The sequence below is a fragment of the Lissotriton vulgaris genome, chromosome 7 (assembly GCF_964263255.1).
Source record: "Lissotriton vulgaris chromosome 7, aLisVul1.2, whole genome shotgun sequence".
NCBI classification, from domain to species: domain Eukaryota; kingdom Metazoa; phylum Chordata; class Amphibia; order Caudata; family Salamandridae; genus Lissotriton; species Lissotriton vulgaris.
This window is the reverse complement of record NC_141695.1, coordinates 905,298,425-905,432,081: the sequence shown is the minus strand read 5'-3', so window position 1 is coordinate 905,432,081 and position 133,657 is coordinate 905,298,425. Positions and strand designations below refer to the sequence as shown.

The window sequence follows — 133,657 nt, the reverse complement described above, 5'->3', positions numbered from 1 at the left end:
GTGAAACTGGACTATGACAAGAATGCATATTTTAGTCTACTGTTCTCGCCAATCTCCCAATTGAAATTAGCCATGCCCGGCCCATAACAAGCTTCTAAAAAACCATTCCTTTTCAAACCTTTGCAGTCCTTCATCTGTTGGTGGACTAAACTCCGCCCCTTATGCGTGCATTACCAACAGCCATGCTTCATTCCTGTTTTCTTCATCCATCAGATATGACTCATGGATTTGCCGCTCTGGTGTCTCACCTTGCAGAGTGTTATTTTTTTGTTCTACTGCTGTCTATCCATCTTGGTAAGAGCATGTGTGAATTATGTTTAGGATTTTCCAAAAACATTCCTCTGCAGCACATGCTATATGTCACTGACTTCAAACAGCGTTGCATGCTGTGACAGTTTTTTAGGGGGAGCAGGGAATCTTTTTTTTTTTTTTTTTTTATATATAATTTTCCGATAACAGTAGGTAAAACAGTCCGACATTGATATCATACAGGTGCAAGAATCAGGTGTAATACAAGCTGTGGGTTCATACTCGGAATACCATGCGCCATGGGTCAGCCACTTGTATTCCCATTGCCCCTATACTTTGACAAATTTCCTGGGGCACCTCTTGTTTTAATAGAGCGTATATTTCAATTGCATGCACCATTCCATTCCCCTGTCCCATTGGGTCGGGAAGGTGTGTCCCTAATCCCCCAGGTCCTCCTAATATGCTGGTGTACTGTAATCAATGTTACATTACAAAAGAGCAATGCGTACCTAGACAGGGTCCCCCCCCCAATCCCCAAGTTGCCCAATGGTCTAGTTATTTGAACTGGGGTCTTCACCACCTTCCAGAACAGCTGAATGCGAGGGCAGCCCTATATTGTATGGAGCATCTGCTCCTGCTGGCCACATCCATCTATCTGGCCATATCAACCTACCCTACCCATCCGATAAAGCCTGGTCCTTGTGTTGTATGCACACTGTAGGATCTTCAATTCTAGAAGCCTATATCTGACCTTAATAGCTACCTCTCGAGGATACTGACAGGCCTCACCCCTTCATCCGCTAGTGCACTTAAGTCTTTCTCCCAGCGCCCCAGCAACCTGTGAACTAGCAGTTAGCTATTCTGTAAGGGATATCACGTTGGTGTGGAGTGGGATAGAAGAAGTTGATATATATTACAATGGTGACTCAGCAGGGGCTTCGTCAACAGCTCCTTCGCATCCGCCACCTTCCCGGAGAGTTGGAAACATGCCGAGCTGAGCGCCCTCCTGAAGAAACCCACCGCGGACCACGCAGACCTCAAGAACTTCCGCCCCATCTCGCTCCTCCCTTTTCCGGCCAAAGTCATCGAGAAGACCGTCAACAAACAACTCTCCACCTTCTTCGAGACAAACGGATCCCTTGAGACCTCACAGTCTTGCTTCTAAGCAAACCACAGCACCAAGACCGCTCTCATCGCAGCTACGGACGACATCAGGTCCATACTCGACAACGGGGAAAATGCTGCCCGCAGCCTTCTAAACGTATGCCACCGCACCCTGATACAACGCCTCCGCAACAGCGGAATCCAAAGAGCGGCCCTGGAGTGGATCATCTCGTTCCTCGCCAGAAGAACCCAGAGAGTCTGCCTCCCCCCGTTCCGATCCGCGGCCACCGAAGTCATCTGCGGCATTCCGCAAGGATCCTCACTCAGCCCCACCCTCTTCCACGTCTACATTAGCCCTCTCGCAGCCATCGCATGCCAACACAACCTCATCATCATCTCCTACGCCGACGACACCCAGCTGATCCTCTCCCTCACCAACGGCACTGCCAGAGCCAGCATCCAGGAAGGAATGAAGGACGTTGCGGAATGGATGAAGCTCAGCCGTCTGAAACTGAACTCAGACAAGACGGAAATCTCATCATGGGACCATCCCCTTCGGCCTGGGACGACTCCTGGTGGCCACCTGCCCTGGGCACCGCACCCAAGCCAACGGGCCATGCATGCAACCTGGGCTTCATCATGGACTCCTCCCTCACGATGATGAAACAAGTAAATGCAGTCTCATCATCCTGCTTCAACACCCTGCGGATGCTCCGAAAGATCTTCCGCTGGATCCCCACCGAAACCAGTGAGACGGTCACCCAGGCCCTCGTCACCAGCCGACTGGACTACGGGAACACCCTCTACACTGGAACCACAGCCAAACTCCAAAAAAGACTCCAGCGAATACAGAACGCCTCTGCACGACTCAACCTGGACATCCCTCGTCACAGCCACATCTCTGCCCATCTCAAAGACCTGCACTGACTCCCCGTCAGCAAGAGGATCACGTTCAGACTCCTCACCCACGCACACAAGGCTCTCCACGACATGGGCCCGAAATACCTCAACAGATGCCTCACATTCTACACACCCACCGCCAGCTCAGATCCGCCAGCCTCGCCCTCGCCGCCGTCCCATGAATCCGCAAATCCACCGCCGGAGGAAAATCCTTCTCCCACCTGGTGGCCAAGATGTGGAACTCCCTCCCCACCCACCTACGGCTGACCCAGGACCATCTCTCCTTCAAGAAACAACTCAAGACCTGGCTGTTCGAGCAGTAGCGAGTCCATCCCCCCCCCCCCCCCCTCCCACAGCGCCTTGAGACCCTAGCGGGTGAGCAGCGCGCTTTACAAATTTTTTGATTGATTGTGTTGTATGTCCTTCTGTTCCTAAGAGCATGCCTAACTTGAATGTACTGATCGTGTTGTGAAGCAGTCCGATCGTATTTGGTATGCAGGTTGGTGAAGGGCCCCAGATATACCCCCGTTTAGAGATGCCTATCAGGTCCCATTTGTACCCCCACTCCAGATCCTGTAAGGCCTCTGGTCAGGGTTGATCAAATGATGCGGGCGGACCCACCGTCCCGTAATACAGTCTGTGTGTGTACCTCTACTGAACAGAAGAATTCATCTTGAACCTCAAATAACGTATTTTGGAGCAGGTAAAGAAACTTTAAAAGTACAATCATTTTATGTAGGGTCACTTTGCCCATCAGTGTTAACGGGAGTGATCTCCAATGCCCCACATCCTTACTGTACCACTCTAGTACCCAGTCCAGGTTGCGTTCCTGGAATGTCACAGCATATAGCGTGACCTATTCCCCCAAATATCAGAAGGCACCTGAAGCTCCCTGTACCACTCTAGTACCCAGTCCAGGTTGCATTCCCGGAATGTCACAGAATCTAGCGTGACCTATTCCCCCAAATATCAGAAGGCACCTGAAGCCCAACATATTGGTCAAGTCCATTCTCTTAGGGGGACCATGCAGTAGCGGAAATAATACCGGTTTCTCCCAGTTAATGAATATCCCAGTCTATGTACCAATTGTGCCGCTCATGTAGAGCCCTGTGGACTGACCTTGTAGGGCTGCAAGATAATGTCTTCCCAATCTGCCGTCCACTGTAGCCCCCGGAGTCTGGTGCCCACCCTAACCTACCTCGCCAGTGTCTCCAGAACGTCGGGCGAGGGGGGTGGGGGTGGGAGTCGGCACCCCTGCCATGTCCCACAGTATATGGGGAATCTCTGGGACAAAAACACATTCACCCTCGTTCTGGCTACCAGGTTTGTGCATAGCAGCCTAATCCAGGACACAAATTCCCTGTCAAAGCCCAGTTTGTCTAGGATGGACATATAAAGTCCTATACTTCAGAGTCGAATGCCCTCCTGGCGTCCAGAGATAGCAACACTGCAGGTTCCTCCACCTTCCAGTTTCGTGCCAGACACCCACAGAGTCGGTGCAAGTTCTGTTAGTTGGAGCGCCCAGGCATGAAGCCCGATTTGTGGGGGTCTATTAATTTGTCAGTAACATGCACTGCCTGTTAACTAATAGTTTCACAAGAATGTTGAGCTATTTATCGAGTAGGGTGATGTGGGGGTAGGAATCGCAATGTTTAGGTGGTTTGCCCGCTTAATGGATCAGAACAATTGTGGCAGTTCTCAAGTCAAGAGGCAGCGTGCTCTCCTTCTTAGTGGCATAAAACATTTGCTTCAATGGCTTCGAACTAGGCAGCCCACCCACTTTAAATTCAGGTGGTAGAATGTTGGATCCTGGGATGCTTTCCTCCCTCCCTTAGTTGACGTATGGCTTAAATTATCTCCTCTGCCCAGATTTCTCCCTCCAGAGTTTGAATCAGCAGGAGACAACCTCTGGGTTGCAGCTCACCAACGAAGGCCCATAGGTCCATCGCTTAGCGACATGGTCCGTACTTTATAAGCCTGCCAGGTGTGTCGCAAAAGTGTTAGAAATGTCTGCCTTGTGGTATGGTACCCCGGAGCATCTTCCAGGTAATGAACCCATCTTCTCCCCTCCTCCCGGCATGCCAACCTAGCAATCAGTTTCCCTGCCTTGTTACCGACTTCATATAGTCGGTGTTGTTTGGATCAGTGTTGGGCCTTCACCTCCCCCTCTACCCAATGCAGTATTTATCCCTCACTATGGCCAGCCAATGGGTCTGGTCGGTGTTGGGGGCCTTCACACTGAGTTAAGTAGGCTTCTAGTGTGATAACCTCTTTTGTTTCTCTCTCTCTTTCCCTGTTATATGTGCGATAAGGTCACCCCTTGCCACAGTTTTGTAGGCCTCCCAGATTGTTCAATCAATCAACCATTTGTAGAGCACGCTACATACCCATGAGGGTTTCAAGGTGCAGGGGAGGGGAGGGGGGGCCTCTACTGATCGAACAGCCATGTCTTGAAGTCTCCTGAAGGTCAGCAGGTCTTGGGTCTGTCGTAGGCTCAGTGGGATGGTGTTTCAGGTCTTGGCAGCGAGGTGGGAGAAGGATCTCCCGCCAGTGGTTGTTCTTCGGATGCGTGGGACGGTGGCGAGTGCGAGGTCGGCGGAGCGGAGCTGGCGGTTAGGGATGTAGAAGGAAAGTCGTCTGTTGAGGTAAGCTGGGCCGGTCGTGTGGAGTGCCTTGTGTGCGTGGATGAGGAGCTTGAAGGATATCCTCTTGTTGACGGGCAGCCAGTGCAGGTTTCTCAGGTGGGGGGTGATGGGGCTGTGGCGTGGAACATCGAGGATCAGTCGTGCCGAGGCGTTTTGGATGCGTTGCATTCGTTTGATGAGCTTGGTCGGGGCTCCTGCATAGGGGGCGTTTCCGTAGTCGAGTCTGCTGCTGATGTGGGCCTGATTGAATGTTCTTGTTGTATCTGTCAGGATCAACCTGTAGATCTTGCGGAGCATGCGGAGGGTGTTGAAGGAGGAAATGGCGTTGAATTGCTTGGTCATGGAGAGCGTTGAGTTGAGTATGATTCCCAGGTTGCGTGCATGGTCGGTGGGTGTCGGGGCCGCCCCCAGTGCCGTCGGCCACCAGGAGTCGCCAAGGTTGATGGGTTGGAGCCGAGGACCTCCGTTTTGTCCGAGTTCAGCTTCAGTCGGCTGATCTTCATACAGTCGGCGACGGCCTTCATTCCTTCATGGAGGTTGGCTTTGGCGGTGATGGGGTCCTTGGTGAGGGAGAGGATCAGTTGAGTGTCGTCGGCGTAGGAGATTATGTTGAGGTTGTGCTGTCGGGCAACATGTGCGAGCGGGGCTATGTAAATGTTGAACAGTGTCGGGCTGAGGGAGGATCCCTGGGGTACGCCGCAGATGATCCGGAGGCTTTGGAACGGAAAGGGGGAGGAGGACGCTCTGGGTTCTGCCGGACAGGAAGGAGGTGGTCCATTCCAGGGCTTTGTCTTGGATCCCTACGGCGTGCGCGTAGTGTGCGGTGGCAGAGTTGTCGAAGGCTGCGATCTCACCATTGTCCAGCATGGTCCTGATGTCGTCAGTGGCGGCGATAAGGGTGGTTTCGGTGCTGTGGTTGCTGCAGAACCCTGACTGAGAAGGGTCCAGGATTCTGTTTTCTTTGAGGTATCGGGTTAGCTGTCTGTTGACTATCTTCTCAATGACCTTGGCTGGGAACGGGAGCAGAGAGATGGTCCGGAAATTCTTGAGGTCTCTAGGGTCTGCCTTGGGTTTTTTGAGTAGGGCGTTGATCTAGGCGTGTTTCCAGCTCTCTCGGAAGGTCGATGTCTCGAGGGAGAGATTGATGACGTTGCGCATGTGGGGTGCGATGGAGCTGCTGGCTTTGTTGAAGATGTGGTGCAGGAATGGGTCTGACTGAGTGGACTGTGCTCATGGTCTTGATGGTGTCATCGATGCTCACGCTGGCCCAGGCTAGCAGGGGTTCGTGGTCAATGGTGTACGGAGGGTCTGTTGTGTTGCTGTCTGGGTGATGTAGCTGTGGTGGATGTCTGCTATCTTGCGGTGGAAAAAAGTGGCGGGGGAGTCGCACAGGGCTTGCGATGGCGGGATGTCGTTGGAGCTGGGGCTGAAGAGTTCTTTCACGATGTTGAAGAGCTCCTTCCTGTTGTGTGCGTTGTTGTCGAGGCTGTCTTTGAAGGAGGTCCTCTTGGTAGTCCTGATGAGGTGATGGTGGTTGCGGTGGCTTCCTTGTGGGCTGCGTGGCTGTCCGCTGTGCCATTTCTTCTCTAGTTTTCGGCAGGCTCGCTTGGAGGCTAGGAGTTCTGGGATGAACCAGCTGGCCCTCTTGCTGGTGTCTCTGTGGAGGGGGGTTCTTCAGCGGGGCCATGGCGTTGGTGCAGTCGTCGACCCAGCGTGTGAGGCTATGGGCAGCATCGTCGGTGTTGGAGGGTTCGGTGGGTGGGCTGAGAGCAAGATTTGCGTGTAGTTGGTCTTCGGTGATTTTTCTCCAGTTGCGGCGAGGGATCTGCTGGGTGTGGTGGGTTTCTGGAAGGAGAAGTGGATGCAGCAGTGGTCGCTCCAGAGGAGTTCCGTGGTGTGGCTGAAGAAGACTTGGGGGCTAGCGGAGAAGATGGGGTCAAGCGTGTGGCCAGCGGAGTGGGTAGGTGTTGTGACGAGTTGCCTCAGTCCGAGGTTGGCGAGGTTATCGATCAGGGTTGTCGAGTTGCTGTTGTTGTTGTTCTCAAGATGAAAGTTCAGGTTTCAGAGGAGGATGTAGTCAGTGGAGGTCAGGGTGTGCATGCTGACGAAGTCGGCGATGGAGTTGCTGAACTGGAATCTGGGTCTGGGGGGTATGTAGACTAGGGTGCCTCTGAGGGTGGAGTTGGGGTCTGTGTGGATCTGGAAATGCATGTGTTCGGCGGTGCTGAGAGTGTCCTCGGTGCTGGTCGAGACCCTGATGCTGTTCTTGTGGACAATAGCGATTCCTCCTCCAACTGGTGCGGTCTCGGCGGGTGAACTGGTAGCCATCTGGGATGGCTATGGCGATGTCGGGTGCGGAGGAGTCGTTCATCCACACGTCTGTCAGGAAGGCGACGTGCGGGGATGATGTGTCAAGCAGGTCCCAGAGCTCAACGGCGTGTTTGCGTGTGGAGTGGGTGTTCAGTAGGATGCATCGGAGGTGGTTGAGGTCTTTCTTGGCGGGTTGTTTGGCTGTTCTGAGGCTGGTGTATCTGCAGTTCCGGCAGGTGCAGGGGCCGTGCATGCGTTTTGGGGCGGCCTTGAAGCAGGTGTGGGTCCGTCCAGGGTTGGGAGCATCGTAGCGGTGGTGGTCATCGTGGCGGGGGCTAGGAGTTCTGGAGCTGGGCGCAGACAGGCACAGACGGGCTTGCCTTAGGCCGTGCAGCGGCTGCCATATATGGGGGTGTGGTAGGGAGGAGCAGCTGGGAGGCGGGAGAAAGGGGCAGCGAAAGGAAAAGTGTGGGGGGGTGGGGCCGCAGGGGACGCAGCGGCGGGAACAACAGCAGCGACGGCACCAAGGCAGCTGGGCACAATCAGGGGCAGCGAGGGGGAGCAGAAGGCAAGAAAACGAGCACAATCAGGGAGCAGAAGGCAAGAAAACGGGCACAGATAAGAATGAAGGCACAGGGGGGAGACGGGCAACAGCGGTCACAGACACCAGAAGGCAGTATGGGCAGTACAGGGAAGACAGACAGACAGCGACAGTGAGACAAACCTAAGGCCTACCACTGGTCACCAGGGATGAGCCTGCGGGTGGAGGAGGGCCTCAACTTCTGCAGCTGGGGCAGGGTCAGGACACACAGGCTGAGCGGTGTGGTGGGGGAGCGACCTACCAGCATGGACCTACCAGCAAAGTCAAGGGTTGCGTCCAAGGGTAGTGTACCAGTGTTCTCCTTGAAATAGAGCTCCGTGATGGAAGTCAGGTGTGTTCTCGTATCCGAATCTCTCAAATCCCAGGGGTCCAACCTCCACGTCTCGCCCTCTCCGTGTCCGCCCCCCTAGGCGTGTGTATAGCGGCGAATGGTCAGATATCCCCCATGGTAGATAAGCGGTACCAGCGTATCGCTTGCCCTTGGTCTAGGGGGAGGCACGAGGTAATCCAATCGGGAAATAGAGCCCACCACTCCGGCTGCGTATGAGTATCAGCAGGCCATGCCTCCCACCATATTTGTCAGGCCCATTGCAGATAGAAATGTTTTCAGTTTTGTGTCCCCGCCAGGTGGGCTCCCATTGTGCGGGATCCTATCCATGTCAGTGTTAGGATCGTTATCGCAGATAGGATCTGTGTCAGCCATTCCCCAGCCCTCTGCAACATATCTGTTTGTAGGGCTGGTAGGAAATACCAGGAGGCTATCACAATACATTCCCCATTCCAGTCCCCCAAAATTGCAGCGTAACAGCCCTTTGGGTCTGTCCAGGTCTTCAGGACCACCAGAGGGACAGACCGACATACCAGTATACTAAACCCCCGGATCCAGTGGTGAATCCCAAATGTTCTATACAGTGGTATCGCCCCCTACCCAGGCACAGATTCTTGTTGCCCATCAGATACATTTCTTGTGGGAGGATTATGTTGGAGTTCCACCTGTTCAGAAGTTGGGACACCACTGTCCTTTTAAGTTCACTCCCTTGGTCATTCACATTTCTGGATAGTAGGGCGAACACTATTATCCTCCCCAGTGTCCATCCCCTTTCTGGCCTTCCCACCCATGTCGTCCATGTCGGTGCCCCACCAAAGCAACCCCTCCAACCTTACATTCTCAGGCTGGGTGTGTGGAACTACCTGCTTCCCCAATGCTTGTGGTGTCGTTCGCCATTCTCACTCTAACATAGAACCTTATGAAAACCAAATTTTTTTTAGGAATGCCGTTCAACGTCTGATAGCCTCAGAAAGTCCCCACCAGAGGTGTTGGGCTGTTCTATCCGTTCCTCTCCCTCCGCAGCAGCAATGGTGTACTTCTGCTCAGTTTCAGCACCCCTTCCCCTCCTTGAGAGGGAGCACCCAGTCAACTGCGCGTTGCTGGTTGCTACCCACCCATGCAGTTGGAATGGTGGAGGATCGTCCTTCTGTGCCTACCAGCCACCACCTTTACAACCAGTCCCATGCCTTATCCAAAGTTGTGCAGAGCCAAACCCTGCTGTCTTCCACGATGTGCAGTTTCGCCAGCAATTGTAGGGAGCATTGCAAGTTACACTTCCGAGAGCTCCACTTTGATCATATCGAAGGAGCGTCTTCTTACTTGAACCTCCTGCGTCATGTCAGAGAACACTATAATGGGATGGCTCTCCTAGAGGAGAGGACTCCCTGTCTGGCCTCTCTCAGCACTGCATCCCTGTCCTTGAATTGTAAAAAGCAAGTAATTATCGGGCAAGATCTTGCCCCAGGTTTTGGTGTCGTCCCAGGTATTCTGTGTGCCCTTTCAGCATCAAAGTGGGGCAAAAAATCAGCTGAGTTTAGTTTGGCGATAAGGAACTCCTCCAAGAATTTCTCCATATTGTTGGCTTCCTCCAGGATATCCACAAATCTTACATGATTAGTGCAAGAACTCCCTTAAGCATCCTCAGCCTGTACGAGATTTCGACCGTATGGATTTTTATGGAGCAGGAATGTTCCTTTGGGGTATTTACAGTCGCCGACGTAGGTTTAGCCATTCATCCCATATCCGGCTGGATCAATAGGACTTCGTCGCCAAAGTGCCTATTTTCTATTCCAGAGCGTCCCGAGAGGCTTGAATGGTTGCAGTAGTTATCCCCAGGATGAGATCATGAGGCCTTCCCTGGCTACCCTTTGGCTCCTGCATGTCTCCCTGGTCACCACCTACACCCTTGCTCCGAAAAACATACTTCTCGAGGCAGTGGGAATGGGAGACCCTCAGGCCTATATCCCACACCAGGGTGCCGGGTGCCCCTGTGGGAATCTGTTAAGGGCTCCTGGCACTGGCCTGTGGGGCAAGTTGGTCACTGCCAAGCAACCAGCAGGAGTAAGGTTTCTGTTCCCGGATCCCCCAGTGGTGTGAGGTGGGGGGGGGGGGTGGAGCCTGGAGGAAGTCGCCTTGTTCCATGTCCGTCTTGGGGCCTGAGACCCATATGTTGTTCACCCCACCCCCCTGACCCATCGCACTGCGTGGACTTGGTGATTCAGCTGTGACTTTTCCCTCATGCACTGCCCTGTTGGGCCAGCTGGCCACGGGATCTGCAAGTGGGTGGCGACCCCGCCCGCAGCAACAATCTGAGCAACCTCTGGCTCCTTGCCAATCTCCGCGCCCATATTTTCGCCGCTTCTGGTGCAGCCCACCATCTGGTGTTTGCGGCCCCCAGTCTATGCAGGCAATTGCAGCGGAGCAGGATGTTTTCACCCTGGGGCCATCTTGTTGGTGGTCCTCCTGGTGTCAGGGTAGTTTGGGATCTCTCAGCAGGCCCAGGGGACAGGGTTTTGGCTATGGCAGGCTGTTCTGAGGCGGGCGCCCAAGCCACTTTGGCAGACATTTCTTGGCACCTGACCCTCACAAGGTTTGGGTCTTGTTTATAGAAAACCGGCATCTGTTGTATTGGTGTATATTCAGCACTGGAATTGATCCTAGATGTCAGAGAAACCTATTTCAGTTGATCCACACAAAGGGGTTGGTATTAAAGGAGATACTGAACTTGGTGGCAGGACAGAAACTGTCTCCCTGAGGAAACTAAGATGTCACCAAGGAGGACACGGGGTCAGCTACGCTTGACATGATAGTAAAAAAAAGGATTTTCCCTGTTCTTGGACCTAATACAGATTTCAAAAGAGAGGGTACCCCACTTACACCAGGGAACAGGGTATAACGACAGCAAGTCAGAGGGAAATCCCTGGAGTGCGCTAATTGACTTCACATACCAGTGTAATTGCAATTATACATTTAAATGGCAGACACCTATAGTTTACTGTGCTATAGGGAATACATAATAATAATTTCCACAGAGAAATAAAGTCGTTTACAATCTATTTTTAATAAAAACCATACATCTGAACAACTTAAAATGCAAGACAGTTAAAATTTCAAAGAAATGTTCTTTGAAAAGTAAAAATACTTGAAATCAATATCTCGCATGCAAAATTAGACAATACAGCAATTAAAATTTCAGGACAAAGAAACATATATGACATTTCAGCAATTCATAAATAATGAATACACACTACAAAGTGACGAACCCCTAATATGACTGTGGCTCCTAGATGTTTTTGCCACTATTGATCTGTAGATCCAAGGGCCTGTGATTACATTAACTTCTGTAGACAGCTGTGACAGTAATACATGTACATCCAGTGTTTACTAGGCCCTAATTGGATTCTTTGTATCTGAGAAATGCGTTGAGGCGTTTCGGTGCAGTACATTTGATTCTGTGGCACCTTCTTCAGGACTTCTTTGGTAGGGGTTTCTTGTATCAAAAGAGTCTTGGTTTTTACTTTCTCTGTAAATGTATGGGGAGAAAAGTAAGGAGTCATTTTCTGTTCCTTTAGGTTACAGACTATTCTTCGTTCAAGTCATTTATATTGTCTATCACCTAGGTAGTTGCTCTGATCTCTCATTGACATATATGGTACACAGTCCAGAGATATACAAGGTTGTCTATTGGGTGTTTCAGAACATTTCATGCTATACATGTGCTATATTTAGTCCGTTATTATAATGCACTTGTCGATGCCCTTATAAATTCAAGTCATCTTTTGCCCTCCGAGTCCATTTCAATGTGGAAACCATTACATTAGGGAGTGCAGGCTCATATGGGAGAAATAAGGTGACTGGTGCACAGTTCTCACACTCACACTTTTACATAAAAAAATATTCTCACCCCCACTGAATGTGGTAGAGGATCCAAGCTGGGGCCTGTGTATCGTTTCAATGGATTTCTGCAGTCTCTTGCTACTATGCCCTGGTAAAAAACATATTTGAATGATAGGGGACATTATTACTGGTCAGTGATATATGGGTTTAAACCTATGTTAGTAGGAGTTGGTTCGATATTCTAATTACCTTCCTCTTTTTAAAAAAACTCCTCGTATTAGGATGTCTTTTTCCGTCTATTCAGTCTTTTTGGCTGTATAAGCTTGTATATCTATTTAAACAAAGTGCATTCATAATTACGTTATTTTTCTCTTTCTAATTTAAGGTTAGTCATGTGATCTTGTTCAGCAGGTATCTTACCTTATAGTATTTTAAAACTTTCCTTGAACGGGCATAGGATACCAGGATTCCTCCCGGGAACTGGATATGTTCTGGTGGAACCAAAGTAAGTATTAAGCGATGTTTTTAATAGTGGCCCAGTTCAACTATTATCTTGTTCATTATACGTTATTTTACGTGGGGTTGACCCTTGTTTGGACATTATTTCCATCATCACTCATCTAGGTGTAATCCTTTATCCTACTATATATTTGGCACTGATCACTCGTTTACATGTAACCCTTTACACTACTATATATTTGGCACTGCGCTTATTTAGCCTTACAGCGAGATACCATGGGGATGGAAGGTTGTAGCGGTGGTGATTCTGTCCTACGTTCAGTTTCTCCCCCCTTCCCTTGTATTATTAACATTGGTAGGTTCCTTTGCTCTATAAGTTGCGTTTTGACTCTGATGCTTATATACTGGATTAAATATCTTTAAACCCACTAATTCTATCTCTGGATATACCCACGAGTTTCTAATAGAGCTTGTCAAAACTAGACCCTCGGGCTTCTCTTTAGCTCTTACCTCGGTCTCGTCGGAGCCGCGTCTCTGCCTCGTTCAATTCACTCTCTGGAGTGTTGGTTCGTCGCACCTCTATTTACGCGTGCTCCCGGGTGGCTAATTGTTTACACCTGGCTAGTTCGTCTCCGTGTTGGGGGCGTGTCGTGCATGTGCGGTCGCGCCATCTTGGAACAGTGCCCGTGTAGTTCCTTTTATATCGTATAAGGTATTACCTATACTTCGTGTTCGTTCTCGTGTCCGGTTGTTTACGTTTACGGGACATTAGCTATGAGATAGCGCACCATGATCGGAATTGTTACATGTTTTTTTAAAGTTTTCATTTACATTAGAGCCTGGCCAGTTCATCACAGTCTAATAGGCGTAACATAAAAAGCTGGTAGCGCCATCTTAGAACAGTGTCCGGATAGCGAAAATTCCCCTATCTTTTTCGGTATTACCTGTGAATCGCCGATACTCATACCTGATTGTTTATATTTACAGGGCTTATACTTCCCAATAACACACTGGTGTGTGAGTTATTTATTTATCTATTGGTGCTAAAACTGTGGAGAGTTTCGTTTTTTTTCCCCCTTTATTTTCTCTATCCCCCCTAACAAGGTGCGCTCCGGGTGTACGGGTGTTTATGGTTAAAGGGCGCATTCTTTCTTCTTTTTTTATCCTATGGTTTTATAGATAAGACATGTTAAGGGGAATCACTATTTATATCTATACTTTTCTATGGATATGACATAAAGAGATGTCTATCGTTTGGCTGTCCACTGTGTAGGGTCCCAATACGAGGAGTTTTTTTAAAAAGAGGAAGGTAATTAGAATATCGAACCAACTCCTACTAACATAGGTTTAAACCCATATATCACTGACCAGTAATAATGTCCCCTATCATTCAAATATGTTTTTTACCAGGGCATAGTAGCAAGAGACTGCAGAAATCCATTGAAACGCTACACAGGCCCCAGCTTGGATCCTCTACCACATTCAGTGGGGGTGAGAATATTTTTTTATGTAAAAGTGTGAGTGTGAGAACTGTGCACCAGTCACCTTATTTCTCCCATATGAGCCAGCACTCCCTAATGTAATGGTTTCCACATTGAAATGGACTTGGAGGGCAAAAGATGACTTGAATTTATAAGGGCATCGACAAGTGCATTATAATAACGGACTAAATATAGCACATGTATAGCATGAAATGTTCTGAAACACCCAATAGACAACCTTGTATATCTCTGGACTGTGTACCATATATGTCAATGAGAGATCAGAGCAAATACCTAGGTGTTTGACTGTGTACCATATATGTCAATGAGAGATCAGAGCAACTACCTAGGTGATAGACAATATAAATGACTTGAACGAAGAATAGTCTGTAACCTAAAGGAACAGAAAATGACTCCTTACTTTTCTCCCCATACATTTACAGAGAAAGTAAAAACCAAGACTCGTTTGATACAAGAAACCCCTACCAAAGAAGTCCTGAAGAAGGTGCCACAGAATCAAATGTACTGCACCGAAACGCGTCAACGCATTTCTCAGATACAAAGAATCCAATTAGGGCCTAGTAAACACTGGATGTACATCTATTACTGTCACAGCTGTCTACAGAAGTTAATGTAATCACAGGCCCTTGGATCTACAGATCAATAGTGGCAAAAACATCTAGGAGCCACAGTCATATTAGGGGTTCGTCACTTTGTAGTGTGTATTTCATTGTTGATTATTTATGAATTGCTGAAATGTCATATATATGTTTCTTTGTCCTGAAATTTTAATTGCTGTATTGTCTAATTTTGCATGTGAGATATTGATTTCAAGTATTTTTACTTTTCAAAGAACATTTCTTTGAAATTTTAACTGTCTTGCATTTTAAGTTGTTCAGATGTATGGTTTTTATTAAAAATAGATTGTAAACGACTTTATTTCTCTGTGGAAATTATTATGTATTCCCTATAGCACAGTAAACTATAGGTGTCTGCCATTTAAATGTATAATTGCAATTACACTGGTATGTGAAGTCAATTAGCGCACTCCAGGGATTTCCCTCTGACTTGCTTGGACCTAATACATACTACCTGTCTGTAGAGTAGACATCTGGCATAACATGCAGAAAGTTCTCTCCTTCCCCTATGTCTTGTTATGAAAGGGAAGAAAAACATTTGTTTGTCTATAGTAAGTTAATCATCGAGGACCTTCATGTTTCCGTTATTTAGGCCAGTTTCTCAATGATTTAGCCTCTTTGTTAAAGGACAAGATGTCTGTACCTGTGCCAGACTTTGCAGCTATTCCTGATCCACTCATTCATGATAGCAAATCTGTTTGTCAGCACCTCCCCAAAAAATTGAAGACGAATACGGATTCTTCCTCTTCACATAATTAGCAAGAGCGCTTGATATTGTCAAAGGTCTTGAAACTTTGAATTTACTCCTGCCTTAAAAGCCTGTCTCTTACTAGCTTTCGTGAAGCTCAAACCCTTCTGTCCAAGGAGTAATTTGCTTGGATCAGAGACTTCTTGTTTTTGAGCAACTACATTGCATTCTGCTATAGACTCCACTCTGAGCCATTTGCATCCAAATCCTTGTAGGTATAGTACAGAACACCCATAGATGGGTCATGTGTGGCAGTGGATAATATTCTGACCGTTTTCAGTGGTCACCGCAGCCCCAGGTAAAGGAAAGAGACCAGCTGGGGCTGGGACAAGGAGTAAGTAAATTCCAGACACCTCTGTGGGTGAGGGGAATTCTAGAAGCTTCTCCCACTACAAAGCGCGCACCAGGTATAAATATTGGGCCCTCATACCCAACTCTTCAGTGCACCTCTGGACCTGTGGAAGACTCAGAAGAACTGCTGTGCAGCTTTGCTACACAAACGCCTGCTACTCTGCTGTCTGGATGTAAAGGACTGGCCCTGCATCTTGTAGGTAAGGTAAACATACCAATCAGGAATATATGACCATGCGTAAAGGGGGATCACCAATACTTTACAAATAGTTAGCAGGGTTAAAGTACAGAGTTCTAAAGCAAGCAAAAACATATGATTTAGCAAAATGCAACAAATTATTGGGAGACCACGCAGAAAAGGAAGATTTCCTACAGACACCATTGCAGCTCTTGACAGACTTCCACTGATAAACGAGTCTATTCAGCATTATAGAGACCCTTCCATAAGGGTAGAATTTTCAGTCGTTGGAGAGCTTAAGAGGTGCAACGGGCATAGGGAGATTGCCTGAATAGATGGGTGTTAGCAGTCCTTCTAGTCTGGCCATCGTCAGAGGCCTTCACCTGAAATTTTACATATTTCATTCTTCATACCTGATTTTCTGAACCAGAAGAGGCCAAGTCTACTGTGCAGACTAGGAAGGACTTCTGACTGAAAGGAGTCAAGTCTGATTCAATTTGGTTGATGACAAAGCCCAGGACTTTAAAAAAGAGATTGTCAATGCCAATTGTAGTGCTAGTCGATTTGGATCCTGGGCCATGATCGAAATGTCATCCTGACAAATGCCATGGACTTGGTTGAGCCACTAGGCAGAAACATGTTAACGGTTTAATGAGGCCAGGATACTTATTCCCATATTCCCCACCCCTAATTTTTAATACCATGTGGGACCCTATATAGTAGAAAACCAAACTGGGTTACCACATTGGTTGTAAGGCTGTTGTTTACGGATCCTGAGCTAGTAGTAATTTCCTCCCTGACCTCAGGGCGTAGGCCTATTCTCCATCAAAATGGATGTTTAGGAGAGCATGGTGCTGTCCTATGATGAAGCATGACACCAGGTGGTGCGTGAGGACATGCTGTCAAACTTTTTTTTTTTTTTTTGCATCTAGGAGTAGGCTGAAAAGTATGTAATTAATATTAGAACATTGGAATGTTGGAAGTTCCATTGAAAACAATGGAGTGCTCTGGGCTTACAATGGCTGGTATAAGCCTAGATCTCCAACATTCCAATGCTTCTTTGTTCACAGCTGTGGCTGTGAACAAAGGCTTCAGGGAGCCTGAGGGGATTTCAATCCCCTCGCGCCCCCTAAATCCTTTGTTACAACATTCTGCCACCAGAGGGCAGAATGTTCTAATAGCCTTATAGCCCTTCGTAGCTGGGCTATACCGACTATTAAAGTCTCGCTCCCTTGTTAAAGACCCTCGCCTTCGGCTTGGGCCTTTAATGCTGGAGCGGGCCTTTAATAGCCGGTATAGCCCGCTACGGCAGGCTATAAGGCTATAAAATGTAAAAGATTATGAATTGATGTAAAATCATTTGGGTGGTTTTTGTGTGTGAAACAGGTTTTGTTTACAGTCCAGCTCAACCTTGAGGACTGTAGCCTCTAGTTACCCAACGTGGACACTTTCCATGGTTTTTGTAATTTGTGTTTGTGACTTACACCGACTAGGATTGGGGTTCCTGCTTGAACAGGGTGCAAACCTCTGCCAACGAGTATCCCAATTTCTAACCGCATCTAATTTGGCTCTCTTGGGTATTGTAAGAATTATCATCAACCTGGTTACGTTGCTTAGACAGAAAGCATATGAGGAGAAAAAGGGGAACACTATAGGGTTGTTATTGCGGTGTTTACGTTGCTTAGATAACTGTGACGTTTCGCTGTGGTTCATCCAATTGACTTATTTATTAAAGGTACTTGTGATTTTACTATTGAAAAAGTCAATGCAGCCTATGAAAATATAAAAAACTGGCAAAGAACAACCGATTGAAACATTAAATAAACATTTAAATATACATGTGCGTTGTCGTTTCGGAAGTTTGGTGCTTCCATTGCACTACAAAAGCAACAACTATTGCCAATAGTTAAAAGTAAAAAAAGTGCTATAACATGGTGAACACTGCCTGCTTTTGAGGTCTGCATAGGAGGGCCTTTAGCCACCGCTCTGCTAATTTTCAAGCACACACTCGTGCTTGTGGCGGCATCCACCTTGTGGGAGCAAGCAGGGGCGCGCCACAAGCACGAGTGCAGCGCTTGAAAATGAGCAGACTGCGCGCCCGCGCACTTCTCTTGGGCTTGTTTTTTAAGTGTTAGCCCCACCTTCATTGGTTGACCTTTTTCGTCCCCCAAAATTCGGGTCAAGTTGCGTCCCTGATCACCACTGAAATTCGCACTCATTTACCCGCACTCCATTCATTACTTTTTTTTTTTTTTTAACTTTATTTTTGTCGCAGACAATGATAGTATATAACAGTTGCGCCGACAGTTACAAAAAATCAACGACATTATGGCCAATAACATACTGCTGTGTACACGGCCCTTCAGCCCACAACCCGAAGGCCGGGCGGCGATAGGTGGTAACAAGGAAGCCAGGTCTTGGACCTAGCCATGTAACTGCGCGGCAGGATATTCTAATCCGCTTTTATTTTTTCTTTTATACAGATTACCCCCCAACTCCCCAATGGAGCCCTCCCCCCAAAACTTCGGCATTCGTGACTAAAACATGTGTACACAGGTCGTTCACCTCATTATGGCACTCCTATCGGCAGAAAAAGCAGCGATCATTACGTATATTAGGCATGAAACTTGCAGATACCAAGACACAATTCCTCTCAGGTGTACCCTACATGTGCGTGTGCGGTCAGACACTCCCCTGACTCACTGCCTATCCTCACCCTCCCCACCACCCTCATCCTCAGACACTGTGTCCCCGGGGGTGAACAACTCCGCACTTGTTCCATCCGAGTCCTCGGCTGCCTCTCCCACCTCTCGCATCATTCTCCACGCAAGCAGGTTGTCCTGCAGCTTCTCATCCCTACGCACTGTTTGCATAAAGGTTTCCTCCGCCAGGGTCCATTCCCCCACATCTCTAAGCCACTGTGACATCTCCGGGGCCCTCTGTCCCATCCATGTGATGGCCACCCTCCTCCTTGCCAGTACTAAAAGCAGTTGCAACATCTTGTAGGACAAATTACACTTCCTGGGCTTGGGGACTAAGGCTAACAAGCAGTGGAGGGGGGTCAGCTCCATCCGGAGGTCAGTAACCTTATGAATGTGTGCCACTACTGATTGCCAGAAGGTGCGAACCAGCGGACACTCCCACGCCAGATGAAGGAATGACGCACCTGACGCGCCACACCTAGGGCAGTCATCACGCTTGTGCGGGGCGATACGCTTCAAGGTAACCGGAGTCACATAAGTTCGGTGTAAAAAGTTAAAGTGTGTCAGTATGAATCGTGCATTGCACGACACCTTCCGGGTGAGGGTACCGATACGCTTGCGCTGTGCCGGGTCCAGCACAGTTCCCAGGTCAGCCTCCCAAGCCGCCCACGCCGGGGGCACCGGCGGGGTGGAGTCCAGCCGCATGGCCGAGTACAATAGGGTTATCAGCTTCCTGCCCCTACCACAGGAAAGCATGACATTGAGGGTATGGGACACAGAGGGCGCATCCGGGAACTGCGGCCAAGTGTCTCGAGCCAGCGCATGGAGGCCCCTGTACTGTAGAAATTGGCCCTCACCAAGACCGAACGTCTCCGTCGCCCGTTCGATAGATAGAAACGTGTCGTCCGGGTAGAGATCCGCCAGCAGCTCACACCCACCCGCTCTCCATTCATGGAATGGCATGTGTACCTCCATGTCCACCACTGGGGCCATAATCCATATCAGCAACTCCCTGTGGAAGGGGGCCCTCTGTAGGGCTTTTTCCACCACACGTTGCCAAATGGCTGTGGTGTGGCGCACTATATACGGCAGTGTCGGGTCCGCTCCCCTGCCTCGCATCAGGGCCATCTGTACTGTTCTTTCATCCGCGCTCCCCGCGAGGAGCCGTAGTTCCCAGGTGTCCGCATCCGCGAACCACCTGGCCGCTGGCAACAGCTGAGCCGCATAGTAATAGAGGTCGAATCTCGGCGCCTCCAACCCCCCCTCCTCCCAGCTCCGGACAACCGTGCGTAAAGCAACCCTACTACGCCTGCCCGCCCAGAGTAAGGACGTAAGGAGCGTATTGAGAGTGCGGAACAACCGCGGGGGAAGTGGGCACAGTGAATTCTGCAACACATATAGCACTCGCGGCAGCATCACCATTTTCGCCACTGCCAGTCGTCCCATCAGGGAGAGAGGCAACGTGTTCCAGAATGCCACCGACTGTTGTAGGGACCGCACCACCCTGTCCGCATTGCGGGCCAGCAATTGTTCGTCCGACGACGCCACCTGTATCCCCAGATAGCGGAAGGCCTCCAATTCCCATCGCAGCCCCAGGCGTGGCAAGTCCCCGCGTGCGTCCACATCACATCCCGCTAGGGGGAAGACCAGGGACTTCCCTGCATTGATACGCAGGCCCGATGCCGCGCCAAAACGGTCCAGTATCTGAAGAAAAACCGGTAGCGCTTCCTGTGGAGATGTTAAATAAAATAGAGCATCGTCCGCATACAAGGACACAGTATGGACATTACTCCCCACCTTGATTCCCCATTGGGCCATCGTGGTGCGGACTTCCTTCGCCAATGGCTCAATTGCCAGGGCGAACAGGAGTGGCGAGAGGGGGCATCCCTGGCGGGTGCCTCTCCCCAACGCGCAGTCCTCCGAGCGTGCGGCCCCAAGTTTGACTCTGGCTCGAGGCGCCCGATACAGTATCTGGATCCACTTGCGAAACACGGGCCCCAGTCCCACCCGTTGAAGCACCTCCGATAGGTACCCCCAGCTAACCGTGTCAAATGCCTTGGCCAAGTCTATTGAAACCAGGACCTGGGGGTCCTCCCTACCGCGCACCTCATGCATAATATGGGTTAATCGCCGTAGATTCATCGCGGTGTTGCGTCCGGGGATGAACCCACACTGGTCCTGGTGAACCAATTGGACCATGTACGGCGCCAACCGAGTGGCTAAGAGTTTGGTCAGGATCTTGACATCCGTGTTAATTATTGTGATAGGGCGGTACGCCGCAGGGTCATATCCATCACCTCCCGGCTTTAGAAGCATGCAGATCTCACCCTGGTACATTGTGGGTGGAAGAGCGCCCTCCTCCAGCGCCGCATGAAAGACCTGGAGGAGGAGGGGGCCAAGGACATCCCCGAATGCGTGGTAAAACTCGGAGGGAAACCCGTCTCCCCCCCGGGGATTTCGCCGTCGGTAAGCCTGCCATCGCCACCCGCACCTCGTGGAGTGTCAAGGCCCCATCTAATTCCTCCGCGGCCTCTCTCGGAAGGGCCGGGAGAGTCACTCCTCGGATGTAAGACTGATAGGATGCCTCCGTGACCAGCGGATCCGCCGTATACACCTGCTGCAGGTGTGTTTTGAGGACCCGCAATATACCTGACTCCGAATGGACCATGACTCCATCAGGGCCCCTCAGGGCCGCTATCTGAACCGGGGTCGCTTCCTTCTTCAAAATCCAGGCCAATAACCGGCCGGATTTGTCCCCCTCCCTGTGGAGGCGCTGTCTAAATTGACCCAGCGTGTATCTGTCGAGGCGCGTAAGTATATCATGCACTTGCGCCTGGGCTTCCCGCTCCAGGGCTAGTTCTGGGTCCCCAGGGTTCGGTGAGGCCTGCCGAGTCCGCAGGGAGTCTTCGGCCTCTCGCAGTTCGCGGGTCAGCTGTCGGCGGACTCCGTAGGTGAGAGCCATGCACTCACCCCGTACCACTGCCTTCAGAGCCTCCCATTTCATCGACAGGGGCACGTCGTCTCCCTCCCAATTCAGGTCTACGTAAGTAGTGAGTGCAGTCTGCACATGATCTCTGCCCAACGGGTCCTGTAGGAGGCCCGCGGGCATCCGCCATGTACGAGGGTGGCAAGGCTGGTCGACGTCCTGCGTAGCGCACAACACCGGGGAGTGGTCAGACAGGAAGCGGGCCAGGTGGGTGACCTGTAGGGCGTATGACGCATCCATATTTGCGGCGAGGACCCTATCTAGCCTGCTATGGGTGTCGTGTGTAGGGGTGTAACAAGTGTACAATTTCTGTGACGGGTGACTCTGGCGCCACACATCTACCGCTCCCAAGTTTGCCATGACCTCGCGCAGTCTCGCCGTCATGCGAGGCTTCGTCCCCGCTCGGGGAGGATGCCTATCCAGGACCGGGTCCAAGACGCAGTTGAAGTCCCCGAACCACAGGAGAGGGCTGTCCACGTCCGACACTAAGACGTCTTGCATTCGTGGGTAGAAGGTCGCGTCATCTACGTTAGGCGCATATGTATATGTATTAAGTAGCGTAAGGTCCCTGCCATTCAACAGCACCCTCAGCAGCAGGTACCGACCCTCAGTGTCCGCCTCCGCATACTGTACCGCGAGGGGGACTCCGGGCGCTACCCAGATCAAGACCCCACGCGCATACGTCGAAAAGGAAGAATGGAAGACCTGACCCCTCCATTTTTTAGCAAGCTTTTGCGCCCCCTCCTCATCCAGATGCGTCTCCTGCAAACATGCAATCGATATGCCATGCCGCCGAAGGAAGGATAGGACCCTATATCGTTTGGTACAAGTGCCCAACCCACGCACATTCCACGTTAAAAATTTGTACCCCATGTTTCCTGTAAGTGCCCAGCCGGGCCATGCAGTCTGCTGCCAAAATACCGCCTCCTAGGGGCCTGAACAGTGATACACATGATGCCTATACCAACATTTTTAAACAGTTTCCCCCCCTCCTCCCACCCCCCCAACATTGCAACATCAGCAGAACATCTCCCCCCTCCCCCGCCCACGAGCAGGATAACGACAACAACCCAACCTGTCAACCCGCCCTTCCCCCGCTGGTGCCAGGACGTGCACAGCCTCCCCACACACCCCTCACAACCCATCACACACTCACACAACTATTAACTGCATACACCCCCCCCCCCCCAGCTCCCCGCATGACCCGATGCATGTATTGAATTCTCCCGGCTCCGGACCAACTGTAGTCGACCATACAGGACCAATTCCAACAGTTGTACCCCTGACTCCCGAACATTAAGCAATTCCCACACCGTAAGTCCACCGGCCCCCCTCTCCCCCCCCTAAATGCAATGTCAGGTGGCTCCTGGAACAATGTCAAACCAGTGTCCACCCATACTCCTCTCCACCCCGGGAGCCACAGCAGCCATCCAGAGATAAAGTATATACGGCTCCTACATCACCTCAGGGCGGGCCATTCACCTCCAGGGCCCCAGCTCCCCCAGTTTCCTGAATCACCAGGTCCGATGGTGTCATGTCCGGCACCGCAGCTGGTATCGTGTCTGGGACCAGGATTTCCGTAGGTTCCGGCGGGTTTTGAGACTCCGCCCCGGCCCCCTGTAGCAAGGGTTCCAGGAGCATTCCTCCATCAGCCCCAACCGTGATTCTAGGTTCCTCAGCATGTTCCGATGTAGAGCGTCGTCTCCGTCCGCCTCGGGGCCTCCGCTGTCGCTGGGGTCGGCTCCCCCATGTCTCCTTGGATCCACCACGGGCTCCCGGTGGAACCCCGTCTCCCCTGACCTCCAACCATTCCCACACCTCCTCCGGGGATTCAAAGAAGTGTGCCTTGCCCTGTGCCAGCACCTTGAGTTTGGCGCGGTACAGCAGCATGTATTGCAACTGCATCGCCCGGAGCTTCTGTTTAACCCCCAAAAAGGATTTCCTCATCTCCTGAACCTGGTGGGTATAGTCTGGGTATATTGAAATCCGGCTATTTTCAATGGTTAGGTCCGGTTTTTCCCTCGCCGCTCGCAGGATGCAGTCCCGATCCCGATAATTCAATATCTTGGCGATCAGAGCTCGCGGCGGGGCCCCCGGCTGCGGCGGGGGAACCAGGGCCCGGTGAGCCCTTTCGATGACAAACACTTCCGAGAGACCCTGCGGGCACAGCTTCGCTCTAATCCATGTTTCCAGGAAACGTTCAGGATCTCCCGCCTCCATCCTCTCCGGCACCCCTAAGACTCTAATGTTGCTGCGACGCGCCCTCCCTTCCGCGTCCTCAGCTCTCTGTTCTAAGGCACCAGTCGTCGCTGTAAGGTGTGTGACCGTCTTCCGGAGAGAGGCTACCTCCCCCTGTAGCTGCCCGATATTGGCCTCCGCCTCCGTGACTTTGTCCGCCACCTTGCGGAGGTCCATCCGCAGGAGATTGACGTCGATGGAGACTGTTTCTATTTGCCTCTCCAGCGCCGTGTGGGAGCCCTGGATAGCCTTTAGGAGTTCCGCACGGGTGGGCTCACCGGAGCCCCCAGGATCCTCATCCTGGCCTGATTGGCGTGTAATCCGTTGGGGCTGCAGTCTCTGCGTGGTATACTGGGTGATCGTGTTAGCCTGTGACGATCGGGACGCCCTGTCCTTACGCATCTTCAGGTTGATCCCAACGCAGGGATGGCTTCAAAGCAGCAGCAAGCCCAATCTCGCCTCCACCCAGTCTGTGAAGAGTTCCGTGCGGAGTCGCGCTCAAGCACCCAGCCTTGCACGGTCAGTCCGGCTTCCACACTCCCCCAACCCTCCAGTTACAGGCAAGGCCCAGAGAGTGCCCCAGCAAGGAGAAATCCGGGAACCACACCACGCCAGCTGGGTGGCGCGGTCTCGTCAAGGTACCCTGTGGCCCCCAGTGAGTGCGGCGCTGTGTCCCCTCGTCCAGCCGGGCTCCACAGGGAGGAGGTCACTCCACTCTCCACCTCCGGCTAGTATGGGTTGAGCAGTTCGTGCGCCCTGATCTCCCCGCTATCATTTAGGAAGGGGGGGGTCCCCCAGGCGCCCCAACTCGGCTCCGCAATCTGGAGTCCAATCTGCGCCCCTCGACCAGTGGAGTCCTCAGCGGCCCAGGGCCCCCGCCGGTAATCAGTGGGGGGGGTCTTGCGCCCTTCCCCCCTGTGCTCCAGGATGCAGAAAGGCCCGGGAGAACTGTGCCGGCCTCGTGTGATCAGGCAGGGGCTCAGCGTTCGTGACTGCGCCGGTCACTCCGCCTGTCTGCGCTCCTCTGAGCTCCCAGCCCGCTCTCACGGCCACGCAGCTGCTACTTCTGGGACCTGGGCCTGCAGGCGCCGCCGGTCACTCCGGTGTCCACGGTCCGACGACCGACCCCAAGATGGCGGCCCGGTGGGGGAGGGGCACGCTCCGGTCATCAGCTCTCCAGTCGGTCCCCTGCTCCGGGGTGGTAGACCCTCGTCCAGGCCGGCAGCCGCACAGTCAGGCAAGCGTACGCCGAGGCGTCCCCACGGGTTCCGACCCCCTTGTCCGCCAGCCGGTGCTCGCGGTCATCTGCACCTGGGCCGAGCTTTCTCCAGGGACGTCTCTCGGGCCGGCACCGTCCGCTGCTCCTCCGCTCACGGCTCCGCCCCCCGGGTCAGCGTCCAGGCCCGGGACGATCACCTCAAGTCCCCCGCCGGCCCACCGAAGCACTTCAGGCTATGGCCACTCCCGGCCGACCAGGCCCAGACCACGGGCTCGCGTAGGTGAGGCGGCCGCTCTCCAATCACCGGGGCTGCTCCGCGGCCACTCCGTTATTTCTGCCAGCCGAGATTCGGCCAGACTGGTCCCCGCACCTTCCGTAGTATGTCCGGTCGCTCAGGATGGCACACCGGAGCCTGGGGAGGATTATCCACAGGATTTTCGGGTCCGCAGGACGGGAGCTGGCAGAGCTCACGTCCTGTCGGCCATGCTGCTTGGCCACGCCCCACTCCATTCATTACTTACATGAAAATCTCAGAAAAAAACACATCTTTAGTCAGTCACATGACAGTCCTCTAGAATACATCAGCTAATTCCGACATTCACTGAAAACAAATCATACCTGGGTATCACCAGAGCAGGCCGAGTAAAAAGACATAATAGGCGGGGACTTAATTTCCAGCCAATCACTTTGAGAAGATTTCTTACGGTCTGAGTAATGTTTGTTCAGCAGACCAATAGGGATGCCGTTGAAGCCTCTGTTTGTTGTTATTGCTAGGTTGTGCTTGAGTAGTAGAGGGAAGGAAGCAGTGCTGTTGGTGTTTTGGTTTGACTGTATTTTTACACGAGAATCACAAAACTAGAAGGCGTTAGTTTTCACCTCTCACCAACCCGCTCGTGTCTCCCGTGCCGCCGTCGATCATGGCCTGCACCTGCAGAAACTGGCGCCGCTGGATCCGGCTGCTTGTGGTGCTTCTTTATGTGTTGGGTCTGCTTGTTGCCATCCCGTTGTGTGTCTGGGAGATGAACAAAACGAAGGTAAGAGCGGTAGTTCCCGGAGTGCACACTGTCCCACAGATTTACCTGAGTGCATGTAACCTGTTCTACCCAGCACTTACTTCTCAATAAAAGGTACATATCTTTTATTGTAAACAAGTACCTGATGGTCTCACAGAAGCTGTTGTCTCGGGCCCCTGAAGGGTTTAGGTCCTCTGTTGCGCAGGTGCTGTAGGGGCTTGTGTTACAACCCTGGTTATGTGCAAATAATAAAACCAATTTCCACACACTGTTATTTTACCAGTAGAACTGCATGTCTGTGCACATTTAGGGCCTCATTAGGATCGCGGACGGACTTGCGTCCATCCGCGACCCCAGAGCTGGAGGGAACCTCCGCATGGCATGCGGAGTTCCCTCCTGTGCAATTAGGATGTGACCGCCACCCTGGCGGTCACATCCTCTATTTTTAACATTGCGGCGGGTGCGGCTTCAAGCTGCACCCGCGGCAATGTTAAAAATGCAGGTGTTGCATTTGTATGCAGAAAGAAGCAGGCACCGCGCGGTGCCTGCCGCTTTCCGCATACAAATGCAGGGGGGTACCATAGGTACCCCCCATGTGCACCCCCCACCCCCCCTTCACCTAGGGAGCCCGCAACGGGCCCCCGCAGTGAAGTTACCCGCCGCAGAAAAGCATCTGAAACAGGCCATCCTAATATGGCGGACGGTGTCTGACAGACACCGTCACCATATTAGAGCTTTTCCACCGTGGTTGTAAGCCAGCCGCGGCGAAAAAGCTGCGGACGGAAACCAGGACCCACCAGCCATCCTAATGTGGCGGTGGGTCTTTGGTGGGTCCGCTGCGGATTTTCCGTATCCTCCGGGCCGACGGTGGCTTCCGCCGGGCCAGAGGATGTGGAAAATCCGCAATCCTAATGAGCCCCTTAGTCTATTTCAGTGAAAAATATGCTGTCTGTCAATTACAGTGCCCTACTACATCATGTTTCATTAATATATTTGGTATAGAGTGTTCTAAGGTGCACCACCGGTTGCATACAACACCCATACCATTCTCCTGCGTAATGGGTGTGGCTCATTTGCTACCTTGTTCTTTGTCTGACGTTTGGGATTTTCACAACCACTATGACTTGGGTGCTGTACCATTGATGGCAGTGAACCTACTCTGGAAATGGTACCAGCATTACTGTCCTCACCTGCGGCCTTGGCAACACAAGACAGTGCACCGATAGCACAAAATAGACAAGTAACGCTTTAGAAATTTCCATAATAAATAAAGGGAAGAGGATCTAAAATTGATTGGCTAGGATAGCCTCTCCTGAGATCTTTCATGGATTATTTATCTTCTCTGTGATATTTCTATCTGTGACATCTTTCATTGCCGACCCTGCTCTGACTTTGCCATGAAAGACTGCATTACCAAACACCACTCAGCAGTATAAGTGCACATTCCATTAGGCACATAGGGCAACCTGAACGATATGTACTTGATACTAAAAGGCACCTAAAATTGGTTCACTTCTGACTGGTAGGCCCAATAAAGCTCCCAAATAAAACAGGAGTGAGAGAATTTGTCATGGCATGCCTCAAACAAAGTAGCTATCTCATGAATGTGGTTATTTTAGAAGTAGTTTGGTGTTTTCACATCAGGTTTTCTCATTAGAGACTCTTTTGAGGTAGTCTTATTACAGTTTGCTTTAAAAAGAACGGAACTAACATATATTTACGTGTTTATCAAACACAGAATCCGCAAAGCTCCGATAGTTAAGAAATCATGCACTGGTACAGCGTTCAGATTCTTTGTGCTTTGACGAGAATTACATTATAGATAGAAAAAAAATATTCCAGCTGTAAAATCAGTAACATAATAAATAAATACAGCTGTGTGTAACGAATAACAGGGAGCTTATTCTGGCATGGAAGGAAATGAATAATATGTATTATTAAACATGAGTGTATTAGATGGTTTTATGTCTGAAAGGGTGAGCTGCCAGGGCAGGACTTTTATTGCCCCACCACACATGGTCTATCCCATTACCCTTTAAAGCATTCCAGTGATGTTTTTAGGAGTATGATTAGATTTTGGTGAATTAGGAGATGAGTCTTTTGAAACAAACTCATTTGCCTCAACGTTAATAGGAGTCTGGGCAGTCAATCTGTGGAGAAGTGTGGCTCACTGGTTAGAGGAGGCAGACCTGGAATCAGAGGTCAGCCCGGGACCAGGGTTCAATTCCCGGCTTGGCAGGTTCTTGAGTCCTAAAATGTCCATGGACTCGACAATTCTCGCTCCGGTGCCTACTCGATTCACGGGTTCACACTCTGCGACTCTGGGCAATAGCTTGCTTAATCTCCACAAAGGCCCTTCGCGGCGGGATGCCTGGCTTTCACCTTGCGGATACCCTGCCTGGGTTATCTCACAGGGGAATACCAGGACGGGTTCCCTAAGCAAGCGCTTAGAAACCGCTCGGTGATTTGCGCTATATAAATTCCTGTACATTTACATTTACATCTGATCCTGTGATGTAAACACGGATAAGGGAACAAATCACAACCAGTTAGTGGACAAATGTACCCCAAAAACTGTGAGTGGGGTGGGGCAGGGGTTCAAAGACGGACCAGAGGCTTTTCCTCAAAATGTTTGTTTTTTCTTTAATTTTATTTTTCATCAACCACGTCTTGCTGCAGGAGCCAGAAACAGGCAGTGTTTCACTCTCTAGAATGGGCATAACGGAGATAGCTGTGCGCTGAATAGAGACATTTTACAGATATCTAAATGCCACTGTAGTAACAAAAGTACGCTGGAGACAGAGGAACGTGGATAGTGGTAGCGGAGAGAAGCACAGAACAAAGACGTCTGGTGGAAAACACATGCACTCTCATGGAGTGCATTATAAACAAGCATTTGCAATGCAATAGGTCTCGCATTATTAACGTTTGAGCTATTGGTGTTGCATTATTTAGCAATACCAATAGCTCAAACTTTAATAATGCGAGACCTATTGCATTGCAAATGCTTGTTTTCTATTTACATGAGGCACAGTGGGCTGACTCAGTACCCCATGCTGTATGCTTTGGTGGATGGAAGCACAATGTAAAGATAGCTGAACAAACAAGCACTGGCGTTGCCAATAGGTCTCGCAGTAGGAAAGTTGGAGCTATTACAAATGCAAATAACAATGCCTTTTATTTTTGTTTTCATTTTAAAAACATAAAGGGCTTTGTCATTTACAAAAGCAATAGCTCCAACTTTCATACTGCGAGACCTATTGTGCACTGCACAGTGTGGGTGAAAGTGGCACTGCGTGGGTGTGAGTGGCTTTGAGTGAGTGGCGTTGCGTGTGTGAGTGGCGTTGCGTGTGTGAGTGGCGTTGCGTGTGTGAGTGGCATTGCATGTGTGAGCGGCGTTGCATGTGTGAGCGGCATTGCATGTGTGAGCGGCGTTGCATGTGTGAGTGGCGTTGCATGTGTGAGTGGCGTTGCATGTGTGAGTGGCGTTGCATGTGTGAGTGGCGTTGCGTGTGTGAGTGGCGTTGCGTGTGTGAGTGGCATTGCGTGTGTGAGTGGCGTTGCGTGTGTGAGTGGCGTTGCGTGTGTGAGTGGCGTTGCGCGTGTGAGTGGCGTTGCGCGTGTGAGTGGCGTTGGGTGTGTGAGTGGCGTTGCGTGGATGAGTGGCGTTGCTTTGGGTGAGTGGCGTTGCGTGTGTGAGTGGCGTTGCGTGTGTGAGTGGCGTTGCGTGTGTGTGTGGCGTTGCGTGTGTGTGGCGTTGCGTGTGTGTGGCGTTGCGTGTGTGTGGCGTTGCGTGTGTGAGTGGCGTTGCGTGTGTGAGTGGCGTTGCGTGTGTGAGTGGCGTTGCGTGTGTGAGGTTGCGTGGATGAGTGGGGTTGCGTGGATGAGTGGGGTTGCGTGGATGAGTGGTGTTGTGTGAGTGGTGTTGCTTTTGAGTGAGTGGCGTTGCATGTGTGAGTGGCGTTGCATGTGTGAGTGGCGTTGCATGTGTGAGTGGCGTTGCTTTGGGTGAGTGGCGTTGCTTTGGGTGAGTGGCGTTGCTTTGGGTGAGTGGCGTTGCGTGGGTGAGTGGCGTTGCGTGGGTGAGTGGCGTTGCGTGGGTGAGTGGCGTTGCGTGTGTGAGTGTTGTTACGTGGGTGAGTGGCGTTGCGTGGGTGAGTGGCGTTGCATGTGTGAGTGGCGTTGCATTTGTGAGTGGCGTTGCATGTGTGAGTGGCGTTGCATGTGTGAGTGGCGTTGCGTGTGTGAGTGGCATTGCGTGTGTGAGTGGCGTTGCGTGGATGAGTGGGGTTGCGTGGATGAGTGGCGTTGCGTGGGCGAGTGTTGCTTTGAGTGAGTGGCGTTGCGTGGGTGAGTGGCGTTGCATGTGTGAGTGGCGTTGCGTGTGCGAGTGGCGTTGCGTGTGTGAGTGGCGTTGCGTGTGTGAGTGGCGCTGCGTGTGTGAGTGGCGTTGCGTGTGTGAGTGGCGTTGCTTTGGGTGAGGGGTGTTGCTTTGGGTGAGTGGCGTTGCTTTGGGTGAGTGGCGTTGCTTTGGGTGAGTGGCGTTGCGTGTGTGAGTGGCGTTGCGTGTGTGAGTGGCGTTGCGTGTGTGAGTGGCGTTGCATGTGTGACTGGCGTTGCGTGTGAGTGGTGTTGCTTTGGGTGAGTGGCGTTGCGTGTGTGAGTGGCGTTGCGTGTGTGAGTGGCGTTGCTTTGGGTGAGTGGCGTTGCTTTGGGTGAGTGGCGTTGCATGTGTGAGTGGCGTTGCTTTGGGTGAGTGGCGTTGCGTGTGTGAGTGGCGTTGCGTGTGTGAGTGTTGTTGCGTGGGTGAGTGGCATTGCGTGGGTGAGTGGCGTTGCGTGGGTGAGTGGTGTTGCGTGTGTGAGTGGCGTTGCGTGGGTGAGTGGCGTTGCGTGGATGAGTGGGGTTGCGTGGGTGAGTGGCGTTGCGTGTGTGATTGGTGTTGCTTTGAGTGAGTGGCGTTGCATGTGTGAGTGGCGTTGCGTGTGTGAGTGGCGTTGCGTGTGTGAGTGGCGTTGCGTGTGTGAGTGGCGTTGCGTGTGTGAGTGGCGTTGCGTGTGTGAGTGGCGTTGCGTGTGTGAGTGGCGTTGCTTTGGGTGAGTGGCGTTGCTTTGGGTGAGTGGCGTTGCATGTGTGAGTGGCGTTGCTTTGGGTGAGTGGCGTTGCGTGTGTGAGTGGCGTTGCGTGTGTGAGTGTTGTTGCGTGGGTGAGTGGCATTGCGTGGGTGAGTGGCGTTGCGTGGGTGAGTGGCGTTGCGTGTGTGAGTGGCGTTGCATGTGTGAGTGGCGTTGCGTGGATGAGTGGGGTTGCGTGGGTGAGTGGCGTTGCGTGTGTGATTGGTGTTGCTTTGAGTGAGTGGCGTTGCATGTGTGAGTGGCGTTGCGTGTGTGAGTGGCGTTGCGTGTGTGAGTGGCGTTGCGTGTGTGAGTGGCGTTGCGTGTGTGAGTGGCGTTGCGTGTGTGAGTGGCGTTGCGTGTGTGAGTGGCGTTGCGTGTGTGAGTGGCGTTGCGTGGGTGAGTGGCGTTGCGTGGGTGAGTGGCGTTGCATGTGTGAGTGGCGTTGCATGTGTGAGTGGTGTTGCATGTGTGAGTGGCGTTGCGTGGATGAGTGGGGTTGCGTGGGTGAGTGGCGTTGTGTGTGTGAGTGGCGTTGCATGTGTGAGTGGCGTTGCATGTGTGAGTGGCGTTGCGTGTGTGAGTGGCGTTGCGTGTGTGAGTGGCGTTGCGTGTGTGAGTGGCGTTGCGTGTGTGAGTGGCGTTGCGTGGGTGAGTGGGATTGCGTGGGTGAGTTGCGTTGCGTGGGTGAGTGGCGTTGCGTGTGTGAGTGGCGTTACGTGGGTGAGTGGCGTTGTGTGGGTGAGTGGCGTTGCGTGGGTGAGTGGCGTTGCGTGGGTGAGTGGCGTTGCATAGGTGAGTGGCGTTGCATGGGTGAGTGGCGTAGCGTGTGTGAGTGGCGTAGCGTGTGTGAGTGGCGTAGCGTGTGTGAGTGGCGTAGCGTGTGTGAGTGGCGTAGCGTGTGTGAGTGGCGTTGCGTGGGTGAGTGGCGTTGCGTGGATGAGTGGCGTTGCGTGGGTGAGTTGTGTTGTGTGTGTGAGTGGTGTTGCTTGGGTGAGTGGCGTTGCTTGGGTGAGTGTGGCATTGCGTGGGTGATAGTGGGCTTGCGTGGGTGTGAGTGGCGTTGCGTGTCTGAAAGTGATGCTGTGTGGGTGAAAGTGGCACTGCGTGGGTGTGAGTGGCTTTGCGTGAGTGGCGTTGCGTGGGTGAGTGGCGTTGCGTGGGTGAGTGGCGTTGCGTGGGTGAGTGGCGTTGCGTGGGTGAGTGGTGTTGCATGTGTGAGTGGGGTTGCGTGGATGAGTGGGGTTGCGTGGATGAGTTGCGTTGCGTTGTGTGTGAGTGGTGTTGCTTGGGTGAGTGGCATTGCGTGGGTGAGTGTGGTGTTGCGTGGATGAGTGGGGGCTTGCGTGGGTGTGAGTGGCGTTGCGTGTCTGAAAGTGGTGCTGTGTGGGTGAAAGTGGCACAGAGCCATTGATGTGGCCTGGCGCAGGAGAAATGCTGCTGCTGCTAATTAAATATAAAAAGTGTTTAGGGAGTCACGGCTGCCAAGGCAGTGCTGGGAGGGGGGCTGGGCACCAACTGAAGTGCTCTGAAGTGATAAGCCTTTGAAGTACACAGGCATGCTGTGACGGAGGTGTGAGAGGTCTGGCAGGGAACAGATGGCCTGGCCGTGAAGCAGGGGGCGGGGCAGCGCTGGGGAAGCCTGTGGGAGGGTGATTGATGCCTTTGATGTGGGGAGGGAGGAGAGCCTTTTGCGAGCCTTGTGCTGGAGAAATGCTGCCGATGCGCGTGCATGTTTAATCCCGTGATTCACGTGAACTGCAAGAAAACCACGGGGTTGAAAGCCCTTGGTTTGAAGACGATTTTGCCGACATGAATTCTCCCCATTTTCCAATGGAAAAGGCGAGACCTAAAAATAGTGCCCAAAAACCGAGACGTGGTAAAGAGGCTATGCACCATGGGATAGACAAACACAAGACAGATGGGGTTAAAAAAATAAAGCCAGTGAATAGAAAGTAAACAAAAGTGAATGACAAAACAAAATGCCAGGATTAAGGAATAAACGGACTGTATTCCCAGGGCAGCATTCAGTATGTCCCAAGATGTTTTTAGGTCGAGCCTAGAGCAGCGCATAGGAGTGACCGTTAGAAATCGGTCAGCTCTTTTCAAGCACACATGCCTGAAAAGGTATCCACTTTGCGGGAGCGAGCAGCGGCGCGCAGGGGCCATGTGTTTGCTGGCCCGGACTGGCCATAGCGGGCACCGGGCAATCCCCAGGTGCGCCGCACGGGTGGGGACCGGTTCTGGGCCCCTGGGGGCCATTTTTGTTACATGGCCAAAATCGGGCCTGTACCAAAGTCGGCCGAACCCGACCGCGGCAAAGAGCTCGGCGGCACCTCCAACCGGGGGCGGCCGAGCACTTTGCCAGGGCCAGTTGTTGTTCCCAGTCCGGCCCTGTGTATTTGCAATTACCAGTGGCCGCGCGCGCTTGTTGGCATTCCTATACTCTTGCTCCCCTGCCTGTCTCACCCTCGCCCTCCCTTGTTTTTAATCACTGTCAGAGAGCAAGGAAATACTAATACAAATCACCAAACGTTTGGTTGCTCTCCAGGTTCACGACCATGCATTTTTACAGCATTCTGATTTTCCTGACTATATGTTCTTTAAAAGCATTTCCTCTGCTTGTACAACAATAATAATTTCACTTCTGTATTCAACAATCATAATTTCACTTCCGTAATACCATTAGTTTGAAATGTAAAACAATTAGGCAGTGTCTATTCTGCATGCTGAACCTTTCAAGCTCTGTGTGTTTGAAAGTAAATTCTTTTTTGGTATCACTGTCCGTGTGCGTTACTGAGAGGTGCATTATCAGACCCTTTATTGCAAGAATTAACTAGTGGTATGATCTCTCGGGTCACTACACTATTCCCCAGATGCAAGTCTAATCAAACAAGCATTGGCATAGCCAGTAGGTCTCGCCTTTGGGACCTTATAAGTGTTGAGCCATGCAACAGTTGATGTTGTTGCACCAAGGATATTGTGCTGCATAGCTAAATACGTATAAGGTCCCAAAAGCGAGACCTATTGGCTTTGCCAATGCTTTTTTTTTTAACCTTCAACCATGCTGCACAGTAGCCACCCACGCAAACTGTACAACATGGCAAAGGAAACACAGACAGAGCCAAATAACTCTACTATTTGGCTATTCAATGGTTTTGGGTGAAATAATCAGATTCGAGCAGTAGAGGGCAGAGTTGTACTACATAAAATACAACAACAAAAAAGAAGAACTAGTTAGCGCGAGTATCACAAACACTAGTTTTAAGTTAAATCAATCTGTACTTTGGCCCTCAAAGGAAGGGTAGTTACGCGCTGCCTAATTACAAGGCAGCAAAGAAGAGCCATAACGATGCTAATGAATGGTAAGTAATGGGTGGGATAAAAACCTCTTTACGGATCGTCGCCAAGCAATAAGAGCATGCACGCTGCCTGCAGAACCCACTGTCGCCACCTAAAAAGGTCAAGGAATAATTTTCTTTACACACTGTGCCCTGGGATATTAATCTAGATATATTAATTTAAGATTTTCTGTTATACTGAAAAAATGTAAGTACGTTGATAGTCTCTTTAAAGTTTTTTTCCCTACTGTTTGAAAATGATCTTCACATCAAGCGAAAACCCTATCTTTTCAAGATGGCCGACGAGTGTAGACTCAGCTTTCCTATTATGCGTTAACTGGAACGTTGTCACCTCTTCTTAGTGGAACGTGTTCCCAAATACACCAGGAAAAGAACGGGGTGTTGGCCGTTTTGTTTCGGTGGAGAATAGCTCATGAACTCACCATATTCTACGGCAGGAAAGCTGTAATTTGAACATGGGTGTATTTTTCACACAAAAAATGTCCGCCACAGAGAGGCTTAATAATTTTCTCCGTCTAGTGTCTTTAATGTCCATTGAAAACGTAATTTCATGGATTGATGTAACCAATCATCCCGAACAATGGAACACGCCATTAGGCGTGGATAGACCCAGGGATTTGTGAATCCACGCCGGGTTTTAGGTCTGGCTGCAAGAACGTCTGGTTGCGTTGCTGGTCCTTCTTTTATGTCGATACCAAATCATTGACCTCTGCTGCGCTCTTTTCTCTGTTAACCTGAACTTCACCAAATGTAGGTATCGGTTCTGCACCCCAAGAATCAGGATTACCCATCTTTGGAACACAGGCTGGCCGTTAGAAAAAGTTCCTTAAAACTATACTGCATTGCACCTTAAACCTCTAGGATACCTTTACTTATCGCATCTTGCTACTTTTCATTAGGACCAAAACCAAACATCGTTTAAAGCCCCATGATGATGTTCCTCTTCAGAATGCATAACTTCTTTATTTAAATCCAAAAATCACAGATTTAAACTCCGTGTTATCTTTATTAACCCTTGTTGTTTTCAAAAACTTAAACCCCTGTATATCTTCCTTTTAAAGTTCAAATCAATGTACATCTATACTTGGAACCCACAATATCCACAGTTAACCATAAAATATTCCTGATGAGAAACACCGAAAGTCCTTATTAGAGCTGGAAGTCATCTGCACGCCCACAGGGCACTCTGCAGCTTTCTTGTCTTCAGTGCTCGGATACCATGTTGGTTGTGTATATCAGTATTCCTAACATTTATTTTATTTTTATTTTATTCATTTGTAGAGCGCATGGTTACACTACCAGTGTGTCCCCGCGCTAAGACAGGCGCTCTGAAAGGATGTAACTGCAACCTGCATGTCCCACCGAGTTGCACAGACTATCCGAGATATTGCCTTTATTCTGTTTTTATGAACAGTCAGGTCTTTAGGTGTATACGAAATCTACTTTCGCATGATTCTGTTCTTAGGGCCATTGGTAGGGAGTTCCACGTTTTTGCTGCAAGTTACCTGAAGGAGTGTGCAACCATTCTTGCTCTAAATATTCTCGGTACATAGATCTTAAACTCTGCACTGGGATCTTAAACTCTGCCCTGGGGTGTATTGGGTTAGTAGTGGTTGAAGGTACCTTGGGCCACTCTTTGATAGAATACGGTGAAAATGGCACATTGCCTTAAACACAACTCTCTTTTCCACTGGCAGCCAGTGCAGTACGTCAGGGCTTTCTTCGTGTTAGCTCTTCTCGGGAGGCTAAGTACCAGCCGAGCCGCCGCGTTCTGCACTCTCTGTAGTTTGGATAGTCCTTTTTTAGTAGCGCCAAGATATAGTACTATTGTTTTCTGACATTAGGTGGCAAAAGATCAAGAACTTTCCTCAGGATGTTCATGGCCCCATAGCATTTGTCTGCTACCTTCCGAATCTGGCTGTCGAATGTCAGTTCGGAATCAAACCAAATTCCGAGTTTTTTTTTACTTCTGCTTTTGGGGTAGGTAGTTGGCCTAGTGAATCAGGCCACCATGCGGACAACCATATTGTTGGCACTTTGCCTACAACCATTACCTCCATTGTACTCCCGTTTAGCTTGCGCAATGGTTCGACATCCAGTCTGCTACCTCTTCTAAACATTTGGAGAAACGTATTGCTGCCTATTTCCTGTCTTGAGATAGCATCACGATTAGCTGTGTATCATCCCCGTAGGAAACAATAGACACCATATGTTCTTCCACTCTCTCAGCCAGTGGTCCCACATAAAGGTTAAATAGAGTGGGGCTCAAAATTGATCCCTGGGGCAGGGGGATTCTCTCGGATACGTATGTCTGTTGTGTGACTTAGAAGCTCCGTGAGGAGAGAAACAATGTCATCCAACTTCGCCTGATGCCACAGGCCTCTAATCTTTGGAGGTTCAACTTGTGGGATACAGTGTCAAACGCCTCACTAAGATCCAACAGGATCAGGGCGGCAGTCTGCCCTTCCTCTGCATATTTTCTCAGTGTTTCTGTGGCCAGGAGTAGTGCTGACTCCGTGCAGTGGGCCATTCTAAAACCTGATTGGGAGGGTTGCAATAGATCGTTCCTGTTGATGTGGTCTACCAGTTGTTTATTGGTTACTTCCTCTGCAATCTTGGCCACAAACGGTAATAGTGAGATAGGGCGTACATTTTCTAATACCGTTTGCTCTAATGATGGTTTCTTTTTGAGTGGCTGAACAATTGCCTGTTTCCATTTAGTGGGGACCACACCATTCTGAAAAGAACGTGAGATGAGCTCAGAGATATATGGCATAATCAGGTCCGCTCCCTCCATTACTATCTCTGGTCAAGCCGGGTCTAAAGGGGAGCCAGATTTGATCCCTTTTGCTGTGACTGTGAGTTCTTCTAATCTGTAGGTCTTTTTAATTCATCTAGAGTCACCACTGCAAAATTAGTCTGACTTCCATATATCAGGCTAGTCCCCTGTTGCGCTTCTACCGGGAAGGTGTCATAGATTTTTGTCACTTTATCAGCGAAAAAATCTGCTACATTATTACAGCTCTCTACAGAGGCAGTTGCATCACTTCTATTTTCGTGTGTTTTGAGAGACTTCATTATACCACACATTTCTTTGGGGGAGTTACTGGCCCTTTCAATTTTCTCCATATAGAATTCACATCTTGATTTCTTAATTAATGCATGATATTGTTTTAGTTCCTTTTTGTAATTTTTTTGGGCCTATTACAATATTCTTTCCTCCATGCTCTCTCGAGCTTCTTACACTTTTTTTGGCATTCATCAGTTCATCATTAAACCATGGCCCTGTTGCATTTTGTCTCTTAGGATTCCTAGTGCTCCATGGTGTTATCTCATCAAATGCCTCTGTAATCCTTGTTTCTAGTTGATTATTGGCTAGGTTTATATATTTATCTAGTGTGAGATTTTTTCTCATCAGTGCCTGGGTGAAAGAAATGGAATTGAAGTTATTCCACTTCCTTGTTGTGACTTTCTAAGTTGGTTGTTCTGACCTCTCTCTGTGAGAAGGCACCGTAAAAGGGACTAAATAGTGATCTGACCAAGGAATTGGCCATTGTATTCCCACCTCTATCTCTGTGAAATTGGAGTAAATTTGATCTAGAATGTGACCCTCTTGGTGTGTTTGTGTCTCTACTTTTTGTGCTAGAATCAGTGTCAGTAGGTCCTTGCATATTGTACGAGCTTCTTGGTTCTACTTGTTATCAAAGTGTATGTTCAGGACACATAGCACCAGGACATTTTTATACCAGAGAGCTGGGTGCACTACTTTCTCCTCCAGGCTCGCCATAAATTGTGTTACTGGACCTGATGGGCGATAGATTAGAAAGCCAGCTATGGTTAACATGACAGCTGATGATTTATGTAAGCACTAGAGAGATTACTGGTCGCTCTGTTATTCAATATTGACATAATGTAGCCCTTGAAAGCATCACAGACTACAGAACTGATGGATATGTCTCTAGCATTGCTGACATCAAACATACTGGAATTCAAAGCCCTAGTTATAGAACTGATCCAGCGGAAGCGGTATAAATTTATAATCCTTCACAAGTACCACCAACATAAATCATTTACTAAAACCCTGAATTTGGGCCCATGAAAATTCTACAACCACTTACAACTTATAAGGTCCTCCGATAGATGTTTTTGATGAGCTAATAGGGACTCATATAATTAGAGACGGAAAACATTTCCTTCATGAGGACCTATAGTGAAGAATTGCCTGTCTAACCACAATAATCAAACATATCATGTCAAAACTCTTGTCAAATAAAACAAACTCAATATATTTATCAAAGTACTTTTATCTAAACTTCAGTAATGAAATGGTCAATACACAAAAATACATTAAAAATGTCAGATCTTTGTTATTTTAATGAATACAGGAACATTTCAAAATAGAAACACAAATGATAGCAATAACACACCAATACATGGTGGGAGAAGAGAGAGAGAGAGACAAAGATAACATTTCATCACGGAATCAGTATGCAATTTAAGATTCATACGAACCTAGGATCAATGAACTAATGCACAGCAGGCAATAGTCTGAAATAGCCAACCCTTCAATTGAAGAGGTTTAGCTTGAGCAAAATCACCAGCTGATGAAGTGCAAGGCAATCAGGATAGTTCGGTTCAGGAAAAATAAAAAAAATTCGGACTGACAGAATGTCATGCCCATATTTTGTAAGGATAATGGCCAACCAGAGAAGCATCGAACAGCAACACCAGCAGCAATAGTAATGGCAGGCGGTGGCAATTCTTTTCTCACAGGATAGTTATACCTCGAAATGTTCACAATTTCAGCCCCCAATTATAGAAATTTTCACAGTTTTACACGTTTCCATTGGTTAGGGACCATGGTATGATCGCTCTCCAGCCTACTTCATCCGGAAGTTTAACAAGATGACTTTGTTAGTCCATAAATATAATTTTCATCTCGTATGCAGGAACCACATCTAAAGTTTTCCATGTCCACTCACTCGCTTCCACATCAGCTTGCAACATAATCAACACAATTACTCGTAGAAAGAAATATTCTAACCGTAGGAAGGAAACTATATGATAAACGTTTAACTAAAGCAAAATAGAGCTGCATTTTTGTAATAACAATGGGCAAAATACATTCTTCTGAGACCTGTGTTTGCGAAATAAATAATACATTAACAGGTTAGAGGCCTACATAGAAATTCACAAAATCTAAAGAACAAAACATACCAATTTATTATTATATAGAAATAGAGTATGCATAGAAAATTATATACGATTAAAATGTAATTTTCATTAAACCTAGAAGCATAGTCTAAATACATTCTCACTAAAGATGTAAGCATTCACTATTTCTATTATGAGTTTCATGATCAAGGGAAATCTATGCAAAAATAATTTTACTTTAAGCATTTTCATTATCATATTTCTATATTGCTGTTTGTAATTTTACTCTTAAACTAAGTTCTTTAGTACATTTTAGTAAGTTTTCTCTTATAACATAAACATCTCTCATTACACCAGTCTGTAAGCCTTCTGCTTGCTTTAAAGATGCATTTTTTTAGAACTATAAATGTTTTGTCTCTTCTGCATGTTTCTATGTTGTAATTTTGAAGAAAACTCTCACGTTTTTCTTTTTAATTCACGTCCCTGTTAGTTATTTTATAAAAATATGTATGTTAATTCACCCTTAATGAGCAAACTTGATCAAGCAAAATTATTCTCAAATAATCGTGGTCCATCAATCTCCCATCTGATGGCAAATCAAGCCATCACACAATCCACAATAATCTGATAATGATTTTATTATCTCAGAATGCACTTGTTCTAATCTGTTTAAGCCTTACCTATATCTCTTAACACTTCATAATATGCAACCTTTTTATCCTCTAACTCAATATTGTCCCCTTTTCTCTTTCTAGCTCTTCGTTTTGTCTCTTTCATTTTGCACATAATAATAATAATAATAAGGGAAGCTTATAAAGCGCTTGGTTACGCAGAAGCGTGTCCCCGCGCTACAACTGAAGAACTCTGGGCAGTGTTTAGGGAGTCAGCCCAAGTATCTGGAAAATAAGTATGTTTTTAAGTTCTTACGAAAGCTGGTTTCAGATGGGTCTAGACGGAGGTAAAGAGGCAGGGAGTTCCAGCTCTTCGCTACCAGATGGCGAAAGGAGCGTCCGCCCATGCGGGCCCTTTTAACTCTAGGAACCTTAAGTAGGCCTCCATGTGAGGAGCGCAAAGCGCGTGATGGTGTATACCTGGTCACTAGGTTCTGGAGTGGAATTGGCGTTTTCCTAGCAAGGATGCGGTGACAGGTACAGAGGGCTTTGAATTCCACTCTGCTTTTTACTGGCAGCCAATGGAGGGTTTTAAGAGCGGCCTTGGTGTCCGATCTTTTTGGGATTTTTAGGATGAGACGGGCTGCCGCATTCTGTAATACCTGGAGGCGATTTATAGCCTTACAGGTGGCTCCCAGGTACAGTAGGTTGCCGTAGTCTAGGCGTGATGTCACAAGGGCATGTACCAATGTTCTCCGTGCGGACATAGGAAGGAGGTCAAGGACCTTCCGTAGAGTTTTTAAAATGCTAAAGCAGACACCCGCCACTCGGTCTATTTGGGGTCCAAAAGACAGGTCAACATCGAGCCATACGCCAAGGTTTTTGACTCCCTGGCGGGGTATGGGAGCCTCACCCAGGCATGGGGGCCACCACGCCGATGACCAAACAGATGGATTCCCCCCCACAACGAGCACCTCGGTCTTGTTGCCGTTTAATTTAAGGCAGTTGGTGGACATCCAGGTTGCAAGATCTTGCATGCAAGACCGGGTGCACGCGAGAGGGAGATAACCAGCTGCGTGTCATCGGCGTATGACACAATGTTTAATCCATGACTCACATACAACATCTACACAGCATCATTATAAATAATGTGCCAATAGCAATAATTGGTATTAGTATTTTTCCTACTGAGCTGTTACTTAATGCAGTACACCAATTACCTACCAAGGAAAAACCCTTACCAAGTTTTTCCCGTGCACCATCAACTTTTAGTTCTGTCAAATCATTGCACAACTGAGTAATGTTACTTATATATCCCTCCAAGTCTCTACTTTTATCAGGGATATATGTGCAGCATTGTTGAATTGTCAGTATACTACAGACTCCACCCTCTTTTGCCAATAAAACATGTAGGGCAAGTCTATTTTGCAAAACCATTGATCTCATAGAAACCATTTCAGTATCAATGATTAAGACCCCACCAGCAGTATCCGTTGATAAATAATCAACCACTGTAGACAATTTTCTCGTTTTATGTGAATTCAAAATCACTTCCACTGAAGGTAATAATGCACCAACAATATCACCCACAATTTCTGCAACACGTATTCCCATTTTTATTTTGTGTTAGTTCTTTTTCATTGCTCCATGCTTTTCACTCGCATGGTAGATTTTAGGGAAAACTAGACCTACAGAACAACATCCATACCCATGTTGTGGCAACCTATAATAAGCATTTTTACCACACACTACTAAACTCCAGGATAAACTGGATCAGTACCACCTCTTAATCCCCAACCTCCCGTAATTAGGAAGGTATGTTCACATTCTCAAGAACCAATGACATAATTGTTATATATTTAGTCTTTTGTCTTAGTAAACAAAGCTTCCCTTGTTGATGCCAGTCCAGAGTCATTGCAACACATGTCTCACCTTTCTTATAATCACCCTCCCTATGAGCCCATGGAGGTATATTAGTTTTCTGTTCTACTCCTTTTCTCTTAAACTCTTGCCCTCTATCCTCCACAGTATTTATAAATTCTATTTCTACACTTTGTAACTTACATGTCAGGTTATTTTGATGTGTATGTACAGTATCTATTGGCTTAGTAGTATGAAAAAAATCCCCATGTACTCTGCATCCTTTGCACTAGTCTCTATATTCATATTCTTTTTAATAGGTACTTCAGAAAAAACTAAATCAAAATTAGCGTAGAAGTATTGAAACTGCTCTTTGCCATAGAATAAACTTGTTAGTACACTACATGAAATTCCACATGTTAAAGGAAGGTGGTGATAAGTCTCCCCTTCTGACAAGAACAAGGGCAATTGTATGCACACATAACAATCTCTTGCGTCCATAGTAGCCACATTTTCATATAGGAGTTTAGTAAAAGCATTTAATGAAAAGTCATTAATAGATTTATCTTGTGTAAGTCATTCCCTGTTAGTTTTTTAATATTAATCTCTGGATCTTCTTTAAGGATTCTTGCTACCTCAGTTATTGGATTGACAATCAGTAGTATGTTTGACAGAAAAAATAAAATAAGGCACAATTAGGACTAACAATAACCAGACAAACAATATTATAAGAACACATATTAAACAAGCGTTCAGACACCTTCGCCTATATGAACTTCGATTTTGATAACCAGTCTAAGTTTTATCCATTTTATAAGAAAATACATTTTTTTTTAGGTTTGTAAGGTATGTGTACCACACACTTTTCGAGCTTCAGATCACAGACTTATTGCAGGTTGCACAATTATATTTTCAAATCTTTTTTTTTCTCTGAACCCTTTTTCTTATGCACAGTTCATTTAGGGTGGCTCATTATGATGGATTGTCTTTGGAACAAAACACAACAAATTATTTTTCCCAATCATTTGTGGCAGCAGCCAAGTAGGTCCATTCGGGTGCTGCGTACTTTTTACTTGGAGTTTGTGCTCTTTTTGTTCTGCGTACTATGTTTTCTTCTCTGTCTGTATCACTTTGTTCAGATTGGCTTGAAACTTGAATTGTAGTCGCTGGAATCTTTTCATTCAGAGTATATTTCAACTGCTTAACTCCTTTAGGCCATTTATCACCTTCTCATGCGTGTTTTTCAGATATACCATCTACTTCATTTGATTTAAGACTCCGCTTAGCTGATTCCCTTTTTCTTTTAATCTGTTTCTTTCAGGGACCAACTCTCTTTCAGCTTCGACAGTGACCGTATTCCGAGACCCAGTAGCTTGTGCCCACTCTACTTGATTCTCAGTTTGTTAAGGCTCTATTTGTTCAAATTTTTTCACCTTTTACAGACTATGTGCCCTCAAGTGGACATGGGACTCGACATACATGTGCAGCGTGAATCCAGTTAAGCAAACCACCCCATTTAACTGATGTTGTTGTCACAAGAATCTCTTGATATGGCCCACACCAACACAGTTCCAAACAAGACTTCCTCACATGTTTCTTGACCAGCACCCAGTCTCCGGGCTAAAATCATGTGCTTGTTCTTGTTGGACAGTAGTTGCGACTTCTCCAACCTGGAGAGACACAGAACACACTACATCAGCCAATCCTTTACAGTAATCTAGCACTAAATCATTAGATCTGTTCACAAATTAATTTACTGGGGCTGTTGGATGCCCTTCCCATCACAATTTCTTGTGGGGACAGTCCAGTTTTTCCGTCTGGGATACTTCTCAAACTCATCAATACCAATGGTAATGCATCAGGCCATTTCAGTGTTGTGGATGCACAAACCTTTGTTACTCGTGATTTTATTGTGCCATTTACTTGCTCAAAAACGTCAGATGCATAAGGTCGATAAGCACAATGCAATTTTTGCTAAATTTGTAAGACAGCACAAATCATTCGAATCACTTAGTTATTAAAGTGAGTTGCTCTATCTGATTCTAACGAAACTGGAAATCCAAATCCTAGGATGATCTCTCTAATTAGTAGTTTGCATATAGTTAGGCAATCATTACGTCTTGTTGGGTATGCCTCAACCTAGCGTGAAAACAGACACACAATCACCAAAACGTACCTTAAACCATGGCAAGGCGCATCTCAATAAAATCCATCTGCATATGCGTAAATGGACCTGCTACTTTTCCAATTCAACCCAGACTAACAACTGTCTTTCTCCCTGCATTTTGTTGCTGACATGTCACACATCTTTGGCATAGATTCTCTGCAATAACTCTAAATCGCGGATTAAACCAGGTCTGTTTGAAAAGTCGTATCATCTCTGCCTACATGTGTCAGACCATGACAAACTCTTGCCATTTGTGATAACAAACTGTCTGGCAACACTGGTCTTCCATCTTTGTAAACCCAACATCATCTAATCTGGGTGTACATCCTGCTTTTATCCACCCTTCTCTTTCTGCTTCAGTAACTGCATCTTGTAATTCTCTAATTTCTTCCCATGTTTCAACAGTTGAGAACATCAATTTGCATTCTGCTTGATCAGATTGTTCTTTAATTTCCCCCATTGATTTTATGTGAAGTTTGAGCACAAAAACATGCTATGTCGTCAGCATATCTATTGCCAACCGTGACATAGTCACAACCAGATTTATGTGCAGGACATTTGACCACCCCAACCTGGGCTGGCAATTGTAGTGCCATCAATAGGTTTTCACACACTCTCTGTTTCGAATGTGTGAACCCAAAGAGGTCATGAACCCACGTTGAGACCACAACTGCCCAAAATCATGCACCACCCACAAACGATATTGACTGTCTGTAAATATGGTTGCTCGCATTTGCTTTGCAATACAACATGCTCTTGTTAATGCAATCAACTCTGCCACTTGTGTTGAACTCACTCCTTTCAAGCATGATTCTTCATTGTAATGTAATGGTGTATTTGTATAGAGCGACTATCACTCCGAGGAACATTTTGGCGCTGAAACGCAAAGCCCAGATGGAAAGAAGAACTGGTTACTGCTAACTGTAGAAATGGGAGATCAGATCAGCGATTTACAGAGCAGGTCTGGTGCACCGAAAATCCAGGTTTTTAGTGCCTTCCTAAACAGGGATTCTGATTCCTCCCTATGACACCAATCTGAAAGCGGTATTTTCAGCAGATTGTCACTTGCTGATCTTAGGTTTCGGGAGGGAACTTAGCGCTTAAAACTAGTACGCAGGTATAGGGGCCTAGACAATGGAAGTCCTTAAAAGCGATGATGATGACCTTGAACAAGACACGTTTGTGAATTGGTAGCCTGTGTAGGATATCTAGGGCCGCTGTAGCGGCCGATTGCCTTGGCCATTTCAGTACCAGCCATGCAGCTGCATGCTGGACCACCTGGAGCTTATGCCGTACTGATTTAATAGTTCCTGCATATAGACTATTGCAGTAATCCAGCCTGGAAGTGATAAGGGCGACGGTAACGGTTTGCCTTGCTGAGATGGGAATTAGATTGAAAACATTTTTATGGCTTTTCATTATGTGGAAGCAGATATCAGCAACTGCCAGGGATTGTTGTTTAAATGATAGGGAGATGTCGAATTTTATTTCAAGATTCCTAACCCCCTTCACTGTGTTTGGAGGGGGGGTAGTATTAGCTGGCCATCAGAGATTGGGCGAGAAAATGTTTTGTTGACCTATTGGTAGGATTTTTATTTTCTCAGAGTTATACCTCAGGTGGTTGTTGTTCATCCAACTGAAAGTCGCTGTGAAACAGTTTAGGAGATTTTCTTCTGCCTGGGTAGTACCATTGTCCAAGACCAAGATTAGTTGCGTGTCGTCCGCATAAGAGATGGTGTTTATATTAAAGGACGATATTAGTTTAATCAGCGGGCCATATAGGCATTGAAGAGGGTAGGGCTAAGGCTTGCACCCTGGGGAACCCCTGACAGGAGTGCCTTTTCCTGAGAGTTATTTTGGCCTAATGTGATCACTTGACGGCGATCTTGTAGGAAGTTCTTTATCCATTCTAGGACAGTGCCGAATATGCAGTATGAAGCGAGACGGTCTAAAAGAATGACATGTGAGACAGTGTTGAAAGCAGCCGACAGGTCTAATAACACCAAGACTGCTCTCTTTCCCTGATCAAGGGCAGCTCTTAGGGTTTCAGTCGTATACAGTAGTGCGTATTCTGTGGAGTGTGTTGCTCTAAAACCTGATTGATTAGTGTGCAGCAAATTTGTTTTCTCCAGGAATGTTGTGAGTTGCCTTTTGACGCATTTTTCAGTCACCTTACACAGACTGGGGAGGGGTGAGAGGCGTAGGGTAGAAAGAGTAGTAGGATCCGCCAGTTTTTTCTTTTGGAGTGGTGTTACTGCAGTACTGGGTACATGGTCTGAATCTGTCATAGTACCCATTTTTAAGAATTGAAACAGGGGGGAACCTAGTTGTTACCGCCCCATCTCCCTTATTGACTCTGCTGTTAAAGTCCTTGGTCGGGGGGTTTTAGGTAAACTCACAGGATGGCTGGCTGAAACAAATACCCTTTCGGGTTTGCAATTTGGGTTTAAGAAAGGGCGAGGCACAATCGATCAAAGCCTCAACCTCCAACTATTAATTGGGAAGTACACAATCGCCAAAAGGGGCACCCTATATTTAGCCTTCATGAACCTTTCCTTGGCCTTTGATCGTATAATAGGTCCAAACTATGGGTGATGCTCCTCCAGTTGGGCGTGGATAAAAACATTGTGTACTTCCTTGCTGACCTCCATAGGGATTTATCGGCCACAGTTAGATACGACCGTAAGGGTAATTGCACAGGAAAGATCTGTATCGTTAATGGTGTTAGGCAGGGCTGTATTCTGGCCCCCCTACTCTTCACCTTATATATTAACGGATTGGGCACTGTGCTAACAACGGCATGTAAGGACATACCAAGGGTAGGCAAGCGGTCCATCCCGGCATTATTATATGTGGATGATGCTGCTCTCCTAGCACGCACAGCAGTAGGGTTGCAATGTCTTTTAAACTCATTTGCTGATTTTATGAAAGAGTTAGATCTCAGTGTCAATTTCTCAAAATCGCATGTAATGATTGTGGGCACCAAACCGAAAAGGGTAAAAAGCTTGCATTGTGAAGGGAATGTCTTGTCTAGGGTCTCTACTTTTCCATACTTAGGCGTCATTTTTGATGATAAGTGCACATGGATGCCCCAAATAGCAGCGAAACGTAACGTCTTCGCAAGATCCATTTTGGCTGTTTTGGGCTTTGCTCAAAAATTGGGAGTTAAACCACTGCAAGCTGTGCTGAATATATATGACGCCAAAGTATTTCCCTAGCTATGTATGGAGCGGACCTTTGGGGGTTTAAGAACGTGAAGTCCATCCAGGTGGCTGAGGATACGTTTTTTAAATCTATCTTATCCGTCCCCCAATCCACCTCTGGTTATATTGTTCACCAGGAGTGTGGGGTGGGGTACTTGGAAGACCGTATATTGTTATAGCCCCACTGTTGAAATGGATCTCGACCTGGTTGAACCCTGAACTGGAGCTGAATCATGAAATACTCAGAGATTGCCTAGCCCTCGATTGTTGCCAGCATATCCCCTGGATGAGTTATGTTAAAAAATTAGCTGTTAAATTGGGGCGTCCAGAACTGTTTAACTCGCCTAATAAACTAGTGAAGGGGGATGTGAAATGGGTCAAAGACACTCATATGCTTATGGTGAGTTCGGTCAGAGAGGATAATGAGCTGGGAAAACCAACAGTAAGGGCTCATCAATTATTAAAAACTTCAGGATCAATTGAGCCATATCTGAGAATCGTAAATAATGCGAATCATCGATACTTATTGACGAGATTCAGGTTGAATAAATTCTATCTTCTTTTTACTGAATCCCCAGGGTGGACTAGGGAGAAAGATTTGGGGATCTTTTCGTGTGACGGCTTCTCTATAAAGGACACTGTGCACTTTATTTTTTTCTGTGAGCATTTTTGCCCCATTCGCAAACGTTTTATCATTTCTCTTTTAAAAAATAAGGGCTTTACGCAAGTTAAACCAGCCCTTCTTTACTTGCAGTTGCTTTCGAATGTTTGGGAGATTTTTAATAGAGCCAACTTTCTGACTGTAGCTGTAAGATTAAAAAGGAAAATTAAATGGAATTATTTATTATAGCGACAGGTGAACAAATGAATTGTGACTGAGCACTTCTCCTTTTTATATGTTTTTAATGGTTTTAATGAACTACTACATTAGTAATGAAATTTTGCACTGTATATATTGATAATTGTTCTTTTTTTTATTAGTATTGACAATTTGCACTGTATAAATTGCCAATTTGCACTTCTTATTGTAAACAAATTTGGTCTTGACATATTATGTTTAGTATACTTTTATGGTTTTTGTTATGAACCGAATAAAGTATTTTTGACTGACTGTATACAGTAGTGCGTATTCTGTGGCGTGTCGTGCTCTAAAACCTGATTGATTAGTGTGCAGCAAATTCGTTTTCTCCAAGAATGTTGTGAGTTGCCTTTTGACGCATTTTTCAGTCAGCTTACACAGACTGGGGAGGGGTGAGATGGAGCATAGGTTAGAAAGAGTAGTAGGATCCGCCAGTTATTTCTTTTGGAGTGGTTTTACTGCAGCAAGTTTCCATTCTACTGCGATCTTTGCTGTAGCAAGGTAAGACTTAATTATGTTATTAATATTGGGATTCACAATATCGATGAGAGCATGTAATAGAGTAGGGGGCAAGGATCAAAGGGGGATCCTAATTTAATGGACATGATTGCAAGGCGTGATTCTTCTATTGTAATAGGCTTAAAGGTCAGCATACTTGCTTTGCCAATGTCTCCGGTGGTTTTCTTGTTTGTGGAAGGCAGCGTGGGAGGAGGGAAGTCTTTTAGTAGTTTCTGAACCTTCTCTTCAAAGAAAGAAATCCGCTATCTTATTACAGAGACTCTGAGAGGGGGGAATCTCTTGTTGTAGATTTTTAGGATTTGTAAATAGATTAACTATTTTAAAAATCTCTTTGTGATTGTTGTCGGAAGTTTTAATAGCCTCTGTATAAAATACTTTTTTGGAGGTATTGATCAGGGCATGATATTTTCCGAGGGCTGTTTTGAAATTTAAAGCTCATTTACATCGTAGTTTTGACGCCAAATACGTTCTAGCGACCTGACTTGCCCTTGTAGCTCTTTTAAGGATTGTGAGTGCCATGGGGCAGAGGGTTTCCTTTCTGAGGAGCTACGACGTTGGACCGGGGGTAACAGCTGATCTTACAAGGCATGTATCCACTGCCCAAAAAGCTGGTTATCTGCTGTGGGGTCTCCTAGCGTGTTGGGTCTGCCCATAAGGGCCTTTGAAAGGAAATCTGGATGTACTATAAATTCCTTTCATCTAGCCTTGTCCTGCTGTGAGGCCTTGTTATAGTCCCTACTGAGAGGCCTATTCTTTGTCAGGATATCGAAGGGAATTAATTTGTGATCTGTCACTGTTTGATCAACGGGAGGCTTGACTTTAAGGGTTTCTAAGTTTGAACATATACAGTCCAGCGTGTGGCCTGCCCTGTGTGTGGGAGACATGGAACGTTGATCTAATCCAAGAAGGTCCATTATCTCCTTGAAAGAAATAGCACCTGGGTCCTTGTGTGAGTCGATATATAAGATGACATCGCCTAGTAAAGTAAAATTAGAGAACCTGAGAGCTGGCATGCTAACCATCTCCCCAATATTCTCTAGGAATCCTTTTGGCGGACCTGGGGGGCGGTAAAGCAGTGCTCCTGCGAAGGAGAAGGAGTCATGTACCTGGATGCAGAAACGAATGCCCTCTGCGCCTATCAAGTCATGCAGTTGATCTATGGCGCACCTGAGAGTATAACGGTAAATAATTCCGAGGCCACCCCCACGTTGTACCGCATTGTCTATCCTCTGAATGAGATATCCAGAAGGAAGGGCGTTCACAGTGGAGAAGTGTGGCTCAATGCTTAGAGCGGCAGACCTTGATGCAGAACGCTGGCCAGGGACCAGGGTTCGATTCCCGCCTCGGCGGGTTTCGGGCTTAAATTCCTCTGACCGGATATTCTCGCCTCAGTGCCGATTCTAAGCATGGGTCCCACGCTGCAACTCTGGGCAATAGCTTGCTTAGTCTCCACAAAGGCCCCCTGGTACACAAGGGATGCCTGGTTTCACCATGGGATGCCCAGGAGTGGACACCCCACAAGGAAAAGCCAGGAGGGGTTCCCTTGTGGTAGGAGTACAAGCGCCGGGATGCCTCCGGGTCACTGTTCGCGCTATACAAATACGCCACATTTACATTTACAATATCCGGGTTGCACCAGTCCTTTAGCTATGTTTCGGTCACGAAACGGCAATCCAGATTATCAATGACACTCGTCACTGTCCAAATTGCATATGCAGCTCGCAAAGTACCTTCAGAATCTCTCAAACATGATCCATCCACAAACAACCCAAAATCAGATTCAGATAAGGGAGTATCCTGTATGTCAGGTCGTGGTTTTGTACACAATTCAGTAACATCCAGACAATCACGATATGCTCACGATATGCTTCATCCACCACCACTTCACAACTAGGAATCGGTAACAAAGTAGCTGGATTCAAACTCATGCATCTTGTCACAGATACATTTTCTGCTCCCAAGATCACTTGCTCACATTTTGTCAACAGACAGCTCGTAAGATGCTGTGTGCGAGTCTTTGTTAACAAAATCTCAACTGAATGTGGCTCGTACACTTTCAACGGATGTCCCATTAAAATAGTTTCGCTCTGTTCAAAACTCATGCAAGTAGCAGCAACTGCTTTCAAACATCCAGGTAAGACTGCAGCTGCAGGATCCAACGTGGCTGAAAAATGTGCCACTGGACGATGTGCTCTTACGTGCATTTGGGTCAGAACTGAAAGTGCACAGCCATCGCGTTCACTGCAAAACACTGCAAAATCCTTATTGAAACCTGGCATTCGCAATGCTGGTCCTCGACACAAACTGTCTCCCAGTTCAAGAAATGCTTTCATGCATTCATCATCAAGATGTGCAGGATCTGACATGTCTTTGTGTGTCAATCTTTGTAATGGCTTGGCTATCAGTGAAAAACTTGGGATCCACTACCGGCAATATCCAACCAATCCCAAGAACATTTGAACCTCTTTTTGTGTACTTGGCAGATTCATTTGCAAAATGGAATTGATCCGATCTTGAGACACTTTCCTGATTCCTTTCTCAATGTTGTGACCCAAGTAAAAAACGTCTTTTTTTAAACAAAATCATAATTTTGCCGGTGACGCTTTATACCCACCTACTGCCAAATGGTTCAGTAGAGCAATTGTATCAGCAACACATGCTTCTTTTGTTCCCGACGCAACCAATAAGTCATCAATGTATTGCACTAAAACGGAATTATTAGGCATTATAAATGACATTCCTTCAATATCTGTTTGAAGATTGAGGGGCTTTCTGTATACCCTTGAGGAACTCGACACCATGCCAAGACACAGTTTCCAAACCGGAATGCAAATATATGTTGCCTATCTGGATGCAAAGTTATTGAGAAAAAAGCTTGACACAGCTCAATCACTGAAAACCTTTCACAAGGAATTTGATATATGATCACGGCTGGATTTGGCACTACTGGACAACAGAGCATTACAAACTGATTAATTTTTACTAAATCCTGAACTGCTCTATATTTTTCGTTAGGTTTGCGAATTCCCATTATAGGTGAATTGCATGGACTCCCTAGAATCTCTTTTAAAAAACTTTTTTCAATTAACATTTCAATCACAGGTGTTACTCCTGCAATTGTTTCAGGACTCATTTTGTAAGCTGATATTCTCGGAAATTCTGTATCTAGTTTACCCGTAATCTGAATTGGAGCTACTCCTTTCATCAAACAAATGTCCTTTCCTGAAAAATCACACACATCAGACAGATACTATATCTCTCCACTCAACAGGCAAAACATCCGCTGTAAAAAGAGGATATAAATTATTCACTTCTGTTCCTTATCGTGCCATTTTAAAGACAATGTCTTCATCTTTTGTTTGAAATGCTATTCCATCAGGCATACAATAAATGGAACAATTCATGTTGTACAACAAGTCCCTTTCTAATAGGTTAACTGGACTTGTGTCACACACTACAAATGGATGTAAATCCTGAAATCTTCCAATTTGTACTTTCATTGCTTTAGTCACTGGGGTCTTAATCAATTTGTTCAAGACTCCTACAACTTGGATAGTTTCTCCCGAGAGGGGTAGGTTGGAAATTTCCATGGTTCTCATAGTGGAACGGGTAGCACCAGTATCTACGAGGAACGTAAATGTGTTTCCGTCAACCTCACCATCCAGATAGAGACCACACTAATCTACCTCTAAGGATGCCAAGCACACACTCCTCCTCTCCCCCCCCCCCAGCACCGTCATAGAGATGTATCTGAATCACCTTCATTAGAAAACATCAAATATTGTTAAGACACCTGTACTTTCGAATTTAATTGATCATTTGTATGAAAACCCACATTTGCATTGTATTTTTGTATTTGACCATTCATATTTTGCATAGGAGCTTGAGGTATTTGCTGACCCTGTCTTCTACCAGCCAATATCTGCTGATTCTTATTCTGCTGATTCATTTGCATCTGATTAATTTCATTTATCCCTGTATCTACAAACTGTGTATCACCTGTATTTGCTTGTATGCTTTTACACTTTTACACTCGCGCTTCCAATGTCCCATCTTTCCACACACGTGACAAGAAAATTCTTCATTTCCTCTACATGACCACCTTGACCTCTCCCTTGTGTTAACAGTATCATATATGTCACAATATTTCTGTTTGCCACTACACCTCTAATTCCAGTGGTAGTCTGACCATTTCCTTGATGAGCTTCTGTAAAGTCTGAATTCATGTTAAAAAATCCTCCTTTCCTTGCTGCTTCCATCTGAGCCAACATCAATTTCTCTTAACTTTTTGTGACATGAATCAATATCATCACTACAGTATTTTGCATAACGAAGAATCTCGTCAATTGACTTACTCTGCCAACAAATTAAATGCTGCTGAATCATGGCACGTATTTCTGGTCTTAATCCATACACAAACAGATACACAAAATGTCCCATATCTTTCTCAGTGATATTCTCAATGTCTCTGTACTGTTTAAACACCTGTTAAAGCCTCTCATAGTAAGCCTGCACTGATTCTTTCCATTCCTGAGTAGTTCTGTCTATTCTCAGCCAATCTGTTTCTTTCGGTAACATTTTCCCTTTCAAATAAGTAATGACCTGATTGTATTTTCTACAGCAATTTGATTGTATTTTTTCTTGACTTCTTCCGACGGTTCTCCTGTTTTTGGATCTCTTGGATACTCTTCTTTTGGCCAATCTACAGCAATTTTACACTCAACCCACAAATTAGTCGGAACTCTAATATCAAACAAGCCATCCAAATCCTTCCACAAAACGTTCAAAACCTGCACAAACCTCTCCACTTGTGTGTACCATTCCAATGTTTTTTATCTCAACCTGGGAAAATCATTCGTAAATGAAAATATATCATGCCTTGACCATAGGACGTGAGAAAACCTACCTCCTGGTACTTCTCTCATAGGATATACCATTGTATCAGCTGTTCCAGTTCCTGTTTGCCTCACAGGATACAGTGGTAAAGCCACTGAAGTCACTATTTTGTCTTCCTTCTTTTTTGCCCATCTGCCTTCTCATCGATCCAATTCACCCCAACGCTTTAGTGTGTTAATAATCTCTTTGATCTGCAAACGCTTTCCTGAAACATTCAAATTCTCAAAATCTTTGTCACTAAAATCTAATCTATATGTCTTTTGCAAAGCCTTTGATTTTTTTCTATAGCAACTCCATATGTTTGCGCAACTTCAGCAAATTTCTCATGGAAATGTCTCTCTCTCTGAGTAATATTCTTACACATAAAGAGCAATTCTTCATCCTGATATTTACTTAAACTTTCTGGACTAATTGCTCCCAAAATTATTTCTTCCAAATCCGCTTTTAACTTGTTCACATCTATACTCAAATCAGTTTTCTGTAAGCTACATCTAGGCACTATTTCTTCTATCCACTCATCTAGTTCTTCCGCAGAAGGACCTATAGATCCTTTAGTATCCTCACTAACTCCACCAGATCCTCCTGATGTTGATGTTACTCTTTTCTCATTTTGCAACATTCTTCTTGAATCTACATATGCACCTCATTTTAGGGTCTCAAATGATTTTCCCGATGTGGATATTATTTGTTCTAACCCATCACCCGTCTCTGTACTTGCATTTACACTTTTATTCTCTCTGATCCTTGGTTCATTACATTCATTCTATGTATTCCACATGAAACTCCTCATCCATCATTGTATAAAGGAACAATAAGACCAATAGTCACTGGAACTGACACAATATCTGGGTTCATTGGTGTTACCATTCTCGGCAAATCTTCACTAATTGGGATTTGATTCTGACTTACAGGATTTTTCTCTTGTGTCATTTTTACCTGTACTAATGGAGCACTCGGTAAAGAATTTGTCTCCACTGAAATCTGTTCCTTATGTTAAGGCGGAGGTCTATTCATCAATAGTTCATTTAAAAGTTCGTCATCTATGTCATCAGTTCCCTCAATGAATTCAGTATTTCTAGATTTCTGTTCCTCAATATTCTTCTTTTTCTCCTAATTTCTCTTCCACATTAGTCTCAGCTACCATAACTAGAAACATTTGTGTTCCTTCAGTTATAGCTCTTCTCCACGTTATCTTTTGAGCATCCCACTTTGCTTCTGAATATCTACTCACAGTATTTTTATATCTAGTCTGATCTCTTTCTCTTTCTATTTTGTATGCCTCGTGTTCCCATTCTTTAAGAGCTTCATACATGCATAGGTCTAGGATTATGTCTCAAATTATTCATTTGATTTCTTAAATTTTCTAAAATTCTAGGATTGAAAGTCCATTCTCTGGATATGCAAAATTTCTCTCCGCCCCTCGTACTGACTCGCGGCCAGTTTCCGTCACCATATGCCCCCAACACGGATCGGGTGTAAACCACAGTGCAGCTCCACGCTCCTGTCCCGGTACTGCCACTCCTTGACAGGTATGGGCCGCGATGCGAGCTGGAGCAGAGGCTCGCGCATTTGGTAGCATGAGCCTCTGTTCCAGCTCGTATCGCCGTACGTGCCAAGGAGTGGAAGTATCAGGGCGGGAGCGTGGAGCTGCACTGTGGTTTACACCAGATCTCGCGACATTGGCCTCCGATGCGACTTGGTTGATTCCAGGCCAATAACGAAGATCCCTGGCTGCAACAGGGTACACACACACAGCGTCACTGAGACTCTCTTGAGCCTTGGGGTTGCACGGTCACAGGGCAATCCTCACAAAGGTCTCAGGCTGCACATAGCACACGCACACATCGTCGCTGAGACTCACTTGGACTGTTGGCACCCCCAATCACAGGGCAATTCTTTAGAGGGTCTTAGGCTGCAAAAACACATGCACACAGTGTTGCTGGGACACACTTGAACGTCTGGTGTCCACGATCACAAGGCAATTCTTCAGAGGGTCTGAGGCTGCAAAAAGCACACGCACACAACATCGCTGAGACTCACTTGAACTTCTTGAACTACACGGTCACAGGGCAATTCTCAGTATATTTATCAAAGAACTTTTATCTAAACTTCAGTAATGAAATGATCAATACACAAAAATACATTAGAAATGTCAGATCTTTGTTATTTCAACGAATACAGGTAATTTCACATTAGAAACACAAATCATAGCAAGACTACATCAAATAAAATCAATATACTGGTGCGGAATAAGAGAGAGAGAGAGAGAGAGAGAGAGAGAGAGACAAAGATAATATTATATTACAGTATCAATATGCAATTCAAGATTCATATCAACCTAGGAACAATAAACTAATGTACAGCAGGTAATAGTCTGAAATCGCCAACCCTTCAACTGAAGAGGTTTAGCTTGAGCAACGTCACCAACCGATGTAGTGCAAGGCAATCAGGATAGTTTGGTTCAGGAAAAATCAAAGTTTGGACTGACAGAATGTCATGCCCATATTTTGTAAGGATAATAGACAGCCAGAGAAGCATCGAGCAGCAACACCAGCAATAATAGGAATGGCAGGCGGCAATTCTTTTCTCACAGGATAGTTATACCTCAAAACGTTCACAATTCCAGCCCCCAATTTTAGCATTTTCACAGTTTTACACATTTCCATTTGTTAGGGACCATGCTGTGATCCCTCTCCAGCCTAGTTCATCCGGGACTTTACAAGATGACTTTGTTAGTCCATAAACCTACTTTTCATCTCGAAAGCAGGAAACTTATCTAAAGTTTTCCATATCCACACACTCGCTTCCACATCAGCTTGCAACATAGTCGACACAATTGCTCATAGAAAGAAATACTCTAATTGTAGTAAAGGAAACTCTATATGATAAACATTCAACTAAAGCAAAATAGATCTGCATTTTGTACTAACGAAGGACGATATAAATTTTTCTGAGGTCTGTGTTTGCAAAAGAAATATTACATTAACTGGTTAGAGACCTACATAGAAATTCACAAAATCTAAAGAATAAAACAAACCAATTTATTAATATACAGGAAATAAAGTAGGCATTGAAAACAATATAAGATTAAAATGCCATTTTTATTACACCTATAAGCATTGTCTAAATAAATTCTCACTAAAGATGTAAGCATTCACTATTATTATAAACCATTTTATAGCGCGCTCTGCTACTGGGGAGTATCCTGGCGCGGAAGTACTATTTCTATTAGTACTTTCATGATCAAAGGAAACATAAGCAAAAATCATTTTACTTTAAGCGTTTTCATGATCATATTTCTATATTGCTGTTTGTAATTTTACTCAAACTATGTTCTTTAGTACATTTTAGTACGTTTTCTCTTATAACACAAACATCTCTCATTACACTAGTCTGTAAGCCTTCTGCATGCTTTTACAATGTAGTTTCTTTTGAGAACTCTAAATGTGCTGTCTCTTCTGCATGTTTCTACGTTGTAATTTTGGCGTTTTTCTTTTTAATTCACCACCGTTAGTCATTTTATAAAAATATGCCTTTTAATTCATACTACATGAGCAGACTTGATCAAGCTAAATGATTCTCAAATATTCTTGCTCCATCAGAACACACCGCTACAGCAACATTCTGGGGGAATGTCACACTATTATTTCTTTATCTTTTGAGAGGCAGGGATTGATATCTAATTATATACCCCCTTTGTGTGTCTATTTGATAAACACATACAAATTAAAAAGCAGGCCGGTGTAGCAAAGTGATGTGGCAGGAGTTCAAATAAAAAAAGTGAGGTGTGAGGAAGTGCCTCACGTAAGCAACACCCTAGGAGCAGGTGACAGGTACTCACCCATTAGCTCATTGTGTCATCATTGGCACTTCCTAGACAGAAACGAAAAACCAACTCCCAAAAACATATATGTGAGAAGAAAGCAATGTGTCAAGGAGATGAAAGGTGATATTTGTCCAAATCCAAATAATCAATCCCTAAAGACCCCGTAGAGAGAAGAGGTCAAATGTAGTTCCTCCAAAAGGTGAAAATGGAGTTACGGAAATACAGATCTCCTATTTTTAATTTTTGTGGTATCCATACTCATTTAAAACATTCTCATTTTGTTTTGACACATTGCTTCCTTCTCACATATATATTTTTGGGAGTTTTTATTTTTATTTTGATTTAAACACCTGACAAACAATTCTTTGATACACCGGCCTGCTGTTTAATTTGTATGTAATTTAGAAGTAATAGTGTGGCTCTCCCCCAGAATGTTGGCGTAGCTGTGTGTTCTATAACTAGGGCTTTGTATTTTGATTATATTGAGTGGAGGGCACCCTGGTTTACTCTTCCCTCTTAGCTCCCCTTTTGGTACATCAAACATACTGGGCCAGGACAGAGAAGGCTGAGGCTAAATCTAGCTTAACCGCAAGGGCCTATGATACAATTGAGCACTTGTCATGAGAATTCTTATACATAGATTTGGTTCACTCATTAAAAAAAAAAAGAATTCTCTTGGTCACCTTCCTGGCCTTTGAATGCAGAGACACACCTTAATTCAATATGTTTCAGCCATTTTACCAGTGCTAAGTTCATTAGATGAAAAAGGACCTAAATAGCCAAGAACCGAATAATAAGTAAGAACTAATGTTTCTTTGTGTACAGGACACTTTTCAATGACTTTCTAACTTGATTTTACCTTTCTCTTTAAATTTCCAGGTACTAGCTGAAATTGTGTAGGGAGCTACAGCTACCCATAATACCGAGTTTGACTAAGAGCAACTTTGAAGAGAAAGAGAACTTTTAGGAGTGAAAGTGTCTATTTCAATCGCTGCTTGCTTGAACCTCTTCAGTCATTTGTGGTAATTCGCACACCTGCTGCCTGAATGTTTCTCCAGGGCATAACCATCAACAGGAGCTTGCTTCCGCTTTGTGCTGCTGTGATTGCATTCCGATACAGGCACCATCTGCTTAAATTATGCCAGGCACTAATTCCATGGAAGGGCTGGAAATCGCGCCCGGATCCTCAAGGTGGGGAGAAGCTGCTCTGCTGCTATGTGATGAACAACTCAGTGCATGGTCAGCCCGAGAGTGTCCTGCAGACATTTGAAGAATGGATTAAGGAACCGGGGCATGGAAAGGAGTATACCAGAGTCTCCCGAAACCTTCTGGGACCTGAGAAAGGTACTGAGGAATTGTGAATGAAAAGAGCATGAGATTTTCAATGGATCAGTGGGAACTGCAGGCTGTTGTCAACTAAAAAGGCATATGTTCATTCTGAAATAGAAAAGGGAACTCAATGTACGTTACTGATGTTCCAATGTAGTGAATTCCATAGAGGTATCTGTGCATTAGAAGGTTTAGCTTCTAGAGAAAAGCCACATAACTTAGGAAACAGATGACATCCAACAGACCACACACAACGCAGCTCAGATGTGTTTTATAGCTGGGTATCACCAAGCTCACAACACTTTTACCAACTATAACAATAAACAAGCACAGCCACAAACAGAACATTTTAGTCTGAGCAATTCACACACATCCATTGCAGTCCAAAACACCATGGAGTTGGACAGTACCAAAGTCACAACAGAAATCCACTCCTCATGAAACGATGTACTCTCCAAGGACACCAAAATACACTAAATCAGCATCCTCCCAAAACCCCAAAGACAGACCGACTTAAAGGGATACCGTGGATGTAACAAAACTCCATAGCCGTAGCTCCCTTATAGACTTACTCAGAGGTGGACAGTGCATATACCGATCACTCAAATAGCACAAAGGGAAATTGGCAAAGATCACTGACTAGACAAAGATCAGCAACACTTATAACCAAACATATAGTATAAGGTTAACCATAACCACACTACAACCCAATCTTTCACATTCCTTTATACTCCAAAGACCCTTTCAGGCCACGAGTAATCCTCCCTTATTCTGTGTTTAGCTTTTGTCTGTTCAAGGTGACCATGTTGTGCCTCTTTTACAATTCTGTCTCTCAAAGTTCATGGTGGTGTAGCCACTCCATCATTGAGCCATAATTCACCTCCTATCCAGTATTTCTTTCTCTTACACATGCTTCCTTAAGCCCCATTTCTTTCATTCATTCCGCTCTTTGTCAAACTTTCTTTGTTGAGAAATTCCGACATCTTTATCTCCACCTACAATTTTCTTCTCCCCATAACTTGCCAATATCTACAATCTGCCACTCTATTTTCTTCCCTAGACCTGATTGTTCAATAAAACTTCTATGTAAAAGCAAGGTTATAAATTTCTTCACTACTCAAAATTCCATCAATGCCTCTTTCTCAGTTACACTATACTTTTGTTCAAGCTCGATCAAAAGTCCAGACACAGACTCTGTGGCCACCTTTCCTTCATTCCCTTCTAACACTGCTCCAAATCCTGTTATGCTGACATCTACAATCAAAATACATTTCTTACTTACATCAAATCTCTCCAATGTCGATGTACAACTTAAATCCAATCAGCCACAAAAAAATGTGTTCCTTATTCATTCATGTCGGAGATTCTAATATTGTCGTTTCCATGGGTCTTGGTCATTTCCACTGACTTTGTGTCCAAGGTTATGCCCCTTTTCTTCTCAAAATTTGCTTTTATCTAACTCCAGTATTACGCCTCAGTCCTTGAGAATTTTTAAGACTCAACTGCTTTTCATATTCTTGAACACCTTTACCCAACAACAAATCATTATTAAAAAAAATACAGTTCCGTTACTGCATTGTTGCATTTACGTCTGGGACACTGACACCAAGCCAGCAGGCATCCTCCAGATCCTGAATGATCCTGGTTAAATGAATTTGGTAAATTACCAGGATACAGCCTGATCTGGTGCCACAAGAAGTCTCGAGCGTTGAAAGTATCTTGCACACCAGTCAATTTAACCATTTCCCCATTAGTATGTAGACGATACATGTTCAACAACAAAATTGAATGGAAGGTTCCCCTGGTTACTTAAACACAGGTAGGGGGAAAGTGCTGCAGTAAAAAAAGGGGGGGACCTGTGATTTTTGTGGTGGACTCTATAGGGTCAGGAAATGCTGACTAGAACAAACCTGTATTAAGACAAAACATATTGACTGGAGGGTCCTTAAATAATAACAACACACAAAAACATGGGTAATCAGAATGTCAAGCACTATCCCAGGTTAAACAATGTGTCCTAGTTAAAATTATAAAGATATATAAACAAACAGGTAAACACACCAGTAGAATGAAAAGTATGAACACAATTTATTAAAATACCTCCCTATAAGGGTTACATTCTAGATAAAAAACATTAAAAATAATCACATAAAGGGAAACAATGTAAAAAAAGGGGGTCAAAGTACAAAGGTCGACGCTGCGTTTCGGTGTGAGTTTCTAATATTTACACCTTCTTCAGGACACTTTGACAGTTCTCAAGTAATCTAAAAATTTAAAAACATCATTTTAGATACTTTTTCTTTACAACACATGATCATACTTCTTACATTTAATATCCTAACTGGTGTACCTAGTGATATATCGCTTTTTCTACCTGTTATCCTAGGGATGTGCATCAAGAAAACCTCTGTTCGTGCTCTGGCTTTACAATTTGACAGTAACATTTTACACATAAAAATCCGGAAGTGCCCTACTTTGTAAGGAAATTATATACAAGATAGTGAAAAAATGTATACCTGATATTATTGAAGTTTCTCTTTTGAACATTGAGAAAGACTCCAAAAACAATATGAATCGTCTGTGCCTCCACTTTGCTCAATGGCCTTAATGGGGGAAGAAAGATATTGGATATATTTTATATAATTGATACTGTTATTTAGTTTGCTCTTCATGCACCTATCATTTATCTATGCATATTACCTGGTCTCAATTTGGGGTGCACGATGCAGAACAACGGAGGAGCCACCAGAATTCTCAGGATAAAAATATGGGGGACTGCCTCAGGTCCTTTTTAAATTTAGGATCACACAGCTGTTTATCCACATCCAAACGCTGTGTTCTTTGGTTGGTGATTTGTGATACCACCTGTTAGGGTAAAGTGAACGTGTTTAAATAAACCGCTGAAAAATTGCGAACCACTAATGATTTTAAGAGCTTTTTATGCTTATTTTCTGATTCTTTACAAAGAAGGGGGTTAAACCCATGCAGTCACGGGGACCTGGGCACTATGTGATACATATAGAAGGAGTCCCCGTGGAAGAGGAGGTGTATTGAAATTTACATACACAACAATTATTTAGAAATCAATAGAGAATTTTTGTAAACAAATATCAGATTGGCATATATTATTTAATGACCAATAGTTTGTGGATATCACGTACAATACAAAACTTATGTCAATTTAGGGCCCCATAGGGGGGAGAAGGGGAAAATGGGAGGGGTAGTGCTCGAGGAAGTGTAGAGAGGTTATGACACAGTTATAAGGAGGTAACAATACAAATTAACACAGATTGTCGTAGGATAATCAAAATACACATGTCCCAAATCAGGACTCGAAATTGAAAGACACATATAAACAAAGCATTTCAACGGTCACATCTAATTGTTAGAGAGTTAAGGGTTGTGCCGGAATGACAAAATTCGAAAGAACAGTCGACGTTTCGACCCCTATCTATAGGCCAAATGGAGTCCTTTTACGGGGTCTTCATCAGGACGTCAAATTAGGGAAGGAAGTTGGGGCCATTCATGGTGAAAGACCCAAAAGGGTTCAATGCGTATGCGAAAGAACCACACTGGACGTCGTGGTCAGTCTGATAGAGTGGACGATTAATTTGATTAGAAGAAGCACCAATCTAGGTCGCTGTAATTAGGACCTATGGAGATTGATGGACAGTCCGCTTCTGTATCCAATTAGAAATGCGTGGTTTGCCGTTATAAATTCGACTGCGGCTGTGAGTAGTACGGTCTCCAAGTTATAATCAAATCCGAAAAGAATGTATTATTTCATTAAGACTTGCTCAAATGTGTCGACTCGCAGACTGCGGAGTTCGCGTTCGGGTTGCTAGCAGCTGGCAGTGTTGTTGCCAGATTATCAATCGGATTACTCGCGCCCAAAACGATCCCAAGGTGCTCCACGCTGCTTATGATTGTATAGACTTCACGGACAGGCGCCGCATTGTTGAACAGCCGTCTTGTATGTGCGAGTCGACACATTTGAGCAAGTTGAAAGATTATATTCCCTCCGGATTTGATCGCCATTTAAAGACCTTACCACCCACAGCCCCAGCTGATTTCAGAACGGTGATAGCACGCACCTCTAAGTGGGAGCACATTTTCTGTGCAAGTCTTAATGAAATAATACATTCTTTTCGGATTTGAATATAACTTGGAGACCGTACTACTCACAGCCGCAGTCGAATTTATAACGGCAAACCACGCATTTCTAATTGGATACAGAAGCGGACTGTCCATCAATCTCCATAGGTCCTAATTACAGCGACCTAGATTGGTGCTTCTTCTAATCAAATTAATCGTCCACTCTATCAGACTGACCACGACGTCCAGCGTGGTTCTTTCGCATACGCATTGAACCCTTTTGGGTCTTTCACCATGAATGGCCCCAACTTCCTTCCCTAATTTGACGTCCTGATGAAGACCCCGTAAAAGGACTCCATTTGGCCTATAGATAGGGGTCGAAACGTCGACTGTTCTTTCGAATTTTGTCATTCCGGCACAACCCTTAACTCTCTAACAATTAGATGTGACCGTTGAAATGCTTTGTTTATATGTGTCTTTCAATTTCGAGTCCTGATTTGGGACATGTGTATTTTGATTATCCTACGACAATCTGTGTTAATTTGTATTGTTACCTCCTTATAACTGTGTCATAACCTCTCTACACGTCCTCGAGCACTACCCCTCCCTTTTTCCCCTTCTCCCCCTATGGGGCCCTAAATTGACATAAGTTTTGTATTGTACGTGATATCCACAAACTATTGGTCATTAAATAATATATGCCAATCTGATATTTGTTTACAAAAATTCTCTATTGATTTCTAAATAATTGTTGTGTATGTAAATTTCAATACACCTCCTCTTCCACGGGGACTCCTTCTATATGTATCATATTTTCTGATTCTTAGCATAGGTGCAGTCAGATATGAGCGGATGCATTATTTTTGGACAAAACAAGTTCATCTGACTAATCTCTCTGTATTCTGATGGCCGCGTTCTACTTGCAGAATACTAATCAAAATAGAAGGAGAGATCCATGTAATTGTAGCTAATGTGCCAGTTACTGGCAAAGTGCAGTTAGGAGCAAAGTCCATTTTGAGCTGTTACTAACTTTCTCAGATTTTTACAAGTATCACGTTACTGCATGAAAACCTGACCTTAGTCGGCTACTTAAAGATAAAACGCTCACATTCACTCATTCGCTTACCTAATATGTGTGAGTCGGCCTCCCTGCTCCTCCGTGTTCCGCGTCATCCGGGTAAGTAATTCACCGGATGCGGGACTAGGTTAAGTACTCGCACTTCCCAGGTTAACCCGGAAGTGGAATTTTTACAATATGATTTTGTCCGATTTATTACGCATTCATATATCAATTCGCTTCAGTTTATGAACCAGACGTGGGGGCAGTGGTTCACATCTGAGGTTTCGCTTCCCATTTTCGAGGTATATTAAATTATTGTTTTACCGAGCATGCGTGACCCGGAAGTAGTATTCGTTCGGGTGCGCTTGTGTTTTAACAGCTTTTCTGTTTCCTTCGCCATTGTTTAAATTAGACGGATTAGTAGGAAGGTTCATTAAATTCTTTTAACAAATATGCGGGTATCCCTTGTACTTAATTATTTACGTGTATAAAATGTTTATGGTCAACACGTATTCAGTTCCTAAAACTGGCGGCCATTTTAGATTGGGTAAAATTAAACTTTCCTATTGGCATCTCGTTCTATGATCTCGTTCCCAGCCTCAAGAACAAGTGTTTTTATGAAAAAACAATTATTGAGACCACAGTTTTTGAAATACATATTATACAAAAAAAGTTTTTGACATTGTGAAATACACTCTAAAATAGTACATCAGGCATATTGTTTATACACACCTTCTTATATTATGTCCATAACTGCAAATAATCACAATGTTTTAAAAAATTATTTAAACAATTTCAATGTGTTAAAGAATATAACCAAATCACATACAACAAAAATTTAACATATTTGTAAACCCAATGCAATATTTTAGACACGAAGTGTTCTATTGGGCACGTGTTCAGATTTGGTCAGGGGGTTCTGAAGGATTACATAAGGCGCTCAGATAATCTAACAATTCTATAATGTTACATTCACATATAATCAACAGGTCCTGCCTACGATATGTGATGGTAGGGTCTACAGAGCAGGGACACTTCGGATTTCGTTGGCTTTACTGGAACTAACTTATTGTTGTGGGTGGGAACACCTAACTTTGTAACAACAGTGTGTGTCCCTACACGATTAATTTTTCCCATTCCTCTCTGTTATTCAACCCTGTCCTGAATGTATTGAAAAGGGACATAAAAAATTGTTCCCTTCTTTTCTTTTTCATCTGTATGTCTCCTCCTCTCAGGGTTTGCTGTATTACCTCTATGCCACACCATTTAAGGTCTTCAATTTGGTGATTGTGGGACAGCCAGTGTTCAACAAGGGGCGCTGTTCTCTTTTTTGTTCTTATCGCTGATTTATGTTCAGTCACCCTAGTTTTGATCTCTCTGGACGTTTCACCAATATTGGCTTTGTTGCATGGACAAAGTATAAAGTAAACTAAATTTTTGGTTCTGCAGTTAATGAAACTTTTTATTTTGTGTCTGATGCCATTATGTTCAATCATGTCCATTTTCATTAAAGTTGCACAGTTTGTGCACATATTGCAACAAAAATTGCCAACAGGTAGGGGTTTTTTATCCATAGTACGTTGGTTTTCAAGTTTATCGTCCCTAAAAGTATGGACTAGGCAGTTCCTCACTGTTTTGTTTCTACGGAAACTGAACATTGGTTTAGGCAGTTTTTCTCCATCGTTGTTGCTTAAGAGTGACCAGTTTCTGTTAATTATATTCTTCACTTTGTTACTGGCTGTACTAAAGTTAGTCACAAATATCAGTCTATTATTCGAATTGTCTTTCTGTTCCTGTTCTTTTAAGAATAAGGACTCCCTATCGTAGTATTTGGCACGTTTATATGCTTTTCTGATTAGGTGTTTAGGATATCCTCTTTCTTTTAATTTATCCGATAGGATATCAGCATGTTTATTAAAATCTTGGATATCTGTGCAGTTACGTCTTATTCTTAAGAAATGACCGAAAGGAATGTTATCCTTTTGGCTCCTGGGGTGGTTGCTGTTATAGTGCAATAAAGTATTGCGGTCAGAGGGTTTTGAATAAAGTTCCACTCCTAGAGTCCCATTTTTTACTTTAATCCTGATATCTAAGAATTCAATACTCTCCTTGTAGTATTGAGAGGTGAAGTGGAGATTAACATCTCCAAGGTTGAGCCAACTAATGAAGTCGTCGAGGTGCTCAATGGTTCCAGTCCAGATGAAAAAAATATCATCGATGAACCTCGACCAACATGTGATATTTTCGAAGTATGGTGCTGCGTCATTAAAGATGTGCTTATTCAAACGATACATGTTCACCATGCCCAAGTCACTGCAGAGTCTCTGTGCCTCATTGAGAGTAGGGTGGATGGTCTCCCAGGTCAGAGAAGGGATATCATCCGTACCTGACAGCAGACTACCCACCATTCTTAGAGAGCTCAACAAGTCAGGTGGATACCTCTGCTGCCTTGGTGGTGCTGCTGAAGGCTCTGAATCTTCTCTAAGTGGGTGCCATATGTAATGTGAATGCTTAGTAAGGTTTTTTGTTTTTCAATAACAAACATCAAAAGTTATTGGAAAACACACGACAATGCCCCTGACATGCAGAGAGCTTTATCTCAGCGTATTGGGATAATTTATTTGGTTATTATTATTATTATTATTATGTTTCTTATATAGTGCCTGAATCGACCCCCGAAGGGGTATCTCCGCGCTTGCCTTGGGAACCCGTCCTGGCTTTTCCCTGTGAGATAGCCCCTACAGGGCATCCCCAAGGTGAAAGCCAGGCATCCCGCCGCGGGGGGGGCGTTGTGGAGATTAAGCAAGCTTAATGCCCAGAGTTGCAGAGTGTGAACCCATGATTAGGTCAGGCACCGAAGCGAGAATTATCGAGTCCATGGACATTTGAGCTCAAGACCCTGCCGCGTCGGGAATTGAACCCTGGTCCCGGGTCTGACCTCTGCTTCAGGGTCTGCCTGCTCTAACCAGTGAGCCACACTTGGGGTTATCCCTGGAGGTCCAGGATACAAAAAATATAGGACAGAACCAGCACTGTCAGTAGACTGGACATTCAGTTGTACATTGTTTAACAGCCCAGTGACAGAAGAGCCTTCAATCAAAGGTTCCAAAGGCAGAGCCAGGGGAGGCTTGGCATTGTGAAACATTGTGCCTCCGCCAGTTCTGAGTCGAGCTGAGGAAGAGCAAGTTTGATAGATGTGCTGCATCTGCCAAACTCTAACCGAGGCCCTCATTCTTTCTTGCCGTTACAACTCGACCAATCCATTCACTGGCCTTTGCTGTTCAGTGATACCTTTTTCACATAGCCAGTCTGATTGTTTTTCTACCAGCGTCTCTTAAGCAGGCTGGTGTGTTACATACCTTTTGTGGCACCGGAATACTTCATTTTTGCATTTTAATCCCATATACACAACCTTTAAAAAATCCAAACACATGCTGAAATTCCTACATTTGTGAACCTTCATTAAATGTCTGCTCCCCACACTGTTGGACCGGAAGGTTGGCTTTGAGATCCAACCTGACGGTGTGGTCACAATAGCAGTTCATCATTTATCTTCGATACATATCCCCCCCCCCACACCCTCCCAATCTTTGCTTCTCTAAACTGAATTTCCGTTTTAAAATCTCGATGCATATCACTGAAATAACCTCCTTATCCGCCTTTCACTTTTAGCTTCTTCATTCAAAATTATTATTCGTTTCAAGAGGTCATAACAAACTCTGGAAGTGGTTGTCAGTTTAGAGACGCTGATCATTCCTCAAGATGATGTTCACGAAATTCATTACCACGTCATTCTTAGTACTTTTCTCGTCTCCTTCAACTACTACCAACACCAGTTCCTCATTTTTATCAGTTATCTTTCCTATCATTCATCTTTCTAAAGAACCTTGACCCATGCAGGACCTTGCTAGGTGTCCTCTTCAATCACACATGTTGCACACTACTTACACTACAGGATATCCATCAGAAACTGCAAAAATACTTATCACTGCCACAGTTACACATTTGTCCTGCATTCCTTTTGTCTTTGTCCCATGTGCTTCCACCCTTCACCCCATTTTAATATACCTTCACAGTTAAACTCGCTATTTCCCCAAACTTTCCTCAATCGCTCTCCCAAACTCTTTTACACACTACATAGAATGTTCCACTCTTTGTGCATCATCATTACCTTCAATCTTTTGGGGATTGCATTTCAACCACAGTTCTTCATTAAGCTTTGGTGTGTTTATTTTTTACCCTTGTACGTATCTGTTGAACCTTCAGAGCCCGGACCTTGGTATACCACCAGTTTCTGCTCATCCATTCAGTGATGCATCCTTTCCTACTATAGTCTTTCAACCTTAACCCTACGCCTTGCACAGTTATATCTTTTCTAACTTCTCCCTGACGTTCCGTTCCTTTAAAACCCACTTACATTGCCTTTAGGTACCAATGGCGAGCAGGCATAAGCCTCTTAAGGAGGTAGTGTGGAGGTGATCCAGCTCAGAGCTCGACAATCACGCCACAGTGCAATAAACTAATGCCAGCCCTGTGCTTATTTAAGTACTTGATGCACAGTATAAGGTAATGCTGCATATCAACATACCCAAATACAATTTAGTGTCCCTGAACGCTATCCGACAGTGCTGTGCCAATAACGGCTATTTCCCCCCAGCTCTCTTGTTATCTAGATGGTCTCTCCCTTCAGGTTAAGACATTAGTGTGATTAGAGGTCCGATCTAATTCTCACTACTTGATGAGCTTGCACTCAGTTTCTTATGACCCAGTCTTAAGTTTTTACCACATATAGTGGATAAGTCCTCGGGGCAGCCATCTGGCTTGTTCCTTGTGGATAGTAGTGCGCCAACTGGCAGCTCAGTTTATGTGACCCTCAATGGCTGCTGGGTAGCCTGCCCTGTAGACGCAGTCAGTACTTCTGTTTGTCACAGGTAGTTGAGGCCCTTCAAGGGACAGTCATTGAAGTCTTGCTTAGGGTCGTCCTTCTGACTGTAATGCAGCTATGCAGAGGCCAAGTCTCCAAGTCTTTGGTGCTGATGTGACAATACACAGGCTGATACTCTGCTTGTGATGCGGCCATGCACAGGCGGATCTTGATTTGTCATCATGTCCCCTGCCAGGCCTTGGCAATCGTGTTCCTAATCTTTGTGGTTTCTGCGCAGAACTGCCATGGAGAGACTGCAGACCTACCAACATAGCGGTCCCCAGATTTCTGTCCTCGGGCTTCTTTTTCTGGGCGCCCCACAGACACTGGGGCACGTTGCACCTCAATCCTCCTGGAAAGCCATGCTCCCCGCAGGGTTGACCGATTACTTCCCTCTCTCAGCAGACAGGCAGGCTTGTAGGCACTTCAGGATAGACATACAGCTTTTCCAAAACGGAGGTCATACGCATGGGATGCCCACTCAGCTCAGTTCTGGTTGCACAGTCACCGTCTGAGTACTCTGTGGAGCACTGCTTTCTTTGTTCATTGAAAACATGGAACTGAAATAACAAGTGGGGTACTATGGTCTTGCTTTAATACTGCAAAATCAGAAAGGAAATGTGTATCCACAGTCTGCTTTGTCAGAACAGTTTTGGGGTAAAAACAAAAAGCTGGACCTCGCCTAAAGGCTCCCCTTCCCCTGCACAACATTGTTTCCAGTCCCATCTTTCATCCCTGCGGTCTACCAAATGGCTGGCTTCCGGAAGACTAATCGGCAGCTCTTGGCTAAGCAAAAGGCCTAATCGAATTTCTAAAGGAGCCCTGTCTCCACTCTTGTCACATCAATATCTTGGTCTTCTCCATTCAGCTTCGAAAATGTCAATAATACACTTCCTGTTTAGGACAAAACCAATCTCACCATCACATACAAAGGCCAGGCTTAGTGTGTCCAAACTGGATCCCCATAGGCCTTTCTTAAACTGACACACTTATGCACATCACTCATTTACCACACATGATACACACAGAAAAATTTAAAGCATAAACTTGGGATGCTAGCGCTAGTAGTTGGAAATGCACATAGAAGAGCACATTTACATGAGTGAGTCACTAGTAGGCCTTCACTCCAATGACAGATGAAACAAGCATTGGCATAGCCAACAGGTCTCGCCTTTGGGACCGTATTTAGCCATGCAACAGTTAATGTTGTTGCAGTAAGGATATTGTGCTGCATAACTAAATACTTATAAGGTCCCAAAGGCGAGACCTATTGGCCATGCCAATGCTTGTTGTTACTGGGAGACGGTTTTTCAGCAGTGCTGCATTATCGCCCCCGGTAACAAAAGCAGCAGTGCTTTACACTTGCATAACACCCCCAACCCCCTCCCCAGTGGGTTGGTCCTTCAAAATTGCCAGGGCTGCTTTGGGTTCCCAGTCCTGTTCACTCTGCAGTATGTCTGAAAGAGAAGGATTACTGCTGGTGGTACACATCAGAGTGAGAAGTCTTTCATTTCAGTACAAGAAAGCAGAGGGCCTGATTTAGAAGTGAAGTTGCTGTATTTGTTCCCTCGCGAAGTTAATCGAAAGTCTTGCAGGTCGTTTGCTTTCTGGCAGAGCAGAGCCAAATATCTTCAGCTTCCCAGGGAATCAGGCTCAAAAGAGGAAACATGGGTGAGAGGCAGGAACATGGAATGCGGGTGCGGAACCATTTGGAGGGGGACAGGCAGATTCAAAGAGGAGTTTAAGGAGAAGCAAAATGAGGGCAGCAGAAGCAACATGGAGCACGGTGCGGGAGAAACATAGAGGACGCTGGGAGAAAAGCAAGCTAATGAAGCAAAGAGAGAAACAAGCGTGTTGTGGGAGGTGATGTAAATGGACGATAGTGCCCCGGGAGCAAGCAGGGGAGAAGCAAACGGGAAAAAGAGAGATAGCGCAACATGGAGCATGGAGATTGGAAGAGCAGCATAGTAGGGAGACAGCTGGTAAACACATGCCTTCTCATTAAGTGTGTAAACAAAAAAAAAGCACCTGAAAAATGAACAAGAATGCATCCATAATCCAGGGAGAGACAAAGACAATAAGAGAAAGGAAACTCCACACAAACTAACGACTAAGAAGCAAGCATTTGAGACTGACAATGGAGTCAAGCAGTGGTGAACAATGGGCGGACTCTTAGACAGCTTTAAGTTGACACTACATCTCAAAACAGACAGTGGATGCTTGTCTTGTAGGCAATAACACACACACACAGACAGCCCTGTATAAGTGCAGTCTCTTGAAAGAAAGTCAGCACAGTTGAGATACATTTTAGAATTGCGGGAAAGACTCCACTAAATAGCACTCTGGACAGCACCTTGGAACTTGGCTACAAAGTAAACGCCACTGAGTTGCCTTAGAAAGGGGGAGCGTAGGAGATTTGCTCTGTGGGGCTGTAAATATTAACAAAAAAGACAAAACCCAGACTGGCACAGCAACAAGAAGCAGAGTGGGAAATAGTGGAGGAGCTAAGTGGAAGGGGGCTGTAAAGAACAAGCATTTGCAATGCACTAGGTCTCGCATTAATTAAGTTTGAGTTATTGGCATTCCTAAATATTGCAACACCAATTGCAACAAACGTCTATAAATTGCAGGCCAAAACAATGTGAATTTATTTTTGTAGCAATGGTAGCATGCTGTGCTTTAGATGAATATGTTTAAAAGTAAAGTGCACCATACTGCGATTGCTACAATAGTAAATTGTGGATGCGTTAACAGTTGATGTGTGAACTGATGGCTGGTGGTGTGTGTGCCTGTAGAAATTATGCACTGATGGCTGGTGGTGTGTGTGCCTGTTGGAAGTGTGCACTGCTGGCTGGTGGTGTGTGTGCCTGTTGGAAGCGTGCACTGACAACTGGTGGTGTGTACCTGGTGAAAGCGTGCACTGATGGCTGGTGGGGTGTGTATGTTCCTGGTGAAAGCGTGCACTGACGGTTGATGGTGTGTGTGTGCCTGGTGAAAGCGTGCACTGACGTCTGGTGGTATGTGCCTGGTGGAAGCGTGCACTGACGGCTGGTGGTGTTTGTGCCTGGTGAAAGCGTGCACTGACGGCTGGTGGTGTTTGTGCCCGTTGAAAGCGTGCACTGACGACTGATTGTGTCTGTGCCTAGTGAAAAGTGTGCACTGACGGTGTAGTTGTGTGTATGGTTGTGTGAGTGGTTGTGTGAGTGCTTGTATGTGTGGTTGTGTGAGTGGTTGTATGTGTGGTTGTGTGTGTGGTTGTGGTTGTGTGTGTGGTTGTGTGTGTGTATGGTTGTGGTTGTGTGTGTGGTTGTGAGTGTATGGTGTGTGGTTGTGTGTGTGGTTGTGTGTGTGTGGTTGTGTGTGGTTGTGTGGGTGTGGGTGCAGGTGTGGTGTGTGTGGTTGTGTGTATGGTTGTGTGTGTGGTTGTGTGTATTGTGTGGTTGTGGTTGTGTGTGGTGTGTGTGTGGTTGTGGTTGTGTGTTTGTGTGGAAGTGTGTGTGTGTGGTTTGTGTGTGTGTGGTTGTGTGAAAGTGGTTGTGTGTGTGTGTGTGTGTGGTTGTATGTGTGGTTGTGGTTCTGTGTGGGGTTGTGTCTGGGGTTGTGTGTGTGTGCGTGTGTGTGTGTGTGGTTGTACTCACAAATATATTGTGACTATTCACAGCAGTGTTTCGGTACTCCAAGAGACAACAGTGAAGGTGTTCAGATTAGGCACTGCCACACTCGCGAATGCCTTATCATGCATAGCAGAAGTCAAAAGTGCTTCAGCACTGCACACTGCCACCACCACGCCACCAGTGCTGGAGGCCTGAAAAGGGAGCAAAGGGGTCCTTGTATCATACCACAGTCAAGCTAAAAGCACCAGTGAAGGTCTTACTGTAAACAGCAGGAGTCAATGGTGCCCCGGCACTGCACACCACGCACTACCCCCACCACGCCACCAGTGCTGGAGGCCTGGTAGGGAGCAAGAGGTCCTTGTATCATAATAAAAGCACCAATGAATGACTTACCGCGCGTAGCAGGAATCAATGGTGCTTTGGTACTACACACCAAAGAAAGAGAGAGAATGCATGCATGTATGTATGTGTTAGTGCCTGTGTGTGCGCGAGGGCGAGAGAGAAAGCGTGTGTGTGTAGGTGTGTGTATGTCTGTGTGTGAGAGAGGGAGAGAGAGCGTGCATGCGTGTGAGAGAGCGAGAGTGCGCATGTGTCCGTGAGTGGGTGTGTGTGAAAGAGAGAGAGAGTGCATGTACTTGTGCGTGTGTGTGTGTGTAAGAGAGAGAGAATGTGCATGTGTGCGTGCCTGTGTGTGTGTGAGAGAGAGAGCGTGCATGTGTGTGAGAGGGGGAGAGAAAGAGAGCAAAGCCTGCATGTGTGAGCATGCATGTGTGTGCGAGTGTGAGAGAGTGTGCATGTGTGCCTGTGTGTGTGTGTGAGAGAGGGAGAGAGAGCGTGCATGTGTGCGTGCATGCGTGTGTGAGAGAGGGAGAGAGAGAGTTTGTGTGCGTGAAAGAGAGAGAGAGTTGTAGGTAGAGGGGGTATATCCAATCAATGAGAGGAAAAGCGCCCCTCAGCACCGGTTCTCATGTAATCCTTTCGTGTTTTAGGTATTTCAAATGCTGTGTTTTTCGTACCTCTGTAAAATACACATCGAGGGACAAGCGGGGAGCGTGGAGTAGAGCAGGAAAAGGTGTGAGGGAGCGCACACACACCACCCTAGCCTTTCTCAACCGCACCCACTGCTGACTCTGCAGCTGCAGGAGAATCATTAACAGGCACCAGTCCTGAGCAGCTGGAATGAATGATGTACCACCACTGCTGGAGACTTGACAGGGAGCAAAGGCCAGCCTGCTGTCAAGCCATGACCTTATTGAAAGCAGTGAGCACCATTGCTCCGACAATATTGTTTCCCCTTTCTTGGCCTCGATTTAAGTGAGAAGGAATGTTGAAGAGTGGGGGGGAGGGAGAGGAGAATGAGTTGGGAGGGAAAGCAAAATGATTACAGGAGAGCAGCTGCCATAGGAAGGGACGCACTTAATGAGCCATGAAGGCTTGAAGGCTTAATGAGATTAGAAAGGCAGATGGAAACTGCGCACGTTCATGCTCACATCACATGCACTGCAAGCTGTAGGGTAGCATTTTTTGAAGCCCTCTTTACTTAAGGTCTTACCAGACCAATGCTGAGCGCTGGGTCAGGCTCGACCTAAAAAGAAAAGCTCGCAGAGTTGAGATGCCTGCTAGTTGAGCACAAGCAAGAAAGCTGCTTGGAGTGCAGAGAGATAGGCGGGGGAGGAGCGTGTGAGAGAAAGCTTTCAACACAAGGGAGTGTCGCAGGGGTACTTGGCGGGGGAGAACCAAAGATGAAAGAGAGATGAAAAACGCATGTACTCTTGAGGAGTGCAGATAAATGAAACAAAGTAGCTCCTTAAAACTAGCAGTACAAGGACACAAGTAAAGGGCTATACTCCTGGAGAGGCACAAACACAAGGTAGACAAGGCAAGCCATCAAATAAGAAACAAGCAAATTGAAGTGGCAATAAAGCCATATAACACCAAAAAGCTGTGGTAGCTATATACCAGAAACCTCTGGAGAAGAAATACCCCAGGTCTGTATAAGTGGGTCCAATATTTTATATGCACAGAACAGTCTTGTGTGTCTCCTATTGAGATAGGCAATTCCAAGAATTGGATGAGGTGGGCTCACTCACGTAATGTGACGTGCTATATCATAGGCCACCTCGTTCCACCCTGGTAGGATCATACCACCATGGCGGACTCCACCCATGGTTAGTCCCAAGGAAGTTCTTAGATATTCCTATTTTTTCTTGATAACAGTGGTACAGTTACTGACTAAAATACCTCAAAGTATACCACTAAGTATCCTTTTATTCATGTGGTACTTTGGGTATGAATAAAAGAAATTACCATAAGGTAATTTAGGGGTATGGCCCTGGATATTATCCTTGCAACCCCATATTTTTCACCAACATGTTTCTTTCTGTCCTTCCTAATAGCCTAATATGATTTGGGCATTCGTCAGGGTTATACGGTTTTTCCCTACCCTATCAATAAGTGAGGGCCAGGGGAAAGTAATTACACAATAAATATAAAGCAAAACAGAGAGGACCTACATCTCTGACACAAAGATGTCGGAATTAGACCCTTTAAAAGTTTAGGAGACGCAAAACATAGAATTAATGATCAATTTCCCAGTCTATTTCATACATTCTAACGGCTAAAAAATACAATTGCATACATTTCTGTAGATGCACAACCATGGTGGCACAAATGGGAGTATAAAAGCAAGCGAACACAAGTGACACCACAAATGTGAAACAAATAAGACATACTTTGGTACGTTGGCATCCTGTGTAACTTTACCTATACTTAAGTAGCTACTAGCATCATGGTCTGTTGAGGGGGGCACTTCCTGTAGTCACATACTGAAGAATTATTGACGCCCTAGTTAGTAACCCTTCCCTTCCTTCGCATGTCTATTTGCATCTTTTTTTTTACCTTGTGAAAGGGAAAATATCCCTCTGTTCTATATTCCCTGGCACAAATCACCACAGATAAGATCGAGTGGGTAAATTCCCTGGCACAAATCACCTCAGATAAGATCGAGTGGGTAATTCCCTGGCACAAATCACCTCAGATAAGATCGAGTGGGTAAAGTTCATAATTCCCTGGCACAAATCACCTCAGATGAGATCGAGTGGGTAAAGTTCAAAAGTCTGGAGACGGACACCCATGGCGACTCCACTTTAGTTGGATTCGCTCTGCAGCAGGCCCAACATGCTGTCCTTAAGGAAGCAACACAACTCGCAGAATGGGGCATTGAAGTCACTACTTTCAGCGTACCAAAATACCCACACGTTCTTACGCCCAATCATGGTCAGCAAGAATCCACTTCAGTCCTCAAAGGGACAAGGCCAACAAGCCTAGACGGGGGGACAAAAACAGGGAGGATAAGAACCCAGCTAAAAATTAACATCTTGCTTAAAGACCCGCAGCGGAGAGTGCAGCGGCCTCAGCAAGGACTGGTCCATATGGAGGACACCAGGAGACAGGGTCCCTAACCAAATATATACCCATGGAAACAGAGCACGCTTAAATTCTTTTAGAGGTAAAGATCGTAAGCTAACCATCATCTCATGGAACATAGCAGGGCTAAATAACATTTTCAGAGACACTGCCACACTTGATTATCTCGCACAGGTAGAGGTACTGTGCATCCAGGAGACCTGGGCGAGGTCAACTACTCCAATTGGCGGCTTATACGAATATTTTAAATCAGCAACCAAAAGGACGATCTTCGGACGCCCGTCAGGGGGCCTATCCATCTTTGTAAGTTACGCCTGCAAACTTAAGATCACAGAACTAAAAGTGGTGTCACCTGACCTCCAAGCAATCACAATAGAGGGGTTGAAAACGGGGCAAGTGTCCCACCCTCTTTTATTAATTAATTGCTACATCAATCCAACCAAATATCAAACGCATCAGGGAATGGAATCACTCACCAGCACGTTGGAAGATCTACTCATAAGTTTGGAGCACCATGACGTGATAATTGCGGGAGACTTCAACAAAAGAGGCCTGGACCTGATCCCTGTTGCACCCCCAAGCAAGAAGTCAGCCCCACTGATCTCATTCCTCACAAATTTTAACCTGCAAACCACCCATGGGACACAAAAAACGAGTTACCCCGCATGGACTGCCAAACAAACCTTCAGGAATGTCTCTACCATAGACTACATTTTCACTAATGAAGGGCTGGCCCATAATCTTTGCGATTTCACTGTGGACGATAGGGATGAAAGCGACCACAGGCCCCTCCGCGCCACATTTAACTTGGCGCGGGAACAGGTGGAAGCACAGGAAATAATAGGAGCAACCACAGGCGATGAACACCATCTGGTCCTCAAAAGACTAAAATGGACGACACACCCCAGCCACAGCCTGTCAGAGTTTGTAGCCAGCAGGGAGGCAGCACTAAAGTCACAAGATATAAAGAACAACACACACTTCTGGGAATCACTGACCATGGATTTATTGAAGAGCATGGGTAATACTAACCAACTAAGAAGCTGTCAAAGTTACAACAGGCCAAAACGCAAAAAAACACGGAGTCTGATACAAAGCAAACAAGCGCTCAACAAGACAATCAAGGCAAAAAAGAAAGGCATTTATTTGCCACAGAAGTCCTCTATCCCTGCCCTGCGAGCCACTCACAAAAAGAATGTCTGGGAGCTGAAAAGGCAGTGGTCAGAAAAGAACTGGCTCAAAGTGTTCTCCCTAATTAAAGAAAAAGACAACAGTAAGCTATGGCGATACATTAATAGCCTGACGCCCAGAGCTGAGCGCAAGGAAAACAGTGTTGCAGGGAATGTGTGGGAACAGTACGCAAAGGGGCTGTACACCTGCGGGGTAAATGAGACTAACGCCGGCAGTTTAGCGTGGTACAAGGCGGCAGCGGAAAATATTAAAACTCAAATCGCGCCGAATGTCGCTTCAGGGCCCAGTCAACCCGCTAAGTACACAGAGGAGGAGACTTTGAAATACATTAGAGCTATAAGAACAGACGGGGCTCCTGGTCCAAATGGAGTACCCGCCCAGGTCTTTAAAACTGCCCCAGCCTTTTTTGCAACCATACTCACTTCGCTATTCAATTACTCATTCGCCACAACATCCCTGCCAACATCTTGGAAAGGCTCGGTCCTATTTCCTATACATAAGAAGGGAGAATACTCGAACCCGGCTATTTACAGGCTCATAGCCCTTCTTGATATAGAAGCCAAGGTGTACGCCCGCCTACTACTAAGGGACTTGGAGGCCTCGGTGGATAAGAACGGCATTCTCCCGCCTACACAGACTGGCTTCAGGGTCAATAGTTCTACCTTGGATAATATTACAGCGCTCTCCTATCTCGCGAAGCAAGCAACAAGAGGAACAAGTTGCCCCTGTTTTGTTGTTTTATAGACTATTCCACCGCTTTCGATCGAGTAAACAGAAGTCGGTTATGGGCAAAACTTGAAACTTGGGGGCTCCCTCAAGCTTTGCTTAAAGCCATAAAAGCACTCTACGAGGGGACATGGGACCAGGTGAAACTAAGTCCAACAATCACAACAGCAAGAATTGATACCAACTCTGGTCTAAAGCAGGGGTGTGTACTGGCCCCCCTACTGTTCAACTTGTATACAGCGGACATGGGGCAAGCCTTGAAAGATGCTAATTTAGTACCTCCAAGATTGGGGAAGCTGGTCCTGGGAACCCTGCAGTATGCAGACGACACAGTGGTAATGGACCACACCAGGGTGGGGCTCCAAAGAGCTTTGAACAGTCTTGCAACATACAACAAGGAAAATAGCCTTCAGATCAACGAGAGCAAGACAAAGATTGTAATCTTCGGTAAATACCACCATAAAAAACGAGCAACATGGTCCTTGGGGGAGCACCGAATTAGAACAGCCTCATCATATAATTACCTGGGCGTCTGGGTGTCAGAGAGAGCCACCACAGTCAAACATTTAAAGGAGCTAAAACCAAGAATTGACAAAATTATTCTGTCCCTTAGACGTCTAAGCCATCGCTTAGCCAGTCCCTCAGTAGAACCGATGTTGACTGTACTTAGGGCAAAACTGATTCCCTCTATTACGTATGGTCACATAGCCTATCCAGGTGCAATCGAGATCAAAGCGGCCCAGGTGAAAGCGTATAAGCTTGTGCTACAGGCCCCAAGACAAGCAAGGAACAACAGGTTAAGGCTAGAAATAGGCCTGAAACGCCCGGAGCTGGTACTACAGGGGGACCTGTTAAAATGGTTGTATGACAATCCATCGTACTGAATCACATCGCGGTAATTAACATCGCCGTCACTACATCGCAAATGCAGTCACAACGGCCGTTTTAGCATCGCACGATGTAACAACGCAAATGCGGGCATGCAATAGGATCGCATGTCACATCGCGCGACTTGACAACGCGCGACATGACAACGCGATGGTTTAGCCCGCAGCACCAGGTGAGTTTTTGCCTGTGCTAAAATTTATTTACCTGTCATCCCTGCCGCCTGCTTAAGTGGCCCCTTGAAATGACTGCCAAAGAAGTGTCCTTTCTGTAAGTGCATTATCCGGGGCACGGCTGCTCGGTAATTTCCCGCGCTGCTCTGAATTGCATTTGTTTAGCAGTAGCAATGTAGCAGCATCTTTTCTTTTTAAAATAAATGCATGATGCTGCTCATGACTCCAATTCCCGTTCTTGCTCTTTTTGTGTCCTTTTACTCATTCCCCACCATCTCTGCCTGGTGCCTGCTGCCTGTGTCATATGGAGACTTATCTGATTACCGCTCTCCTTTTTTTTTATAAATTCAAACAGCATCCCACTGCCCCTATGGCTATTTGGGGCTGTGTAGCTGCCTATGTGTTTCAGTCGTCACTACAATTATAATTTGTGTGGCTGTCTCTCGTGCATCACACCGCTAGGCGCTGCATCACATAACACGAAAACCACAACTTGGTGTTCATCAGTTATGACATTGACATGTAAACACTTTCCACTCAGACTCACTCACACCAAAAACAACATCCTTCCAACAGAGCTGGCCTTGCTGAGAGAGCGCCCTGTGCGTAACCAAATCTGGTTCCCCTCCCCTTATCCTCTATAGTTTTCCCTGTATTGAAAATTTGGAAGGAGTAGAAGGAATGTGACGGGGTCCAAGCTAAGGAGCACCATAGAAGAAAAACACACAAAGACCAGCCCACACGGGCACAATCAACCTTCAGAAAAAGTGTTTAAACACACATTTCTTTGGACCTAAGTGGGAGGAAGACTGCTGCCGGGAGCTCCAGCGCTCCACTGGAGGACGGCGCCCTGGGCGTTGGCCCAGGCTGGCTGGTTTTAGGAGATCAGCTTTCAACGGTGCAGCAGGAGCAGTGACTCCGGGTCCCATGGCTTTGTCAATGGCTGCTAGTGGGGCTTAATTAACACGGTTGCACAATGGCCCTTGGCACTCTTGCTATGTTAAGGATTATTTGTGGAGCATTAGATGTAAAGTTTGTAGGATGCCTGGTTTTAGGGGATCAGCTTTCAACGGTGCAGCAGGAGCAGTGACTCCGGGTCCCATGGCTTTGACAATGGCTGGTAGTGGCCCTTGGCACTCTTGCTATGTCACTTCCTGATGTATCTTTTATGTGAGACAATATGCAGCGCTGCTTCCCGTTTATACTTGTATGCATAATATATGCATAATTTGCTCGCTTTATGCATTGTTCGCTGGTTGCCGTTTATTGTTGCAATGATGCTTAAATAAACTTTGTTTTTTAAAATAACCACCTTAAATAAACATTGTTTTTAAGGATGCTTAAATAAACAAATAAACATTGTTTTTTTAAATAACATGCAAATAAACAAATAAACATTGTTTTTTTTAATAACATGCAAAGAAACAAATAAACATTGTTTTTTAAAATAACATGTAAACACTGTCATGTTATTCGATGCTCGCTTCCCAGTCAATTCGATGTCATCGCTAACGATGTATTAGGTAATGCGATGCACTTGCATGCGTCCTAATGACATGCGAGGTAATGACGGGCACAATGTAATTGCCGCGTTGCAATGTCAGCGCGATGCGATGTATCCGATGTAAGGGGTGCTTCCCGTTAAAATACTACATCAGAGTACTGAAAGCACCTGAAAACAATCTTAAACATTTTCTAAAAACTATTTTTGGAGAAGTGGGCACCCCATGGCACACCAAGGTGGCACAAGGCATTGATCTATTGAAAATCGAGGGAAACAGCTTGCCCCTTCAAGAAATTTCACATTTTGCTTGGGCCTTAGCTATCAAGCGCCAAGTCCAGACCATCTCGTACGAGCTGGATTGCTCATCACTCCGATATAATCCACTAACTCTGGCCCTGGACAAGTCTTATATTCCTGGCAAACCCCAACCGTATCTGCAAGACTCACTATCAACCCAAGCGAGATAGAAAATTCTGTATCTGCGCCTTTTGGCCCTTGGGATCGTAGATTTTAACCCAAAATGGGCACGAACGGATTGTGCCATTGCCTGCCGGCTATGCAACTACCGCAGAGAATCTTGGTTACACCTTTTGTGCTGCTGTACAAAGTTAGTCAGCGATCGACATCGTTTGTTGCACCCGGCCCCACGGAACCTAGGCTATAGAACCTGCAGAGAGGCCTCGGACTGGTGCGTTTCGGAAACAACGACCTGTCTACTAGCTAGGGTCGGCAAGTTCATCCATCAAGTCAGTACTGCACTTGACACCCACCAAAAGGCCACTGACCCGAAGGTTCCTGTCATTGAGCCATGAGCTCCATCTGGTGCCCTAACCATGCAAGCTGTCAGTCCATTTAGGAGCTATTGCTTAGTAATTTGGAATTACTAGACCCAGAAACCAAACCAGGGGCGGATAAGGGGCTAGTGAAGTACTTTCCCATTGACATATGGCATCGAGTTGAGATTAACTTTGCTGAACTTTGATTTAACTTTCTAGACTCTCGAAGGCGTAAAGACAAGGAACAAATAAAAGAAGTTTTAACGGACATAATGTAGTGAAAACAGTCATTATGTAATCTTAATGTTGTATATAGGGTTTTATTGTGGGAAGGGTATTCTGGGTGGGGGGAATGTTCATGTGTTTTATACTGTAAAGATTTTAAGTAATCGCACAGTCAATAAAGTTTACTTAAGGCCCCTCTGTTCTATATCACAGAGTCCAGTGTTAAAAAATTAGAGAGATATTAATTAAAAACGCCGCAAAAAACACTTCGTCAAGGAACAGTGCCCTCTTTCATCTTACACGTTTCCTTACTAACGGCCGACTGGTCGGATGGCATGTCCGATCCTTCTTTGTGTTTTTAAAGAGGAAAGGTCTTCGTAATTATTGATCTTATTGGTCAGCACCTATTCGCTTCCCCCTTCGTGCAGGGAATTCACAACAGCCTGTCATTGCGAGCAAAACACCGCCCCCTACACCAGGGTTGTTTGACTGTCATGGGTCTGCTTTCCTACAGTTATCAATCTTGAGTCAGCGTCTGGCGTGAGAACTAATCCCAATATTCTCATGCTAAATCATTGTTCCCAACCGGGAACGATTCCTCTGTTAGCACGGAGACCATCAGGAGGCCGGTAGTGAAGCCAACCTGTCGTGCAGAGGGCAGGCTCAGGACCACATAAGATCTTGATCTGCTAACAATAGGTCTTTTGAACCCAGACAGCTTGCGCTGTCTGATAGACTCAGCCTACAAATGGCAATCCACAGCGTTTGATTTTAAAAGCATTGCCAGAAATGACCAGAAAGAGCTTTCGCACATTCTGATTTGTTCATCTAATGTTATCTGGTCCATTCAGTTAGCAGTCTCCCTCTAACCTTTAGATGTGTGGCCTATGTGGCTTGGGTGGGAGAGAGGTGCACACAGCTTCGTTCAATTAACTACAGCAGATTCCACAGCAGCAATACTTCTGCCTGAATTTAGGTTTGCCACACTTGCGAATTACATCTGTTACATAGTTTGCAGTTATAACAAAAATATGTTTCCAGCCCGATGCTACACAAGGGACACATCGCCGCACCTTACTGTGTGCAGAAGTTGAATTGGTCTCCTCTCAGCTGTTGATTTCTATTTTTGCCCAGATTGGTTCATCATCTGCAATTGACGCCCTAGCAGAAGTGTTTTTGTTTGTAAAACCATAACTACTTAAATATAATGTACACTAGTACAAAGATTGATTTCTTCTTTCTCATGAAAATGTGTTGTTTAATTGTTCACACAAATCCATGTTTACATCACAGACACTGTTCTTAATGCAGGAAGAGGAACTCAAAGAAGTTGCATTATTTTTTAAGGCCTGATGTCTTATATTCTAAGGGGCATCCAAGTGAATCACATCCATTGTAAATATTGAATATCTTGTAGAGATTCTGCATGACATATTCCAAAGGCCCACGCGTGCTTCTAGATTCCGCATTACGTGAACACAGTTTACATCGGAAGCTAAAGTAAAATTTAGAAATGTACCTTGAATGTGCAGCATTTAAGAGGTTTTTCTTTCAAGAAGTGTGTACATGTATATTTGTTTTCTGCCAAGGGCCACATTGTGTATGTTGTATATGCACTACTTTACTGTAGGTGATAGAATGGACAGTGTTAGTAGGATTATGTTCCTGTGCGTCCATGCAAGACAAAATCAATAACTTAGTGAATAACATTTTGGACAGAATCTGCTGAATGCATATAGATTATTTCTGAAGGACCTCAGGCATGAGTTATAGCACTGGCATCCTTATTGTACTGAAGTTGTCAGACTGTCAACATAGCAAGACACCAAAGCCACTAATGGACTGTACAATTTGCCTTTCTTTGCTCCATAATTTACCTTTTTCTTGCTATATAACTTTTAACCACTTAGTCACGTTATTAAGTCTTCCATTGTCTCACAACGATCGCGTCCATGGGCACAGGTGTGCAGGTCAGAGGATTTGACAGGCGCCATTGTATGACACAAATAAAGGATTCGATGAAATCTCTGCTTTTGACACCATATATGATTGAATGTCCACACAAAGGTCCGCCACATTATTCTATTTCATGTGGGAAATTGCAGGCAGGCTTCTTTCTTCAGTTGATGGGTCATCTCTCTTTCGTTCCAGGAGTCTTCTTAGATGACGTCATTGCAAGAGTAGCTCCAATGGTGGTCCTTGACCTTGGCACCTATTGCGGCTACTCTGCTATACGAATGCTGAGGCTACTGCCACCCGGGGGCAAGCTCTACACTGTGGAGCAATGCAGAGAAGTGGCAGACATGGCAGAAGAAATGATCCTGGTGGCTGGGTTCAAAAACATGCAGGTATGAAAACGACTGTGAAGGGGTGCATTACATGAACAATGGTTGATTTAACGCGGGGACTCTGGCATCAGCATAGAGCCAATGAGAAGGGGCTCTGTGCACACGTCAGAGCAGGGTCCATAAGGTCGGTGCTACACTGCCGTGGTGCAGACACTGTAAGAGGCGCCTTCAAATTCAGCAAATGTGTGGCACATGCTTTTCCCACAGCTTTCACAATCAAGGTCGTAGGTGACATTAGGCTGTTTAGAGCCTGCTGTATGATGATAAGCATAGGAGATTATTTGTCTAATCAAAAATACTCTCTCCTTGTCTTCTTCACAGCAGTGTGGTACCATACATATGAGGGCGTAAGTAGTTTTTGTTCCTCCAAGGGATATTGAGTGATCAGGTGAGTTAGTTTGGTTCTCTTCACTAAGAGATGTGATTTCCTTCTACAGGTTATAGCAAAGTTACAGTGGTTGTTTACTTCGTAAGAAAGCTGTGTAGATTCAGAATGGTCGCCTATAGTGGGCAGTTGCCATGACACCCAGTGAGAACGCATCCTCTCCAGCTTACACAGCTCATGACTGCCTACCAGAGACCTTTCAACTTACCTGCAGCTGATTGTATACGTAAGCACTTTCTGTATACTTGAGCCCTGCCAGCCTGCCTTAGCCCTGCCTGCATATCTAAGTATTGGCTGAATGCAAAATCCCTGCCTTAACCTCTTCTGCATCATCATCCTGCTCTACTACCTTGCCTCCACCATGGGAACCTAAATAATTTCTAATTTCCCTTTCGTCAGATTACTTCATTGGTTTGGTCCTTAAAGAATCCCTCACTCTCAGCCTCTTGGACACCCTTGCCCTGCTTCCCTAATTGGTGTCCCAGGTTTGTTAAGTGAAAACTGGGTCCCAGTCATGAAAGATAGCGAATTAACCAGGATGCTGGAGTTCCGCTTTTGCAATCCTTTGATTGAGAAAGCAGGTTTGACCACCTCCTTCCTTCACTCCAGCCATTCCACCGCCAGCGCATTTCGGTGCTTGATCAGTGCTTCCATCACAGGCACAGGAATTGTAATAGTTGACATGGAGCATGGAAACCCTCCCTCACTCCTAGTCTTTGTAAAGTAGCTTGTAGTATATTTGGTCTAAAAAGAAGTTGAGCTATGTCCTTGACATGCCAGTACCTATGTCATGCACTCACCTGGTCCTAACCGCAGAGATGACACTGGAGCTGATGCTGGACCTCCTATCACTCTCAGACCCGCACAAGATCAAGGGACTAAACTCCTTAGATCCAGCACGGCCCCTGTGGGGGGGGGGGGGGGGGGGGGGTGGGGGGGGGGGGGGGGGGGAATAGGAATAGAGACTTGCAGTATTGGATCATCTTAGCAGCTGTACAACACTGCATAGCACGTCACTCTTTCAGTGGCGGCCAAACTAGGTAGGCCCCTCACCCGAATGATTGCCGCGGACAGCCAATATAGACTTATCCATAAGAGCTGTGCGGCTATGATAAATAAACGTAGCAAAGTTTGCCATGTGCTTTATAGTGTCCAATAAATATAACTGTTGGACAGCCTCGTTTGCTGTACGCGTGCCCAGTTGAAGGAGAATGGGCTTTAGGAGGATTTGGCTAACTAGCTGCAAGGCAGGAAAGCAAAGTAAGATGTGAGCCAGCGACTCTCGTTTATAGTTGCCGAGGCGACACTCCGTGATGACAGGTCTTACTTTCACCATTGGGTACAGTTCTTTTAGGGGGAGGGGATGTAATCTGACTGCAAGAATCCTTTGGAGGGCTAGTCTCCCCACTGGCTGCGTAAGGTGTAGTTTAAGGCCAAGTGATGTGTGGGGGTAACTTTGGGTCTTGTGAAAGCCTCTGACTGCCAGAGCTTCAATGTTCAACATACAAGAGCATGATCGTACTTTCTTTTTTATTGCTATTTTGATGGTAGTATACTTAATTATGTTGGAGCCCCAATTCTCTGTGGCTAGTTTCAAGAGTTCTTTGGCTGAGTCGAGGCCATTAGACCAGGGATTGTCAGGCTGTTGAAAGATATAGTTAACTACAGCCTTCATCGAGAGCTCTGGTGCCACAGTTGTTAAATAAAAGCATTTCGCTAGAGCCGCTAATTCTTCCAAAGTTTGTCGGTTGAGATTGATTTCCAGGCGAATTAAAGTATTCCTGGTGCAGGCTGGTAGACGAAATAACTTTTTGTAAGCTGCACAATGTATCTTTTCCAGGTCCTGAGCAAATTTACCTGGAAATACCTGTAGTGCATAGTTGAGGGAAGATAGTAGTTTTGCCCACAAGACTCATTGAATGGCCGTTGTTCTTGGGATTTCTAAGACGGCACAGAGTTTGCAGATAGCGTTGGTGACCATTTTTCCTTTCTGCTGGAGCTTGGGGCGATGGTTCCGTGAGCAGCCAGCTTTCACAGATCCAAACCCCAAGATAGTTATACGATTGTGCACAATTCAGGATTAATGGGTCTAGCCTCCACTTTCCCATTTTTTTTCGGATAGTGGCGAAAGATCACTATCTTGGGTTTAGTTGGATTGGCGACCAGCTTGTTTTTGGCGTTGTACTCTGAGAGTGCAGTCAATGTTTTTGGAGACCAATCTTTTTATGAACCAAAAGGACCAGGTCAACATCATATTGCATCAGCTAAATCTTATTTTGCCCGATCCTGGGGGGTAGCTAGAGTGGCTCAGTGCAGAGCGTTGCCCATATCTTCTGTATATAAATTAAAGAGCAACGGGGCAAGGACACAAACCTGCTTAAACCCGCGATCCATGGTGATTTTTTTCTGTAGCGGAATCGCATGAGAGTTTAACTCTCACCCAGGTTCGCAAATACAGGGATCTAATGGCTTGTAGCAGCAACGGGCTGATTTTCCAACATGCCAATTTCTGCCTTAGGATGTTGCAGTCTACCCCATCGAATGCTGCTATATAATCAATAAAACAAGCAAAAAGCGGCGGTGTGCCGTGAGCCACTGCTTGGTGTACTAGGTATGATAGGGCAATGATGTTATCTATGGTGGAACCTCCTGATCGGAACCCGGTCTGGTAGAAGGATAGGAGACGTTCCCTACCAACCCAATCCACTAGTTCCGCCAAAACAGTGCTTGCATAAGCCTTGCCCTCAATGTCCAATAAGGCAATCATATGATAATTCCTGGGGTCAGTGTTTAGCCCTTTTTTGTATTTTGGATGCAGCAGTGACCCCCTCCAGGAGTCTGGAACATCCTCCTGAAACCTGCACTTGGATTACAGCTGAGCCAAATTGTCAGCCCAGAAGTCGATATCCTCCATGAAGAGGGAGCCAGGCAGGCCTTTAGGGCAAGGAGCTCCATTATGACGTATTTTTTTCAAAATGGTTTGGATTACTTGTTTGTCAAGGGAGGTAAAATCGACCAGAGGTTCCACAGGAGTTGCTGTGCTGTTGCCAGAATACACCCTAGTATTGTAGTTCTATCTGATGGATTTACATTCAGGACATCGGTGTAAAGAGTTTTCACGTGGGTGCTTGCATCTAGTTGGTTCTCTCTATTAGAGGTCCCATGAATTATCTTGTTTAGATATTGCCAAAATTCTTGGGATTTGCTTGGTGCCAGCAGCTCGAAGATCTTCAGCCATTTTGCCTCTGTAAGTGCACGTTTTGCCTGCCAAACCAGTAACGAATGGCTCTTGCCACTAGCTTAATTCCTTTTTGGCAGTCTCTGACCCGGTTGCCCGATAGGCCCGGCATTTGGAGTTTAATTTTTTGGAGCATTCCTTAATTGCTGGTTGATATCCCATTGTGTGTGCAGGGTTTGCGTTGGTTCTGTGTATAATGCACCCCAGGAGCATCCATGCTAAATCATAGGCAACTGTACCCCATTCCTCTATGAGGCCCTTGTTGTTGAGACCAGTCTGCCTGCCTTTCCATGTTAAATTTCATGAAACAAATTAATGGCTTGGGAGCGGCCCCCATTTGAATCTCCCCTGAGGCGGAAGCCGGGGGTCCTCTACTCTATCCGTATTGATTGTTTGCCTATGCGGGTAAATGTGTTTTTAGGAATTGTATATATTTTAAAAAGCTCATTTTTAATTACCAAGCATTCGCGATTCTTCTGTGCGAGAATCACGTCGCACAGAGGCTCACCACGCTCGAGTTGTCTTTCACGGTGCAGCCGACTAAGGTGCTGACGCCTTGACTTTGACCACTACGGCCGCCATATTGCAAGGAGGAAAGGGTTGCGGTCCAACTGCTGGACGCCTCCCGCCCTCTCTGGATATTTAAGGAATCAATTTGTTAGCACGCCCACTTGCACAATCTCCCCTGAGGCGGAAGCCGGGGGTCCTCTACTCTATCCCTATTGATTGTTTGCCTATGCGGGTAAATGTGTTTTTAGGAATTGTATATATTTTAAAAAGCTAATTTTTATTTACCAAGCATTCGCGATTCTTCTGTGCGAGAATCATGTCGCACAGAGGCTCACCACGCTCGAGTTGTCTTTCACGGTGCAGCCGACTAAGGTGCTGACGCTGTGACTTGGACCACTACGGCCGCCATATTGCAAGGAGGAAAGGGTTGCGGTCCAGCTGCTGGGCGCTTCACGCCCTCCTCCACTTTGTATATAAGAACCATGCTCTTCCGTCCGCGCAGCGGGCGGGCGCAGCGGGCGCGCCGGCGGCACGCCAAAGGCAAGCCCGTCTGCGCCCGTCCGCGCCGGGACCGGGCCCAGGGCCGTAACACCTGGTTCAATCAGTACTGCTCCCGCCCTGCTTTACTCAACTACCACGCTGCATAAGCTGCGTCCACCAGATACTAATAACTGTAATAGGCTCGACCCGGCTCGCCCCCCACTGTCCATTGTACTGCTGTGCCCATTGTAAAGCTGTCATTCCCCTGGTGAACGAAATACCCACTCACAGGAACAAAAACCGCCCAAAGATCATTTCGACTGCACTTGCCAATGTCCAATCTCTTGGGAAACACAGACAAGAGATTGCCGACCTGGTAAAAGATAGAAACATAGATATTTTGTTTCTGACCGATTCTTGGATGGACAATACATCCGACCCAGACCTAGTGGTCGCAGTTCCCAGTGGCTTCAAGATTTATAGACAAGACCAGCAGCATAAAAAAGGAGGCGGGCTAGCTATCATTGCCCGAGACATTTATCCTGTCAGGATCTATCAGATCTCCTCGCCTACCTGCGAAGCTATGCAATTCGCCATCAAAATCTCCCCCTCTGACAACTTCAAAGGAATTCTCATATATAGACCACCGGGACCACGGTCAGAATTCCTGCCAGATCTTAGCACAATTTTCGAACATCTAGCCATTGAAGCATCCCTAACAGTACTGGGTGACTTAAATTTTCATTTAGAGAAATCAGAAGATAGGGATACCTTTTCTCTTCTATCCGGTATGAACACATTAGGGCTTTCACAACGGGTTAATTTCCCCACGCACGACGGCGGGAATACCCTGGACGGTATCTTCTCTAACCTTGAGGGTCTTCATATAACGGATAGTTTACCTCTTACATGGTCTGATCACCATGCTATCCTGGGCACTTTAACCGTCACAGAAGCTACAATAGCCATTGTACCTAAGCCCAGGCGTGAACCTTTCAAAGCCTGGAAGGGCATAGACAGCACCATCTTAAAATCCTGCCTTTCCTCCTCTCAGCCTATACTATCCACCGACCCTAACATAGCTACCAAGCAATTTCTGGACTGGCTCGGTCTCGCTACTAACTCACTTGTACCCCTAAAACAGGTAACAAGGAACAGATCAACTCCCTCTGCTCCTTGGTTTACTGATGAGTTGAGGGCTCAGAAACAACTATGTAGGAACAGGGAGAGGCACGGGCGAAAGTCCTATAACAAAGAAAACAAAATTTGTTATAAAGAGATGCTCACTAAATATAAAGTTATGATTACCGAGGCCAAGAAGAAGTATTTTAGCGAACGCATAGAGCAAGCCAAGAACTCCACAAAACAGCTCTATGATACCACCAAGCATCTAGCTGGACACTCCTCCGACCTACATCCTCCCCCATCTCAATCCCTCTGTGATGCACTGGGCACCTTCTTCTTTACAAAGGTTAACGATATTTACACTGCGTTTTCCGCCAAAACTGACATCAATAAATGTTCAATAACTCCGCATTCCACCCCTCCTGCTGTCCTCTTTACACAATTTAAAGACATCACTGAGCTTCAAATAGCGAGAATTATCTCCTCGATCAAAACCGGATCAGCTTTAGACCCATGCCCTTTCAATATTCTCCCTCCAGTAATGGATGCCTTAATACCTGCCATCACTCACATCTGCAATCTTATGATCAGATCTGGGATTTATCCGGAACTTCTGAAAAAAAAACTCCTTAAACCTCTCCTAAAGAAGCCACACCTGGATAAGGCCGATCTGAGAAATTACCGACCGATAGCCAGTCTTCCATTCTTGGCAAAAGTAGCAGAAAAAGCGATGAATTCACAGCTATCTGAATTTATCGAGGAACACCACTTACTCGATAACACCCAATTTGGGTTCCGCAAGTTTCATGGTACTGAAACCGCCTTGATCAAGGCGGCGGATGACATTAGAGTCATCCGATACCAGGGTGGAACAGCAGTGCTGGTGCTACTTGACTTATCTGCTGCCTTCGACACGGTCGACCACTCCATCTTGGTCGACCGTGTCGAAAAAATGGGCATCCAACATGCAGCTAAAGATCTACTGGCCTCCTTTCTCTCAGGTAGGAGTCAGGCTGTTACCTTGGGATCCATTCACTCAACTAACCTGTCTCTGCCATGTGGGGTACCACAAGGCTCATCCCTAAGTCCGACACTCTTTAATATATACGTGTCGGACCTAGCCAACATCATTCGAGCACATGGGATGAGCTTACCTCATATGCAGACGACACTCAGTTGGTCTTGTCCTCACCCGGATGTACCATCGAGACGCCAGATGACTCCACCTCTGGATCGAATGCGGGACCCTTAAATCAGATAATCCTATTACGGAATTTGTACCCCATCCACTATTCTGACCGAAGCCCTCGACCAAAAGACCCCACAATAGCAACACCCGGCGGATCGTCCATACAGATAATCCTGCCATAGGAGCTGCACCTTTATTCAAAAACGTAGATTGAAATGCCAGCCTAACAGAACCCAACATTGGAACACGTGACGGACCGAGTGCACAGAATCAACCTCAAGTTAATCACGTTTGTAACATCAATACTAATGGCTCCGGAGATACCAAATTCTTCAGAATAAGCCCATATCGCACAGCAACAGCATACCCTTCAAAGGCCGCTCTTAATTTCATCACTTGACCCTCAGGTTCATTTGGAATATTCATGGCTTCCTGATGAAGGCTCACAGCCTAAACGCGCGTAGTAACCTTTAGCCATGTTTTTAGATTAAAATGTTTAGTTGGATCAATATCCAAAATAAAATCTCCACATAATGAATTGTAATGCAATGCATGACAAATTGAAATGAACAAATGTGTACAGCATTCCATATATGTAGATTGTTCATCACATATATATAGGAGACAAAAATGATTGCTTTTTAAATGATAATTGAATAACAAAAAATAAAATATATATTTTTGTACCATGCATCTTGCTTAGATACAGTTATTACTGTCTGATGTCAGCTTATGTCCACTAATTACCTTTGTTCCTAATTAACTGTTCTTTCAACTGATTTGTATATCCCGAATTAGGAACTATAGTCGGGGGTACCCCCTTTTTTTCTTGCATCCATTAGAAACAACGGACATAAAATGGCCGAGAGTTTTAAGCAATGTATGCAGGCAATTGGAGACTGGATGTCTTCCAATTGCTTAAAGCTCAATTCGGATAAGACGGAGGTGGTTATCTTTGGACAACTCACTCCAAGCTGGTCACCTGATTGGTGGCCTGCATCATTTGGAACTGTGCCTAAGCCCACGCCCAAGGTAAGAAATCTGGGAGGTGTCTTTGACGACCAACTCAAATTTGTTGCCCACGCTAACCAAGTAGCCTCGTCGGCGTTTCATAAACTACGTCTAATAAGGAAAATAACCTCTTTCCTACCCGAAACTGCCGTGAAAACTCTTGTAAGTTCCCTAGTGCTGTCCACTTTGGATTATTGTAATGGCCTCTTTGCAAATGAGCAAAATACAAATAATAGTGGAGGGTCAAAGGAATGAATTTTCTGAAAAACGACTATGTGTGAGAGTCGGTGGCAATAGTCCACTAATCTGGGTACATCATTCGTGGTTATTGAAAAATACCCATCAGTAGCTCTTCCTTGGCGCCCTTTTCATCATATGGGTTCCTTCTAACCATGAAGGATAGTATGTTGATATGGTCAATTGGGACAGCATAAGGACCAGTGATGATATAACCGGGTCACAGGGAGCTTCTGAAAAGCAGTGCGGGGGGGTGTGTGTGTTAGCGTGCAAAAAGTGCAGGATAGTGACATTAAAATTAGATAACCATGAGGAAAAATTATTTATTAGAGACCTCAGTGTTTCTAAGATTTTAAAACGAGCGAAATTGGTAGTTTCACCTAATAGCTACCAACAGGTTGGTCGACATGACATGTTTCAGCAGATTTTTGGATCACAGAGGTATCCACTGCATTCTTCAGGACCTGTATCGCTACTGCTAGTAGTGTATTATAAAATAATATATAAAAAGGAAATCTTTCACCTGGGTACTAATGAAGGATCATTCTCCCAGCTAGGAAGTCCAGTGTGAGACAGACATAGTCGAAAAAAGAACAGAAAAAACAACAATTAGTATATCTACAATATCCAGAGCACTTGCATGGTATATCATATCAGTAAAGAGAACCACATGTGTTATCCTCTTCGTAGTACTTTAATTCCTACTTTTAACCACCATACCTCGAAATGATATGTGGTAGGACTCTCACTTACCATATTGTGCAGGAGAGTACTGCCTCACCTCACCTGGCTCACAGCTCAGGTAATTGAAGCACCGCTCTAAAATGAGAAGAAAGACATACAAAGACACGTCAGCATCCGCTGACTTCACACTTAATCACAACTTATTCCGGCGTGCTTGCGGGTTTAAAAGGCCGATGTGCCCAGTTTAGGGCCTTGGCAGAATTAAATACCATTGTAAATGCCAAACCTCCGTTAGTGGAGAGGAATGTCTCTTGTCAGTTATTTTTAAGAACAAAGACGGTGAGATTTGAAAACGGCATCTAAGTGTACCCAAAATCACCGCCTAGTCGTGACTTATGAAGGGTGAGCCATAGAGAACAGGCCCGGCGTCTATTGGTATCTCTTAATCTTTGTGGACTCACGTTAGATTAAACACGCGCTAGGTCTCTGCCCCAGGCATACGGCGTAGGACAGTGTTAATCGCCATGTGTATTCCGCCGCTTTTAGTGAAAGGGAAACACATACGCTCCCGCTCACTCAGCGTTTAAATGCTACAGATCGGGCGGGTGCAAGCTCTCGCCCTCAGCGCAGTCCTACTCTCCTACGCCGCTTTTAGTGAAAGGGAAACACATACGCTCCCGCTCACTCAGCGTTTAAATGCTACAGATCGGGCGGGTGCAAGCTCTCGCCCTCAGCGCTGTCCTGCTCTCCTACTCCGTACGGGTCTCAGAAGAGCGCGCGCATATGATTGTGGAAAACTCGTATAAACGCTGGCAGACAGGCATAGAGCAATTGTCTCTTACCTGTCCATCGGTACTTCCAGCGTCCCTCTGGCTGTAAGGGGAGGTAACGCGCGTTGTTAGGAGCAACAGTTATGCTTCCCTCGCTAGGCGTGTCCCATCACGCCCTCTGCCCTGAGGATTATGGGGCATGTAGTTCAAAGGCACAGGTGCCTGTTTATTTGCGTAATCTGTGGCGCTAACAATGTAATTTCATAGTCAGATACACAAGAATACGGACCAGTAGACACTGCAAAATAATTTAACTATTATAGAGTTAGGAGTGCTAACAGGCTTCGCCAACAAGAAGATATACACAGTCGATTGTTGTGGAATATGTAATGTCATAGTTCATAGTGTGGATGGCAAAGTTTTTCATAATAGAATCCACCTAATCAGGCCCATCACTGTGTGAAAGATCATAAATAATGTAGATATCATCATAAGGAGAGGGCAAACGTAGCCTTTTATCCTGGTCAGAACTAATGCCAAAACCCTGAATGGTTTAGTGTGTTCTAAGTCTACCATCACACTAATATAGTGGATTGAAGATCAGAGTGACATCCACGGTATGTCATCATTCAGCCCATCTTTGTCTGAGTTCAGGGTATATACCCATTTCTGTTCTTTTCTGAACAAAAACTTGTTTATGTCTGTCACATGATTGGGTATCAGTGGTTGTTCAAGCACAGTCCAATGAAAATCGTTAGGGCCATGTCCCACCTCCAAAAAATGGTTGGTCATTTTGGTAGACTGTTTGCGACACCTAATAGTGCTCTTATGTTCGGAAATGCGTGTCTTCACTTTCCTTGTCGTCATCCCCACATATTTGTACTCACAGGGGCAAACTATTAGGTAGATGACATTTAGACTGTTACAGTTGGTAAAGCGCCTTTGTTCCCACAGACGCCCACCCCCAATGTCGATGGTTGTGGATTTGGAAGTCAGCGGACATGCAGCACAACTCCCACAGGGATGGTGCCCTGTCACGGCTGGCATATCCCAGAGTGTTCCTACTGCTCTGGGGGTCACTGATCTGGGTCTGGTGTGAACCAGTTGGTCCTTTAGATTTCTACCCCTTTTAAAAGCAAACAGAGGGGGAGGCAGGCTGTCATTGCCCGTATTCAGAATACTCCAATGCTTTTTTATGATCTTTTGAATCTGATTGGAGCGAGTGCCAAACGTATTGACACAGGTGATCCGGGGTTCTTGTGTTTTGAGTACCAATGGTTCCAGAAGACTTTCGCGGTTGTTGTTGAAAGCCCTCTTTTTTGATCTTCGTATCAGATGTTTAGGGTACTTTTTCTCAAGTAGATTGTTCTCCAATATTTTAGCATGGTTGTAGAAGCTCTCCTTGGTAGAACAATTCCTCTGTATTCTCAGGAATTGTCCGTAAGGCAAGTTGTCTCTCAGAGCTTTAGGGTGACAGCTCTCATAGCTCAGTAGAGAGTTTCTTGCCATCGGTTTCCGGTAGAGTTCGGATTGGAGACCTGTTAAGGTGACATTAATCTTAAGGTCCAGAAAAGCCAGGTGTGTTTTGCTGTACTCAACTGTGAACCGAAGGAATGCATTTCTGCTATTCAGCCATACGTGGAAGGTTTTTAGGTCATCCACAGTACCGCGCCAGATCACAAGGACGTCATCAATATAACGTTTCCATAGACGTAACGAGGCGAGGAAAGGATTGGTTTCAGTGAGGATGACTTCTTCTTCGAACCGGTGGACGTAAAGGTTCGCCAGGCTCGGGGCAAAAACACTGCCCATGCTGGTCCCAGAGACCTGTAGATACATGGAATCCTCGAATTGAAAATAATTTTCAGTCATTGCTAGGGTGGCCAAAGTCATAATAAAAGAGACCGGAGTGATTGAGTCTAGATCACGTGTTCGTAGCAAGGTCTCAACCACATCAAGGGTCTCCCTTTGAGGAATTGACGTGTAGAGAGATTCTACGTCGAACGATACCAGTAGATCCAGGTTGGCATCAAACTCAATATCTGGTAGAATCTTCAGAACATCCTTCGTGTCTTGTAGGTATGTAGGCATATTATGGACCATGGGTCTCAAAAAATGGTCTACAAAAGTGGAGAGGGGTTCGAGCAGTGACCCAATGCCCGATATTATTGGGCGTCCAGGCGGGGGCCTTTGAGGTTTGTGTACTTTAGGTAGCACGTAAAAGTATGGGATAACAGGATGTGACAATTGTAGATATGATGCCTCCTTTGGTGTTATCCATCCTTCAGATAGTGCTTCTTCCACATATTGTTTTATGGCCAAAGACAGTCTAGCGGTGGGATCCTCAGTGAGTTTGCGATATGATCTCACATCGTTGAGTTGTCGAATACATTCCTCGCGGTAAGTGGTGGTGTCTAGGACCACTATAGCTCCGCCCTTATCGGCAGGTTTGATCACTATCGAGGAGTCCTCTTTGAGATTTTTCAGAGCTATCTGTTCTTTTTTCGGGAAATTGACAAAAGGCTTACTGTTCTGTTGCAGCAAATTCTTTACATCGCTACCCACTGCTTCTTCAAAGGCAATAACCTTAGCTGGCAGTCCTGTGATGGGTGGATTGAAAGTGGAGGTTTTTTTTAAACCTGTGTTCTGGTCCATCAGTGATGTATTACCTCCCTCTTCATTGTCTTTGGCGAAGAAGAAGTGCAAACGGATTTTCCTGAAGAATTTTCCCATCTCGATTTGGGTCTGGAATGGGTCGCCGATGTTGGTTGCTACAAAACCCAGTCCTCTATTGAGCATTTTCAGCTCCGTCTCAGAAAGTGTTCTTGAACTGAGATTTATCACGAGGTCGTTCCTGATGTTGTCGCTGTCGTTTGGTCCTGTGGTATCTGTTTCCCGTTCCGGAGGCCCATTGACTGAGGTGCGAGGTTCCATTGCACTTGGTTCTGCTGCTGTCCTCTCCTCCTCCCTCTCTGTCTCCCCCTGCCATGTCCTAAAAAAGGCTGGGAATTGAAATCAGGGAAGAATTGTTGGGGACCACAGGGCATCATCTGTTGTGGGAAAGGGGCTCCCTGGGACCAGGGGTTTGGTTGCCACCATGGTGGAAACTGGGGTTGGATATAGTTCTGACCAGGTCCTCTCCAGTTCCTTCGGTTGCCTCTCCCTCGGCCTTTGTTGTTGGTGTTGCTACCTAGGCTGGACGAATCTGAATCACTAGATCCATCGCCAGAGCTGGAAGTACCGTAGCTTGACCCTCCTTTGTGACCCTTAGAGTTATACACTGGGGGGACAAAGGAGTCGCTGGTGTAAGGATAGATTTTCTCAGTGGCAAATTTTTCTATATCTTTTTTACACTTCTCTAGTTTCTTAAACAAAATAGAATCACTGAATTCTTTGTTAGCCTTATTATTTTCATCTAGATTCTTTGTGAAGATTTTACTCGAGAGTGTAGTTCTGATCTGCCCTTCTAATAATTGGATTTCGACCAAGATTTTATCGGCCGCCTTTTTTGCTGTTTTGATTATAAGCACTAACCAATCGCGGGTACATTTCCACGCGATTAGGTACCAATTATTCAGGAATTCCTTATCATCCAAAAAGAGCCTGGGAGCATTAGTCACAATTAGTCCACTGGGTGCGCAGTTGCCGCGTAAGTACTGGGCCATTACCACGCCATGGGCACAAATACGTGATTGGCTCTTTTTAATAGTTAGGATTTTTGCCCAGCCTTCATCGGTGCTTACTTGAGGAGTAGGTATATTATCCAGAATACTGGGACAGCGCTGAGGGCGAGAGCTTGCACCCGCCCGATCTGTAGCATTTAAACGCTGAGTGAGCGGGAGCGTATGTGTTTCCCTTTCACTAAAAGCGGCGTAGGAGAGTAGGACTGCGCTGAGGGCGAGAGCTTGCACCCGCCCGATCTGTAGCATTTAAACGCTGAGTGAGCGGGAGCGTATGTGTTTCCCTTTCACTAAAAGCGGCGGAATACACATGGCGATTAACACTGTCCTACGCCGTATGCCTGGGGCAGAGACCTAGCGCGTGTTTAATCTAACGTGAGTCCACAAAGATTAAGAGATACCAATAGACGCCGGGCCTGTTCTCTATGGCTCACCCTTCATAAGTCACGACTAGGCGGTGATTTTGGGTACACTTAGATGCCGTTTTCAAATCTCACCGTCTTTGTTCTTAAAAATAACTGACAAGAGACATTCCTCTCCACTAACAGAGGTTTGGCATTTACAATGGTATTTAATTCTGCCAAGGCCCTAAACTGGGCACATCGGCCTTTTAAACCCGCAAGCACGCCGGAATAAGTTGTGATTAAGTGTGAAGTCAGCGGATGCTGACGTGTCTTTGTATGTCTTTCTTCTCATTTTAGAGCGGTGCTTCAATTACCTGAGCTGTGAGCCAGGTGAGGTGAGGCAGTACTCTCCTGCACAATATGGTAAGTGAGAGTCCTACCACATATCATTTCGAGGTATGGTGGTTAAAAGTAGGAATTAAAGTACTACGAAGAGGATAACACATGTGGTTCTCTTTACTGATATGATATACCATGCAAGTGCTCTGGATATTGTAGATATACTAATTGTTGTTTTTTCTGTTCTTTTTTCGACTATGTCTGTCTCACACTGGACTTCCTAGCTGGGAGAATGATCCTTCATTAGTACCCAGGTGAAAGATTTCCTTTTTATATATTATTTTATAATACACTACTAGCAGTAGCGATACAGGTCCTGAAGAATGCAGTGGATACCTCTGTGATCCAAAAATCTGCTGAAACATGTCATGTCGACCAACCTGTTGGTAGCTATTAGGTGAAACTACCAATTTCGCTCGTTTTAAAATCTTAGAAACACTGAGGTCTCTAATAAATAATTTTTCCTCATGGTTATCTAATTTTAATGTCACTATCCTGCACTTTTTGCACGCTAACACACACACCCCCCCGCACTGCTTTTCAGAAGCTCCCTGTGACCCGGTTATATCACCACTGGTCCTTATGCTGTCCCAATTGACCATATCAAAATACTATCCTTCATGGTTAGAAGGAACCCATATGATGAAAAGGGCGCCAAGGAAGAGCTACTGATGGGTATTTTTCAATAACCACGAATGATGTACCCAGATTAGTGGACTATTGCCACCGACTCTCACACATAGTCGTTTTTCAGAAAATTCATTCCTTTGACCCTCCACTATTATTTGTATTTTGCTTAGTTACTTTCGGGGAATATAGTGTTGAGTGGTCATAAAAATTATCCCTGGGACCCAAACAACCTCTGTTCTATTAATGCTTTTGTGCGGCTAAGGCCGCGGGTCTATTTTCTTCTATTTTTTTCTCTTTACCCCCTCTATGAGAGTTCGATAGACATTGACTATACGTACCTTCACTACTTTTTTCTGTGTGTGCATTTTGTGCGGTTTATATACTATCATGGCAACGATCCTTGGCCTTTCCTTTGATGAAGTAGAGATCCAATCCATCTTAGATGACAATCCCAGTATTCTGGATAATATACCTACTCCTCAAGTAAGCACCGATGAAGGCTGGGCAAAAATCCTAACTATTAAAAAGAGCCAATCACGTATTTGTGCCCATGGCGTGGTAATGGCCCAGTACTTACGCGGCAACTGCGCACCCAGTGGACTAATTGTGACTAATGCTCCCAGGCTCTTTTTGGATGATAAGGAATTCCTGAATAATTGGTACCTAATCGCGTGGAAATGTACCCGCGATTGGTTAGTGCTTATAATCAAAACAGCAAAAAAGGCGGCCGATAAAATCTTGGTCGAAATCCAATTATTAGAAGGGCAGATCAGAACTACACTCTCGAGTAAAATCTTCACAAAGAATCTAGATGAAAATAATAAGGCTAACAAAGAATTCAGTGATTCTATTTTGTTTAAGAAACTAGAGAAGTGTAAAAAAGATATAGAAAAATTTGCCACTGAGAAAATCTATCCTTACACCAGCGACTCCTTTGTCCCCCCAGTGTATAACTCTAAGGGTCACAAAGGAGGGTCAAGCTACGGTACTTCCAGCTCTGGCGATGGATCTAGTGATTCAGATTCGTCCAGCCTAGGTAGCAACACCAACAACAAAGGCCGAGAGAGAGGCAACCGAAGGAACTGGAGAGGACCTGGTCAGAACTATATCCAACCCCAGTTTCCACCATGGTGGCAACCAAACCCCTGGTCCCAGGGAGCCCCTTTCCCACAACAGATGATGCCCTTTGGTCCCCAACAATTCTTCCCTGATTTCAATTCCCAGCCTTTTTTAGGACATGGCAGGGGGAGACAGAGAGGGAGGAGGAGAGGACAGCAGCAGAACCAAGTGCAATGGAACCTCGCACCTCAGTCAATGGGCCTCCGGAACGGGAAACAGATACCACAGGACCAAACGACAGCGACAACATCAGGAACGACCTCGTGATAAATCTCAGTTCAAGAACACTTTCTGAGACGGAGCTGAAAATGCTCAATAGAGGACTGGGTTTTGTAGCAACCAACATCGGCGACCCATTCCAGACCCAAATCGAGATGGGAAAATTCTTCAGGAAAATCCGTTTGCACTTCTTCTTCGCCAAAGACAATGAAGAGGGAGGTAATACATCACTGATGGACCAGAACACAGGTTTAAAAAAACCCTCCACTTTCAATCCACCCATCACAGGACTGCCAGCTAAGGTTATTGCCTTTGAAGAAGCAGTGGGTAGCGATGTAAAGAATTTGCTGCAACAGAACAGTAAGCCTTTTGTCAATTTCCCGAAAAAAGAACAGATAGCTCTGAAAAATCTCAAAGAGGACTCCTTGATAGTGATCAAACCTGCCGATAAGGGCGGAGCTATAGTGGTCCTAGACACCACCACTTACCGCGAGGAATGTATTCGACAACTCAACGATGTGAGATCATATCGCAAACTCACTGAGGATCCCACCGCTAGACTGTCTTTGGCCATAAAACAATATGTGGTAGAAGCACTATCTGAAGGATGGATAACACCAAAGGAGGCATCATATCTACAATTGTCACATCCTGTTATCCCATACTTTTACGTGCTACCTAAAGTACACAAACCTCAAAGGCCCCCGCCTGGACGCCCAATAATATCGGGCATTGGGTCACTGCTCGAACCCCTCTCCACTTTTGTAGACCATTTTTTGAGACCCATGGTCCATAATATGCCTACATACCTACAAGACACGAAGGATGTTCTGAAGATTCTACCAGATATTGAGTTTGATGCCAACCTGGATCTACTGGTATCGTTCGACGTAGAATCTCTCTACACGTCAATTCCTCAAAGGGAGACCCTTGATGTGGTTGAGACCTTGCTACGAACACGTGATCTAGACTCAATCACTCCGGTCTCTTTTATTATGACTTTGGCCACCCTAGCAATGACTGAAAATTATTTTCAATTCGAGGATTCCATGTATCTACAGGTCTCTGGGACCAGCATGGGCAGTGTTTTTGCCCCGAGCCTGGCGAACCTTTACGTCCACCGGTTCGAAGAAGAAGTCATCCTCACTGAAACCAATCCTTTCCTCGCCTCGTTACGTCTATGGAAACGTTATATTGATGACGTCCTTGTGATCTGGCGCGGTACTGTGGATGACCTAAAAACCTTCCACGTATGGCTGAATAGCAGAAATGCATTCCTTCGGTTCACAGTTGAGTACAGCAAAACACACCTGGCTTTTCTGGACCTTAAGATTAATGTCACCTTAACAGGTCTCCAATCCGAACTCTACCGGAAACCGATGGCAAGAAACTCTCTACTGAGCTATGAGAGCTGTCACCCTAAAGCTCTGAGAGACAACTTGCCTTACGGACAATTCCTGAGAATACAGAGGAATTGTTCTACCAAGGAGAGCTTCTACAACCATGCTAAAATATTGGAGAACAATCTACTTGAGAAAAAGTACCCTAAACATCTGATACGAAGATCAAAAAAGAGGGCTTTCAACAACAACCGCGAAAGTCTTCTGGAACCATTGGTACTCAAAACACAAGAACCCCGGATCACCTGTGTCAATACGTTTGGCACTCGCTCCAATCAGATTCAAAAGATCATAAAAAAGCATTGGAGTATTCTGAATACGGGCAATGACAGCCTGCCTCCCCCTCTGTTTGCTTTTAAAAGGGGTAGAAATCTAAAGGACCAACTGGTTCACACCAGACCCAGATCAGTGACCCCCAGAGCAGTAGGAACACTCTGGGATATGCCAGCCGTGACAGGGCACCATCCCTGTGGGAGTTGTGCTGCATGTCCGCTGACTTCCAAATCCACAACCATCGACATTGGGGGTGGGCGTCTGTGGGAACAAAGGCGCTTTACCAACTGTAACAGTCTAAATGTCATCTACCTAATAGTTTGCCCCTGTGAGTACAAATATGTGGGGATGACGACAAGGAAAGTGAAGACACGCATTTCCGAACATAAGAGCACTATTAGGTGTCGCAAACAGTCTACCAAAATGACCAACCATTTTTTGGAGGTGGGACATGGCCCTAACGATTTTCATTGGACTGTGCTTGAACAACCACTGATACCCAATCATGTGACAGACATAAACAAGTTTTTGTTCAGAAAAGAACAGAAATGGGTATATACCCTGAACTCAGACAAAGATGGGCTGAATGATGACATACCGTGGATGTCACTCTGATCTTCAATCCACTATATTAGTGTGATGGTAGACTTAGAACACACTAAACCATTCAGGGTTTTGGCATTAGTTCTGACCAGGATAAAAGGCTACGTTTGCCCTCTCCTTATGATGATATCTACATTATTTATGATCTTTCACACAGTGATGGGCCTGATTAGGTGGATTCTACTATGAAAAACTTTGCCATCCACACTATGAACTATGACATTACATATTCCACAACAATCGACTGTGTATATCTTCTTGTTGGCGAAGCCTGTTAGCACTCCTAACTCTATAATAGTTAAATTATTTTGCAGTGTCTACTGGTCCGTATTCTTGTGTATCTGACTATGAAATTACATTGTTAGCGCCACAGATTACGCAAATAAACAGGCACCTGTGCCTTTGAACTACATGCCCCATAATCCTCAGGGCAGAGGGCGTGATGGGACACGCCTAGCGAGGGAAGCATAACTGTTGCTCCTAACAACGCGGTTACCTCCCCTTACAGCCAGAGGGACGCTGGAAGTACCGACGGACAGGTAAGAGACAATTGCTCTATGCCTGTCTGCCAGCGTTTATACGAGTTTTCCACAATCATATGCGCGCGCTCTTCTGAGACCCGTACGGAGTAGGAGAGCAGGACAGCGCTGAGGGCGAGAGCTTGCACCCGCCCGATCTGTAGCATTTAAACGCTGAGTGAGCGGGAGCGTATGTGTTTCCCTTTCACTAAAAGCGGCGTAGGAGAGTAGGACTGCGCTGAGGGCGAGAGCTTGCACCCGCCCGATCTGTAGCATTTAAACGCTGAGTGAGCGGGAGCGTATGTGTTTCCCTTTCACTAAAAGCGGCGGAATACACATGGCGATTAACACTGTCCTACGCCGTATGCCTGGGGCAGAGACCTAGCGCGTGTTTAATCTAACGTGAGTCCACAAAGATTAAGAGATACCAATAGACGCCGGGCCTGTTCTCTATGGCTCACCCTTCATAAGTCACGACTAGGCGGTGATTTTGGGTACACTTAGATGCCGTTTTCAAATCTCACCGTCTTTGTTCTTAAAAATAACTGACAAGAGACATTCCTCTCCACTAACGGAGGTTTGGCATTTACAATGGTATTTAATTCTGCCAAGGCCCTAAACTGGGCACATCGGCCTTTTAAACCCGCAAGCACGCCGGAATAAGTTGTGATTAAGTGTGAAGTCAGCGGATGCTGACGTGTCTTTGTATGTCTTTCTTCTCATTTTAGAGCGGTGCTTCAATTACCTGAGCTGTGAGCCAGGTGAGGTGAGGCAGTACTCTCCTGCACAATATGGTAAGTGAGAGTCCTACCACATATCATTTCGAGGTATGGTGGTTAAAAGTAGGAATTAAAGTACTACGAAGAGGATAACACATGTGGTTCTCTTTACTGATATGATATACCATGCAAGTGCTCTGGATATTGTAGATATACTAATTGTTGTTTTTTCTGTTCTTTTTTCGACTATGTCTGTCTCACACTGGACTTCCTAGCTGGGAGAATGATCCTTCATTAGTACCCAGGTGAAAGATTTCCTTTTTATATATTATTTTATAATACACTACTAGCAGTAGCGATACAGGTCCTGAAGAATGCAGTGGATACCTCTGTGATCCAAAAATCTGCTGAAACATGTCATGTCGACCAACCTGTTGGTAGCTATTAGGTGAAACTACCAATTTCGCTCGTTTTAAAATCTTAGAAACACTGAGGTCTCTAATAAATAATTTTTCCTCATGGTTATCTAATTTTAATGTCACTATCCTGCACTTTTTGCACGCTAACACACACACCCCCCCGCACTGCTTTTCAGAAGCTCCCTGTGACCCGGTTATATCATCACTGGTCCTTATGCTGTCCCAATTGACCATATCAAAATACTATCCTTCATGGTTAGAAGGAACCCATATGATGAAAAGGGCGCCAAGGAAGAGCTACTGATGGGTATTTTTCAATAACCACGAATGATGTACCCAGATTAGTGGACTATTGCCACCGACTCTCACACATAGTCGTTTTTCAGAAAATTCATTCCTTTGACCCTCCACTATTATTTGTATTTTGCTTAGTTACTTTCGGGGAATATAGTGTTGAGTGGTCATAAAAATTATCCCTGGGACCCAAACAACCTCTGTTCTATTAACTCTTTGCAAATGCCCAGATTAGGGTATTTGACAAAATGCAAACAATACAAAATGCGGCAGCAAGACTAATTGCCAGAATCCCCAAACACATGTCTGCTACAGACACCTTTAGAAAACTACACTGACTTCCTATCAGAAGTAGGGTCAAGTTTAAAACACTTTGTATTGTGTATAAAGCTCTTCATGGACAAGGACCTCAATTTCTCAAAGATCAATTAACCCTCTACTGTCCTTCGAGGACTCTGCGATCCTCTACTCTTAATGACTTAGTGGTGCCTCGCACTAAGACGGTCTCCTGGGGAGACCGTCGGTTCCTGGCCTCTGCCCCAAAACTATGGAACACTCTCCCTCAGTCAATTCGAACCTGCACCACTCTTTGGTCCTTCCGTAAACATTTAAAAACCTGGCTTTTTAACCATTAATCTTGTCTCTTTCTATCATACACACTCAGTGGAGATCCTGATGCAGATGTTACAGCGCCGAGACGCCTTCGGGCAATTGTTCGCACTTTATCAAATTTCATAAATAAATAAATAAGGAGTCTATGCACTTCTTCCCCCTTTGCTGTCCCGAAGCAGCAAAGAGTGTAGCAGGTTTTCGCTGTGATGGATAATTGCAGGGTTAGGGCGGTATGGTCACTTTCATTCCGTGGTTGAACTGCCTAATTTGACATATGTTTTTGTAGTCACTCAGTCAGTTAGATATAGTCTATTGTGGTCCAGTTGTTGTAAGTGGGTGCTATGACTACCCCTGAGTTGACTTTTATGGTTAGAGAGTGTGCCGTTGCCAGATTATATGCCCGCATAAGAGCATTGAAACGTCCGGTGCTGCCGTTGGATTGTCTTTCAAGAATGTTCAGCCCTATGTCGTGCATGTTAAAGTCCCCAAGGATGATGGAGTCCATGCCTGCAAACTGCAATAGCAGGATTTCAATCTTGTTTATTAACCGAATTAGTTTGTCCTTCGGACCCGGCCCATAGGGGTTATAATAAACATTTATTTAAAGTATTGATATTGGGCCGTCTGCCGTATTCAAACCCTTCAGAGTGCCGGCCAAAAAAGTATCTGAGGTGTTCTTTATCACTGTGAAAAGTACTTTCAGAGCATGATTGATGTATATAGAGATACCCCCCAAGGGTCTCCCGAAAATATTGCATTTTATTGCAGGTTTAAAATATTCCGCGTAGCTCCGTATTGGTGTAGATGACATTGCCCATGTTACTTGGGTACAGATCATATCTGCACCTGCGAGTAATGTTGTTGCAGATGGACTTTGCAAAACGTTGTTAATTCCTGCTACGTTCCAAGTCATGATCTTGATTGTTTGGTTGTTATATGCAGGGCTTCTATGCTGGATACGGCCGTTGTTTGAAACTGACCTTACCTTTGGTGGCATCGACTGATTGCTTGATAAGGGCCTAATATTAGGAGCTAGAATTTAAGACCAGTGGACGCCAGGACCAATCTTTAATACTGTTCCCCTTAGTCGAACAGGTGCTATTGGCCCCCCTCTACATGTGCGATGATTTGGATTGAACTATTGCTCCACAAATTCATTTTCGGGCCGCCTATCGAGCCGTGTAAAATGGGTCCTGTAGCTGGTTGAGTTGAATGTTTGCTGTTCGTCCTTTTCTGGCTGATCATTTCTTGTGCTCCCTGCTCTGCACTTAGCACGTTATTTTTCAGGATCATAGGATATTTAGTAGCGAGCAGGGCTTGATTTTTATACCCCAATTGTCCAATTGGGTATTGTATCCTCTCAGGGCTTCCGCCATGACCAGGTTGGATAAAGTTATCTCTGTGGTTTCATTTGCTTCATTTGGCCCTGAACCAGAGAAAGCCACTGTCTCGATATCAGTTGTTTTTATGTTTTCTAAACCCGGGATGTTTTTGCAAAGCTTCAGAAGGTTTCCTCTGTTGAGGATGTCCCAATTCCCCTGCAAGGTATATTCGGGGTATAGCAGTACTTTGAGATTTTCTCGATCTATGGCGTGATCTTTGAAGGGCTGAATGTGTTTAAAAATTGCCTTTGGTGCATCCAAGGGTTCTGTAGGATTCCAAGTTGAATTCCCACAGGGCCTAGAGCCTTCCCCGGTCCAGTTTGTTCTTAGGGCCCATGGTTGCGAGTCACTTCCAGGGGTAGGGATGCGAACAAGGAGGGTACAGGGTCATTGTTGCTCACTTGAATAGTTTTCGTCTCCCTTTGATTGTTAGCTGTGTTTGCAAATTGGGGCTCGTTTTGGAGTATTGACTGTTCAAGGACTGATTTATTTGTATTATGAGGTATGGATGTTCCTTGTTGGGTGCTGCCGGTATCTACTTTAATTGCTTGGGACCGTACTGTATTAAGGTCCGGGTGTTCCTTCTGTTCTTGGCGTGGCTCTTCAGCTTATGGGTCTCGTGTATTGACAAAATGGCCGCTGAGATCTGGAACTGTTATGTTCAGGCTTCTAATCTGTTTCTCCAGTTTCCTGGGGGATGCTGAGCAGGTATGTCCTTAGTATTTGTGCCATCCATTTGTGTATCTGTGTTTTGATCATTACCAGTTGGTTTTTGGAGGAAGACAGAGTCGTTCTGGTTCATCTTGTTGTGCTCTCTGTTTTCCTGTTTTTCTGACGCAAGCCAATGAGTTATTGTACCTTCATGATAACTTTTACTGGGTTTTTTTTTGTTTAGCTTTTTCAATGTGTTCTTGTTTTTACTGGATAGGTGTTGACATTCTAAAATTGGCGGTTTTAGATCATCTGACTTTCCAGAGCCTTTGTCAGATTTAAAGCTGAGTTGTGGTTCAGTCTGCAAATTGAATTTAAATGCCAAGTCATTGTCGCTAGATGCGCTTTTGAAGCTGTTGCTATCGTGCCTAGAGGTTTCCTGCATTTTTTCTGGTCTAACCTGATTGACCTGTGGCCTTAGCTGTGAGGCAGATGTTGGCTGCATATTTTCCGTCCTTATTCTTTTTATTTGATCTCCTTTGGGCCCGATGACTCATGTAAGACTTTATTCACGTTTGTTTGTGAGGCCTTCCTAATTGAGCTCTCAGTTGGATTTGTTTGGGGAGAGCGGGATATGTTGTTCATCCGCCTATTGACCTCACACTTAAGATCCGTGACTAAAGTGCTCATTATTTCTTGGAGCTTTTCCAAATTCTGCAGAATTGGGCTGCCCCCACAGCCATCTTGTTTTACCTTAACATCTGTGTTTGCTTGAGCTCTGCGAATCAGTGAGTTTAAAAGTTCCAATTTCAAATCCAATCCTGAGATCAAGCTGGAGACGGTTTGCAGTATGTTTTTTTGTGTGTCCAACTTATCTACGTGCGTTATGGCCGCATTTGCCATTGAGATCAAAGCTTCGTTGATCAATGCAAGATGATTCTCTATTTTTGAGGCACCGAGACAGCTTCCATTTCAGTTTTTGGAGAGCCGGTGGACCCTGGCTCATTTGTGCATAGAAGGAGGCTTGGATTTGATGAGTTAGGACACCCTTTGAATGGAGAGCTCTCACTTCTGGGCTTTGCGGGCAATGGCTCGTTTACACATAAAATGCGGCTTGGGTTTGATGAATTAGACCACCCTTTAGATGAAGAGCTCTCACTTCTGGGCTCGGCGGGCACCCCATGCCAAAGGGTCCATCTGAGGCTTCAAAGGAGTAGTGCAATTGCCTGAACGTGTCTTGTTAAGGGAGGAAACTCCTCACTTACCTCTAAGAGGGTAGTGGGGTAAGCTTCCATGGGTCCGTTGTCTGGATTTGCGGACACTGGTGTGCAGTTTGCTAAGTTGTTGGGGCAAAACGGGCTTGATCAATTGAGAGCTCTTGTACTTGAGAGCTGTTGCCCTCAACTATGATAATTTCCAGAGAAAGTGGAGTGGCAAGTGAGGGTCTTTGACATAAAGTCTCATATATATTGTTGCATGCTGATGTACTAGCGATGCAAGTCTCAAAGCGTGGTGCGACCGCTATTTCCCCAGGATTGCCAGGGTGGCCTGATTTGCCTTTTTTGCTTGTTTGTTGCAAATAGGCTCTAATGTCACTATTGCCATTAGGGCTGTTCCTGTTGCCGTTTGCGGTGGGTTCACTTAAATTAGATTTTGGATTTGGATTTGAATTTAAATTCATAATCTTCACACTTGAGGTTGAAGAAGTTGGAGAAGAGTTAGTTGGCTGCTCATCTAATTGTTGCCCCTCCCGGGGGATCGGACCGGATCGTACACATCCTTTGCCTGGAGGGTACAGCATCTTAGACTTTTGACGTCTTGCCGATTTATGTAGGCGATAGTTAGATTGAAGCTGGTCAACCCTGCATTTCATGTCCGCATGATTGTTCTACACTCTGAGCTCTAAGATTCCGGGGGTGGGGGGGTCCAGGTACCCTTGCCCGGCAGTACTGATGGTCGTAATGGTCCTGGTTACCTGGTTGCTTGGTGATGAAGGTGGTATTGACCTGGTGGTTTTTGAACAAGTGAGTCTAGCCGGGAGAATCTGTCCGGTAAATACCCCGGTCCTGGGGCAAAGAAGGATGGAAGTTTTGGGAGTTTTTTGGGGTGGCAAGCAGAGGTGGAGCCGGAACCGGAGCTTAGGCAGAGAGCAGGGCACACTGACGGACTGCAAGCTGCACTCAACTTAGTTGGGTCGCTTCCGTGGTCTTGCTGGGCTCTACACTCTGCAGCCGCCAGTAGGGCGGCAGTGCTCTCTGCGCTTTCTGAGCTCAACCTTCCAAGCCCAATGCTTCATGCTGCCTCTGGTAGCCTTTGGTTGCCTCTAGTTGCCTCTGGTTGCCGTGGGTGGTTGAGAGTTGGGGAGTGGGGGAGAGTGAGGACACCACATACCTCGTGTCTCATCCCCGGTGGCTTCCACAGCGTTTGAAAGAGTACTCCCCCACTGCAGGTCTTGGTTCTTGATTCCACAGCGCTTGGTGCGAGCTCTCCCCTGCTGCGGATCTTGATTCCGAGCACCGAGCACTCAGCCCCAAGCTCCAATGCGAGGTAATACGATGCGATGCAGTGCCGTACTGCAGCCAGATAGAGAGGGGGGACTCTGAACGGGACAATCAGAGAGGGCGGGCAGGTGGGCCGGCCGGAGAGTTTTCCTTTCCTTTCGGCGCTTCTTCTGTGTTTCCTTTCAGCGCTTCCTGCTCCCGTGCCCGCTCCCGCTCCAGCGCTGCTTCTTTGGCTTCTGCTGCTGGCTGCTGGCTCTGATCCGAGTGAAAACCTGGACTGGAAGAAAAATCTACAGATACTCAGTCCTGCTTACTACTATAGGAGGATTAGTGTGCACTAGCCTGATATCAGGTGCTTAGCCTAGTTCTTCCACTTGACTGAACTTCGAAGAAGATCTCAAGGCTTTGGCTCAGGGAGTCATGGGGGTCTGGAGTAGCTGTGCATGAGGGAGATAGGAAGAAGACGTCAAGGGAACTTGAGCCATGGAACCATTGGTTTACTCGGAATTGATGGAGATTGGAGTGCTTCTCGGTCCAGCTGGATTCTGCATGTGAGTGGGAAGGGTGATGTTTGTTCCTCGGGGAGCGAGGCCATGCCACGACTCTGGGTTGGGTGGGGTTTATATACCCTCTCAGTGGATCAACAGATTTAGCTAGTGAAGCACATGGCTGCCTGGAAGGTTGCCGAGTCTTGAAGAAAAGAAGTGTTAGTACACTCGCTTCAACTTTACAGTATGGGCAGGTGCAACTTGATGATCGGTACCAAATAACAGGAAATTAATGCATCATTTTCGCTTGAACGTGCATAATGGAAAACAACACAAAGCCCTCGGTAACAGCGGAAGCAAGGCATGCCATTGGCTCACAGGATCCTAGGGGGAAGCTTGCACGGACTCAATAGAAAACAATACGACGGCCCTAGTAACAGCGGGTGCAGATAATCTATTTGATCATGGGTTCTGGGGGACGCCTGCAGGGATTCAAGCGCAGTGCAATTACAGGTTTTGGGGAGCATCAGTCATGGTATCATAGTCCAAGAAGTCTCACTGTTTCTCCAACTCCTCAATTTGTTTTTTGGACAGATCAGTTATGGTAATGCAGATGGACAGTGGCAAGGTGACACAGTACAGTCACTGTCCCCAAGGCTCCATGTTCCCTCCGTCCAGCCATAACTTGACGGCCTCATCCTCTGCATCATAAAAGTCTGAAGCAGAAGTTTAACAGCGATAATGGATGAGGATCCACGCAAAGGTCGTTTTTGTAGTACTAGCAAACTTCATTGATATTGGTATTATTCTCGCAAATGACTTTGTTTAGTCCATCTAAACTGGTCACCCGTGTGGAGCTGTATACTACCCTTTCTAAACCAGCACAAGAAGTTATTCTGACGGTTTTGGCTTGTTATACATTTGGAGCCAAAGCTATTAAGAAATTTGCTCTACATTTTTAGAGAGACCAAAGACCTCTCAAAATGAAGTAAACTATTGTCTTCTGACTCTTCTGAAGTGGCATTTATAATCATGGGATTAACCAGTGTTAATTAAAAGAAAGCCCTTAAAACATTGGTACTTCCAGGGTCTGTAAATACACTCCTCCAGAGAATCCCATAATTGTATTAATTTTGATATAAATGCTGTAGTTTTATGAACCATAAACATTGATTTCTAGGTCAATATAGGCAGAAGATGGTTTGCAAAATAAAGGAGATCTCTTTCATCGAGTATCCACACAGAGTATTGGTTAAGAAAGTAAAACAAAGCATCTGTGCGACCACAGATTTAATATCACAGTTGGTTCTGCCTACCTACTGTGTGACCCTTCTTTTCCATTTCTATTATTTTTACAAATCGCAGGATAGCTGCAGAATGTTATATAAATGTGTCAAGAACCCCCATTCGGAACTTGTATTTTACCCTCTTAAGATACATATCTCTACCTGTAAAAATTGTGACCGCATCTTTCAGTGCATTCTTTGCAGTAAACTAGTTGCATTCACCAGGCCTAAGCAAAATGTTCTTACCTGCTCAAGTGCATCATAGTTCCCCCAGAACATCCAATTCCAATGTTAGAAGCAAAGTACCTTTGTCTGGCTGGCGAGTGGTACCCATCTTCTCTATACCAAAAAGACAATGCTGCTTCACGCACTACAATTGCCACAGGGTAAAATAACTTCCACCCTCCTGGGCAGCGAGTTCAGCTTTTCTTCTGATGGAGAATTTGTTTCGTACCTGCACTTAATGTACATAAAATGCAGTTCTCAATCCAATCTTCACTGCAGATGTTAATTGAGATGCATTGCTTCTTCCCATGCTGCACCTGTTCTGCATGTCTGGAAAGATTGCACTTCTGCTGACAGGGGTGTATTGTGTCGGGTTTCTAAAGCTCTTCATACCCATGATGATGTGTGATACTGCATTTTATGGATAGGTGGCACGCTACTCTATGGATGTACTCTGAGGGAAGATACTGGGTTTCCGGTGTTCCCTATTTAGAAAGGGTTTTGATATTCTGTGTGATTACCAGAGATGTGCTCTTGTGTTTTGTCACTGCTTATTAACATGTAAAGGAGCAAAAGGAGTGAGAGGCAGGGCATTTAGACATATAGGCACTAATGTACGAAAAGTTACATGTGCTTGAATGACCTCTGGGATATATGGGAATTGTTTTAGAGTTGTGGTTGTATAATACAGTTGCTCATATTGCCTTGATACAAATTTCTAGCCTGAGAGTAGGAGGCTGAGAGGTACTTGTGTCTTCCATCAATGGGGTGATATATTTTGGGATTTTGTGTATCCATGCCTAGTTGTAGCAAATGGTTCTTTCTGCTGAATTTGTGATCTTCAATAAAAGTTGGAAAGAAACAATGCATCACTGCCTTCCTAAATTTTGTGTGGTCTTGTGTGTTTCTTGTTTTTGTCTGGAGAGAGCAGTGAAGTTGTACTGCTTGTATGCAGAAGGAGGTTCCACTGATTTGTTTCTTCTTGTATGGTATTGAGGTGTCAATCTTTCCAGCTTTTCTTGGATGAAAGATGGGCTCTTTTAGTGGAAGTGGGTGGCCGTATGGGAATGATGCATAGAGACTTCAAGGCTAACCGTCTGGATATGAGTAGACAACTTATTACATGGAGAGAAAGTAAGAAATGGCCCCATAGATGAGTGTGTTATAATTGTCTTGTTGCATTTTGAATTGTTTGCAGTCTTTAGAGCTGTAAAAAAGCCCCTGCCTATACAGTTTGTCTGCACCTTTAAGAAGAGACATGACGAGGGTAATGGTAGCCTGGAACGTCAGCAGGACATACAGAGACAGTGGACAGTTCGCAAGGTGTGGAAAGTGCTTCTTGTGACTCGCTTCACTTGGGCGGCCAAGGTTTGGCTGAAGTCAATTATCAATTCCAGGTTTCTCATTTCTGTTGATGTTAATAGGGGTGAGTCGAATCCTTGGGGCTAGACGGAGCTATGCTGGTAGTTCTCTAATTGTCCATCGTTTATTTCTCAGTTGTGAATGCATTACATTTAAGGTGACTCCTAAGCATATATTTGCCAAGAGCTCACAGGTAGTAGACTAGTACTTAGATTTCTAGATCCCTCAAATTTGTAAGGTTGAGGATGTCCTGCCTGTTGTTGGTTTAGGTGTAGCATGTTAAGTTTAAAGACTTGATGGAGTCTGGTAAGAGGCCGATGAAAGCATCAAAGAAAAATGTGAGTCTTGAGATAGCCCAGAGTCAGTGCTAGAAGGAGGTGATCCAAAGAGGAGCACTATGATGGATATCAATCTTTTGGATAAGTAGAAGGAGATGTCTTGTTGCTCTAATTGATGTAAGAGGAAGTGGACTTTGCCAAACGTAGAGGCTAGTTCTGGCAGTAGAAGGTGAGCAACTTCCTTTCTGTCTTTCGTAGTACTCATCTCCTCCCAGTTAAAATTAAGATGAGTTCAGTTCCTGTTGCAGAGTGGAACTTAGTTTGATGGCTAGAAGTAAGTCGTTTTTCCAGGACGTTTGTGATCTGACTGAACACTACTCATTTGATCAGTGTTCCTAAAAATGAGGCATTCTGGGTTTGTCTTCAGCTGGCTGGGCTGATTTCCACATCTTCCTGAAAGGGCTTAAGTAGATCCCAAGGTGGTTGGCCGACATTCTGGACTTGTTGACAATGGTCCTTGCAATCAGGCAACAAGCATTGAGTACCATGTTCTTGAAGGTTTGTGTGGGACAAGGGTCTGCACCTGTTTGCATGGGGGGAGGGGGTCACATCCACCGCCCTTCGTCATACTCTACCCATTATCTGCATGTGAAGGAGGCTTAACTTACAGTTCTGCTGCTACTGCTGTGCTTGTTTGTACATGTGAGGTTTGGACTACTTATTATCTTTTAGTAATTCAAGGAGTGTGAAGAAGAAGAGCGAAGAGTAAAATGTTCCTTTTCAGTTTCAGCTCCTTATCCTTTCCTCTGAAGAGGCCATCACCACCATGAAGAGTTCCTGTAGAGTGGACACCTTCGATCTCGTACTGATGGACCACAACCCTGGGCAGTACTTGAATGACCTGAGGGCCCTCGAGGAGCAAGGGCTGCTCGCCGCAGGCTCCACCATACTGGCTAATGACGCGGAGGGCCCAGGCGCTGCAGAGTTCCTGCAAGAGGTTCAGAATGACCGGCGTTACAGAGTGCAATCAAAGTGTGAAAATCTGTTGGAAATTGTTTGTATTCGTGAGCCAATCATTAGCCATGCATAGTGCCCAAAATGCAAGCATTCACAGAGGTGCTTCCGCTGAGTCAGTACTTCAACCGAACCAGAAGAAATAGGTAGCTATAATGTATTCTTTTTCACAAAACTGTATGTTTTTCGAAGTCCACGTTATTCACATTCATTCTTAAATCTGTAAATAAAGAATTGGATCACCAATTTACCACTTTCCATTCATCTGACTCTCTTAACTTTCCTCTATTCTAAACATGATATCCTGAAATCCTGTTTCTTGCAGAACCCTAAAACTTGTTAAAATCAAGTCCTAGGACCCTGATTAAGAGTTTGTCAAAGAAGTAGGTGCTATTTATCGCAGATGATAAAATCCGACTAGCCATGGTTCATAATTTAGGTGGTGGGATAAATACCACGGATTCCACGTTTCTTTGCCAGTAACGTGCAGATTTGGTGCTTAGTGCACCAACATCCACTTGTGATAGGTTTTCCCCTGTTTAATTCCGTCAGATTTGACCTGCTAAAATTTACCGAATGGTGAGGTATTTCATGTACCAAGTAAATACTGATTGTAGTAAATACCACACAACTCGGAATTCCGACCATTCACAATCAAGGCCAAAATGTTTAGTTGCTGGGTTGGTGTAGCTGTCCATTGGCAGATTCCATGTCCTGACCTGCTATCTCTGATTTCAAGCAAGAGTCAGAGATACAGGTTCAATTGAGAGTTGGAATTATTCCTAATGATAGACATGTGAGCTAATCACCCACTTTCGGGTCCAATTTTTAATTTCATTAATTTGGTTCTTTTCCTATGACACGTCCTCAGCCTCTAGGTTAGACGTGAAAGCCATACAATTCTGGAGGGGTTCTGAAAGCTATTCTAAATTTAGGCCGATTCTAGGGTAAAAAGTGGCAAAGTGCTAAAAAAAATTGATATTCACAAAGTTATCAAGTTGACTGGAACTTAGATTTGGTTGCTGTTGATAAAAAAAAGAGTGAAATAAACCGATTTTAGTAACATTATCTTTTTTTTATCAGATAAAAAACGAGTTTATGCTGCTACCTTTTCTGGAGTTGCGTCATCTCTGTGATTCTTAGTTCCCAGGCATAGCAGTTTGTGCCCTTGAAATATTATTACGTTGACCGTATTGTTTTCTGTGGTCTCTTATATGGTAGAGTCGAGGATGGGTTTCGAAGAGTGGCACAGAAGCTTGAGATAGAGCGCAAATTCAAACTCTCAAGGAATTACTGTACACCAGCTAATTTAAATGGTCCTCACCTCATTCAGTAACCTGAGAGCCCTAACTGCTCATTCTGACCTCAGTATCTAAGCCCCCAGAATGTCCAATCGCATAAGCCTATGCTTCTGTTTGAGATTTAAAAAACTGCCTTTAGATGCCTTCTTTCGGCATAGCTCAAGTACAAGGCACAGTCACCCTTAGTATGTTACCGGCCCAAGGTGACCATTGTACGTTACAAAAGTAACATAGTAGTTCCCACCTTGTTGCAGGGATCAGTGAATAAAGAGAGGAGACAGACTCACTGATAATGCGGACCACACAGATAGGCCAGGAACTCTGGCCTACAACAACAGTTGAAATAAAGGCTTGGGTGTTCACAGCACCCCTCTTCGCGAGATATGCCCACAGGTTGACTTGAAAAGGAGCACCAGGTCTGTTGTCCATCCCACTAGACAGAGACGTTTTTTGAGTAAATTGTGTCTTAAAATTGTTTTATGAACCACTTGTTCGGGTCAATACTCGAGCTGGAGGCAGCACTAAATCCATACAAGTTCAAAGGCAGAAATACCAAGCGGGTAATGCGCAGCTGATTAGAGCTAAGTCCTTATCTTGTTTTTACAGAGATTAATCCACATGTTACAAACCGAAAATGTGAATTTAGACTCTCCTTCTTTCGATAATCTAGACTCCGAGACTTGTTTCTCCTGCCTGTAGGGTGAATCTTTGACCAAACTGCATACCCGTTCAGTGCACCTTGGACTTGACCCTGAATAAGTGATTGTTGACCTTTGGCATGGTATATATCCTCAGAAATGTAAGACACTAAAGATCTGCAAGTTGAGATACCTGCTGCTGCAAGGAGCTTTTGGGCTCCTTATTCAAGGTCTAATAGGAAATCGCGGACTTTCCTTCTCCAGGGTTCAATAAAGTTAGCACACTTTTGCTGGGTAATGGTAACACAGTGGCATCGCAGTGTAAAAGATCAGTTATTCTCTTTTTTTTTGTGAAGCGAAACATGTCCTGATTCTTTTTGTTGGGATGGGAATATCCCTGGATGGTAAGCAAACGTGTTGCCCTGCCCTGAGTGCCTAACTGCATGTATCGGGCATCCTAAATGTTCATGTTCACCCTGGCGTCCAGCTAATCTAAGCATATGTGCAGATGCCTTGGCCTGTCCGTAACTATGAGAGGCCTGGAACTTTCCTGTGATCTGGAGTGGCGCACCAGGAGTGCCTTTATTCGCAACAGAGAACTACTGCTCATATCAGTAGGTTTAGTACATAACACAGTGGTGGCAGCATACAGAGTTTTAAGGATCATTAGTATGATCTGACCTTTTTGTCTGGATCACTAGAATGTAGGCCTGCTGGCCCACTTTTGTAAATTTCCACTTCCGTGCTCCTGCCCAGTCCTTTGCAACTGGCATGTGCGTTAACCATGTTGGTGTGTGTAGCCTGTGTGGATCATGCTAGATGTGTGAGTGAGCCATATTAAAGGAGGCCAGTGGAACCCATGTTAGATGCCACAGGCCTGGCTTTGCAGAAGGTGGAAGAGGAGGATTGTGCTCTCAGACACTGCAAGTGTATCGCTCTCATTTCTGAAACTAGAGTGAGAAGACTCAGACACAGAAGTAAGTAGAGTGGAAACATTGCTCCCTTAGATATTCTTTGAGGCCTTTTGGTTAGCCAGGAGCTACTGATCTATCTTCCTGAACACTGCCATTTGGTCAATGGTGGGGATGAGGGGTGGGACTGCTGGGAAAAGTGAAGCTGCCTTTAGGTGAGTCCTGACCTTTTATCTTTCCCTGTTTACTCCTTCGGTTGGCACGACAGCCAGGTACAGAAACCTCACACCTCTTGGTCCTCTGTTATGGGTGCACCAGAATGGAGACAGCTCTGCTATGAGCTGAAACTCTCTGCACATAAGCCGTGTCTTGAAAACAGCCTGAAATGGACATTTGGAATATGTATCAACAGATATCCGTTCTACAGTTTGAGACAGCAGATCCACATCTACTGTCTGCCAGTTATTTGTAAAAGTGTGATCCCAACCACCCCTCTCTGTTCCATTTCCAAACCTGCTATGATCGTGGAAGGAAGTACTCTGCAGAGTTCTCAGTGGACTGTTGTGCAGCCAGGGCTGGTGTCTGCCTGATAACAAGTCTCCCAGAGGTCTAGAAGCAACACCTAAAGTATGGACCTTGTGCAGGAGGAGCTCTGTACCTGTCCCGAAGTGCCTAGAAGCCTGCCTGTTTACTGAAAGAGAGTAGGAGCCTGCCTGCCCCTGGAGTAGGAAAAGAGACTGCCTAGGAAGGAAGGTGGCCCAGCTTGTCCCTGGTGGATGGTGGGGCGGTGGGCCCAGAAGACACAGACTTTTAAAGAGCAATCTGGAAGAACCCTGGAGTCAGAAGACCCACCAGAATTTCCTGTGGGTTTCAGGCAGGAATGAACTTAGTTAATATGATTGTCAAAGGCCCAGTTGGGGACATGATCATATGTTTCTGAATGGCACATGCAGGACTTTGTTTGCTGAACTGTTGAATGGGCCATGCGGGGCTTCATCTGCCAAATTGCTGAATGGCCTGTGCGGGGCTGCATCGGCCTTGGGGTGCCGACCTGTTCATAGCTTCAGCTACCGAAGTGCTGAACTCCCTGCTGGGGGCTATTGTTGCTGTCCAGTCAACCCAGACATAGACTACAACTGCTGACTGCGAGAATCCCCTGACGTTCTAGCTGTCCTGCGCAATCTCCGAAGTGTCCGTCTTCAGATGACCGAAAATTGAAGACTGTGTGGATAGATTGTGGCAAACTGGAGACAGAGAGAGAGAGTGGAGTGGGTGCTGTGCTAAACAACTATAGCACCCAGAGACATACTTGTTAAAGATTATTGTTGTGTGTAGTATTGAGTGCAACTGTGATTAAAGTCCTTTATTTGATCTGTTGCTGGATTGCTGAGTTCTGAGCTCGAGCACCCTCACGCTGCCTCTCTGAGGAGCCTGTGTCTGCTTGCCCTTCTACCCTGAGAGGAAAGTGCGGAAAGGGTTGTTCTTGGCCTAGTTTCCAGAGGCGTAGTCGGATGGGCTGTCGGACACTATAGGCAAACAGCCTCAAGTCCCACAGTTGAGGCCCAGTGGCCTCTGCCTGTCACATGGCTCCTCAAACTGGAACTGACATTTTCTCACTTATTTTGTTTTCTTTTTATTTGTAAAGCATCAATGACATCATCTAGGGGTCACTAGGGGTTGTAGATGCAACCCCTGGCGTATCCCTTGCGACATCTGGTAATGGCTTTGCGACCCTTGGCTTCACAGGTGGCAAATTCAGTGTGAAGAGCCAAGGAGTAGCTCACCCTAATTGGCATCAGGTGCTCCTTGTTTTCTGTTACCTTTTATTATGCCAAAAATAAATAATAGTATATTATTCACTATTAGTGTAAATAAATTGAAACTCAGAAGCTGAAAACCAAGAGATGTAAGAAGACCTTCACCTGCAGCTAAGGTAAGTAAAAAGACAATGCTTTTAAATGTATGTTGTGTACATATGTGTGGATGAAAGTCTGTTTGTGTAAGGGAATGCATGTATTGTGTGTCTGTGGGTTAAATGGAAAGGGGCGACCACTCGGTCCCCCCGAACGTATGGTTGGGTGCCCGATCCTCCCGGGAAACCATTTTGGGTGGGGGGGCGTGTCTCGGCTGGTATGCCCGAAGCGGCGTAGCCGGGGCGCACCTTTTCCCGCCCAAGAGGGGTTGTCCTAGACACCTACACCGATGGCCACGCCCAGTAGGCGTACCGGAGGAGGGTACACGCCCTCCCACAGAAGAATAAATAGAGCGGGAATCCGAAGAAGCGTCCTCTTGTTCCTGTGCTCTGAAGGCTGCACCCACTCGTTGCTCGTGAGCCCTCGACGGAACAAGCAGCAATTTTGAGAACTTGTAATTCTTGTGTTTTTCTTTCAGTTACTCAAAGGCGAAGAGTCCAGGACCTCGTTGATCGTCTAAGGGGCCGATAATCGAAACCATGGCTGGCAAGAAAGCAGGAAAGGGTTCCGAGACAGATAAGGTGCTACGCCTGTTGATGAACCGAATGGCTGGCATGGAGCGGAAACTAGGACAAGTCCCATTGATCGGTCGAGGTTTGGCGGACGTCAAAAAGCAACTGGCTGCACTGAGCAATCCTGGTAACCCTAAGAAGGTAATAGGCCCGGCCTTGCCGGGAATCGTCCCCGAGGGTAGAGGGAAGCGGGTCAAGAAGAGGGCGGTTTCAGGGGAGGTTCCGGTCCCAGAGGTACCCCCGGCCACCCCTGTCACACCGGCAGACAACCCGGTACCAATCCCGGACGCGGGTCAACCGATCCCGGTAGTGATTACCCCCGCTAACGATGAGGATATGCCTCCTGAATTGGCCACCCAGTTGGCCGCATGGCTCAATAATAAAGCAGGGGGTGCCAAGGCGCCCGGAGACACGGCCGAAGAGGCCAAGCTACTAATCCAGCAATTGCGGCAGTCGAGAGATGCCGCAAAGGCGAATCTTCCTCTTGTTTCCCCACAGGTGACACCGGTAGGACCTGCAGTTGGTCACGAGAAGACGGCGGGAACAACGACCGAACCGGGTAAGCTCGCTTTGCCAATGGCGGGGGAGGGCTCATTACCCTCAAGGCGGGAGAGGGTGGCACAGCACATCCCTATGGCCACAAAAGAGTTAATATGGGGAGACAAATATATCAATATGTTTTCTTTATCAACTGACCATCGCGAGATGGAATATGCTAAAACCCAGAAAGATTTGTGGCACCCGAGCGTATGGCGCGCAAAAATGGCGGAATTCATGGTGGATGAAACGATAAAGAATTGGGCGAAGGCCTTTGCAATATTTACTGCAGTAATGGGGGAACGTAAACCCGAGGTGTTAACTGAACTGTCTTGCTATCAAACTCGTATTATGGATTTTTATGCAATGTATGAGGGAGAGGAATGGAAAGGTTATGACATGAAATTCCGAAAAGCGAAAGAATATGATGCCTCTCTGACATGGGACTGCCTCGACTCGGTCTCATGGCATAAGCAGCTCCTGCCGGGGGCGGCAGGTACATCCTCGCCGGGCGGGAGTGGGTCGGGGGTCTTCCGCCAAAAGCCCGCGGTGCCCTTTCGAGCAGGCGCTGGTGGCGATCACCAGCCGAAAACCGGCGGGAATGGTGGAAAGCGGGGGGTCTGTTGGGGCTTCAATCGAGGCAACTGTAACAGACCGCAAGGAACATGTAGGTTCAAGCATGTGTGTGCGGGCTGTGGGAATTCCTCACACCCGGAGAGTTCATGTAGATCGAAAAATAACGGGGCGGGAGGAAAGGGAGGGTCCAAGCAGGAGTAGGGTAGAATGTTGTGACCAATTGCCTACACCCGTTGATCTCATGGCTATGACTCCTTGGTTAAACAAATACCCTGATCATGTCTCCGCTGGGGTGTTGAGGAAAGGATTCTTGCACGGCTTCCACATCCCGGCGGGGGATTTTCGAGGGGACTCCTTTTGTAAAAACCAGTTATCGGCGCAACATAATCCAAGTGTGGTAGAGAGAAAAATTGCAAAAGAAGTCAGCTTAGGGCGTGTGGCAGGGCCTTTTCATCGCCCACCGGTGGCGGATTTCATCTGTTCCCCGTTAGGGGTTGTCCCGAAGAAAGACCCAGGGGAGTTTAGGCTTATTCATAACCTGTCTGCTCCAAGGGGTTCCTCGGTGAACGAGGCCATTGACCCAGAAGTCTGTTCGGTGCGGTATGCATCATTCGATGAGGCCGTGGCCATGCTGAATCGCCTGGGCCCCGGGGCGCTGATGGCGAAATCAGATATCGAGTCGGCGTTCCGGTTGCTCCCGGTACACCCGCAGGATCAGCGTTTGCTAGGTTTTGCATTCCAAGGGAGTTATTACTTGGATAAATGCTTGCCTATGGGTTGCTCCATTTCTTCTGCCTATTTTGAAATGTTCAGTTGTTTTTTAGAGTGGGCATTCACCGAGGCCACAGGGCATAGGCATGTTATGCATTATCTCGATGACTTCCTGTTTTTGGGGCAGCCGGCGATACGAAATGTGCGCAGGCGCTTCACGATTTCTGCAACCTCATGAGGGAGTTTGGAGTCCCATTGGCGCCAGGTAAGACGGTTGGACCATCTACTTCACTGGAGTTTCTGGGAATTGAGCTCGATTCCGTGGAGGGATGCTTCCGTTTGCCGATGGGTAAGGTGGCCAAATTTAGGGCTTCCCTGAAGCTATGCCTTGGTAGGGAGAAAGTGACCCTGCACCAGTTGCAGCAAACAGTGGGTCAGCTTAACTTTGCCTTGAGAGTGATACCTATGGCCCGCCCCTTCTCACGCTCTATCGCACAGGCGATGGTTGGTCTCAAAGAAGGACACCACCGTACGAGACTGTCTGCAGAGGTTCGCCAGGATATGCGCATTTGGTTGGCATTTCTGGCGAACTTCAACGGTCGAGTAGTGTGGAACAAGCCGCCAGCGTCTTCAGATGAGCTAGGTCTGTGGACTGACTCGGCGGGGAGCGTGGGATTTGGCGGCATTTTTGGTAATCGATGGTCGGCGCAAACATGGCCAGCGTGGTGGCACTCCAGTGGTCTCACAAGCAACATTGGGTTCCTGGAGCTATTCCCCATTTTGGTTGCTCTGATGGCATGGCCAGACGATTTCAGAGACCGCTCAGTGGTGTTTTGGTCTGATAATATGACTGTTGTCGAATGCATTAACCAGCAGGCAGCACGCTGCAAATGGATCTTGAGATTGCTGAAAGAAGTTGTGCTGCTTTGCATGAGACTGAATGTACAGTTCAGGGCGAAACATGTGCCGGGTGTACTGAATCATGCGGCTGATGCACTCTCTCGTTCACATATGCAGGCGTTCAGGGGTTATCTAACTACGGCGGACCAAGTGGCGGCACCATTCCCCGAAGCACTTTGGCTAATCGATGCCCCGTATTACAAGACCTCGTGGCAGCAAGCTTAGCCCCCAGGACAAGGAAGGCATACGAAGGAGCGTTTCGTTCCTATTGCACATTTTTGGGTCCGACAGGGAATCAGAGCTGGGGTCAGGAGGAATCCTTCCTGGGGTTCCTTGTAGCACTGCACAGGGAAGGCCGATCAGCGGCAATGGCCAATAGGCATAGGGCGGCCATTTCATTCATGGCGCAGGCGCATGGCATAAAAGACCCAACGGGTTCCTTTTTGGTAAGAAAAGCCCTTCGCGGCTGGCAGCGCCTTGAGGGTCGCAAGCAAGATGAAAGGCGCCCGATTGGCTTAGATAGGCTGTCCCTACTCATAGCGAAACTAGACGAGACATGCTCCTCCCAATTCGAAGCAGTTCTGTTCCGGGCAGCTTTTGCATTAGCGTTCCATGGGGCTATGCGGGTGAGCGAACTGGTCGCAAGGAATAAGAAAGAAGTTGAGGGAGGCTTGTGCAGGGATCACGTCCAAATTAGGGGTGATTCAATGGTGGTCACGATAGCCAGGTCCAAGACCGACCAAGGGGCTATGGGAGATAGTGTTGTTGTGCAGCGTGCGCGAGGGTCCCCCACGTGCCCGATAATGTGTATAGAGGAATACTTGGCACTAAGGGCGGCTACATGGGGGGGGAGTTTGCTGAGGCACAAGGATGGCACCCCACTGACGAGGTTTCAGTTCCAGAGGGTGCTAGCACTGACGATCGCTGCGGCGGGCATGGACCCGTGCGATTTTGGGACCCACTCCTTTAGGATAGGGGCTGCTACAGAGGCTACAGCCAGGGGTCAGAGTGCGGACGAAGTGAAACATTTGGGGCGATGGTCCTCAAATTGCTTCAAAAGGTATGTGCGATTGCACATGTTGTAGAGATCAATTGACATGTACTCACGCTTCTTGTCTTTTGTTTTAATTACAGTTTCGCGAGCCTGTCACGCGGGGCGGAATTTGCAGTCGACCCAGTACCAGGAGAGCAGCGGTCATGGATCACCGTCTAGAGAGAGAGTGGTATGGGTCGTGGGCCACTCATACGTGAGGCGCGCCGGGGACGTATTCAAAGCAGGTGACGCGACTCGCGCAGCTGGGGAATACGGGTACAGAGTGGCCTTCCATGGGAAGGGCGGGCTCTGTTTTGACCAGTTCGAGTCATTTGTTGAGGGTCTCTTAGGGCGGCAAAGGTCACCGCCATCTGTAGTCATAGTACACCTGGGGGGCAATGACTTGGTGACACTGGGTAGACGAGTGTTGTTTGAACAAGTTTTGTCTGCTGTTAGCTGGTTGGCAAAAAGAATCCCGGGGTGCACGATTGCCTGGTCCCACATGATTCCCAGGATAGTATGGCGGGGGGGCCTTTCGGTTTCAGCACTGAACCATTCGGTGAAGAGGGTAAACAATAAAATTGGTAGATTGTTTCGCTCTGCGCAGTTGCATAGCATGCCTCATGGGTGTATTCGGGGTGATCACATGTATCTGAATGATGGGATTCACCTGTCCCGGGAGGGGAATGTTTTACTCATAGGAGACTTCATAGCATGGCTAAGGGGTTTGAGGAAGCATGACCTTTAGGAGGAGTTGGGGGGGCCGGATAGTCGGTCAACTATCCGGCCTGTGGCGGTAAGGTCATGATCGGTGAGCAGTAATTTCAAGGTCCCTAGAGGGGGGCGCCACCCAGAATGGATGGGAGCGCCCGGGGGGAGGCGGCCATTGGAACCCTCCCACGGGGAGGCGGCACCCATTACGGATGGGTCGCCTAAGGGGAGACGGCCATAGGCCCCTCCCAGGGGAGGAGGCGGCTATATGCCCCTCCTACTAATTTCCCGGGGGCCGGATATCCGCGACGGCGGATAGAGAGTGTGGGGATGGGGGGGAGTCCACGCTGTCCTTCCTACAGATACCTCACACGGGAACTCGGACGACCTTTAAGATGGCGTCAAGTGGAAAGGGGGCCCCCACCACGACAAGGGAAATTACAGTTGGCAATGAGGGTACAGTCCTCTGCGCATGCGCCACTCACACCGTGAGGGCGAGAGTTTTGGTAGTAGGGATCTGACACCGGTTAAGACCTTGCCGTTGGCCCTTAATGCTATGATGTACAATTTTAATTTAGAATGTATGCATTTGCAGGATGTTAGACTCGGCTAGGAAACCTTTGTATTAGAGATCTGTTAAGGTTAGCCAAAGAACATGTCTTCATCGAAATGTAATAAATGTAAAATTGTACATGAATTATGAAACTTTTATTTAATGTTTTAAATTTTGTTTCATATTTTAATAAATACGGCCGGGAGGGGAACTCCCTCCCGCCTTGCAAAAGTTCAAGCCTGCGTCCGTCTTCCCATCCTTGGGGATTGTGTTGGGAGGGGGTGACGGGCATCCCGGCCATAGAAAGTTAGTGAAAGGTAGTGAGTGAGAATGTCTGAGATTGAGTGTCAGTAAGTAAGCATGAACGAGTCAGATTAAGACAGAATTAGTAAAACTGCAAGAGAGTGAGTGTGAGAGAGTGTGCTTTTGAATGAGTGACAATGAGAAAGTGTAACTGGTAAGTCAAAGTGAGTGACATTGAGTGATTCAGTGTGAATGAATGAGTATAAGTGTGAGTGAGAAAGAATCAGTTCAAGTGAGAGTCAGTAAGCGAGAATGAATGTGAGTGAGTGAATGTAAGAGAAAAGTTGGTGTTATACTTCCCAATCTGCACGTGACCCTGGCATATGGATGATACTTATTGGTTTATAAGGGCACCCTCTGCTAAATGGGAACCTGGTATACTGCAGGCAATTCTTAGCATGGCATTCACCTATGACAGTATATTGGCACCAGCATAATGAAGGTAATACTTGGCACTGGCATACAAGAGGTTATGCTTAATACTGCTATACTAGAGGCGATACTTGGCATTGGTGGCACCAGTGGCAAATGCATATGGTGGAGGTTTGTTTTCAGGGTTTTTTAGAGATGTCATAATAGTTTGTTTAATCATGTGTTCATCACAGTTGGATCTTATTTTTTAATGCAGTTACCCCTGAGGAATGGCATTTCGCCCGAAATGCATTCAGTACCTATCATCCACGTTGAGTTATGATAAACGGTAGACCACTATGTGCTTTAGAGAAAAGCCTGGATAGGCATCTCCTTGAACTTGCCGATGAAACTTTGAGGTATGAAAATATAAGGATTAAACGGATTTTTTATGGATTAAAAAGGAAGATACAGCTTTAACTTGTCTGCATTGATTCGTTGTCATTGGCTGTGTGTTCTGCACCCGGGGGAGCTGATGAGGCTCCAGCTTGAAATACAATTATCAAAAGGCATGAACGGAGCGCATATCAGGGTGGTAAGCCCAAGACTTGCCCTTGAGCACCAAAAAAGTGCCTGAAGATTGGTGTGCATTCTACCACTTATTGTGAACACCGGTGGCAAAATGCTCCCACTTGCACATTGAAGGTACTTCTTGGCAAAGGTAGCAAACTCGGGATGGCAGTCATGACAAAATGTTGATGCTGGCACACTAGAGGTCTTTTTTGATGTGTGTCCCCCATGGCATATGTACAATGCTAAATGCAAAATTCAGGCAATGGTATATTGTATGCAATAATTGGCTCCGTGACATTGTGCTGGCTCGGGCTAAAGAGAGATGATTTTAACATACTCAAGCACCCCGAGCACATTTTAGGGGGATAAATGGGTTAATTCCTGGGTATCACCAAGTTTAATTGCTTATGCACTTCATGAAAGGGCTTGAATATTTAATGAGTGTCCTTGATAGCCCATGGCTTTTGAATTTAGTTATGTGAAAATTGTGCTTTAAAAAGTATTATTTGACTGTTTTTTTCTGGAAGATCCCCACGACCTACGGGCAGGTGTTAAGCCCCACTACTTTGAATAATCACTAGCAGCCCTTACCAGAAAAGAAGGTGAATAGTATCTTGATTAGCACTGGTTACTTTATGCAGCTTCAACTGAGGTCTGCACATAATGATTTAGGCTTCATAAAATAAATGAATTCATCCGTGCAATGCGCACTCTTCTGATTAAATAAAAAAATTAACTAAGAAACAAACTTGTTTCAGCAAGTTCTTGTCATGTCCTCTTTTTGTGTATTTATGAAAAAGTATGTGTTTTCGATCATTTAAGCCAATAACAAAACTCATATTCAATATATGGTCTATGTCAATTAACCATGTGGACATAACTATTTTTTTTTCTTCTGTTAGATTCCCAGTGCTGTTCTGGGTTTCATGGCACTACATCCACTTTAGACAAACACATAATGTTTCATGCAATTCAAAGACAAACGAGTAACGTTCCCTTGGTGGCACCCTAATATAGGAAAATCTAAAATAGACATTTGTTTGTGTTAACTTTGCAGTTTTTACAGAACGTCTTCAGTGTCAGTTACTGTGATCATCAGTGTCATGTGACATTACTTCCTGGGAAGATTCAGGGTCAAAAGTAATGATTAAGGTCAAACGGTGAGTGATGTCAATTTCACACAGTAGGGTATCTAAAGGAGGGCGTTCTCCCCGGCGGCCCAAGTTTTGGGGGCAGCGGGCTTTCCCCGTTCTTACCTGCCGTGTCGAGGTGGCAAACACCATCAATCCCCTCTGCTCCTTCCCCCCGCTCTTTGATGCCGCAAACATGGGGACCGCCCGTGCATTTTGGTAAATCAGCATCTAAGTAAAGCATGCTTGTCTCTTACTGCAGATTCTCGTTGTGCAGTTCTAAGCACAAATAAACACAGGTCAGTTTCCAAATTTAGAAGGCACAAAAACAGGAAAAGAAAAGAAATCTATAAATAACAGAGTATTCTACAAGCAGACGGAAACTTCAACAAAAACAACAAAAGGCCACACAGGTAAAAACATTAGAATTTTATAACAATGTTTTCAGATCTTGTCTGGTAAACAGAGCATGTCTGATGTGATACATATTTTTAGGTTACTTTGGGATCAGAGCCTGTCTGTTGCTTCCATTGGTTAGAGGTGACTGAGGCCTTCTAACCAGATATCAGTGCCTATGCCCTTACCCTTAAACAGGAATGTAGAATTGGCTGATACCCAATTAGCTAAACTATCTTGCTAGTAAGTCCCTAGTAAATGGTACCCAGGGCATGTATGTTAGAGGATCACCCCTAAGGATTGAAGCACTGATTGTGCCACAGTGGGTGTGACACAAGTAAAATTAGACTCCCAGTCTGCCATTGTAGGCCGAACGAGCAGGTTAAACTGTTGGCCCAACTGTGCCATTTAAAGTAATGACTAAACCTGATTTCCTCCTGGTATATGTGTCACATCTATGGCAGGCCTATTGAGTCCTAAGGCAGGGAGCAACATATCTCATGGGCAGAACATATGTTATGGGCAAAACATGTATTTTACATATTCTGATAGTAAAAAACGTGAAAATGTTTTTCCAGTGGAAAGGATTGGTCACTCAATTGGTGACTGCAGAGTTACACACTGACCCCTCAGCTGTGCTAACTCTGGAATGGTGCGACCAAAGTGGGTCATCCATGTTATCAAGCAATTTGTTACATTTGGCCTGGCTTGATTCTCAAGTCAAAATTCATGTAACAAATTGCAGTGTACAACATTAACAAAGGTGCCACTTTGTTGCCTTTAGTCCCCTGTGCCCATACCGGTAGCCGACGGGGTCCTGTCGCTGAAACAGACCGCATTCTGCCCTCATGGGAAGACCTGCTTATGACTCCCAGGAAAGGATACAATAGGGGCCTGCTCTGGAAGAAGGCGTCACCTCCCTCCTGCAGGAAGCCACACGGATGTTGCCTCAAAAGGCGAGCTCCAAAAGAGAAGCCACCTTTGAAGAGCAAATGGGTAACACTGTAACACTTGGAAGAGAGCTGTTCCATTGTTCAGGATGACAGGCTGGCACTAGGGACTGGAGAGGAGAAACCAGTTGCCAATCCGGCTTTCCAGGAGAGTGTAGACCGCTTGGTAGCCACACCTCTGGGTTGGGCTTGGGACATGCCGACAGAGAAGGGTCCTGCCATATTGGAAGTGGGCAGAATAGTGACTCCTGGGATGTTCAAATGCCACTCTTTGCAAGAAGTGGTCATCAGCTGGGAGAGAAGGTTGGTCCCCAAATGCACACTACCCTGAGGGCAGTTTGTGAGTATTAGTAGGGCACCTCTTACACCTCAAAATCAGATCTCGACTGGACTGGAAAAATAACCAAGGAAGGTCTGGCCGGATGCGCCATTGTGAACTTCACCTGGTGCATAGCAATAGAGAGGGGCTGCTTGCTGTGTCTTGCTTCTGGAGAAGTTATCTCCAGAGGTCAGCCAAAGCCAAGAGACTCCAAGGGCCTTCTGAATTGACTCCTGTTCGTAGCACAGGAACACAACTTCTGAAGAAACCTGCTTGGGGAAGTTGGTAGCCCAAAGTCTTCCGCCAACCACCGCCCAGTAGCACCAGGGACCAGGTTCCGTTGCACAAAGTTACACCCGAGTTCACTGAGACCAGGTAGGTCGTGTGAGGGTCGCTGGGACCTCCAGAGGAGTAGTTATGGACCCAGGAAGGATTGGCCTGTGACTGCGATATTGGGCGACAGGTAGTCCAGTGGCGCCTGGACTTCTGCCGGCACCAAGAGGACTATGAGGGACATCAACCTTGTGACCAGGATCACCTCACTCCCCTTGTGGACCGAGGAGTAGTCTTAGCAAGAGCCCCATTGGCCACATTGCACCAATGGCCTCTTTTGAGCATCTTCAGCATCCTTCATCCCTTGCAACAGGACTACTGTCAACGTGCCTGGAAGATAGCTTCACCTCCTGAGTTAACTCTTTTTGAGGACCTTGCCATCCCCCCTGACTAGCTCCTTACTGGAGTTGGTCCCCTAGAGTGACTCCTAGTGACCCCATTACAACGAGTCCAAACTTTTTATTGAAAAAGTTTCAGAGTGTCAAAGTAGTTGAATTTGCCACTGCTTGTTTGTGGTTGAGTGAAATGCTCTAATATATTATACCTTCTAAATTGTATATCTCTTGAACCCTCCAGTGGATCCTTCACTTGAGCATGGATTAATTATATGTGTCTTTCCACTGCTCACTTTCCAAGGACTACTTTGCATTTTGTTTAAACACTCCACAAGAGTGCATGTGTTTCCCAGGTGTCCTCCTTGTGTACTTCTCTCCCCCGCTCAGCCAAGCTCTGTGTTACTTTTCTCACTTGTGTGCATCTCTCCCCCCAGCTCCACATTGCTGTCTCTTGCCAATTTGCTTTTCTCCCACCTGTGTGTTTCTCCCCCCACCTGCGGCCTCTGTGTTGATTACCTTTTCCCGGATGTATGACGATACAACACGTGCTTTTACAACGCGTACCGTTACAACGCAGGATTTACAACGCAATCGTTACAACGACTTGCGTTGGGGGGCGCTGGATAGTGAATAGTTTAATTTACTATTCCAACTCCAGTCCCCGTGGATAGTAGGGAAGGTGTTGGATAGTAAATTAAACTATTGCCTATCCTAGAGCGCCCTCCAGCGAAAGTCGTTGTAATGACTTTCGTTGTAAAACCTGCATGGTAATGGTACCGCGTTGTAAAACATTTGTTGTAAAGGATGTTCCACCCTTTTCCCACAACCCTAATGTTACTTCCCACCCACACCCTCTGTGTTGCTGCTACATGTTGTTTTCCCCTGCCCATGTCGTACTAGGTGCTTCTGACCCCCAGCTGCACCCCCCATGTTGCTCCCCCAACCCCAGTGCTTTAAAAAAAAAAAAAATCACATTTTTGTTTCTTTTTGGTCACCGATCCAACTCGGGTTGGTAAATGACAAGAATAAGCATGGTGCACATGCCTACAAAATGACATGGCCGGCCGTGTTTCAGGCATTATATTTTATTCTTTAGCTAGGCTGTTGGGGATGCTGTGCAGTTTGGCTGAAAACCATTTCCACAAGCATTTGCAATGCAATAGGTCTCACGTTAGAGTAAGTTTGAGCTATTGACGTTGCAAATGATAATTTTCTAATAATTTTTTTTGTCAAAAATGATCCCAGCAGTAGCATAAGTAATAGAAGAAAATCCAGAAAGCCAGGAAAGGGTGTAGTACCACAGGCTGTTACTAGGTTTCCATGTGGAGTTGTAAATGGCCCTCTTTAAGCCGCATAATGTAATGCACCTTTTATGAAATTATAAAGGGAAAGATTACAGCTTAGCATATGTTTCCATTTTTTTAAATTGAAAGTGAGATTTTGTTAGCTTGCGTTGTAAAAATTCACCATTATTGTTTATTTTGCATTTTACTTTTAATAAAAAGTAATGGCAACGTATGGTCAGCAGCAATTTAAAAAAAATAATTGCATTAAGGGTGAGCCAGAAAAACGAGGACTCTGCTTTGTGCCTGCTTCAGCAACTACAAACAACACATTAATTAACCAAATAGTGCTCAGTAACTGTAGTGGTAGTTCACTGTGAGTAACTCAGTGAGCAGAACAAGTTGCAACACTATCATACTAAAAAACAAAGAGTTTCTAGTGATTGTATATGCTTTTGGTAGGTGAGTGTCAAGTGTGCGCGTGTAGGCGTACACAGCGCACCTAGAAAAACTACCAAAATGGCCGCCGGGCGCTAGTGCGCATGCGCGGAAAAGCTGAAAGGGGTCATATTCAGCCTCTTCGCAAGCGAAAAAACGCTTAGCGTTCAAGGTCCGCAACTTACCTGCTATTGTTCCTGGAAACTGTTCATTGGGAGGCATCTCATCAGGCGTTGGAGCGGCGTCCTGTGTCTGCGTTGGCTGCCTCTTGCCTTCCGTGCTCGGCGGGCCCTTCACTCGTTCTGACGTCCGTGGGATCTTCCTGGCGTCGGGGTCCATCATTGCTTCCTGGAGCCTTTACTGCTTCTCAAAACAATCGGATCTACAGTCAAAGGGAACAGAGAACATTAAAAATCAAAAACCTCCTAGTGGCTTATACGGTAACAGCGCTTCTGAGCTGTCAATGGTAATATTATTATTTGTTGCATTTCTTACCTGATTTCGGCTCGTGCGATGCGAGACTTGCTCTCCTTTTGTTACTGCAATTTAAGAAAAAGACATAAGGCCTCAAAGCTATTTCATACTTGAATTAGTTGTCGCATTACTTACCTGATTTGTTGCTCCTGTGATGTGAGACTCGTTCTCTTCTTGTTTCTGCAATTAATGAAAAGACAAGGCCTCAGACTATTACCTGAATGAAGGAGTTTATGTTTATTAATTATATAGTGTCATTTTGGGAATATTTTAAATGAGCTACATTAAAGAGAATAGGTAAAGAAATAGGCAAGCACATACATACCCTTTTTGTATTGCTAAAAAAATAAGATTGTTGAATGTTAATTCTTTTTTACTCCTAGCACCAATATGTATCCAACATCAGTGAATAGCTATCAAGCCTAATCCATTGAAGAAGGGAAACTTAAGGTAGTTATACATTTAGGATTAAGTGATATATTAGGATTATAGATACATTATCACTTTGTAACAGCTACTCTTTTCCTATTCACAGCATATCATCTTCCTGACTGTTCCTGTGGTGCTGAAGAACGTGCTGTGTTGCTTACCTTTTTTCCCTTGTTTTGTTTCCCTTCTTCCCTGGATTACCATTTGCTGCTCGGCGGTGACTAGTGCCGGTAGCGGTTGGTGAACTGGTGAAGTTGAGGACATACCTCAGATCCATGACGTTCCTGCGAAAACAAAATTAGGTAAGGTCATTACAGAGAGTGGGGAATTGGGCCAGTGAGGATACATTAATTAATGATACGACCACCATGTCCCTATTAATCTCCCGTGTTTTCACAGGAGAAAACCGAACGCCGGCAGGACCCAGATGTTCCGCCCCCGTGCCCGGAAGAGACGAGCACGAACCACTAAAAGGCGTGCAGGGTCAAAGTTCAGGAGAGAGAGTGAGCGCGGAAGGAGGAACAGAACGCCTGAGTATCGAGGAAGAGAAGAGAGAAGACACAGGACCCAGTTGGACCGAAGACGCGGGACCCGGTTGGACTGGAGAAGACGCGGGACCCGGTGGTGACCAAGAAGACGCGGGATCCGATTCGGAGGACTCCAGACCTGAGGACGGAGAGGAAAGCTGGTCGGAGGACTGGTGATGTCCGGAGGAGGCTGGAAGGCGGCCTTGACTCAGGAGAGTTACGGCGGGAGCCGGTGAGTGTAACTGGCTCGGGGTCACCCATGTAAAAGGGGGGGGGGGGAGATCATACTGGGAGGGCAGAGCACTGAGTGTTGGTAGTTGGGCACACTGTTCCCTCGACGAATCCCTGCACGTGTATGCACACTTCCTTCGCCGAGTCCCTGCACGGGTATGCACATCATTTACCTATCTGTCTTAGTCACCTAAAAGGGCATAATCCTGACAACCCTATCATTGTAGAGAGCTCAGGTCCTGAATCCCACTGGTCAATACAGAGAAAGCACAACGGTGTGGTGATGGGAAGAAAGTCTTAGTATAACAAAACACCATTCTGACGGTTCCCCTATTGTTTTTTTCGTTCTTCTATGAGCCTCCGGAGAGACCATTCCAGCCCGGAAGACCAAGCGGGAAAGAAAACCTCTTTACCAAACCCTGCTTCCTCCAGCTCATCCCAAGAATCATCAGAGGAAGAAGAACAAACCCTTGACCAACCTGTTCCATCCCATCCTGTTATCAATAAACCCCTTTCTAAACCATTATTGCAGCCTCCACGCCTGTTTATCAAGCATGCGCTCCCACACAGCGCAATGCTGTTCCTAGGTCACAGTGCGGCCTCGCCGGCGCCACCCGAAGATGCAAACATTGCCAGGAAACAATTATTGATGCCATTTTTACCAGAATTAAACTTTCGAAGTCGAAGAAATGAATCTGGTCTCAGAATTTCTTTTACGATGGATAACACTTAGTCAACATATCGCCATGTCATCTTAAACATTATTATCAAGATTAGAAACCGTGATTGTTTCTCAGGATCTGCAGAAATATGTTATTTCAATTTTAACTGTATATCCCGGAAGTCACTGAGTCTTTCTTGTAGGTCCGACTATTCAGTGTCTGTGTCTAGATTATTCTGAGCCAGGTACCTTATTGTGCGCACCCCTTTCCAAGACGGCGATCAGAAGCTCTTGTTACAAGTCCCTTCTTTATGTTGATTGCTCGCCAATGGTGTCTCCTAAGTGCCTCCTGGTCAGCGAGAAGCTGATGCGGTCTCTCTCTGTGCTTCCTCACTGAAGTGCCGGAACTATCCCGGTTGGTTCTATCCCACGAGCGGCCAAGGAGCTTCTTTCTTGAAAGAGGGAAATATCATTGACATCTTCAGCATCAAGATGGCATCTGTGAGAGAGGTAGGAGCAGGGGGTTGCCGTCTAGTCTCTTGAAGCTTGATCAACATGTGTAGCTGCTTACCATTGGTTAGCACCATTGGTTTAGATCTCCATTGTCACCATTGCTTTAGATCTCCCCGGGATATGAGACTAAAAAGCCTATTCAAACTTAGAAAGATCATGTGAGCTACTTACCTGGA

The 133,657-nt window shown here is 45.9% G+C and overlaps 1 protein-coding gene across 3 annotated transcripts; it reads left to right on the top strand.

Annotated features, from left to right (window-relative positions):
* Positions 1 to 34,314: 34,314 nt before the first annotated feature.
* On the top strand, positions 34,315 to 114,137 carry LOC147702672 (catechol O-methyltransferase-like). 3 transcript variants are annotated; one of them, XM_086931346.1, is made up of 5 exons: positions 35,153 to 35,213; positions 49,877 to 50,017; positions 58,438 to 58,902; positions 83,638 to 83,834; positions 113,650 to 114,137. In XM_086931346.1, the coding sequence occupies exons 3-5, from the start codon at positions 58,605 to 58,607 to the stop codon at positions 113,953 to 113,955; spliced, it is 801 nt and encodes a 266-aa protein (XP_086787472.1). In that variant the 5' UTR covers positions 35,153 to 35,213; positions 49,877 to 50,017; positions 58,438 to 58,604; the 3' UTR covers positions 113,956 to 114,137. The 3 variants fall into 3 exon arrangements, with proteins under 3 accessions (XP_086787470.1, XP_086787471.1, XP_086787472.1); XM_086931344.1 differs by lacking the exons at positions 35,153 to 35,213; positions 49,877 to 50,017 and adding an exon at positions 34,315 to 34,466; XM_086931345.1 differs by lacking the exon at positions 49,877 to 50,017 and having other exon boundaries at positions 35,051 to 35,213.
* Positions 114,138 to 133,657: the final 19,520 nt, after the last annotated feature.

Coding starts and splice junctions, on each gene's coding strand:
- LOC147702672 (XM_086931344.1), top strand. CDS start 58,605: ATGTTTCTCCAGGGCATAACCATCAACAGGAGCTTGCTTCCGCTTTGT. Junction 58,903..83,637: donor CCTTCTGGGACCTGAGAAAG/GTACTGAGGAAT, acceptor CTTTCGTTCCAG/GAGTCTTCTTAGATGACGTC. Junction 83,835..113,649: donor CTGGGTTCAAAAACATGCAG/GTATGAAAACGA, acceptor GTTCCTTTTCAG/TTTCAGCTCCTTATCCTTTC.